This window comes from Balaenoptera acutorostrata, chromosome 1 (assembly GCF_949987535.1).
Source record: "Balaenoptera acutorostrata chromosome 1, mBalAcu1.1, whole genome shotgun sequence".
Taxonomy (NCBI): Eukaryota; Metazoa; Chordata; class Mammalia; order Artiodactyla; family Balaenopteridae; genus Balaenoptera; species Balaenoptera acutorostrata.
The window spans coordinates 105999490-106129701 of record NC_080064.1 but is presented as its reverse complement, the minus strand read 5'-3'; the positions used below and the strand labels follow the sequence as shown (position 1 = coordinate 106129701).

General features: G+C 42.8%; 1 protein-coding gene across 2 annotated transcripts; it reads left to right on the top strand.

Moving 5' to 3' along the window:
- The first annotated feature begins 10639 nt into the window (after positions 1-10639).
- On the top strand, positions 10640-118453 carry TBX15 (T-box transcription factor 15). Of its 2 annotated transcripts, none has more exons than XM_007169309.3 (8): positions 10640-11328; positions 70457-70670; positions 76028-76129; positions 77687-77858; positions 78934-79101; positions 88011-88075; positions 101849-101946; positions 115943-118453. In XM_007169309.3, the coding sequence occupies exons 1-8, from the start codon at positions 11124-11126 to the stop codon at positions 116725-116727; spliced, it is 1809 nt and encodes a 602-aa protein (XP_007169371.2). In that variant the 5' UTR covers positions 10640-11123; the 3' UTR covers positions 116728-118453. The 2 variants fall into 2 exon arrangements, with proteins under 2 accessions (XP_007169371.2, XP_007169372.2); XM_007169310.2 differs by lacking the exon at positions 10640-11328 and adding an exon at positions 56841-57037.
- The last annotated feature ends 11759 nt before the right edge of the window (positions 118454-130212 follow it).

Here is a 130212-nt window from a genome sequence, read left to right as displayed (position 1 = left end):
TGAAATAAAACCGACACGCACACAACCTTTCCCGGCATTTTGCCTAATAACTTCAAACTGGATTAAGATTCGGGAGAATATTCAACTACTGAAAGCGCCAATCAAACGCCGTGGCGGGCTTCCCACCAACTCTCCCCATCCTCACACGCAGCTGGAGAGCCCTCCCTCCTCTGGGCAGACCTGGCCAAACTCCCGAAGCTCTAGTGTCTGCTTGAGGTCTCTGATTGCATGGGGTCCTCAGCCCTTTCTCCCCATAACTGCGCTCTCTGTACTCTACCTGAAATCTCTTCTCTTCCCTCTCTCTGGTCCCAGGAGACTCTCTATCTGGTACTTGAGGAAGAGGTGTGTGTGTGTTTTTGGGGGGGGGGTCACCCTGCCCTTCAGTCTGCAAGCTGGTCCTGCTAGGCCACCAGGTTCTCTGCAGGAGTCTGGTTTAAGAACCCTTACCTGAGGGCTTCAAAACCTAGGCCACCAGGGCTCTGCAGTGCATGGTGTGCTTGCTGGAAAGACTAATTTTCCAGGCCCCTTCCCTAATTCTCTGCCCCGACTCACCCCAAATCCTACCTTGTGAAGATGGGTCAGGGTGCAGGACCCTGATTTTATGCCCAGACCACTACTGGGGCTAGGTTTTCAGAAGCTGAAGCAGTCCTAGCCTCTTTCTTTCCGTTGTTTCTTTCCCTTTGTTTTCTTTTTCCTTTTCTTTCCTTTTGTTATTTTTCCTTTCCTTTCTCTTTTTCTTCTTTAAGTTTTATCTTTTCCTTCTATCCTTCCTTTCCCTCTCATGTTTCTCTGGCTTTTACTTTATCCAGCCTCTCTGTCTTAAAAGCCCCAGTCCATGTTTTTCAGGCTCTAAGGAGGCCAACGGCCCACTGGGACTGCTACACCCAGATAGAGCCTGCAGGGGGTTGGCATGAGAAACTGGGAGCACGACAGAAGCTAACCATCTGGAGGGCTCAGGAGAGGGGCCTGCTGGGTCCTCCTTGTACACACCTTTCCTCTCACTTGCTTGACCAACACTCCCACTCACCCACCTTTCTGCCCACAGTCTTCCCCACAAGATACATGGGAGCTCAGCTTCCAGTTATCATGTAAAAGTTCAGGGAAAATAGATGGAAAGACGGCTAGGAGTTTTCCCAGACAGGTAGGAGAGTGGCCAGGCCAGCTTGTTGGGTGGAAAAATGCTTCTGTGGCATCGAGGGAAACTCCCTGCTGGGTGGGACATGGGTAAAGATTACTGGTGAGGGCAGGAGGGAGGTTAAGGAACAGGGAGAGCTCAAGCCTTGTGTCATACGCACACCAAGGAAACCAGCACAACACTCCATTGCCTGCACAGGAGTTTTAAAGCAGTGTTTGCTCAGAGCAAGTTCGCCAGTGAGACTGGATTTGCCATCAGGGGGAGAGTAAAAAAAATAGCCCAAGAAGAGAGGCCGCCAACATTCCACCGAGAAACTGAAATCGGGAAAAGGGGAGAAGGAGGAGGGAAGGTCTTCTTGCGTTTCACCCACTTCCTTCTCTCTGGGTCCCGCAGGAAATGGTCGGCTGGGTCTTCCTAGGGACTGTCTTCCCCCACAGCTCCCTTAGCACCTGCAGCCCCAGTTCCCCAGGCCAGCCTTATGCTGGGAGTGGGAGGGAGGACCTAGGCCTGCAGCCTGGACGAGGGGAGGTGGCTGAAGCCACAGGCACTGAAAAATATGACCCAACTCAGTTTGAGCCGCCTGGGAGCTCAAAGGTCACAAGGGACTTCCGGGGCACCACTGCTGATGTGAGGACTCGTGGGGAGTTGGTGTCTCCTGCCCAGCACGGGCAGCCCTCCTTGGGCACCGAAGACCTCTGCTTTACTCCCCTCTCTCACCAAATTAAGCCAAAAGCTTTCTCTCCCAAACTGAGGTTTTTCTTGGGAACTCTGGAGTTCTGGCCCCAAGAGCCTAGGAGGTTTCCCTCTCTGTCCCCGCTTCCCTGACAAATCTGATTTCTGAGTCCTCAGTTATTCTGAGGAATAAATGACTGATACCAATCAGCGCTCAAGCCACAAGACCTGTTCCTTATCTGCATTTCATCTGGATCTGAGCCTTAGAAATAACGACTACAATATACGGAGGACCTCGATCACCTCGGAGTTGAGCCCTGTGAATGTGTGTATGGCAGACGGCAGGACGGAGGGAAGTTCAGTTTGGAGACATTTGAGGGACCACCACAGGGAGCAGAATTTCTCTAGTGACCATGGAGTTCTGGAGCTGGCTCCCACGCTGGATTAACACACCCTGTGCTCACCCAGTCTGAGGGCACAGCCGGTCTGCATGGCACTGGCTACCGTCCACGATGGATGGCGTGGACAGGTTCCACTGGAGAAAGACAGACGCTTGGAACTGAGTTGGGGGCTCCAAGGTTGCCTCCTAATCGCTCAGTTACCAGCCCAGAAGTGGGTGGAGAATCGGCAGTCGAGAGACTACTTGGGCGGGCGGGCGGGCGGGCGGGAGGAGGGGGGCAGCGCAGGCAGGAAACCATTAAGGAGTAGGTGGTTGGGGGCTTGAACCAAAAAAGGGTTGGAGCCAGGAAAACCAACACTTTAGTAAAGCAGCCCAGACTGATTTGGGAGGTGCCGGGAGAGCTGGCCCGGGGCTGGCAAGTCTGCCCCGGCAAAGGCCGGCTTGAGGCTGGTACCGTGGAGCCACCGGAGCCTAACCTGAGTTTGGCAGCTTTACCTTAGTTGACTGAGCCCTGCTAGGGGCGACAGCTTTCCTGTTCTGCTCAGCACCAGGCGCGCCTCCTGCCCTTTTATCTCCTTGCTGGAAAGGATGCTGCTCTCTAGTCAGGAAGGCCTCCTAATTGAATTTCAAATGAGAGTATATACTTTTTTTTGACCAGTAGAAGACAATTCCATCAAAGTCCCTCTCTTGAACCTACCCCCACCCCCGAGTCGTAGGAAGAGGGAACCTAGGTGCACAAGTTGTATTTATGTGTGTTTGCACCTAGAAAGGCTTGGGGGTATAGGGATTAAGAATTCTAGCTCTAGAGTTAGATTACCTGCACTAAAAGCTGTGAAACCCCTGCCAAGTTACATAACCCCTCCATACCTCAGTTTTCTGATCTGTAAAATGGGACCGATAACACTATTCTTGGTTCATAGAGCTTGAAATGGGTAGAATGAGTTAGTGCATGTAAAACACTTAGCACAGGGCCTGGCACAGAGTGAAAGGGTCAATAAATATTAGCTCTTCATAAGCGGTGCAGACCAGAAAGAGAGGACATACAGAATGAGACATGGTGGCAAGAGAGGAAGGCTGCAACACTTCTTATTTTTTCTCTCTGCTTTTCCTGGGAGCAGGGGCCTATGGATGGTATTGCCTTCTGCTGTTTTACTGAGCTGGGTCAAAAGTTCTCTTTTCCAGTGATGGCAGCCAAGGAGAGCAATACTGGGAGCAGGTGTCAGTGGTGCATTTCCAGCCCACCCTAGTGCCTCTGGCCTTTGCCCCTTAGAAACCTCAAACCTCCTGCGCCCCTGGTGCTGCAGACACCATTGAGAATTAGGAGAATGTGGATTCATGGATTGTTCTGTCCTGGGAATGCTTTCATTTACCTGAATTTGTTGACTGTCCTGTAAGGTCCTTGGAAAGCATGTGAGGTTAAGTGAATATTTTTCCTCATTAGGGATAGACAACTTTCCTCACCCCTGGCTCTCTGGAGTAGGCGGCTGTGGGCCAGAATACAATGCCTCCTGCAGTTGTTTGAATGCAGCCAGCAGTGGGACTGCCCCCGCCCCGCCCCACCTCTTCCCCAGCGGCAGGCCCTGGAACTCTGGCCATGTCTGGCTCTCTACAGACACCCAACGTGTGTCTTTGTTCCCAAAGACCTTTCGAGTTATTTAAAAAAGCATATAGTTTGTTTAGTTATAAAACAATATACATAATTGGTTTTATAGTATAAGTATGTATTATATGGTTTTGTATTATATATAATATGATGCATATAATATATACCATATGTATAATATGGCATATAATATATGCATATCAAATGGGTTTTTAAAATATATAAAAAACAATTTTGAAGGCTCATTTGTCCAAACAATAGGGTTTTCCTCATTGGTAATCTCCCTACTCCTGCAAGTTTTGGGGTCACCAGGGACTCAATGCACATAACCTAGGAGTTCCAGATTCTCTTCTACCCCCTGTGGTTTGGTTTTGTCCAAGAAGGGTCAATGAGATGGCCTATGAATTATGGACCAAAACTAAGGAAAAGCCTCTCATGATCTAGCTAATGCCTTTCACCAGCTCCTCCTTCTGCACTCTGAGGACAGAGGCAAGCACCCCTCTGGACACCCCGGCTACCCCGACCTCCATACACCCGAGAATCTAATTCCCCAGCCCCTCCTCGTAGCTTCGCAGTCAGATAACTGTTTTCCACTCTTCCTTGTATGATGGACAATTCGTTCTCCCCTTGTGGAGAGGGAGAAATTGATCTGTAAGGAGGCTGAAAAATCTACTTTTCCGCATTTTTGGGTGATGGCTCAGGGCCCCCCAGCTGGCTCACGAAGTTCTATCGAGGACATTTTGCTCCTGCGTGGCCGATTTTTATTAGTAAAACGTGAAATCCAAACAATTCTGGCAAAAAAGCCATCACATCAAGCCCCTAATGCCTCAAATCGTTTGCTTTTAGCTGCTGGTCCTCATGGGCGGCCCCATTTCGGTGTTCTAGGCGCCCCTCTCCCCTGCTTCACTATCGACAGCCTCAGCTCCCCCCCACCCAGGAATCCCAGGTAACCTCTCTAGATTCCAGGGTCCCTGCCAGCAGTGATAGACTGTAGGGCTTAGCACTTCTCCCCTCTTTGCCCCCACAAGCTTTAGATAATCCTTCCTCTCAGTGGAAAGACCAAAGAGAACTCTTAACCTTGCTTAGTCAAGCACCTGCAAACTCAGCAGGAAGGGGGAGATGGAGTAACCATCAGGGGGCAGACCTGGAAGACCTGGGAGAGGGCAGGTTGGAAAGAACCCTGAAGAATGCTCTGCCTAGGAAGCATCTGGCTCCCCGGGTTTGGGGAGGCTGGCTGGAGGCCGGCTGGCTGAAAGGTGTAAGGGACTGCGCACAATTAAAACCAAACAGGACAAAACCCTATTGCTCCTGCTTGGTCCCACTGCTTCTTGCTGCCCAGTCTCTCAGTCCCTGCTGGGGCTGCTGGGCTTTGGAGAGTGCCCTGGTCTCACCCAGGCATTCCGTGGCTCTCTCAGGGATTGACACTGGGTACTCCTCATTTTTCCAACTTCTTTCCTTGCCTGAGAGACCTTGACCACGAAGGTATCTCTGGGCAGATGAAAATGAGGGGGTCGGGGAACAGCCACCTGAATTAAACTTCAGGAGGCAAGGGAGAGCCCCAGGGAGCTGTGGAGTCAGGAACTGCTATGGGGAGAACTGCCCGAGGGCCAAAGGCTTGTAGATTTTTGCAGCCTTTGGGGTCAGTTGAGCGTGTGGGTAAGATGTTTCCCCGTATGCCTGTGTGTGACCTGCGTACCCAAGCACGTGTTGTTCCTACATGCATGTTTGATTCTAGAAAGGCATGTGGCTACACACGTGTAGCTGTACACTGTGTGTACGGGCATGTGCGTGCTGCCAGACAGCTGTAACCGTGGCTTTGTGTCGTCACGCAACATAATGCATGAACCTTGTATTTACTAGCTTCCTATAAAAGTATGAAGCAGTTACTAATGTGCCCGCATTTATTTCGGGGTGCAAGAAATTTCGCTGGCAGCCTCAAAATCCGCTTTGGTTTGGGTTACCTAGGGTGGCCAAACAACCCTGAGCTCTTGAGGGTGCAGATCGTCACCCTCGAGGCCAAACCAAGCAAGGTGAAGGATAGAGGCTGGAGGGCCTTCCAGGAAGCCCCCTTCCCTGGAGCCCCAGGCCCGCCTTCAGTAGGGCCTCGGTACCGAGGCTGGCTCCTCCCTCGCGCTCAGTGGGCTCAGCGCAGGCTCGAGGTTTCGCTTCTTGCGAAGCCTGTCAGGGCCGAAGCCGGCGCTCAGCGCGGCGGGCGCACACCGAAGGCCGAGGGCCGGCTGCGGCTCGCACGGGACGCCCCCGGGGAGAGAGGAGCCGGGCCTGGGGGAACAAGATTTCCTCGCCTCCTGGGCGCGGCTGCTCTGCCCCGCCGCACAAGGACCCCTTTGTGGAGGGGCCCGGCTCCGGCGCGGACCGAAGGCGGCGAACAATAGCGCAATGTTGCCGCCCGCCGGGCCAGGCTCTCGCGGCTACACCGCGGCCGCCGAAGGCGAGGAAACCGGGTGGCGCTTTTTTTATAGTCGCCAATATAAAATCGGGGTTTTCTCCCCTTACGCTCACCCCCTACCTCAAGGCCGATATAAAGCAGATAAATTTATGAAGGGCGAGCTAAGAGAATAATTACAGGGTGAAGGCCGTTAAATTTTATTTGCAGTCCCAAAGGCAAAACCTGCGATTTTATTGCAAACATCTGGAAGGACCGAGAGGTGGGCACGCTGCTGGTTGAAAATAAAAACAAAAGATTTTATTTCGCGCAAACAAAAAAACATCATTAAAGACCCTTTCGCCCCCACGGACTTTTATGTTTTAAAAGTGAGAGGGGTTGGTTGAGTAGTCAAAGACGCACGACGGACCCACAGCTCCCGGCAACTTGGACGGAGCCAAACGACTGGAGATGCGGCCCACAGGAGTGGGCCCGCGCTGGTTCGCGGGACTGGCACTGGGCAGGCCTTTCCAGAAACCAATTCCCAGCCCACGCTCATCGAGGGCTCCAGGCCAGTTGTGCCACCCCATAACTGGCGCCAATTAAGGAAAAGAAGTGAAAAGTGGGTCCATTGGCCTCACATTCCCGGAAGATTCTATCACAGCAATAACAAAACCTCAGGTGTGTCCAGTCTCCCACCGATTATCTTGCCTGCTTTGCTTAGTTGTAAAGTATTTAGGACCCCTTCACTCTGCGGACAGGGAAAGTGAGGCTCGGGGCCATTCATCGATTTGCCTGAGCTCCCATAGTTTAGAGCTGAATGGGACCTGGTCGCTAGGCTCCACCTGCCTTGGAGTCCTGATGATTTCCTCGCACCCCACCGCCGCCTCATAATATGTCATACCCGCCTAGAGAGGCCGAATTCATTGTAATTTTCCCACCTCTATAGGGTGTCCTCCTAGGCGTGTAAGGGCAGCCTAACATGTCCTGCTGGCCACCTGTTTTTTTAAATTTTGTTTTCAGTTACTTACTCAAAACTGCAAAGTCACAGCATGTGGTGGATCACCTTGGTGTTGAGGCATTAGCAGTGGTGGTATTTAGGGGTATTTAGTGTGGAGAAACAAAAGGAAAGGACAGGTATGTGGAGGATGCAGGACTCCAATTCTAGGATTCGTGTCCCTATCCTGCAGAACTCTGATGTTCCTTTGGAAAATCAAATTATCCGGACACAGTCAGTTTTAGGTGAGCAGTCACTATGCTGCCCTTCTCTTCTTGGCTTTCCTCTGGTCAAGTCTAGGCCTGGACATCCACTTCCCATATATGAGGGGGTTAGTGAGTTCCCCTTCCCCTCCCCCACCCCTCTGACATCTCAGGTGCTTAACAACCTTTTCATCCCTTTGGGGGCCCTGCAGGGTGTAGAGTAGGGTTTCCAGCTTGGTCCTCGTCAGTCATCTTCAAGCCTGAAATAGACCTGAACTGGACTCACCACCTGTAGATTCCACCCAGGACCCAAGGGTGGAGCCTACAGCGGGGAAACCTGGGGATTGCCTCGGGAATTGGCCTCAGACATTGGAGATCCCACTCTCTTTCCTGAAGGTTAAGGGAGAGAGAAACTGTGGTAATGAGAGGAAATTTTGAAAGCCCCTTGATGTAATGAGTAGAAGGAAAATGCATATCGTACCCCCAGATAATCACATTTAATCCCCCTAACCCTCTTTTTCTTCTTCTCTCCAGTTGCATAAAATTATGTACCTAAGTCATGGACGTTAAACCATCTTGATGAATCTTTCTCCAGACCTTCTTGCCTGTCAGCACAAGGTCACACACCGAAAAACTTAAATTGATCCCTATAGTCACAGAAAGAAAATTTCCCTGCCCCTTCATTTACCTAGAGGAAAACTCCTATTTTCATGACTATTCTAAACCAGTCTGGCTTCGTTATCATCTGATTTATTTTAATGGCCTAACCCACAATTCTAGGATATATGTGTATGTGAGATGGGGATGGGAGCAACCTATGTGCAACCTGAAGGAAGGGTGTAGGAGCTCCTCTGAGAACTCTGTGCAGAGCATATGTTTTGTGGTGGGGTGCAGATGCAGGATGTTGAAGGCACTGCTCAGGATGTTGAAGGCACTGCTCATTTTTCTACATACGACTCGTGGACACATGTACAGACACTTACATCAGGCAGGCCTTCAGGACCTGCATCTAGGTGGTGGGTAACCAAAATGTCTTCTTTCTGAGAAACTTTCATGACCTCAGGGAGGGTGTGTGGCCTATGGTGCATTTACTTCTCAAACACAACAAGGTCTGTGAGAGAAAGGAAGGCAAGAAGCTACCAGAGGGAGATGGGACATACAGGCGCTGGGGGAGAAGGGAAATGCTGGGAAAGAATAGAGGCCTGCCCCATTGTTACCCCATCGGGCCTGGTCCTGGCAGGCTCCGGCCAAGGGTGGTAACATCAGAATTGGGAGCCGAAAGAGAGGTCTGAGCCAGGGACGAAGGTAACTGCGCGTTCCTGACCTGCCTTGTCTCCAGCTCCTTTGCTGAAGCCTGGCAGTGGGGAATGCGCCGTCACTTTCAGCAAGGTCGCCTGAAAGCAACCCTGAGTGGTGACTGAGGTGGGAGACCCTGCACCTTGCCACCCAGGCTTTTGCCCGGCGGCACTGTGGGAGAGGCTGAAGGGCTCAGTGCCCGATCCCAGGGTTCTTGGAGTGCTGCTGGGGGACCCCCAAGCCTGAGACTCAGGCTCCTGGAATGCCTGGGAGGCCAAGCCTAGCTGAATCATACTCATCCGGCGGCTTTTCATTATTCTTTCTGCATTTGCTGCGTGGATAGCTTCCTCTCCTCTAGGCTGGAGGCCCATTTGAGGGGGCTCCAAAACTGGTCTTTTTTGCTCTCCTCCAAAGAGGCCCAAGGTACATTCAGGACACTCTGCGGTTGTCTCCAGCACCAGAGCACATCCAACCGTAGTAGCAAGAACTATAGTAGATTTCCCGGCCCCTCGGTGGTCAGGAGAGGAATGTGGCCTTTCAGGGGTCCAACAGGCCCTCCCTTCTCACCCCAAGGTGGAAAGACCAATGAGTGTTCGTTCTTGGGGGGTCTGTGACACACCGTATGCTCCTCTGCCCTAGGCTTTCGGGTTTAGACCCTGCTCAGAGCCTGGGTGTCGGCAAGACTTGTCTGCAGGGGCCTGTCGGTCTGTCGTTGGCATCTGGGAGTTGGCTCTTTCCTGACTCTTTGCGCTGGGATAGCAGCGTCTGGACCAGGGCGTTGGGGCGATAGGGCTGTGGCTCGGCCGTCGTCCGCGAAATCCGAGACTTTTTTTTCCAGCTTGGCAGGATCAACTTCTTGGCCCCTCTGAACTTGCTCTGTGCTGGGCTGCGCTCAGGGTCTCCAGCGGCCCGAAACCAGTAGCGGGTGTGCGGAATCAGAATGTCCAGAAGTGTTGGGTTTAAGTTCCTTAGAAATCCCTGACGACCACACTGTCCTGAAAGATTTTTTTTTTAAAGGGTGGAGGGAGGATCAGTGGGGCGGGGAGAGCCGGGCTCCCGAGGTGATCGGATTTAAAGGGAATTTTGAAAAAGCTCCTTTTCCACTCTCAAAGTTCCTGGCTGCCCTCTCCCAGCCCCTCTCTGCGGGTTCTCCAGAGCAAGCGCCCCAAGCAGGCGAAGCCGGGCTTAGCATCCACGCCGAACAGCAGGAGAGCATTTGCTGCGTGCGGGCCCAGTCGGGATCCGCCTGAGGAGCGCGCGGTAAGCCGGGTGTCCCACCGCAGCCCTCTGGCTTTGAGGGCGCCTAGTCTCCTTCTCTACCAGGTAGAGCTGGAAGGAGGAAGCGATTTTTATATTTTCAATTACAAGACCTCGGATAGTAACGAGGCTTTCTTGTTGTTTCTTTCGTTTTGCCTTAACCAGAGTCGCTTAGAAATCGTTCAACAGGAAAATAAGAACCTGTGTAGCGAAATCCCGGCGGAACTAGCAGATCTAAAAGCATCTGGGGGGCAAGCGCGAGATCGTCAGAATCTTTTTCTGGCGTATTTGGACAGGTTGACCTTTTGTCAGAGCCTCCCAATTCCAGATCCGTAATTTAAATGACTCTGCGCTTGCAGCGTCTATGAGACCTAGCAGATTTGGGAGGAAAAGGTATGGATGTGGGACTTGCAGGAGTTTGTAACGGCACAGATCAGACCTCGACTTTCAGCTCCCCTCCCTCCCCCTCCCCCCGCCCCACGAGGAACCGTGGGGGACTGGGAAGCCAGGAGTTAAAGTCGGCCCAGGAGCATCTCCGGGACAATCCGCGCGGAGCCTTGGCCCGAGCCTCAGTCTCTCCCCTCCTCTCATTGGCCAGTGCTCTCAGGGTTTCTCCTGTTCCCTCTTCGCCATTGGTCGGGGGCTTTTTTTTCCCCTCAGTCTTTCTCTTCCTCCCCCCTCCCTCTCCCTCGCCCCTCGGACAGGAGCGCACCGCCTGCCCCCAGCTCCTCGAGAAGGGAGGAATTTAGAAAAAAAAAAGTTTCCCAGAAGTTTGGATCAGAGGAAGGACGGGAAGACCACGGGAGGAAGAGGGAGAGGGAGGAGAGAAAGGGAGAGGGAGGAGGGAGAGAGAATAAAAAAAAGATGAAGTCCAGTCTGCACAGCCTGTGAGCGCCTGCCCGGGTGGGTGGGAAGCAGGACTCGGGCGCTCATGCAGCGAGCGGGTAGCGCTCGGGGCGCTCGTTCCTAGGGGCTGGGGCAGCCAGGGACGTCGGTCCGAGCCGGCGGCGGAGGGCGCAGGGGGAGGGTGCCGAGGACCCGCAAAGCCGCCGCCTCAGTCTCGGCCGCCTCGCCGCCGCCTCTCCCGGGCCCGGCCCGGCGGGCGCTCGGAGCGTGAGGGCTCGGGCTGCTCCCTCTGTAGCGGGGGCGAGCGGGGGCCGGGGTGCGGGCGGCTAAGATGAGTGAAAGGAGAAGATCTGCAGTCGCCCTGAGCTCGCGAGCACATGCCTTCTCCGTTGAAGCCTTGATCGGCTCAAATAAAAAGCGGAAGCTGCGAGACTGGGAGGAGAAGGGGCTGGACCTGTCCATGGAGGCGCTGAGCCCCGCGGGCCCACTCGGAGACACGGAGGACGCGGCCGCGCACGGCCTGGAGCCTCACCCGGGTGAGTGCGTAGGGCCAGAACACGGGAGGCGGGCGGAGAAGGGGCGCCGGGCGGCCAGCGGGCGGGGAGAGTGGCGAGGAGGAAGGCCCTGGCGGTGACGAAGTCTTGCTCCAACCCGGGTTTCTTTTTCTTTGCGCAAATGCCTTGAGCCTTCCCCAAATTCGCCGGAACCAATTTGGGGGAACTGGCCTGAGCCTTGCAGTTTCGTCGCCAGCCTCAAGCCAGGAGGCCTTCTTGCTCGCATCCCCTTCTCTTTCTGGGAGCAGAGTGCAGTGTTCACGGTGCCCGCAGCTGCGGGGGCTGCAGGCCCCTGGGGTTAAGAGGGGCGCCGATGCAAGGCAACGGCGGGAGCGGAGAGGAGCTGGGACTCGCTTCTGAGAGGTCCGAGGACTGGCACGGAGTTCTCGGTCCGACACCCGTGTGGGAATTGCCCAGTTTGTCCCATTTAGCCTTCAACCTCGGTCCTTTCCCTTTCCCCACCAACTTTTCTGGGACTCAAGTTGTGTTGTTTCTCCTAATGCCCGTGACGAGGGAGCATAATTATATTTCTACTAAGTTGGCATTTGTGGAAAGAGGAATGGATTTTAGCCCGCTTATCCTGCGCCCTGGGCCACTCTTCAGGGCCCACATCTCTGCGTATTTGTGGGGATCAGTGCAGCAACGTGTCTTGGATCTGTGCGCATTCTATGCACGTTATATACACACAACACGTAAAACAGCGGGCGGATGTCTACATCAGTACTTTAACAGAACCCTAGGAAGGGGGGAAAACAACGTTTTGTATTAAGTGCCAAGATTTCAACTGTGCAAAACACAGGGGGAACAGCTGTTGTCGGAAGAATTTTGCCCGCGCGCGCGCGCGCGAGCGCGCGACCGCGCACACACTCAACGCTCGCAGCGGCTTGGTTTAGCGCTTCAGAAACTTTCCAGCCAGGATTTCTAAAACTTTTCTGGAGGTGCTCCTGCTGACCAGCTAGGGCTGGGGAGCAGATTTGGGTCAGAGCGCCGGCAAGTCGGAAGGGGAGAGCTGCCCGCAAAGGGATGGGGCTGGCCACAGGCCCAGGAGCTTGGGGACCCAGCTTGGGGCCCAGGAGCTTGGGGGCTGGAAAGCTGGCCGACCCAAGGAGAGACAGCTGTCGCTTACATTTTCTCTTTCGGCAGTGACAGTTCAATTTCCATGCTCCTGAGGCTAATAATAACGCGATTAGCGGGTGACCTGCAGAGACAGAGTTTTATGAATTCTCCGTGTTCTTGCGGCCGGTTACGGTATTTGGGTTTCGTGCTGGGGAATTATTTTTATTAGTCGATGAAAAGAAAATTAAAAGGAGATTTATTTCGTCTGCTCAAGCCTTTCCCTGTATTTGGATGCGGGTGCCTGTCCACGCGGACCCCTGTGTGGGCAATCCAGAAAGGAACGCATGGCTAATGTGTGTTTCTCATCTCTGGCCAGACCCTATTTCCTCACCGTACTTATTTGTTGTCAGAATCTCGTTTGGGCCTTCACACAGTTTAGTGGAAGTTTTCTCAGGCCTTATGACAACTCACGATTGGGGATGTAGTTTATTTTATTTTCCTGATGGTGGAAAAGGCAGAAGTTATTTAACTGAGTATGGCAGACGCCCTGTCCTGTCCACGGGTACTTTTCTCTGGGAGGGGTGTACAGGTCGTAGGGAGCCCTTGTAGGGTCTTGTGTTCAAAAGGACCAACATGTGGGATCATAATGAGACTCAACTGGCAGTTTTCTTTCCGCCGTCCTTCTCAGAAAATAATGGGGAGAAAAAAATGAGGATTTGAGACAAGGAGAGACCAGTCCAGGGATGTGAACACGAGAGCCTGGTGTCCAGAATGCTGTTTCCTGGCTCCCGCGGGATGGGGGTAGGTGGTGAGGACCTAACATAGAACTTTACATAATAGAGAGGTCAGTTGACCAGTTCTCATTACCTTTGTCACTTTTTTTTTTTTTAAAGGAAAAGATGGGCGTTTGGGTTAGAGAAAACGAAATATGTTTGTGGGGCAAAGGTCTGGTAGGAGGAAGAAGCCGGAAGTCAAAAGCACTCGCGGGCCCTCTGCGGAGCCGGGCTGCATGCAGCTGGGCCGGTCCCGTCGTGTGCCGAGGGGATCTCCAAGTTGGAGTTCCCGTAGTGGCCAAAACTTTCTTTTGAACAGGACGAACAGGATGTAGGATGAAAAAATATCTTTCAGAAAAAGCGTGCTCTGATGTGGAGACTTGGCAGTCAGGAGAGTGGAGCAGGCAGAGCTTTGGGCTTTGAGCGGGGTAGTAGAAGGCACGCCAGGGCTTGGAGTTCCCTACAGGCCTTTCTTTTTGTCTTTAATTCAGCGCCCTAACAAATACAAAGGCAGAGCCACATTTAATGGTGTGTGTATGGTGGTGGAGGCGGGAAAGGGGGCGCGGGCGACTCTATTATGCCCAGGGCCGAGTCTCTAGCCGGCTGGGCCTCGCAATTATCGTTAAACTTTCTTCTCCCGATTGAGGAGAAGAGGGGGCTGGACCCACTGCGTGACTCGTCGGCCCTAGGCCGAAAAGAAGTCAGGAACAGAAAAAAACCCACAGCGACAAAAAGAATATTGCCAAGGGTCTGGGGAAGGATTAAACAAACATGCACACATACACAGGCCACCCGCCTTAGAGCAGACTATTTATCGTTCTCACCATACCCTCCCTGACTGGTACCATCGTTTTCAGCCCTCTCTCAAAATTCCGGGATCCTCAGACAACCGAAGCGTCCGATTTTAATGCTTAAGTTTTTTTCAAAGACGTGGCTTTTTGCTTTTTCACAGCCCGTTTTTCTTTCGACGTCCGGACAGAGCTGGCTTTAGTTGGCGCCGAGCGCCCGCAGCCTGGGGCACCAACCTGCATAAGCGGGGAGACCAGCCCGGCCTGCTCGCTGTAGGCCCTCACACATCAGAGGACACACAGTATGTATTTCAAAGATTTCCACCGAGCCTGGTGGTCCCAAAAAACCCTGAGGCCCTCAGGGCCTTGGAGAAGGGCCTGTGAGGTACCCTCATTTTTACACCCAGGCCAGCGCTCCAATCTTTTGGAGAAGCCGTCAGCACTCAGCCTCTGCGGGCTGGGGACGGTCTCAAAACCGGTCTCTGAAAAGCCTGGCTCTCGGGTCGGCTTGCCCCCGCCTCTCACACAGCAGCAACGGAGGAAACTTTCGAGCCAGGATCTCCGGGAACAGCTGCTCCGGCTGCGGCCTTGGAAGTATATTTCAGGCACGCGGCGGCGCCATCTGCGCTCGGACCGCAGTCCCGGCTCCACCCGGCTTCCCCAGCTCGGGTTTGGGTCTTTCCCGCCCAAACCCACAGCCGAGTGCGGCCGAGGCCCGATCCCCCGCGGAGAAAAATAATTTAAACCTTCTGCTATGGGATTTCCCCCTCCGGAGCCCGCGGGCCTGAGCTTCGCAGCCAAGGCGCTCGGCGGCCTAAGGAGGTGGCGACGCACGCGGGTGGGCACACAAAGCAGGCACACACAACGCGAGGGAGATCCGCACTCCGCGCACACGTGCACACAAGTGAGGCGCTCGCCTTCTCCCAGGCACCCGGCTGCGCAACCCCTAGTGAAATGAGACAAGAAAATTCCTCGCAGTGCCCCAGGCACTTGCTTCCTTCGAGTTAGCGAGACAAACTGGTCACGGGAATTAATCTGCCGGTTTGCGGCTTGTTTGCTCAGAGTAGAACTCCAAGATTTTGATCCTGACATCACCCCTCTACCCACTCCCAACCTCCTAATACGGGAACATTAGGGTCACAACGGAAGAAGTGACTCTTTACTGATGTTTAAGTAATGGAGAAAAGGCGATGAGTTTGAAGCCAGTGGGGAGAACGTACTTGTGCGAGGCAAGCACCAGCCAGGGCGCAGGCCGGGGCTTGGACCGCAGTGTATGGGTATGCGGCGCTCTGGGCAAGACGCCAAGGGTCTTTCTCGGGTAGAACTCCGGTTCCTCGGCGGTGCGTGCGTCCCGGCACCGGCGCAGGCCTCGAAGTGCCGGGTCTGCGCCCTGCGAACAAGCCAAGTGTAGGACCTGATGAACGTGCCCAAAGCTCCCGGCTGCCAGGTCAAAACGGCCTTCCGCAGTGGCTGCCTCTTTGGTCAGTGACCTTGTGTCACGATTCTGAAAGGGAGTGAAGGGGTAGGCAAGATCTGAATTCGTTGCAGGCCGGTTAAGGATGGTGGTTTACTGGGGCATGACTGCCAAATGCCTTTTTCGCGCTCTGCTCGGACAGTGGCTAAATGAGTGCCTTCTGGATGTACGGGGCTGGGAGAGCGCGCCACAATGACCTCCGCGCGGTGGGGAGGGTTATGGAGATGTTCTGCGTAAAGCTCCGGTCCTGGAGTGGTGGCACGATAGAAGGCACTCGGAAAAAGGAGATAATTCCAACCCATTCTGTCCCATAGATGGAGCAAACTGATCGAGGGCAGTGGGGAGGACAGAGAATGCGGAAAACCCTGGTGCCCAGAGTTTGGACTGTGTTGGAAGAAATGGAGTGGGCTGTGGTTTGCACCTCCGCAGGTCGCCCCCATACCCCGCCTCCACCTCCTCCGGGGGGTTCAGAAACCCACGTGAAGCGTGTGGAAGGCGCGCGCGCGGGTGGGACGGGTTGCCCTCGTTTCTTCGCTACTCGGTGCAGGGCAGCCCCTTTGCCCGGCTGGCTTCACAGCCACCTCTACCCCTCGGAGACCGTTCCGAAGAGCACAAGCCTAACGGGCGGCGAAGGCTTTCCTGGACTGATCAGCTTCCAGCCTTCGTGCGCAGCGATTCTGAATTCGCGTCTTCTACGCCCCACCCAACGCTCTTTCTTATTGAACACTTTATTTGGATTCAGAGCTAGCCACTTCAGGTTTCCTGATTTTATAGGTAAAACTTCCAGAAAGAAAAGTTCACGAGGTGACGTTCATGCAGGGGGAAGGGGGAATTAAATTTCTTACGGTGGGGTTCGGATTGAAATTATATTCACGCATACCCGCTGCCGTTTTCCTGTGCACCTCCACCCCATTCCTTCAAATGGCATCATGAACATCTTTTAATTATTAAAGAAAATTTGTTTAACATATTTAGTTAATATACCCGGCACGTGAGGAGTAAGTGAAGAATGGTATGAAATGCCTAACCTGGGAGCCAAAACTAAAATGATTGGGTATTGGTGGTTTGTGTTCCCCCGTTTATTTGTATAATTTCCTTGTGTGGACGGGAGTTTAATGGAAGCAAGTCCCTCATCATTAATCCTTCATATTGGGCCACAAAGAAGGAGGGACAAATACATTTTGGCTCAGAGGACTGAACTATTTTGTTCGTCTAAGCCTCTCCAAGGGCATTGCTAGTATTAAGGAGTGAAATATTCCAGGTCTGTGACAGTCCTTTTCTCTATTGCCAAAATTATAATATTAATAAGATGAGAGCACTTTTATTTTTGAGATTCTTATTATGGACTCTAGAAGAAGTTTATTTCTCACACCTGGGAGAAAAATGATTACTTCTTAAATCTGGGAGTTTCTTCTCTAGGTGACTGTAGATTAAAAAAAAAAAAAAAAAAAAAGCCAGGCTAAACTGTGCAAACTCCACAGGGATAAAGAGCAGATTGGCATTTCACTTTCCTTTTTGGAAATGCAGAGATCTGTCCAATGATTATTCTGGGGGTGTAGCTGGTTATTGCTTTCTTACTCCCAAAAGATAAAATAGTTAAGCATGGGGAGAATATTTAAGTGGTTTTCTAGTTTTAACCTTTTGGGATATTTTTCCACAGTGAAACGTAGGGAGCTGGTGGAACGTGGAATCTTTCCCCCTTCTTTCTCTCGTCCATATGGTTTATTTTTGCTTTGCCTTTTCTGGTTTCTAGTGAGCTTTGAATTTTATATGTGCATGACTGAGATACTCAGGGGTCTGTACTGGGAACAGCAATTAGCAAATTTTGAAATTAGGGTCTGTTTACACTTCTTTGGGCAAGGATAATTATTAGTTAATTTAAGTGAGGCCCTCACTCTAAGTGTCAGGGTGGAAAATGAGACTCAGTAGGGAGGACCGGGGGTGAAATGGGAAGAGGTGGGGAATTAAAGCAACTGGTGACGACAAATCAACATTTATTCCCTGCCATTAATGGCTTCACTTTGAGGCAGGGCAGGACGTTTTTTGCTGACTACAAACTGATGATGAGCTTTTGATACCGGAGGTGAAAATAGGCCTTGAAATCACTACTTTTTATTCTGTACTTTTTTTATCAGCCAATGTCTAGTTCTGCCCTTTATACATAAGTATATACAGGATATTTTAAAAGTATTTACACAAGTGTATGTGTTTTATGCACAAATTTATGTGTGAACTTTAAGTTCTGAATGGGACATAGATAAAATTGCAGAGAAAAGAAACTGCTTTTGTGTGTGTGTGTGTGTGTGTGGAGCCAGTTTAACAAATTGGGAACACCTAAAATCTAGGGGTGAGAAATTTTGTCATCTCTAAGTATCCTTTGACAATTCAAGAGTATCCCCAGACCTGGAACTTCTAGATATTGGTGTTTTTATTTAATTCTCAAATTAATTGATGATTTTGACTAAAGCCTAAGAGAAAACAGCAGAAAATGAGACTGTGCCGATGCAATTTAAAAGAACGAGGAGAGTGGAAATTTTTCTAAATTTGGCTTTTAATTTTGTGAATAATGCCATCTTCATTTTGGATGGACAGAAGCTGCCTTGTATTCTGAAGAGTAACTTCATGTTCTTCCATGCAGAGGAGCTAACGGAACCACTAAGAGGAATCTGGATAATAATAATGGTTAATAGAAATAGTGAGAGAAACAGTGTGATTTGGGGGAAATAATTTAAGAATATAGGAAATATATTCAACATCTTTTCCCTATTTGTCCTCTTATATTTTCTACAATATAGTTGCTGAGGTTCAAATTCGCTGTTTCCAAATTGCCACACACTTTAGAGGATTACAGCAACAACAAAACACCAGCCCTTGATTGTGGATTGCAGAACTAATCTCCTAATACAGCCTTCGTTTAGAAACCAAAATGCTACAGATAACAGTAGAGTTCCCTTTACAAGGATCACTGGAGGTCATTACACACCTAGACGGATCCTTAGAGTTTCAACGCCTAGTTCTCAACCGGGTGAACCGAAATTCTGACCCCGAACACCCCCTGCCTTTCCTTTACTGTCCCACAGCCCAGAACGTGATGTCAAAGCCCCAGACAAGGGCTCGGAGTGCAGTTCGCCCCCCTGTATTTCCCCTCCCTCCTCACTTCCCCTCACCCCGACCTGGTCCCCTCCTCCAACCTCCTACACACACGTTGGTAGCACATTTTTTCACCCCCTCAAAAAAATTTCAGATGACGTTTCACCGAGGAAGGCATTGGGATTGCATCTCTTTTCGTGAAACCATCCCTGGGAAACCAGGGCCGCTCGGGTGACCTTCACGAGTCGGCCAATTGGGCCGCGGCTGCGGCTGCCCGCTCTCCGCCCCTCGCTCGGGTCTCGGCGTCCTCGCGGGGCGGGAGCGGCGGCCGGGCCTCGGGGAGCGCGGCCCGCGTTCCTGCTCCGGCGCTCGGGGCTCCGCCTGGCCGATCCGCAGGGCCGCGTGGGCCCGGGGTTGCCGCGGGGCCTTTGAAACCAGTGCCGGCATCCTGAGGGATGGTGGGTGCTTTTCTCAGCTCTGCTTACGTCCTGGAGAAATGCGGGGACTATGGGGGAAATCAGAAAGGCTTTGGTGAAAGATTGCCGTCCCCACTCCCCCCAAAAAAATCAGGGGAAAAAAACCCCCAAACCAACCTCAAATCAGACAGCACCCAAGGATCTTACACCTCGCGCCCTGAGGGGAGTTTGAGCTTTTGCTTTCATCAGACTGAAGAAATTTTTGAGGAATCAAACTCACTTCAAAGATCAGCAATTAGAAACCAAGAATCCCTCGGCTTGTAGGATTTTTAATCTCTAACCATTTCCAAATGGGTAATTCTAGGGTCAGTCAATATCACAGCCAGTCCATTAAAAAGGAAGGTCATTTTGTCGGTTCGAGACACACATGATCCCCGAGTGCGTAGGACTCATAACCGCAGAGATGTCCCCCTCCCAGAAACCCGGCATTGCCCACCGAGACGGGACAAAGGGACAGCAGGCAATTGTTCTTTGCATTGTTCTTGGAGATTTAAAACAATGAAATAATTCTTTTCTTAAAAAAAAAAAACAAAGAAACCACCCATCTTTACCAAACCGATTGAGAAATGACTATATTCTGTAAGAAGCCAGACAGACGGCTTCCCTTCAAGAGCTCAGCGTTAGCTGAGAGGGAAGTCCCGCCTCGAGGTATCCTGGCTCCAAAGCATCAATCACACCAGGCCCCAAGGGCCCAGAATTTTAACCTAAGGGTTAGGTGACTTGGGTGGTTCAGGCCTTATGCTTTTGCTTCTGAAAAATAAATACTTGCTTTTCACAGTGGGGAGAGGCAAGCATTTGGGCCAATAAATGATTGTGAACGCAGCAATGCTTTCCCTGGATATGACAAATCTTCCTTAATTCAGAAGTGTAATACTTTGATTTCTTTATTTGTTTGCAGCAAAGCTGGGGAGGGGCTATGTGTATATATATCTATATACCTATGTGCTATATAGGAAAAAAAGGGCTTAGAAAATTAATCGTATATGCAAGCTTGCAGAGGAATACTGAATTGTAAAACGTTTCAGAAGCCTTAATTGCTTATGTGGATATCTATGAGTCTTCACTATACTACAAATCTTTTGACACAGGCCCTTGTGTTCTAGATTATATCCATGTATTAAAGTAGGAAGAGGGCTATACTAGCTTAAATTAGACCTAGATTCTAGTGCTAGTTTTGTCATTAATGTTGGAACCAGGGATATTTGTTTTAAAGGAGGACATATAAATGTTGAAAAAAATGTTTTAAAGTTGTTTTATAGTAACTGATGAGGCCTTAGTTCCTGGTTTGTGAGATGCAAGAGAGGCTTAAATAACACCTGAAGCCCCATTAGCTATAAGATTCTGTGATCTTGTTATTATAAAAAAAATTTTTTTTTTCTCCTGATGCACTTTGGCTATCACTTCACTCATCCCTTACTTTGTTTGAATGAGGGAAGTTTTACCGCAGTTGTAGAAAGTAACAGTAATAGCAACACAAGGCCAAAAAAAAAAAAAAAGATTTTTACAGCTAGAATTAAGAGCTTCCATAAAGCTCTTGAAAAGTTTTTAGATTAATATCACATGTTCAGAAGTCCTGGATCGTGATTTCTAGTCTTTTGTGTTTGATGTAATCTATTGTTTGTGTGAATGCCCAGGACCCTCCTTCTAAAAGAGTTCTATGGCATTAGTGAATTTCGAGGAAATATAAGTTATTTATGCTTTGAACATTTTTTTGTGCCATTCTCAGAAATAGCTGGAAAAACTCTATGGATTTGACAAATGAAGAATGAGAAAAACAACTTCATCACTGGTAAACTAAATTGGTGGACCACCCTTCCCACCTGCCTCCATCCCCCCAAAATCAGTTGCCCCTCATTTCTATTTGAGCCTAATGGAAAGCACTAGTAACTATTTTCCATGTCCAGTCTGCTAAGCCGAGATCTTGATCTGGCAGAGTTGTGAGAATGCTAAAAGGATGACTTAGTAACAGGCAAAACGCTTGTCAACAAGATAGATCAGAAGACAGCTTAGTGTTCAAGATCTCTCTATTCATAGCTGCTGAACTTGAGGGCAGGGTTAGACAAAAAACTGGGCCCAGGACACACCTAAGAGGGTTTCTCATGTTTCTGTCTTGTGGGACTTTATTTCCTTACAGACTGGTACAGCTGGACTTCAAACCCCAGTGACAGTTCCCCACCCTCAGTTGATGCCCCATTCTCTGCAGCCCCAGCCCCTGTGCAGACCTCTGTCATCATGGAGCTTGTAGATTTACTGGTCATCCTCTCTCACTACTGCCCTATAAACTGCTGTGGGGCAGGGATGTTGTCTTCATTGCTTTTGTATCTCCAGAGCCTGACACAAGTGGCTGGCACAGAGCAAATACTTAGTAAATGATAAAAATATAATGATAATGATAACACAACAAGAACAATGATAACAAATTTATTGAACACTATGTGCCAGCCACTGTGCTAAGTTTTATATATACACATATATTCCAAATGCAATATGTAACGATTATATATATATTCCAAATAATAATATATAACAATTATATATCTATGTATGATTTTCCAAAACACTCTAATGAGATAATTACTCCTATTATCATTACTATTTGTTACAATGAATGGATTGTAGGATGGTTAAAAACTCAGGTTTCTGGAGTTAAACAGCTTGTGTCTGAGCCCTACTTCCAACACTTGCTAGTTGTATGACCTTGGGCAAGTTACTTAATCTCTCTCAACCCCAGTTTCTGCATTGGTAATAATAAATGTATTCATCAAAAGGTGTTTGTGAGGATTAAATGAGATAGTGCACATTGAAGGAACAAAGGATTTAGCACGGTGCCTGTTATTCCTATCAACTGAGTTGACAGTGATTACTTACCTTAGTGACCAGTTTAAATAAGAAATTGTTGCAAATCGTAATCTATTGTAGCCACCACCCCCTCCCCCAGACTTTTGCTTTAAATGGGATGTTTGGGACTTGGAGTGGGATCCGTACTTGGTGTGTAGCGTGTGGCTGGAAACAAGAGTACAGGATTTTAAGCAGGCATGGCTTAATCAAATCAAATTAAACTTTGAGAGCCATTGCTATTTAGGGTTCCACTGAGGCAAAAAGCCAGCACCTGAGTGAGCACTGAAGGGAGGGAGAGAGGGCTTCCAAGGGTGGGGATCAGCCCCCTGGCATACGGTAGGAAGAGGGGGTGGGCAGAGGGTGGGGCTGGGGAGCCTCAGCTTTACCAGCTCTTCAGGAACTCAGCTCTGGCAGCAGACAGAGGGGCCTTTCTGGATGCAGGAAAGTGGAATAACATGAGCATGTTTCTCTTTGGTTAGTTTTTGGAACCTAGAAATCCCCCCAAATTCAGGTTTTATCGTATAGGAAACAAAGAACATTCATTTTCATAAGGCTTTGTTTGTAAAGCCTGTATTCTGATGGACCCCCAGGATTCTGGGCAAAATGAGCCAGTTGCACCGATTAGCTGAGGCTGCAGTGAAGGAGTTTTAGGTGCCCTTGGTTGAGTTAAAAGAAGGGGGGGTGGAGGGGAAGGGACTAAATGAAAGGAAAACCTATAACTAAGCTGACTGTTCGGGAAGAAGACACTGGGAAGTCTTTTTCCAGGGAAACAGCAGAAGCTGCAGCCATTCTGTTAGAACTCACATCTGGCTGCACAGTTTTGCACTGTTTTCTTCTTTCCAGAAAACAGAAGGCTGGATTTGATCATTTACTATTTTTTTTTTTTTAAATAGTTACACCCCAGACTTTGTTTATATTGATTCTCCGCCGCAGAGGAAGAAGGTGCATTCCCGGGGAAGAGGAACAGAGAAAGGATCTCTCCCAAGGCCTCCCTCCTTCAAGGGGCCCGGGGCCCTTCACCAGCAGCACTCAGGTCCTGCCTGGCCATTCAGAGGAGGGAGCTGCTCTGCTCTGGCTGGAAGGCAGGTCTCAGTCTTCAAAATAGACGCTCTGCTCCACATTTTATCAGATGTTTCCATACTTCCAATCTTACAAGCATCATATTATCTCAGTGTCCCCACAGCGCTAACCATAAGAGCTTTCATGGCTAGAGGGTACCAGGCACTGTGCTGATGGTCTTACTCACATTCTCTCACTGTATGCACCCAATAGTCCTTCAAGGGAGGTAATTGTTTCCCCATTTACACATGAGGATATTGAGACTCAAATAACTTGCCCACAGACACACAACTCCAGTTCGCTTTAGCTGGTGTGGCCAGAATTTAAACCCAGCTCCATATGGCTCCAGAGTCAATGTCTTAACCACTAGACTGTACTGCTCCCCCCTGCAGATGACTCTTCAGTGCTGTGGAGAGAACTTTGAACTTGTGTAGATGGAAATTTATGCTTGCTGTCCGTACTGTCCCCCCAAACCAATTCTTAAATCATAAATGAGAGAGAGCTCATTTATAGTTTCTGGGTCTCTATCTTCCTTTCCTATGGTTGTTAGTCCCTCTAGCCCTAAGGTGCCTTCTTCATACCTGCTGGTAGAAGCCGCTGTGACAGCGATCACAGCGTTGAGTTTCTGCACCATGGTTTTTGGAACGGGGCGAGTGCAGCCTTCCCAGTGTGACTTGCTTTTCTTTGAGTTTCATGCACAGAAATCTTAGTGTCTGAAATGCAGTGGCTGCATATTGATTTTGATCTAAAGCCTCGTCATCCTAAAGCCCCTCATGCAGTGAAATTAAGGGGAAACTTTAACTGCTCTGATTTACCCATTCCCTTCTCCATGCACAACGGGATGGATGGCATCTTACTGGTAATTGATTCAAAATGGAACAGCTTAGGAACGTATCAGTTGCAGTGACGAGCAATTCGTGCATTTCTAAGTACTGTTGATTTTTTCGAACTCAGCAATCACAGCTGAAATCCCTTTGCCGTGGATTGAATTTACAAAGGAGGAGATTCTGATTTCCACAGTGGCTTCTTTCTAATGCCCAAGGATTAGGAAACTGCCTTGAGGACCCACAGCAAGTACACTCACTCTCAGAGTCATGGCTTTAACTTTAACCTCTGAGTGACTGCTCTGATTCATTTATTTTGTAACAGCTCTATTAGAGCAGCCTAGTTCCGTGTGGGATCAGTGATTTGCAGAAATCTCTCATTCCGATAAACACTTACAGTCTGAGCTCCTTTACTCTTCTGACCCACTGTAAGTGGTTGTGATTTCAGCAGTGAGTTTCAGGGAAATTCATAATGGGTTTCAAGTTTTTGGTCGACCTGTTCACTGTCTTTGCATCATTTCCCACCCTCTCCTCCACTCTGAGTAACCTTCCTCACTTAGGAAGTCTCATGCCTCCAACAGGGATTTGTAGAAAAACTATCCCCACCCCGACCTCCGATTTCAGTGTGTGGACTTTAGCATTAATGTATTTCCTTGCTGTTTAACTGTAAGGCCTATTATATTCCTGTCTGTTGTGCACAGTGATAGAAAAATGGCTTTTAGAAGCTAAAAAGAGGAAGACGTAAAGTCAATCTCTGTTTTAAAGCTTTACTTTCTCCTATTGCCCACCTCACTCTGGGCAGGCAGCGACTGATGGGATTTGATATGTTCTTGCAGCAACAGAAGCATATGAATCTCTGGGTCCATTTCCTTTCTCGAGGAACCCACGTGGAGCCAAACTCTTGAAGTATAGAGTGTGGCAGAGGATGAGATGAATGCTGCAATCTTGGGTGATTTACTGGATCTCATCCATGAGATCTGTCCATTTAGAACTGCTGCAAGATATGAAACCAGCCAGGCCTTGGCCAGTTCAATGTTCCTTCCGTGTTCAGAGCACTGGTTGTATGACCAGCATTAGTCCTGGGAACATTAGATCCCATCTGCTGCAACTGTGCATTACCCAGATTAGACTGTGACATCACAGAGATTTAAGGCATCTCTGTGATATCCTGACTGGGTGGTAGGTACGGCAGAAGGCACTTCCTGCAGACACAGGACAATCTGACTGCTGTGCGGGTGAGCAAATAGTAAACCAAGCCCTGGCGAGTGTGTGTGTGCATGTGTGAGTGCGCGCGTGTGTGTAGGGAGGGCTGGGCGGGGCGGTGCCTGGGGCATGTTATGGAGAGCTCAGTGTAACGGTTCCCCAGCCTGTGTGGGTGAATTTGTTCCGGATGTTAACATTTTTTCCTTGGAGCTTGACTACATTCTTCTCTTTCTTTGCCTGTCTGTTTTCCTGCCTGTCTGTTAGGCCTCCACAGCTGTGTGGCTCGTCGCTGGTGAGTGTTGAGAATGACAGATCTGGCTTTAACGCAAGGGCAATTTGGGGGCATGTGTATAGGTAGATTTTGAGGCGTTCTCATCCAGTGTCTTTCCTAAATTTTGAGGATACTTTTTGGTCCATCATCTTGCCAGCTGGGTACCAACCCTGTGTTGCATTGGATGGCCTCTGTTGGGGAATGAGTATGAAATTCTAAAGAAAGCAGACGGTCCTTCATATCCTAGAAGCAGAAGAAACTGGCTGGTGTGGGAAACTAAGACAACAGGTGGAGGCCAAAGAGGCAGGCTTGCGCAACAGTGAAGAGCATGGGGGGCGGGTCAGGGAGACCAGACCCCTGCACATGGTTCTGGCTGTGTGACCTCGGGCAAGTGACTGACTTCCGTGCCTCCGGTGCGTCCATGTAAACTGAGGGTAAGAATACCTGCTGCAGAGCTGTTGTGAGAATTAAGTGAGATAACAAATGCAAAGTGCTTGACCCAGTGCCAGGCCCATGGAAAGTGCTCAGTATTACCATGCTCATAATGATATTTTTGGTAAATTGGGAACTCAGAAACTCTTCAGTGTTCTTATGAGAAACCTTTTGGTGAGTGTCAGATAGGGTTGTCCCAAACTACCCTTCTTAGCTTATCTCCACTGCTTGTCCAATTCCCTTTACACAGGCTGACTTAAAAAAAAATTGACATACACATCGTGTAAGTTTAAGGTATACAGTGTGTTGATTTGATACATTCATATACTGAAATATGATTACCACCTTTTGTAGTCTCAGCAACTTTAAGGTATATAGTACAGTTTGTTGACTATAATCACAATGCTGTGCTTTAGATCTCCAGAACTCATTTATCTTCTAACTGCAAGTTTGTACCCTTTGACTAACATCTCTTTAATTCCCCCACCTCACACCCTAGTAACTACCATTCTACTCTGTTCCTATGAGTTCAGCTTTTACGAATACAACATATAGGTAAGATCATACAGTATTTGTCTTTCTCTGACTTATTTCTCTCGGCATAATGCCCACAAGGTCCATTCACATTGTGGCAAATGGTAGGATTTCTTTCTTTCTCCTGGCTGAATAATATTCACACACATACATACACACACTTATATATATACATATATATGTATGTATATATATTTATATTTATATATCCATTTCTTTATCCACCCATTGATGGTCACTTTATTTTTTATTTTTATTTTATAATTTATTTTATTGAAGTATAGTTGATTTACAATGTTGTATTAATTTCTACTGTATAGCAAAGTGATTTAGTTATACATATATGTACATTCTTTTTCATGTTCTTTTCCATTATGGTTTATCACAGGATATTGAATATAGTTCCCTGTGCACTTAGTGTGTTTTATATCTTAGCTGTTGTGAATAATACTGCAACAAACGTGGAGTGCAGATCTCTTTTTGGGATACTGCATTTCCTTTGGACAGAGGCTAACTTTTATTGTCCTCCATGCAGTTGCTCCTGTCTCGAGTACTTTTCTCCTTCTCCTTTCCTAAAATTTCTTTTGAAGAAAGTTTATCCTACTTTCAAGACTCATCTTAAGCACCTAATATAACAGAATTATTCCAAGATGAAAAAGAATAATTTGATATAAACGTTAATTGTCATGATGTACAGATTCAAACATAGGATGACCTCAGAAGTAAACCACATATATCCATGCAGAGCTCAAATCCAATTTGGATATTGCCATAGGGAAGAAAGTTCTAAAACGTCACCAACATTTTCTTCACTTGGAGTCCGCTATAGGGAACTCCTCTTTTTTTTGGATTCTGTGTTCATTTTATTTTATTTTTTTAACATCTTTATTGGAGTATAATTGCTTTACAATGGTGTGTTAGTTTCTGCTTTATAATAAAGTGAATCAGCTATACATATACATATATCCCCATATCTCCTCCCTCTTGCATCTCCCTCCTACCCTCCGTATCCCACCCCTCTAGATGGTCACAAAGCACCGAGCTGATTTCTCTGTGCTATGTGGCTGCTTCCCACTTGGGAACTCCCTTTTAGGGGCCTCTCTGTAATTTCCTCTCAAAATGGTGCCAGTGTGCATCTGTGACTTTATAGTAGTAAGGGAGTCTCAGCTAGGTAAACTGCAACTATCAAATGTGTAGCCAAGATTGTAAAAATACAGAGGTTCCCCACTGGCCATCATCATCATAAAGCTCCTCTTGAAGGGAGGTCTTCATTGAGGAATCTGATTAGACCATTTATGAGCAAGGCTCCTGTCCTGCCTCTGGCTTCACAGAATCCCTGCAGACTTTGCATTGCCAGCAGGAGAGTAATTTGAATTTAGTTCTTTCTTTTCTTGGCAGCATATACACCTGTTATCCTCTTGCTGTCCTATTAGACTGGCATTAACCTGTAGACTCTCGGGTAATTGATGCCTATAGCCAAGGAGGCAGTGACTTTGGCTGTCTCTCTTGGTTCTGTGGCTGTCTCTGTGCACATGCACACACATACGCTCTCACAGTGCTTTTGATTGATCTTCTCTATGTTTTAAAATTGGTCACAGAAGAAGGGATAAAGTAGAAGCCTGTAAAAGTCAATCTTTTGTACCTTTCTTATGACACTTAACACATTTTGCCTTGAGTGTTAACTTTTTGGAGGGCATATTTGTTTTGTAAGACTGGAAAACCCTGCAGAGCACTGTGACTTTTTCATCTTCGAATCCCTGTTAACTCTCCATGAACATTTGCTAAACTGAATTGGTAGTTGTCAAACTTTAGTGAGGGGTATGGTAACCACTACAGCCACTTTACAAATGATTTGGCTTCCAGATGGTCCTGGAGGCCCAGCATGAGGTGTTTGCCAGTTGCCTCTAGATGTGATCTTGCACGTGTGAGTTGATATCTCTATACTCTGAAGTCTCTATCTCTAATGGAGATAAGACCACTGGATTTTAAGAAGGAAAGAATCTCTAATTGTCCCAATAACAAGACATTTTTGTAGCTGGGATTTGCCGAATGCTGTCTGCGTGGAGTCTATTTCAGAGCTCTCTCCTGACCAGGCATTAGCATTTGGAAGCACAATTAGTTTGTGGGAGTAACGCTGCCTCATCTTACCCTATTTGTTTCAGGCCTTATGTCCATGGCAGCCTCTGTTTTCTTCCCAGCAAGGGAGAAAATGAAATAGAACAAAAGGCCATCCGAAAATCCCCAGTGTTAAACAGAAGTACAAAAATATCTCTAAATGAAAGACAGATTGCGCAAGTTTGCCTGAGAAAGTAGAGTTGGGTTAAGCTGAAGCAGAATGATAGAAGTTCTTCTGGCTGTTTCTTCCTATGGGCAGTAGGAATATGTGAGTGAACTGGCAGGAGGTCCCAGCTCAGGGCTCAGCCCCATGATGGGAAAGAAGGTGAGCTGTCAGGAGGAAAAAAAGAGAAAACCCTCTGACACACAAGGTAATCTTTGAGGAAGACGGAGGGCTGAGGAATGTGTGGCAGCTCTGAGAATGCTTTTCAGAACCAGCACAGTCATAAAGAAGAGTCAGGGACTGAGATACACTAAGTGCCAGGTACTTTTTGGTACCTGTGAAATTACACATAAAATCCTTAGTACTGTCCGCGGTCTGATTCAGATTGTCAAGAAGAAAAACAGCCTTACTTTGCTATTTCCTTTTGTTCTCTATGCTCTGCCTTACTGCTGTGTGTAGCTGGAACTTACTTTAGAGGAAAAGGCTCTTCAAGCTTGTCTTTGTTTGGGCTCTTGGTTACCATGTCCACGATGATGGCTGACTGCTGGGACCAACACGGTATCACTGTGGGTTCTGCAGGACTGGTGGCTTTCAAGCCATCGCTCAATTCTAAACACAGCAGAAGGGAGACAAAATTACATGAAGGCTGACAGACCTGGGATGAGTTGATGCCTTGAGCTCCAAGTTGTGGGAAAAGAGAGCTTCTCCACAGTTTATATGTAAACAGCAGGTTGACTCTGAGTCTGTCTTTCTCTCATTGAATATCTTTGATCCTGAATTATGAGGATACTTCAAGATGAGCTTGTGGGTCCCTAAATGTTAATAGCCAACAGATTATAGGAAGTGTTGAATGTCCTGGTGTCTTTTGGGAGTCCACCATTCCAACTTAAGGCTTATTCTGAATCCTCTTTAGAAAGGGAATGTGATCCAGGAGCTCAAACTTAGGAGGGGTGCACATGACAGCTCACCAAGATCTAGTTGTCAGTCATGAAGTATCCTGTCTCTGAAGGACAGCTGGGGTCTTCAGATGCTGAAGTGCAAAATATTATCAGCACCAACTTTTCTAATATCTGAGTAGTCTCTGTAAATAAATTTATGTTTAATTTTAACCAGTGGGACTTATTGCTAGGTCCTGCTATACCTCACTTTTCACCAAATGTGTACATAGAATCTTTGGATGATAAACTTACTTTTCAATATGCAAAGAATGTTTGTTATTTTTGGTGATAGAGAGTGAAATGCTATGAGGGCAAAAAAAAAAATCCATTGATAAAATGAAGACAAATTCCTAACACTTTGGTAATGCCAGATTTTCATATTCCAAATTTGCTAAAAGTAAGTCATATCTTCCTGTAACAGATTCTGTACTTTTTGTTGGGCCTTGAAAATAGACCCATTTTGTATACTTGATGACTTGGATTTTACCTTCTGCATTGCCAAGCTCACAGATTCAGTGTATTTCTTTTTGGTTTTTTTCATGATTTTTTTTTAAACATGCAGTACTGCTTTCTCATTTTTATTTTATTTTATTTATTTATTTTTGGTTGTGCTGAGTCTTAGTTGCGGCAGGCGGGCTCCTTAGTTGTGGCTCACTGGCTCCTTAGTTGCAGCATGTGTGCTCCTTGGTTGCGGCCAGCAGGCTCCTTAGTTGTGGTATGCAAACTCTTAGTTGCGGCATGCAAACTCTTAGTTGCGGCATGCATGTGGCATCTAGTTCCCTGACCAGGGATTGAACCCACGTCCCCTGCACTGGGAGGTGGATTCTTAACCACTGTGCCACCAGGGAAGTCCCAATGTATTTCTAACTGAAAATAAAAGTGTCTATTTTCAGGGAATTTCTTAAAGAAAAATTCAAAATACTTTACAAAGGTCAACTTCTAAACATTGCTTAAGTTATGACTAGGGAGAGGCCCTAATTCCATTTGCAGAGTAACATATTGAATGGAAAGTCTCCTATAAGGGAAAAATGTCAGACACCTACTACTAGTAACCGGCAGCTGGCAATATAGGTAAATCATTTACCCCTTCTGCATCCTTATTCCTCCACGGAGAATGGGGGAGAATGCAGCATGCCAACCAGCTATCGTTCAGAGGTTGGAAAATAGCCTTGTATGGTGGAGATGGGCTCTGGTTATTATTATTCTCTTTCAGATAATTAAAAAGCATGTTATTATGAAAATTTCTCAACCTGAAAGTACCATGAACCTTCATGAACCCACCATTCATCTTCAATGCCACCAATATTTTTGCTTGTCTCCGTCTCTCTTTTTACTTTTTTGCTGGAGCATTCTAAAGCAAAGCTCAGACTTGATGTGATTTCACCACAAAGTGCTTCAGTGCTTGAGTAGACCTCAAAGAAGGGTTATTTTTCTGACCTAAATACAATGCCATCATCACATATAACATGATTAATACTAATTTCTTGATATCATCTTAGTTAGTCCATACTCAACTTTCTTTGATTTATCCAGAAACTGTTAAGCCCTCATTGCCATCAGCTTTTCTCCTCTGATTGCCTACTTGGTTCTTTTAATGACACCACACACTAAACAAGGTTCTGCACTAGGGCTGACTGCCCAATGTACCTGAAGGGTACTTGACTGGGATAGATTCTAGAGCCCCAATCCAAATACTCCTTTCAGAAGATCTGGACGGGGAGGAGGGTGTGAAGTCTGTGTTTTAGAAAAGGATGATTTTGGTGGGCAACAGGTATGGAAACTAGTGTTCTCTGCCACTATCTTTTCATTGGTAATGCCTAGGAGACAAGGGACTGGTTAGTGCATGTTTGGCTTCTTAAATGAGTGCTCTGGACCCTGTATTTTAAAAGCAATTGTAATAGTTCTGCCGGCACCCAAATAAATGTCATAACCGAGAACATTCGTTATTGTAGCAAGGACAGAAAATTACTTTTTGTTTTAATAGGAATGACTTGTGGCTATTGAAATAACGTGGGGCAGTAAGCAAGATCTGATTACAGGCTCCCTAGGCAAATGAGGCTCAGGATGTTTTTCTGGTTGTGGCAACTACGACTTGTTATTTTATAGAGGTCATGGAAAAGGAAACTCCTTCAGGGTTTTAACATTGGCAACAGAATACCATTCTGGAAGTGAATTAAATTAGAATTAAATTTAATTTTATGCAGGTTAACTCAGGGAGCTCTGCCCAACAGTTGCAACTCTTAGAATGATATTTAGACCTGAATGAAACACCAAGTTGAGTATAACACATGTTTGAAAGTGAAACATTTGGTTAACCATTTCTTTTGTCTACATAGCTTTAAACAACTGCTTTGTCTATTTTATCTTCTATTTGTCCCTCTCCTTCACTTAACTGATGGATAGGATCCACTGAATTGGTGGGTGAACTGCTGTTTTGATGGAATACAGCTATGTCTGTCAGGCATCTGGAGAACATAGCCCTGAGCGCGATGGTGGTAAAGATATTATTTGAAGTTATCTTGATTGAAATATTGCCTAATAATGCTGCTACTTACAGGTCATTTCTTTAATTTTTAGCCAATGTTCCTACCACTGTGAAATCTGAAATGGCTACCAATTATGGGGTCATTTTTTTTGGTCCTTTAGTTTTGAAATTATTCAATGAGAGGCTTGACTAAATCCAAACAATATTAAACAAATATGTTGATTAACATTCTGATACCAAAAATTAATCCTAATCACTTGCAGATTCCTTAACAAATAAATGTGTGGTTTGGTGAGCAATTGTTACTGGCCTGTATACCTTGGTATTTGGTGAGTCAGTATTTGGAGGTTGATTCTGTAAGTATCACAGGGTCAATCCTTTTGTTTTTCTCCAGTGGCACCTCTCCTGTACCTCTAACAGAATAGGGTAGTGACGATATTGGAGTACAGTTGTTTGTTCACATATCCCCTTGACTAGACCTGGCATTTCCTATAGGTCAGGAATCTGTCTTTATCTCTGTGTCTCCAGTCCTCACACCACCCCTGCCTTGCAATAATACATAATGATATAATAATAATAAAATAATATATTTGCATGGCAATTAATGAACTAATCTTAACTTTGGGTTTTGTTTGTCTGACTGACTGTTTTGACTAAACCAAATGGCTGGACAATTCAGTCAAGTTGCTGGCTTTTCACGAAACAGATCACCAGGGTAATATTGCTAATATTTTACATTAGTATGGCAGTTTGTTTTCTCAGAGCAGGAAAATCATGATAATCTCATTTGATTCTCTCAAAACCACACAAAATGGATCCACTAGTCATCTTATTTTGGAGGTGAGGAAACAAAGGAAGACAAATTGCCCAAGATCACAGCCAGGTATGAGCAGAGCCCTGGGATGGAGCTGTTGATTTCCCATTAACATCCTCCCCTCAGACTCAGTACCCCCCACTTCCCTTACCCTGGGAAATGGGGTGGGGGGTTGGAAGATGAGCTGGAGGAAGGTAGAATACTGTTTTACTGTCTGAGGGCCTTTGAATGTGCAGTGGGTTTTCCTCTGGTTCTACAGGGGTCTGTCTGTGGGCTGGGCCTGTAGGCACATGGTAGTGATGTAGAGGGTTTCCTTCACTCTTCTTGAGGAGTCAGGGTTTCTGGGCCCAGAATGTCTACCTGTACATTTCCTCAGCTGCTTCCCAGTAGGCCCAGGAGCACCTGCTCTGTACTATTTGTTAAATTCCTGCTGAGTGACAGTGATCATTAGGTACCTCCTTCTGGGGATGGGCCTCTGGTTACCTGTATACCTGTTAAATCAATGTCTGCTTGGCAAGTGTGTTTGTAGGTTTTCCTTGACAGACTGAATCAAGGCCTCAAAATCACAAGGTAGGTTTTGTACTTTTCCTCTTAAAGTACCAGGCCCACCTCTGTCTTAGATGATAAGTGTCCTGCAAGATTCCGTTCCTTAATAGTCTGTGACAGTTGTTACTTATTCTTCTCTTTTGCTTACAAATTTTAAAAACCCAAATAATTTGTACACATATTAAAAAAATTCAGATAGGATAGAAAGTAATCACTGAAAAACATAAAGTGAAAATTAATCCCCCATCCCTAGTCTCCTAGGTTATCATTCCAGGATCAGTCACTGTTACCACTTTGTTTTGCATCATATAGTTATGATGTATATGAGTAATTATATGAATGATGTATATGAATCATTATATGTACACATATAATTGTGTATATATACAAACCTTTAAAATTAAAACATAGAATGTGGCATAATACACACAGTACTTTGGACTTTATGAAGTTAGTTTCAAACTGTTATACTGGAGATTGTTAAATAGACATACTTACAGGTTCCCCCCTTCCCACTGTTTTAAAAGTCCCATAGTATTCCATTGTGTGGATCTATCATAACTTTTTATTTTTTAAAGACACCAATTGTACTTGAACATTTGTTATTATTATTATTTTTTAAATTAATTTATTTATTTTTGGCTGTGTTGGGTCTTCGTTTCTGTGAGAGGGCTTTCTCTAGTTGTGGCAAGTGGGGGCCACTCTTCATCGCGGTGCACGGGCCTCTCACTATCGCGGCCTCTCTTGTTGCGGAGCACAGGCTCCAGACGCGCAGGCTCAGTAGTTGTGGCTCACGGGCCTAGTTGCTCCGCGGCATGTGGGATCTTCCCAGACCAGGGCTCGAACCCGTGTCCCCTGCATTGGCAGGCAGGTTCTCAACCACTGCGCCACCAGGGAAGCCCTATCATAACTTTTATCCAAACTATTTTAATGGACCTTTAGGTTGTTTTCAGTTTTCTGCTTCTATAAATAAAGCTCCTTGATTACTTTGGGGGCACTCTTGTGATAGCATTTATAGAATAAATTCCAGAAGTAGAGTTGTATAGTTGAAGTTATGTCATTTAAAACTTTGATGGATGTTTCAAAAAAGTTTGTGCAATTTACACTTCCACCCACAGGACATGACAGCCTATTTTCCCACTCACTTGCCAACAATGTATTAGAAAATGTTTCCATATTTGCTAACTAATATCCTTGTCTTTAAAAAATGTTTGCAAATGGATCTTGTCATAAATTCTTTTCAGCTCTCCTCGCAACTTCCCTATTTTTTCAAGGTACAGAACTTAAGTTTATGGGGCTGTAGGGCAATTCCTTCTTCCCTTTAAACAGGCATAGGGTTTTGTTTAATCGCTCAGGCTTCCCTGCTCCTCCATTTATTACCAATCGTTACTTTAACTTATTCTTTTAGGATCCTGGGGTGCAAGCCATCAGTGCCGGAGGCTTTCAAGGTGTTGAGTCAATAAGAAATGGCAGCAAACATTTCTTGTTAGTGAGGGAGAGAATAAAAGGCATGTCACTCAGGGTTTCTGGGTGCAACTTTGGTTCAATTATCTTCAGATGTTTAAAATCAAGGCTGTTTCCAGACCATTTCAAAGAACAGCAGGGCAACCTGCTGAGAACTGTGTGAAATGAACACCCTGTTACAACTAATTAGTGTTACTGTTTTCCTTGCAGTTGGGGGTGAGAGGAAATACATGAAGGGTGTTTATCCCTTCCTGTAGTAGAAAGACTTGGAACCACTGCAAAAGCCTGGAGGGGGACCCAGAGTATGCTTCCTACATGACTATTCCCACCTTCCTCCCAAGAATGGCTCTGAGCCGTCATGATCCATGCTGCTTGTTCAGTCCCAGGGCTTCTGCCTTCTCTGACCCATGCACAAGCTCTTCAGGTTGTTTTTACAAGAGGCCTAAGACAAATGGTGCATTCAATTAAATTCAACAACTATTTATTGAACACTTACAGCATGTAGGTGAGTGAGGAATAGTCTCTGCCCTAAGGACTTTAAAATCTAGACAAAAAGGATAAATGAGTAGGTTATTTAGAGCCCCTGCAAGATTTTGAGGATAGCGGTTATCAGTTTCAGGTGGGTTTGAATTGCGAGTGTTGTCCCTTACTGGCTCTGAAAACTTGACTGCTCAAGTTTTACTTGCTTGCTCAAGTCAAGCTTACTTCACTCCTCTTGACTTCAATTTCCTTATCTGTTTAGGGCTGTTATAAGATGTCCATAAAGGCATTCCATAGTTAGTGATCAATTAATGTTAGCAGATGTTTTGCCATCAGGGCTATGCCTTAGAAAGAGCTGTGTGACAGTAGGAAATAAGATGATAAAGTGTGGAATGGGGAGAGGTAAGAATGGGGAGGTCAGAGTTTAGTCAGGATAGGTGAGGTCACGTGACAGTGACGAGTAAGCCCCAAGTGATGCTCCTTTGCCCTAGCCGAGATGGCTGCCTTATCCCAGCTAGTGCCTTGGACACGTAGAGACGGCTCTACAACACAGCAGCACCCCCGCAGTTTCAGTAGAGGGAACGAGTCACACTTCAATCCTAGCAGTAGTTCATTCACTCGTTCACCAAGCATTAACCTAGGCAGATGGGCTACTAGGTGCTGGAAGGCAGAAAGATGGATACATACCGTCCCTGCTCCCAAGAGACAGACATGTAAACAGACAAATGTAATGCAGGGTGATGAGCGCTCCGACAGGCTATGTGCTGTGTACAGAGCACAGAGCAGGGATGCCTGACCTAGCCTGGGTTGGGAAGGAACCAGGAAGCAATTTTTAGTTTCCTGGTTCCCACCAGGTTTCCCAGAAGCAGGGCCTGGATGAAGGAAGACCTTGCATGAATTCCCAGTCCCTGTGTGGTCACCCCTCTCCCGCTGAACCCAAAGTCCAGTACCACGGCCACCCCTCTTCGTCTGTTCTCAGCCTCTCCTCCTCCTGCTTCCTGTGGGTCTCTGACTATGGCTGCCCAGTGTCCATGACAGCAGCAGTAACAAATCTTTCCTCCCTCACACCAAGAGGATGGGTTGGGCCAAGCCCAGGATGATTAAATTACACTTCAGCCACTTCTGTGTCGACCAGATCTTGGTTTCTGCCTTCCCTCCTCCCTTCCAAGCAATGAGTAGCAAAAATTTGGTATGACTGAGTCAGAGTGGCCACTTGTCCCTACTTCCTCACACCCGCTCAGCTTTGGAACACGAAGGCCTGATCTTGAGGGAAACTCAACCGGTTCACACACTAGCCTGCTTGGGAGGCTGTGTCATGTCCTATAAATTACAACCCTGTGCCTCCTGCCCTGGCATGTATGCCTGCAGCCCTTCCTTTCAACCTCCAATCTGGCCTTCTGGTCACCCTACCTTGTGTAAACTTTGGTGCTTTGGGGGACCGGCTCCTTCTTCTGGGGTCCGGGGAAGCTGGCATCTGTGGACACCAATGCCTTGAGAAGGTTGGGCATTGAATCGGGCCACCGAGTCAGTTACCCCGAAGATGGGGGAGCTGGTGGCAAGGACGAAGGTGCCAGTGCAGTGAAGAGCTGCAGGTGTTCTCTGGGTCTGATTTGCATCACTGTTTCCATCCAGTTGCAAAAACACGCATCGGGCTTTTGAAACTAGAGCTTGCTGGTATGAATCAGATGAAAGCTGAGCTGTGTGGAAGGTGGCAAGTTTTCCAGTGCAAGCCTAGCAAGTGTGCTTGGGTGGAAAGTCACGTCAAGCCCATAAACACGGCAAGCAAGAGAGGCCGCCAAAAGCAGAGGCAAAAATAGCTCAGGGGTCCCCATCTTGCCTCACTCAAACCCACCAGCTCCTGCCAGACATTCCTCTCCCTTGCTTTGCCTTCCTCTTTCTCTTCTTGGTTTTTCTTTCTCTTTTCCAGTTTTGATTTGCCTCAGGGTCTCTTCAGCTAGCCTACAGGACTATGGTTGTCTTGCCAGTCTCTGAGTTGCTGGGTCTTTTCTTGGTGTGCAGGAGGGATGCAGAGAAGCTGGTCTTCCCCAAGGGCTTCCTCTCTGGGAAGCCATAGAAAACATGCCTCTCTGCTCAGCCAAAGGCAATATATTCCAGGTGTCTGAACAAGGAGGAGAAGTTGACTCCTAACTCAAGTTTTAATCGGAGTGTTTTTGGATGTGTTGAATTTATGGCAGATATTTATGCTTACTCTGGTTTGGAAGTCAGATTTCATCTCTTTCTCATTTGGTCTGTGGGTAGCTCTCTATTTGGTAGTAATGAATTAGGAGACTGAAGTAGGACTGGCACTGAAGAACAAATCTCTATATTTTGCTAGTGCTCAGAGCGTTAAGGTGATCTGGGGAGATGGGTAAAAGATAATAGTAATGAAACAGGTGCTGTAGCAGCGGTAACGCCAGGGAGGGCTCAGCACAGCTTGGCAGACTGTGCTCCACAGACCGGAGCCCCTGCAGTGCTGACAGGAGTCAGGTACTGGCAATAACCAGGACCATCATCTCTCAGGCACCAGCCCGAGACACCTCGTACATTTCACATTCAGATACAGAAACCTTGCACACCTGGCAGACCACAGCTTTCTGCCTTCCAACAGGGAGAGATGATGGTCTCTTTCGCAGATGTCTATAAATACATACTCTTACTTGCCTGAAAGCTTTCTGGCATAGGGGCAGAGTGTATCCCTCACAGCCCAGCATTCAGAATTGGGAGGATTCATTGAGGTAATTGGGAAGCACCTAGAACAGACCCTAGTGCAGATCAGGCACTTAATGGTTTTTTAATTTTATTTTATTGAAGTATAGTTGATTTACAATGTTGTGTTAATTTCTGCTGTACAGCAAAGTGACTCATTTATACATATATATATTCTTTTTCATGTTCTTTTCCATTATGGTTTATCACAGGATATTGAATATAGTTCCCTGTGCCTACAGTAGAACCTTATTGTTTATCCATCCAATATGTAATAGTTTGCACCTGCTAATCTCAAACTTCCAATACTTCACTCCCCCACCCCACACCCCCTTGTCAACCACAAGTCTGTTCTCTATGTCCCTGAGTCTGTTTCTGTTTCGTAGATATGTTCATTTGTGTCGTATTTTAGATTCCACATGTAAGTGATATTATATGGTATTTGGCTTTCTCTAGGCACTTAATTGTTGACGTTCCTTCCTCAATTCCACATCCCTTTTCTGCTTTCTTCCTACCTTCTCCCTCAAGGAAATTTACCAGAACTTGCATTTAATTTCCCATTATATGTATACACATAATGAAAGATGTTATACTCTTTGACGATTGGTAATGCTTCTTTTCTCTGAGTTTGACTCTCTGTTAAATAGTATTTATAATACTGGAACACTAAACATGGTCTTCTACCGATCCTTTGCCATCTCACTTACTGTCCTAATCTCTGTCTTTGCCTTTCCTAGGGTGAGACATCTGTTTAATATTTTCCTTGTTTGGAACTATTTGGAAAACAGAAGAGGCAGGGCTGGCCAAGTGGAGTTGTTAGGGAATTGATGAGCACCTCAACATTGCCTAAGAAGGCAAGATATTGGTAAAATATGGGCTGGAACCATGGGTATTTGGCTACTTTGCTGTGGAAGGGTGGGCTGGTGGCGATATGTGAGGATATTGTGGGAGCAGAGTTAAGTCCTAGACTGTGTTTCCTATGGTGGGGCTACGACTAGGGAGAGAAAAAGCTTACTACACTAATCAAGATGATACTTTAGTGCAATATTTAAAAAATCAAAGTTAAGGTGAAAAAAATCCATAGTGAACTAAATGTCAAAATATTAGAGTGATATTGGAGCCTGAGGCAAAAGGAAAAGTTGGTAGTACTGATCTTATTTGCATTAGTTTGCTTGGGCTGCTATAACAAAATATCATAGACTGGGTGGTTAAAGCAGGGGTCCCCAAACCCCAGGCTGCAGACCAGTACTGGTCCACTGCCTGTTAGGAACCAGGCCCCACAGCAGGAGGTGAGTGGCGGGCGAGTGAGCAAAGCTTCATCTGCCGCTCCCCATCGCTCGCATTACTGCCTGAACCACCACCACCACCCCACCACCCCCGCCCCATCCATGGAAAAATTGTCTTCCACAAAACTGGCGCCAAAAGGTTGGGGACCGCTGGCTTAAACGACAGAAATTTATTTCTCACAGTTCTGGAGGCTGAGAAGTGCCAGATCAAGGTCCAGCAGAGTTGATTTCTGGTGAGAGCTCTTTTCCTGGCTTACAGATGACTGTGTTTTCACGTGGAAGAGAAAGAGAGAGAGAGAGAGAGAGAGAGAGAGAGAGCGGTCTAGTGTCTCTTCTTATAAGGGCACTAATCCCATTATGAGGGCCCCATTCTCATGACCTCATGTAACACTAATTACCTCCCAAAGACCTCATTTCCAAATACCATCACATTGGGGTTAGAGCTTTAACATATGAATTTTGGCAGGGACACAAACATTCAGTTCATACCACTGTCTCTATTTAATATTTTGATATTTTGTTCATTCCCTGGTTGTCCAGTGGTTAAGACTTCACCTTCCAATGCAGGGGGTGCAGGTTCAATCCCTGGTTGGAGAGCTAAGATCCCATGTGCCTTGTGGCCAAAAAACCAAAACATAAAAGATATATGTTACAATATTGTAACAAATTCAATAAAGACTTTAAAAATGGTCCACATCAAAAAAAATATTGCATTAAAATATCATTTATCTTGATTGCTGAATTTTTTGGTGTTTCCTTAAAATGTTCAATCCTGGCCCTGCCTTAGGGAAACCCCTACTCTTGGTTCTGGGTTGGGGGCATTGGGCCAAGGCATCACCCTGAGCCAAAGGGTTAGGGTCTGACCACTCATTGGATTGTCCAACACTGACCAAATTCTTCATTTCCTATTTCTTCCTTGATTATTGTCAAGTGTATTGTTGCATTTTCAACATTTAATTATTTTCATTGTTTCACAGTACTTTGCTTTTCGTCCAACACTGCAATTAGTTAAATATAGTATTCCATAATCAAGTCTAATTTTTACATTTCTCCTATAAATGGAGGTAGGCGGGAACCAGAGAACCCATTCTGAATGTTCAGCTTTGTTAGGCAAACTTTTGTGGTGACTTCTGCAGTTTTGGTGTGTCAGCAGATTTAATCTAATTTTAAAGACTACAAATGTCTCTTCAGATCTGATATTATGGTGACTTTTTTCAAAAAATTTTTGAAATTTTCCTAAAATTAAGCATTTTTTAAACTTTTCATTTTGATATAATATTAAATTTACAGAAAAGTTATAGGAACTGTGCAAGGAACTTCTGTCTGTATACTTTTTATTCAGTTTCACTAATTGTATATTTTGTTTCATTTGCTTCTGTGTGTGTATACATACACACACATTTATATAATTGTTTTCTGAACCATTTGTTAATAAATTGGAGACCTCGTTCACTGATACAGTCTGTTATATAATCAAGTCTTTTAATTTTTATTTGTCCTAATGTTCATTACAGATATTCTTTTTTGCCAACTCAAGATCTAATCCAAGATCATGCATTGCATTTGACTGTCCAATTCCTTTAATCTCATTTAATCTGCAACACAGTTCCTCAGCCTTTCTCTATCTGTCTTGACCTTGTTATTTTTTGAAATGCACAGGCCAGTTATTTTATAGGCCAGCTATTTTGGACTTGTCTGATGTTTCCTCATGTTTAGATTCAGGTTATACATTTTTTGGCAGGAATACCACAGAAGTGTGTCCTCAGTACACCATATCAAGAGCACATGATATTGGTTTCTCCCAATTTTAGTGATGTTAACTTTTTTTTTTTAAGAAGACATCACCTAGCTGCATTTCCCCCCAGTCTTTTTGTGACCAGTATTATTAAGATATAATCAATGTATAACATTGTGTAAGTTTAAGGTGTACAATCTGATGATTTGATATATGTGTTTAATGTGAAATGATTACCACAATAAGTCCATCTTGGTGATGTTAACTCTGATCACTTGGTTAAGATGGTGTCAACCATTTCTCTCCACTGTAAAGTTAGTTTGTTCTACTTTGAAATCAATAAATAATTTATGGAGAGATATTTTGAGACTATGTATCTTGTTCCTAATCAAACTTTCACCCACTTGTTTTAGCATACATTGATGATTTTGTTCCATTTTATTTCGTTCAAAATATTTTAAAATTTCTCTTGATATTTCTTCTTTGACCTATGCATTATTTATAAGTGTGTTGCTTAATCTCCAAGTATTTTGGGATTTTCCAGCTATCATTCTGTTATTGATTTCTAGTTTAATTCCACTGTGGTCTGAAAGCAGACATTGTATTATTTCTGTTCTTTTAAACTCATCAAGGTGTGTTTTATGGCCCAGAATGTGGTCTATCTTGGTGACTGTTCCATGTGAACTTGAGAAAAATGTGTATTCTGCTGTTGTTAGATGAAGTAGTCTATAGATGTCAATTATATCAAGTTGATTGATGGTGTTGTTGAGTTCAACTATGTCCTTACTGATTTTTCTACCTGCTGGATCTGTCTGTTTCTGACAGAGTGGTATTTGAAGTCTCCAACCATAATAGTAGATTCATCTATTTCTCCCTGTAGTTCTGTCAGTTTTTGCCTCATGTAGTTTGATGCTCTGTTGTTAGGCACATGCACATGAAATAGTGTTATGATTTCTTGGAGTATTGACCCCTTTATTATTATGTAATTACCCTCTTTATTGCTGATAATTTTCCTGCTCTGAAATCTGCTGTGTTTGAACTTAATAGCTACTTCTGCTTTCTTTTGGCTTTTCTGCCTTTTGTGGTTTTAATTGAGCATTTTATATGATTCCACTTTCTCTCTTTTCTTAGAATATCAATTATACTTTTTTTTTTTTACTTTTTTTAGTGGTTGCTCTAGAGTTTGTAATATACATTTACAACTAATCCAAGTGTATTTTCATGGGTAGTGTGAGTAATAATTTCTTTCTTTTTTTTTTTGTAAACTTGACCACACTGTGTGGCATGCGGGATCTTAGTTCCCCAGCCAGGGATTGAACCTGGGCCCCTGCAGTGAAAGCGCCGAGTCCTAACCACTGGACCACCAGGGAATTCCCTGATAATTTCCTATAATAACCAAATATTCCTAATTCTTCCCTTCCATTCTTCATTTTTTAATTGAAGTACAGTTGATTTACAATGTCATGTTAGTTTCAGGTGTACAGCACAGTGATTCATATATATATATATATCTATGAATATATATATATGAACATATATATATGAATATATATATGAACATATATTCATATATATGAACATATATGAATATATATACATGAATATATATATTCTTTTTCAGATTCTTTTCCCATATAAGTTATTCCCTTCCATTCTTGAATCATTGCTGTCATTCATTTCACTTATACATAAGTATATTATTTGTATGTCTGCATATATATATATATGCTTTTGCACATATGTATATACACATAAGCATACATAAATAAGCATATACATGTAAATATATATATACACACATAAGCATTATTCTGTTATATCAATTAATAAGAAAAATAAAAGTTTTTATTTTACCTTCACTTATTCTTTGATGCTCTTCCTTTCTTTATGTAGATTCGAGTTTCTGACCTATATCATTTTTCTTCTCTATGAAGAACTTTTTTCAACATTTCTTACAAGGCAGGTCTACTGGCAGTAAGTTCCTTCAACTTTTATCTGAGAAAGTCTTTATCTTTCCTTCACTTTTGAAGGAGCATTTTGGACGGTTCAAACTTCTAGGTTGGTTGTTTTTTTCTCTCAACTCTTTAAATATTTCACTCCACTCTCCACTTGCTTGCATGGTTTCTGAGGAAAGGTCAGAAGTAATTCTTATTTTTGTTCTTCTATAGGTAATGTGTTTTTTCCCCCTCTGGCTTCTTTCAAGATTTTTTTCTTTATCTTTGATTTTCTGAAGTTGGAATATAATGTGCCCAGGTATAGTTTTTTGTTTGTTTGTTTGTTCTTTTATTTATCTTCTTTGGTGTTCTCTCAGCTTCCTGGATCTGTAGCTTGGTGTCTGACATTAATTTGGGGAAATTCTCAGTTATTATCACTTCATATATTGCTTCCATTCCTAGCACCCTTTTTTTTTTTTTTTTTTGGTATTTTCATTATGTGTATGTTACACCTTTCACAGTTGTCCCACAGTTCTTGGATATTCTTTTTTTTTTTTTTTTAAAGCTGTTTTTTTTTTAAAAATTAATTAATTAATTTATTTATTTTTGGCTGTGTTGGGTCTTCATTTCTGTGCGAGGGCTTTCTCTAGTTGCGGCAAGTGGGGGGCCACTCTTTCATCGTGGTGCACGGGCCTCTTACTATTGTGGCCTCTCCCGTTGCAGAGCACAGGCTCCAGACGTGCAGGCTCAGTAATTGTGGCTCACGGGCCCAGTCGCTCCACGGCACGTGGGATCTTCCCAGACCAGGGCTCGAACCCGTGTTCCCTGCATTAGCAGGCAGACCCTCAACCACTGTGCCACCAGGGAAGCCCAGTTCTTGGATATTCTGTTCTGGTTTTTTTCAGTCTTTTTCTCTTTAATTTTTAGTTTTGGAAGTTACTATTTTTATATCTCCAATCTCAGAGATTCTTTCCCCAGCCTTCTCCAGTATACCAATGAGCTCATTACAACCATTTTCCATTTTTGTTATAGTATTTTTAATCTGTAGCATTTCTTTTTGACTCTTTCTTAGAATTTCCATCTCTCTGCTTACGTTATCCATCTATTATTGCATGTTGTCTACTTTTTCCATTAGAGCCATTGCTAATCATAGTTGTTTTAAATTCCATTAGTAACCATAGTTGTTTTAAATTCCTGGTCTGATAATTCCAACATCCCTGCCATCTGACTCTGATTCTGTTGCTGTTCAGTCTCTTCAAACTGTATTTTTTGCCTTTTAGTATGCCTTGTAATTTTTGGTTGAAATCTGGACATGTTGTACTGTGTGAAAGGAACTGTAGTAAATAGGCTTTTAGTGGTGTGGTGGTAAGGTGTGGAAGGGAGAGAAAGTGTTCTATAGTTCTATAATTAGTGCACAGGTGAGCCTGTGTCCTGGACTGTAAACTTCACCAGTGATTCTCAGTTTCCTCCTTCCTTCCCCTTGAGTGGTACAGGATGGATAGAGGGGTGCTGAAGTTGGATAATTTCCTTCCCCCAGGTATGTTATGCTCTGGCAAATAGTTTCTTAGGGGAGGCCTTGTTGAGAAGAGAATGCTCTGGTGTATTTCAAAATGGTTCCCTTTTCCCTCTCCACGATGGAAGTATGAAGGGATTTTTCTCTGATATTCACTAAAAAGAGCTCCGAGAGGTAAAACACACAAAAGTGTGGGATTCCCCCTATAACTGGGTCTCGCTGGAGTTGCCGCCAGCAATTGGTCAATTACAGTTTAGGTTTTCCTACCCTGGAACCAGTTCCTGCAGAGGTTTGTGCTTATGGGTTTCTGCTACAGTAAGTTGTGATTCTAAGTATCCCCCTCTCTGTCTCTTTGATTTGGGGGAGAGACTTGCCTCGTGGCCTCATTTCTCTGACATATCTAAGAAGAGTAGTTGATTTTTCAATTTGTTCAGGTTTTTACCTGTTGTTAAAGTGGAGTGATGACTTCTAAGCTCCTTACATGCTGGCATGGGAACTGAAAGTCTATTGATAATGACATTTTTGTCTCCATCATTCCTTCTATATTTATTAGTTGACCTTTCACTCTAAGGAAGAGCTTTTCTTTTATATTAGTTAGTTGGTTAATTAATTAATTAATTAACTTTATTTAAATGAACTTCTGGGCTCTTTAGTTCCTATTTTATTTAATGGATTATAATCTGTTATTATTATTCATTTTGATACTCCAATCACTCCTGACCTGGCCAGAGGAAGTCCCTTCCAATTAGCTCCTGTGTGCTTTGACATGTTCCCAGTATTCTTTGAGCACTTTCTTACTTTCTGATGAAACAAGATGTTCTGGGCTTGACTTGTACATTTTCTGCCCAAGCCCTAGAATAATATGATTGAATTTTAGTTCATTAACTATTTTCCTTTTTGAGGAGGTTATTCTAACTGAGGAGGGAGTTTTGATTCCATGTGGAAAGTCAACTTGATGTTATTTGTTGTGTTCACTGTGCTATGCAGCATATTCTTTATGTGACATCATCAGTATTTCCTGTGAAAAGGTGTTATCAGTTCGTCTTCTTTGAATCTGCTTTGGTTCAACATTTCAAGCCTGGGTGTGATTCACACAGGTGCATAGATGTATAATTTTTGTTTAGGTAATTGATTTATTTGAATATTTGTTGAGAACTGCAATAAACCCCTCAGTTAACTAATATGCTTTTGTCTAAGGGTGGTTGGTTCTTTGCTAGTCCTTATAGATTCTGTAAAGCATAAAACATGGTTCCTCCTCCCAAGAAGTTTATATTCTTAAAGGGAGGACAAGAAGAGCATATACTAAGCCATGGCCAGTACTGCATTAAGGTATATAAATCATCACTGTGTTATACGGGTACCAACAGTAAGTCTGTACCAATTCTAAGGAGGAGGTTATGGATGAGGATGGAGAAGGCAGACAAGATTCTACAGCTCATAGCCATCAGGACAGGAGGTCTTTACAGACCTAGGATGGACTCTGCACATTTACCTTGCTTGGAAAGATGAGCTCTTTTATAGGTGACCTTTTACACAGGGGTTATAAATCTCAATAGGACATACATAGGGAAGAGTGGGCTGCTGTCACTAAGCCTTGGGTCTCACTAAATTTCCATACACACACATTCCTTGGAGCCTAGAACAGGATCATGGAGTTGAAGCAGGAGAGCATGACCTATGTGATTCTCTGCCTTTTTTTCACTCCATAATTGTCCTAGAGCAGGAAGCTCTTCCTTTCCGTGAACTTGTTCTGTGAGCTGTGTTTCCAGACCCTCGCAGAAAGAATATTACCTAGCAGAAAAGCATGACAGGGTTTTTTTTCTGACCCAACAATTTTATATTTCTATACTGTCTACACTCTGGTTGTAAATGCTTTGGGGGCAGGGCCCTGCATTATACTTTTTGGCATCCCCCATTGCCTGTGCCCCCATTGCATGAATTATTCATTGATTGATTGGTTTTCTGAAAAACCCTGACTGCTTTGGGATATGTGTGATAGGAGACAGAATGATGAAATTTGTTGACTCTTGTAAATATAAAGCCTTTGCTGTGTTAGCTTAACATTGTGGCCCTGGAGTGGCTCTAAATTTTCCCTTGCAGAAGCAAAATCACTATAGCAGTTCCAGACCTCACTTTTCCTAAGGAAAAAATATATGTATATATATACGTGTATATATATATATATATATATATATATATATATATATATATATACACACATACATATATATCTATATATAGATATATGTGTATATATATATATTTTATATACATACATATATATATTTTAACATATTCTTCCTTATTTAAAATGCAGATGGCCTTTTAAAAGAAGGAGGCTCCTATATACTGAAAAGTTTCTTTTAAATAAAAATAAAACCATGGCCTGGATGATCTCCAGTGTTGAGCTATAGGCAAACTTAGAGCAAGAGAGGCCTTCCTGGCAACCCTAAAATGAACACTGTGTAGGTGACTTCTACATTGCCTGTGAAGATGGCTTCTGGAAAGATGGCTTACATTCTTCATACTCCCTTCTTGGGCCTTACTCTTGAGCCTGATGAAGCCTGAAGCTTGGTATCCTGTAATTCCTCCAACCTAGGAGGTGCTTAGGGTTCTTCCCTCTTACTGGTATGGGTAGGTCTGGCGGAACCTGAAGGCTGTGCTGAGTAAGAACCTATTAAATCATGCAGTGCTCCCAGCTAGGATGCCTGCGTATATCAATTGTGGAAACCAACAGTTGGATTAAGGAAATCCCCCAACTTGAAATGAATATCGGCTTGAGTTATTAAGCCCAGAAATATTTCCTGTCTTTGAGATTTGGTGATAGGCTATGCTTGCCTTAAGTTAAAGGGTCAGATTTTCCTGTAAGCACTTGAGCTCTCTTGCTATTTCGGGTAGTCACCTCTCCACACACATATGCTTCATCAGGAGTCGGAGCAGAGCGAATTTTGTTGGTTGTGTCCTGTGCAGCATTAGGATCTCTTCCTTGGTCAAGTGAACGCTCTTGATGAGTTTGCCCCCTTCTGTGATCATGTTGTAGGGCTTTTGATTACACGTTATTGTATGTAATCCATCCCCATGTTAACAGACATTCTTCCAAGTGAGGACAAGACCTGGCCTGTGGTAGATGACGGCTCTCCCTTGGGATCTCCTGGGGACAGGCTGGTGCTTTTAGAACTGCTGTGTGCCTTGATCTTAATTTATCTGTTGTATTCAATATCATTGGAAGCCGGGGAAAGGCCAAATACCTGACCTCCGTTCCAGGGCTGTGTTATTGCACCCACTCCAAGCTTCCTTTGATCCTTGCTTTGGCAAGCCAAGTAGGGGAACTCCTTAGCTTTCCTTGGTCCCCCAAAATTCATCTGACTTTGAGAATTTGTGACATTTAGTCTTCAAATTACAGATTGATTTGATTGCTGGTTGGAGAAAAAAAAGCTTTGACAGTCTACTGGAAAGTAGCTGATCAGACTGATGCTTTTCCAAGCGTCCATGTGAAGATTAGTATTCCTCCCAGCCATCACCTGGCTGTCATAGGACAATTCTTGAGGAATAGGACATTGGGCTTTATTTGGTCTTCCCGGTTATGAGAACCTAGAAAGGTAGGCAAGGGCCACTATAGACAGCTTACAATATTCAGGTTAAGTCCACTCCCACTCCGAATAAAGACAACTGCTTGGCCCAGTTAATTTTAGAGTGTTTATTTAGAATAAATTCAGATCTGCTGAAATAATGTCTACCTTTGTATGGGGCAAGAAAATATTCACCAAAATTCATTAAATTTTTTCATTTAGGAAAGAGGAGAATTGTTGAATTTCTTGAGTGTGAAGGTCAGTAAACTTAAAAAGGAAGGGAGGAAGGGAGGGAGGGAGAGAGGAAGGGAGGGAGGAAAAGAAAACTGAAACAACCCTGTGTGTAAAACATTAGTGCTGGGTTAGGAAGACATTGGTTTCAGATAATTCCCATATGTGTAACATCATACATATTATAAGCACACGGCATTTCTCGTGTGTCATCCATTCCCATCTGAAATCTTCTGGTGTGAACTGTGAAATAATGAAACTGAATTTTAAAATGTGTTTTATAATTAGAATCAGTGGCTTTAATTCATTTTTTTAAATAAAATCCACTTTTAAAGAGTATAATCTCAGCTGTCCACAGGCCAGAACCCAGTCCTTTGTAATATGGAAAAAATGTCAGTATTGGGTCTATATTTTTTTTTAAATGAAATGCCCCCCTTTTCTCCAGCCTTCTTTTGTGGCTGCTTTCTCTATTTCATACTGCTCAGAGGCCTGAGCTGAGGACAGATCTAAGTATGAGATGTACCGTTGCTTCAAGTGCTAACAGCCTTTTCCTGGTGGTTTCCTGCTCTTGGTTTTCTGAGACAGCAGAATTTCAAGTAGAAGAAGTACTCAATTTCTGTCTTTTGTGGGCTCTAGTGCAGGTTCTTAGCCAAGGAAAAAGTCCTTGTCAGCTTTCCGGGAGCCAAAGTGTAGCTGTGATTCTATTTGCTGAGCTTCTTAGGGCTAGTCCACTTGCGAAATTCAGCCATACTTCATGTGGGTGCCCAGTCTGGGCATTTGTGGGTGTTTAAGGCTATGTTAGGGCAGGCTTACCAGGAGACAGAGGGATTAAACACCTGGAACTGATGGTTGGCTCCAGGGTTGTAAAAGGTCTTATAAAAAGAGTGGGCCTAAGACTGTTGCCTCTCAGAGCCCTGGATGAGAGGGGAACTCGCACATAAAATAATTAAGAATTGAGTCTTGGTTTCAATCTGTGAAGGCATAGTTAGTTTTTGTTTTTGTTGGTCTGTTTTTTGTTTTTGTTTTTGTTTTGTTTTGAAGGCATGGTTGGTTTTAAGCATGGAATATCACTTAAAAAAATTGCACTCCTTGTTTAGACTTGTATCATCTTCCACCCCAGGCCTACGTTCCTGCCAGCTGAATGCATTGCTGGAGAGTCACATTCAGATTTCTAACACTGGCGGGGACAGGGCCTTCTCACACTTGCAGCAGCAGGGGCGGCACAGGGAAGAGAGAAGACCTTGTAGAGGCTGTAAGTCTGGAGAAGCAGCAAGGCCCATGTTGGGACAGGGGGCACTGACATCGGGCTGGTGAACTTTGGAGTGTGTGGTACAGATTGGCAGGGGTGGGAGCAGGAAGCAATTTTGGCTGAGGTCAGTGGTGACCTTCAGTTTTCAGCACACGGGGTCAGGGACAATGGGGTGTTGCAACAAAGGCCATGAGGCCGAGCAGAAAATGGCACCTGCGGTTGCAGCAGGTGAACTGTGATGACTGCCAAGGAGAAGCCCAAGAGCCATTTGGAGACCCTGCCAGCCAGAAGGGGAGGACCAGGGCCTGGGATTCCACAGATCTGCTGCCCCAGACTCAGGGCCAATGACTGTTGTTACAGTTACCCCAAAACTCCTCCAGTGGCCCTTCTTCAGCTGGGAGAAGTAGGAGGACACAGGCTACTCCTATTCCTTAGCAGAGACGTCCTGCTTCTTATTCTGGGGAATTTCACGTTAGCAGTTGCCTGTGTGTGGAACTCCACAGAACTCAATGTGGGATTCTGCTAAGAACTTAGGATACCAAGCCAACTGGGGCCAGTATCTCCTACTGTTGGGAGAAGAACTTTCTCCTCATTATTTTGTTATCCTCTGACGGCTGCAATTTGGACATTGTTACTCTCTGGTTAAGGAGAACCTTTGCTGTCAAGGAAATTTATTCCAATGTTTTGTGACATTACTGAAGAAATTTACTTCTAGTCATTTGTTTTCTGGAGTAATCTGCCCTTACTGCATATAGCTGGATGGCATCTGAATTAATGATTCTATCTGTTCTTAAACTTAAATTTAAATTTTAAATTTAAATTTTAAATTGTTGCATATCAAAATTTGTTGCATATCAAAATTGCTCGTGTGCACTGCTTCCTGGGGTCATAAACAGCAGCACCTATTCAGAGTGCCACATGACATGCTCAGACTTCCTGTCTTCACTGCCTCATTTGGCAAAGAACCAAGGTCACATGCTGAGGTTGAGATTAACCCACCTGCTCCTCCAATGAGAAATATGAAGCACGTTGTGCTTTCATACCAACAAGCTTTGAGAAACTGAAGCTGTCTTTTCTTATTTTTCTTGATAATGCTGTTTGAGCTCTGTTTGGTGTTCTGATGAAAGCTTACCTTTGGTAGAATGGTGAGGGGTAGTCTCACAGTTATTAAGGTATAGATATTGGATATTCATTTACAAAAACAAAACAGTAACAACAAAGCCACGTCAGAGCAGCTCAGGCTTCCCTGGAAGGCCTCAGCTCTGCCTTCTATTTGGAGTGTGCTCTGAGGGAAGGTGCTTATATATTTACTTCTGCTGCTATTGACAGATACTTCAGTGGTCCTCATTTAAACTATCTTTATGGCCAAAAATGAGACCACATCATGAGGGCTTCTGCCCCAAGGATGCGTGAAGAGAGAGGTCCTCTTTATGCCACTGGGTCTTGGCTCTGCATTAGCCAGCTTTATCCTGGGTCTTTCATCCTCAGCCCCTCATGTTCCCTCCCTGTGGAGAAAAGTCAGACATGACCCTGCCCCAATGAAGCTTCAGACCTCAGCAGAGCAATCTCTTCTCCACAAGCCACGTATGCACAGCCCCCAGGGCTGTGTGACTGTTACCGTAGAGGGATACTTTCTGTTTCTGTTCCATAGGAGCCATCCTTTACAAATTTTTTGAAATCATGACACTTCTTTCTTCACCCTCCCTATTCACTCCTCCCAGCTGTGCCTTGTGGCCAGAATGTACTAAATCAAAGGTAAAGTATTTATTGTGTACTCATGCTAAGGGATGGTTTTTCAAGCAAGATATTAGGATATTATCTCCTGTCTTTAAATTTTAAATGTAAATGTATTTCAAGGACCACAGAATGAACTATTTGAAATTAGGACTATTTTAGAGAAATCTGGGTTGGATGATTGCGGGAACTATAGGACGTAGAAAAGAAGTTTAAGACCATTCTTACCTTGAGAGTGTTTGGAGATTTTGTGAAACTCATTGAGAGCTCTGGAAACAGCTTGAATTGTGGATCACAATTTCAAAGCATCCGTGTTCTTTCTATCTGCTCCCAGTTCTTTGGTTCTGATGACCTGGACCACCTTGAGTCACTGTGCTGACTGAGAGGCAGAACAGCTAGCAGCTGCTTCTGTTACCCTCAGACTCGAAGGCCTCAGCTAAGGGCCTCACTGTCAGATCCCTGCCAAGGCCTTTGGCTTTCTTGAATGACTTGATCACACGCTGATGTTTCAAGGCTGGGTGCTCCCCAGCTGGAGCCCTGAAAATGCTTGCGTGGCATCCCTAGAGAAGGAAACTAACTTGAAAGAAACTCCCACAAAGTAAATCACCAGGACCGGATGGTTTGCATCCAAGAGTTAGGGACGGAAATGAAGTGTGAAATAGCACAGATACTGATGAAGACATTAGTTCTCCATTAAAACCAAAACTGTGTCAGAGCAGAGGACGTTTGCTATCATGATGACCTTGCTGGTAAAGGAGAAAGATTAGTGGCCTATCTGCTGCCTCTGGAAAACCTGGTCCACTTGGAAAGAATGACACAAAATACGAACAATGATACAATAGCATTTATTCCCTTAAAGCAGATAAGAGGGACATCATTGCAATTCATGCATGGCAGCATTTCAGTAGAAACCTTGGAAAGAATATGATAGTGAATATGTAACATGTGGGCTGCTATGCCCTACTCCTGTGCCCATGGCAGACACCACTAATCGATCTCTTCTTCTAAGCTTGGATTGGGCCTCATACTCCTCAATTATGTGATCTCCCATCAAATGACCAGAGTTGACATAGGTTAGTTAAAACTCATTTGTCCTCTTTGTCTAAGGGGATGTATTTTATCATGGACCATCTTGGCTCATCATTAAATTGTAAATAATGACAAGAAGGAAGTCTTTCACAGGTAGTTTAGTTTAGGAGCTGACACGAAACATGTCATCTTCTTTCTTCTAAAGACTAAGTTAGCAGAACATCCAACGCCAGAGATAAACAGTTTTGTGAGAACTGAATCCAGATGTGTAATCCTAACCCAAACCACAGTAGGATCTTTCTGGAGGGGAGGGAAGTCAGTTCCTCTGAACAAGGTCCTTTTAAGAAATGAGAATCAAGGCAGCATCCCTCATTAAGCATTTCCTTGCAGAGTTTAAAGAAGGTTGTAGACATTGTTGAGTCCTGCCACAACAGTGACTCTGTGGGGCAAAGAAGTGAGGCAGGCTTTGAGGGAAGAGCTACTCTGAGGCTTGGAGAGAAAAGAGACAGGAATGATGGACCCTGGAGAAGCTGAGTAACTTTATGGAAAACCTGAGGTTTCATTGGGACTGGCCTTCATTTCACACGAAGGGAGAAGAAGGCCAGCTTTGATGCAGGTCTGGGAATTCCGTGGGCCTATGGACAAGACATTTTGCCATTGGATTGAACAAAACCTCCTGTCACTGGTAATGATTAAAGCAGTATGGCTATAATAACTATCTACAGCCTCGTGACCTCCATATAAAGGGGTATGTGATAGAGCTGATCTCCTGGAATGGAGTATAAATGATCATTTAAAGCAGGAATCTGCTTGCCTCACTAGAGGCTGGGCTATTTTGCTTGATCAGTGAAAAGATGCAACATACTTTGATTAACAGAGTATCAGACTATAGTAAGATGTACTTAGCATCTAACTGTACTGTGATTTCTCGTTGATAATTCGGGATCTTGTCATATTGCAGGGTCATCACTTGGGAGATGAGCAGGTGCTATGGTTCAGAGGGCATGGCAGCAAGGATATGATGGGGTCCATGGGTCAGCAGACCTGGGTGCTCGTTCCCACTCTACCACTAGGCACCCTTTGACTTTGGTCACATCCAGCGGAATCATAGGTCATGGAATGAGATGCTGGGAGGTCATTTTGTCTACATCTTTGCCTCACAGGAGCTAGGGATTATCATCTACATTTTAAAGACAAGGCAGTAGTTGCTCAGTAAGAGTACATTAAGGGTGCAACACGGGGGGAGGTGTAGATGAATGAGAGGAGGGAATCCAGGTCTTCTCATGTCACTGCTCTGCTTCTGAGTCTCAGTTTCCTATCTTTAATGGGCTCTATAAGATAAGTGAGGAGTTAGCATGTGTTTAACGCACAGGGAGAAATCTCTGTGAATGAGATGATTGATTAAATGAGTGCTGATCACTTCCATTTCTAAGTCACTTTGTAGTTTACAAAGTGCTTTCATCTGCATTATTTTATCCTGCTGAGGACTCACGGAGTTGGGTAAGCCGTAGGATTCCTTAACCACTTTCCACAGATGCTTCAACTGAGACTCAGCAGGGTTAAATGGCGTCCTCAAGGCCACATCAAGGTCAGAACCAGGACTCAAGCTCCTGCCTTCTGATTCTGAATCCAGAGTTTCTTTCACCATAGAACAATAGATAAGGGACAGTTTACTCTATTTATCATTCACTTTAATGACAGCAGAGTCTTCAGCGTCACAACATGGTAAAAATAGACTGTGAGGGCAAGGAGTTTCTCAGTAGCAAACAAACTGAGCTCATCAAAATGTTCTCGCGGGCAGGCTTGGTTGCCGTGGCCTTTAGGAAAGCCTTGGCAGTCCTGCTGAGGACAGCGTCACCTACTCACCTCGTCCAGCTTTTCCTGAGGAGCTGCCTCTTGGCTCCAGGGCCAGACGCAGGTGCTGCCCTAAAGGACACAGGGCAGGGGTGGGGGATGTGGAGTGGGAGGAGGGTTTCTTCTGAGGTTTGGAGACCATGGATTGAGAGCACATCCCTGGTGTGGGGACTGGACCGTGTGTCCCGCAGCAGCAAGCTTGCTTGGTTTTGGCACACAGAAGGAGAAACAACCTGGGGACCCCAGGATTCCTGCGCCACTGAGGTTTTTCTGAGGGGCAGGGGGAAGGACACTGAGAGAGTATGAAAGAATAAAAGTAGCCAGGTTAAAGGAAAAGCCCCATTTTCGTTCACTTAAAGATAACTTCTAATCCCCCTACTTCCCAAAATGATGTGATATGAATTACAGTAAAAAAATTATACATGCATGTATATGTGGCTAAAATAAAGACAGATAGGAAATAAGGGCCCATACAGAGAAAGTTGGGGTGGTCCCATATGACCATTTAACAGTCCCAGAAAATGCAACCACTTTGTCTTCGTAAGGCAGACAAAGAATATATTTCTATTAGGATGCACCACTAGTATTCTGTGTCGTATTCTTTTGAATATTTCTCCCATTGGAAATATCCAGCTAAGGGGAAATGCTTTACATTACAGCAGAAGAGAGCTTGGAAAATAAACAATTTTCCCACTTGAAGGAATCCTATTAAACCAGTGGTCCTTGTCCTTTTAAAGTCATAGATTCCTTTAAGAATTCCATGAATACCATACATCCTCTTCCCAGAAAAATGAAAGCTCCTACAAATTTAGCTTATAATTTTAGGTCACCTATAAACCCCCAAAACCCATCCATTGACTTCAGGTTAATAATCTCTTCATTTAAAAAATTAGAAATGTATCCCTAATTTCAGAAATGCTGTCATAATGGTTTTTAACACCTTTTATTCTTCTTACTGGTGCTACTTTGTAGAATAAGAAACAATGCTGATAGGTTTTGTGGGAGTTTTACACACTTAAAAAAAATCTCAGACTTCTATTTTTGTTTTAACATTTTCATATATATATATATTTTGTAACTGGAGCCATGTAGCAAGTATGGGGAAAAATTGTGCCTTGTTTCAACAATTTTGCTAATTTTTAGGTTGAAAGATGACAGGTGACTAGAACTTACCTTATGTTGAATTAAAATAAATATTTCTCTTAAAAAGTAAAAAAATTAAAAATTAGAAATTAACATTTTATGAAATAATTTTTCCTTTACAAACAGATTCACTGCATGCAATTGAGATGATTGTAATTAAAATGTAGGTCTATGGCCAGTGTCACACAAAGTATTCTGATTTCTATGAAATTCCCTAGCCTATGACATTTGTATTTTACATGTGTAATCATTGCACATTCACTTATAGTTTTATCTGTCTTTTATTGGTTTCTTTTAAAGATGCTATATAGCGTGCATTCCATTGTAATTTATATCTGATAATGTGTAATATTTGGTATAATAAGGAAAATCTGCCTTCACTGTAAATCAATTTTGATTACATGTAGAATATGGTATATAAAGTAATACTTTAATATCTACAACAGCCCACACACCATCAATAAGATCTCATCCTCCAAACTTGTGAATTCTTGGAAAAAATTACTTCCACATGTTCCTAAAACTACTTAAGATTTTTGACTGGTTGGTGGTCTATTGATTCTAAATATCTGACCTGTCAAAACGCCATCTTTAAACTTTAGTGATGCATAGATGCTTGGAATTAGCCAGGGCTGAATTTATTACAGAACAAAGGGAGGTGATGATTAACACACCCATTTGAGCAGTAGGGGGGAAAAATAATCCTTGAATGGATTAGATGCCCTGATCCTAAAACCACATTCTCTGAATGTTGGGTCCTTGCCCAGAAATGAAGAGAGGCCACAAACACTGATGCCTTTTAAATGACAGGGTATCTCCATGGGACTCTGGTCAGGGACACTGGGGCAGAGAGTTGAGGGTCAATTGGGAAAAAGCCTTTCTCTCTCCTGTGGTCTAGCAGAGTTGAGGACCCACACCCACTCTGTGTGTAGCAACCCTCAAAGCCCACCCGATTAGTGTTATTTAATTATCAGTCTTCCTGCCTGGCAGAGATTGTTAAACTGTAAATAAATTAAATTTTATTTTGTTAACCACTAACCAGGGATCACTTATACAGTTTTTTGGACTCCAGTAGGCTACTTTCAAGACCGGCATAAAGCCTGTCAAGAAGATAATGTGAATTATTATGCACTGTCCCTAGAAGCCAAGTCATAGGCTAGCTCTTTCTATTCACTGGCAGTATCTGCGAGATACTGAGCACTCCCGGGACGTAATTCCAGGGAAATTTATCTTTGTAAGAGTAGTCTGTGAACAGAGCCCTAAACCCATTTTCTGACTGGTTTTCTCTTTTTCCTCTGCCATGTCTTACAAGCTTTATAAAAAGTATGTCTTTTTTAAAAAAATAACATTGTATAATAATATTGATGGAGATCGACTCTCTAAGAGATTCCTCCAACAGATGGGTCCCCTCCCGAGGCGGAAACAGACGGTTAGGAAAGTCCTTCCGACCCCCATTCCCTGGGAGGAGGAGCCCTTGAATCACAGGCCCAGGTGCTCAGGAAATCTCCTGTCACTCTGAGATGGGCCAGGACATGATGCCACGTCCAAAACTTCTAAATACAGTTCAGGCTGGGTCATCATGACAGATGCCGAACTGGCACGGCTCTGAGGGCTGAAGTGGGAACTCTGACAGTGCTTAAATGCTGCGGCCCCTGGGCTTGAAGCCTTCATGGGCTGGGATTGGGAGAGGCAGTGCAGAGCCTCATGGGGAGCAGGGTGGGAGCAACTTTGGCAAGGAAATCCTGCTGCCTCTGCGACACCACCACTCCTTCAGAAGGCAACCAACACCCAATAACATACCAGCTATTTTAGAAGCTGTCAGTTTCTGAACTGCTGGCACACTTGGAGGACACTGTTTCTTCAAAGGTCATTGGGACCGTTCAAGGTAGGTAGGCCTGGGGAGAAACAGAGGCATGCTATGGCCAAGGAATGAATGGAATTAAGTGACCTGGTCAAGATGGTTCGAGGAGTCAGGAATGGAGGTAGGAATATTGACTCCGGGATTCCCAAATCAGCTTTTACATAGAAGACAGTGTTAGGCTATGTTTTACCCTGCTCCACCCTCTTGGCTATCACCAAAAATCCCACCAGGTTAGACTCCTTTGACAACTCACTCTCCTCTGGGGAGGGTGAAATATTCCTGAATATTTTGGGGAAAAAAAGAAGGCAGGAGAGACACCTGGCAGGTGGACTTTTCCTGGAGGAGTCTGGGAACTTGGGATGTGAGGGTAAGATTCTGAGGTTGGCAAGCATCTTAAGCAGGGGATGGTGAATTGTAAGTACACAGACACTGCTATGAATACAATTAATCCTGAGTGTTTGTTTCACTCTTAATGCTTGCCCCGTGCCCCAAAAGTAGATTCATTTCTGTTGTTAAAGCATTTTATTTTAGGGTTTCTGAAGGTGGAGTGGATGGTGGATGATTCAAGCTTTGGGGTAAGAAAGACCTGGGTCCTTTTCTTCTCTCTGATGCTTCTGGGTGAGTGGCACTGGGCATGTTACCTTGACTAAGTCTCAGTAATCTCACCTGTCAAATAGGTTATAATGCACAACTCTCAGGTCTCACCTTGAGGCTCTTGGAAGACTCCCTTAGGCACTAGATCTTTTCTGTCTCCTCAATGTATATTTTCCTTAGCCTGAGCCAGAGGGTGAGATCTCTTGACAAGGTTGTCAATTTGGAGTCAGGGGACCCTGCAGCCCCCCAGCTCTTTTCTGTCTTTCCCATCTCTTGTGGAGCAGTGCCCTTGGGCTGCTTCTTCAGCTGAGGTTGATCTCTCTGCTTCTCTGTTGAAGGCTAGAATTTGCTCTCGGGGCCCCATTTCTTAACTGAAGATCCAGCCTACATCTTTTCTCAGTGGTCTGCCCTGTTTTCTCTTCTTTCAGATTCTAGTCATTTTCCTTCTCAACTAGTATGGCAACCATCATGAACCCGGAGTAGACCTACACAAAAACAGGCTTTCTTAGCTGGTATTTTTACTATTCCTTTGCTTTCCCTCCTTCTGCCTCTCCACAATTTCTCCTTCTAACATATTCAATTCTGATAACTTTTGCTCCAGGCCCTGAATTATTTTCTTCATTATGTGATATTTTCCCATTCTACATTTAAAATTTTCTTTGTTAGGATTTGCTTTTCTCCTTTTGAAAGAACACAAACCTTCTTTTTCCCTCTCAAATGTGGATTGGCAAGTGATTGGGAAAAGATCTAACCCTGTGGCCACCTCCCTTTCCAAATTATGGACAGAAATAACATTTAATATACTCCTACTGTGTGCCAGGGGCTTTACTGAGAGCCATGGGCATATCTGTTTTATTGAGGAAATTGGCTCAGGCAGGTTAAGTCACTTGCCCGAAGTCATAAAGCTGGGTCTGTATGATTCTAAAGAAGGACCGTGCTCTTTCCCCTTCTTGGCAGCTTCTCTGGAAACCCCACTTCACTGCAGACAGCAGGGACACTTGCTATGTGGGGGTCTAGAGGGTGCAGCAGCTCTGTGTGCAGGAGTCATCCTGTTCCTGAAGGAGAAGACATCTCTGCACCCCATCCCCCACCAGGTAACACACACACACACACACACACACACACACACACACACACACACACACACACACATACTCAAAAGCATCACCAGCTCCAGCACTTGTAGAAGGGCTTGCTCCTTTCCTCATTTTACCCTCGTGATCACAGGCACCTTTTCTTCTTAGGTTCATGTGGAGGAGAGTTAGTATTGAGAATTTTCTAGATGATAGGCTGTGACCGCTACTCATAGAAGTGACCGAATTCACTGAATTCATTTGATGCCCCTGAAAGATTTCAGGTTAGACCTTGCCAACTCACGGTCATGGAAGGAAAAGCTAGTGGGATTCCAATAGCTTAGATTATGTGTAGAGGTGACCCCGTTGGGATTTTGTTGGGAACACGGCATTCAATTAAAACACCTCATTACTAGGGATATAGTGGTCTCCTGAAGAGGATCAGAAGAATAGCATTCAAGATTCTTTTTTTTTTTTACATTTTTTTATAGTAATCTTTTTTATTTATTTATTTTATTTTTATATTTATTTTTGGCTGTGTTGGGTCTTCGTTTCTGTGCGAGGGCTTTCTCTAGTTGCGGCGAGCGGGGGCCACTCTTCATTGCGGTGCGCGGGCCTCTCACTGTCGCGGCCTCTCTTGTTGCGGAGCACAGGCTCCAGACACGCAGGCTCAGCAATTGTGGCTCACGGGCCCAGTTGCTCCGCGGCATGTGGGATCTTCCCAGACCAGGGCTCGAACCCGTGTCCCCTGCATTGGCAGGTGGACTCTCAACCACTGCGCCACCAGGGAAGCCCCCATTCAAGATTCTTGATGTGTTTCCAGCCTTCTTCTCTGGCCACATTTCTTCTCTTGCTTTGCTAAACATACAGCGTGGGCTTCCCTGGTGGCGCAGTGGTTGAGAATCTGCCTGCCAATGCAGGGGACATGGGTTCAAGCCCTGGTCTGGGAAGATCCCACATGCCTTGGAGCAACTAGGCCCGTGAGCCACAATTACTGAGCCTGCGCATCTGGATCCTGTGCTCCGCAACAAGAGAGGCCGCGATAGTGAGAGGCCCGTGCACCGCGATGAAGAGTGGCCCCCACTTGCCGCAACTAGAGAAAGCCCTCGCACAGAGATGAAGACCCAACACAGCCATAAATAAATAAGTAAATAAATAAATAAACCCAAAGTTTAAAAAAAACACAAAAAAACCCAAACATACAGCGCTTTATTCATTCATTCATTCATTCATTCATTCAACAAAACCAACATTTTATTGAGTGCATAATAGGTGCCAGACACTGTCCCAGGTGCTGAGGATACAAGAGGAATCACACAGATGTGGTCTCAATTACTTGCTGTTCTCTAGACCTGCTTGGTAGACTTTACTCCTGTGCCTCTGCCATAAAATTCCCTTTTCCTGGAAGATCCTTCTCCTCCTTCCCCATCTCTTCCTTTTCATCTTGCACACATCTCTCCCTTAGGCCCAGAAAAGACCGCCAGGTGGGAAGAAGTTCTTCTCGCCTCTAAACTCCCATAGCATTTTGTTGATACTCCTTTTAGATAATACATGAAAATTAGCATTCATATATCCCTTTTACTACTGATAAAGTATTTACGTAAACACACAGACACACACTTTGTTAGTGATTCATAAAAATTTCACAAAGTAGGTACTAATGATATCCTCATTTTGCAAATGATAAAACTAAGGCTCAAAGAGGTTAAGTGACTTGTTCAAGATTAGACAGTTGGAAAAAGAAGAGATGAACTTTAGAACTTGGTCTTTTGAATTACAGTCCCTCAGCATGCTCTATGCCATACTGGATTTTGACTCTTCTACTTTTATTAGATTATTTATTAACCTGTCCTGTCTCCTAAGTGATTTTGTAAGTTCCTGAGGACATAGGAACGTATCTTATTTAATTTTGTGCTCCTCACATTACCTAACACATTGCCAGGCTCAGGCTAGATAATCAACTATTATTTGTTGAAAAAATAAATAATTGATTGAATGGATGAATTCAGAAAATTACTGGAGAGGTTGTTATATTTGCCAGCCATTTAGCTCTTTTATTCATCAAACAGGATGGTTCTTTATGTTTGGCTTGATAGGTTGGGAAGATTTTATTTTATTTGTTTATTTTTAACTTTTTTATTGGAGTATAATTGCTTTACAATGGTGTGTTAGTTTCTGGTTTATAACAAAGTGGTTGGGGAGATTTTTCTTTTTTTTTTTTTTTAATTATTTTTGGCTGTGTTGGGTCTTCGTTTCTGTGCGAGGGCTTTCTCTAGTTGCGGTGAGCGGGGGCCATTCTTCATCGCAGTGTGCGGGCCTCTCACTATTGCGGCCTCTCTTGTTGCGGAGCACAGGCTCCAGACACGCAGGCTCAGTAGTTGTGGCTCACGGGCCCAGTTGCCCTGCAGCATGTGGGATCTTCCCAGACCAGGGCTCGAACCCATGTCCCCTGCATTGGCAGGCAGATTCTCAACTACTGCGCCACCAAGGAAGCCCGGTTGGGGAGATTTTAAACTTAGTGTAGCTGGTGGTGTCCTGAGCATAATTTGAAGGGTATTGCATGTTCCTGGCTCTATACTCAAATGTCTATCCTACTTACATGTTTGACATTGCCACCTCCAAGGGCACTGTCTCCTGAAGTCATAGTTAAATTACACTTGTTGCTTGGAAACTGGCTGCTTAGTTCTTCCCCTTTAGCATATTAGCATGGGTTTATTTATTTATTGGTGCTCAGTGAGAATATCCTAACAAGGTATAAGGCAAGTTCTTCCAGGCCTTTGGGGGAAGGCCTCCTTTTCACATCATGGAAATTAAAAAACCACTGTGGCAGACATCTGATGGTGTTAATGGTAGTAGCTGCTGTGGTGATGGGGGTGCGGGTGGGAGGTTGGGATTAGCTGTGGTTGCAAAGAGCAAATAAGTACTGGCTTAGGAATGAACTAATGTGTCAATTCACTCAGAAAAAATGCCAAGAGCCTTGTGAAGGGGCTTGTGTTGACAGCTACTGGCCTAAAATTGACTGGTAAATCTTGAAGACCACCCAGTCCATCAGGATGAACTTTTGGAGGACCTCTGGGGCAAGAGGTATTTAGATTAGAATATTGCCACGTGGCTTCTGACCAATTTTTGATTATTCCATTTATGCATTTTCTGTGCTTTCATCAAGAATGTTTTCTGAACCGAAAGTTGGTCTCAAAACTTTTAATTTTATGGGGAGGATGAAATAAAATATTTGAAATTAGGATTGTTCTAGAAAATCCAGGACCCATAGTTGTCCTTATTTTTTTCTTGGTCTTCCCGACTGCCTTGATCATTGGCATATAATCTTATCTGTTAATTTGATACTTTACTGTTTATAAAGTGCTTTCATATATATAATTATCAGTTGATTTCTCCTCAAGTACAGATACATATTTAATACTGTCAAACACTTCTGTGCCCTGAACTCTGACTTAAGCCTATGTAAACCAAATTACGCACAAGTAGGAACTACTTCAGCTGCCTTTTCTTGTCTCTCAATGCTGTCATTACACACTTCTCAAAGTCCAGACATCTTCCAAGTACCTTCTAATGTTATTTTGCTTATGTTCTAGGCTAAACCAAAAGAGTGATTTGACACTGACAGTGATCTTCAGTGATCTCTCTGTCACATTTGTATCTTTTACATGGGGGTGCTGGGAACAGGAAGTGAAATACAACAAAAGAGGGCCTTTTACATTTGTTCTTACTTGTTAAATAATGTTAAGTTAGTGAAGAGACCTAAAATATTCCTGAACATAACTGCCCTGCTACTGCGAAAGGTAAATTCCCATCTGACCTGGCTTTGAATTTTCTGTTTTCCCCAAAGAACTGATAATGTTTTAGTTTCCATAGAGCTATCTTCTGACCGAGCAGCCTGAACGTTAGCTCTGCATTTCCAAGTTCAGAGTGGGAAGCACAGAACTGTGCAGGTCTAGTTCTAAAAACTGGGAAACAGTTGATGGTGGAAAGAGCATCACCTCTAGTGTCAGACTAAGTCAAATCCCACTGTGACACCTCCTAGTAATATAATGTGAGAAAAGCTTTTTCATCTGCTGGACCTCAGCTTTCTCACTTATAAAGTGGCAGCAATAATGCCTACTTCATAGGGTTTTCTGTGAAAATTGCATGAGGCTTAAATATAAATGTATATAAACTATTTAGTGTAGTGCCTGTTATTTCTCTTCTTTTGTTTGCTTCCACCTGCAAAGCATGCTGGAGCACTAGAGGCTGAACCTTTAATGACAATGAGCCTTTGTTTGATCAACAAGAAATAGATGTAAAAATGACTGCCGCCACTTCTTTGCAAAGCCTCTTTAAAAGGCTTAGATCTCAGGGATGACGTTGGGTCCTTGCCTGTGGTCTGCACGTCAGTGAGAGAGGTGCTGGTTGTCAGGTGGAGAGTGCTTTAGGCAGCTGAAGGATATGTGCTCTCGGTCTCCCTAATTGGATTATTGGCATGGGAATTGCAGGCTTCAGGTTACCGTCCCCCTTTTTCCCAAATAGAACTTGGAGGGCATGGAGGGCTCAGAGACTTCATTCCATTACTAAAGTCATCTAACAGGCTCATTTGAGTGTTTGCTATCATCATAATTTTAGTTTAATCCAGCCTGGGTTATAGTTCATTCCCTTGAAGCTCTGGACTGGGTATCAAATTTGGGCTCAGTCCGTACTCAGGTCAGTGCCAAATGCTCTCCTTCTGCCGTATTTAGAATTACTCTATGAAAAGTTTCATCACCATATTTTGCTAAGCTACCTGATAAAATCTGATGTCCCAGAACCAATTTCCACTGCAGAGGTCCTCTGGGAATAGGAATTTACTTGAGCCTGGTACAGAGAGTGCTACCTGGGTTATAGCTTCTGATGTCTCCTATGGTGTGAATGGGAGCCCTGAGATGACTGTGGGTGGGTCTTGGTTTTAGAGGCTTTGGGAGTTAAGAAGTAGGCCAAGGAGTGGTTGCCCTGCCAGTATCAGATAGGGGGTACCACTCAATGTAGTCATGTCCCAGTTATTGGCAGAAACAAAAACAAGAACGATTGTTTGATTATCATCTGGTTTGGGTCTTTCTTTTTTAATTGTTTCAAGCTATTTTCTCCCTTGGGTAAAATATGACAGCTGAGGTCCAGTCTCATGGAAGTGGCTTGTGCATCTAATCTCAGAAAATTCAACGTCTCTTATCTGACTCTGCAGTAGTCTTCTACCACCCATCTTCCACATTGAAACCAGGCTATCGTGTATCATTCATTCAGGAGATGTGGCAAAGCATGAAACTCAGTTTATGGAATTCATAGTCTAGAAGGGAAGACCAAACCATCATCACCTACATTTAAAAGAAAACTTTGGTATAAAGAAAATAAAGTCGAAACTCCATATTATGACACACACATTTCTCCTAAAATATAAACTCCATGTGGCCAGGGATTTTTGTTTTTTCCCTGATGATGTCTCCAGAATCTAGAAAAGTGATTGGCACATACTCAATGTTAAATAAGTTGTTGATTAATTGCGTTGAACCTGATTTTCCAACTTATCTCTTATCTCCCCTCCCCTCTTCCCTTATGTATTTTAAAGCTCTGGCCATATCTGTGTGCTTGTAATTTTCTAAAAATGACAAGTTCTTACTTATGCTATTCCCACTACCTGAGATTCTGTCCCCATACTTTCTTTGCTTGCTCATATTGAACTCATATAAAGCGCATATCGATTTCAAGCCCACTCTCAAATGTCACCTCGTGACGTCTTCTTGATCCTCTCGCCCACTGGCTTGTTTGCTCTTCAAAGCTCCTGGTAGCACTTTGCTCTTCTACATCTGCCAGAGCACCTATCGCAGTCCATCTTCTTTAACAGTTTCTGTATCCTTCCTACCCGATTGTGAGCTCCTTCAGAGCAAGAACCTGTTTTGCCTGTCTTCGTACATGAATACACACCCTGGTCTATACAAAGCAGAAATGTTTGGTGGAATAAAAATGGAATTAAATATAATTTCATATGCCTGCAATCCTTAGGAGGTAGAACCGATGCAATTTGGATTTGGCTGTCCATAATATTTGAAATGGAGATAATAATAATAACTCTTAGAGTTGTTCTATTAAATGATGGTATGTATGTAAGGTCTTAACAGAGTGCCAGTAAGTGCTCAATAGGTGTTGACTATTAACTCTTTGGTTGGGATAGGTGCTGTGAGCTTATATTCGTCTCACTGTCCAAAGTCACTAACATTGTTATCAGCAGAACCGTTAGATTCTGTCTTTATCATACAGATATAAATGTAATTTTTGAGAAGGAAGGTATCTTTTCCTTGACCTTGATAGGAAAATAAGGAAATAGTAAAGATAAGGAAACTGAGGCTTGGTGAAATGAGGTGACTTTCCAAGACCCCACTCTTGGTGAGTAGCAGAGCCCTAAAAGTAAATGTGCCTTGCTACCTGTAGTAAGAAATGATTCCTTAAAATTATTAGTTAAGTGGAGATGAAAATCACCTGGCAGACTATGAAATATGTTCTAATAATGTCTAATTTTTTAAAAAAATATTTATTTATTTTGGCTGCGCCGGGTCTTAGTTGCGGCAGGCAGGATCCTTTAGTGGCGGCATGTGGGATCTTTTAGTTGTGGCATGCGGACTCTTAGTTGAGGCATGCATGAGGGATCTAGTTCCCCGACCAGGGATCCAACCCAGGCCCCCTGCATTGTGAGCGTGGAGTCCTACCCACTGGGCCACCGGGGAAATCCCCTAATTTTGAAATGAAGTCAAAGAACACATAACTCAGGCTTTTTCTATACATGTCAACCAAATCAGCTTATCGTGGTTGGGTTGCTGCTGTTAGACTTGGTGGTCTTTAAGCTGTACTACGAATCCATCCGTTAAACATTAAACTTAAAAGGGACTTTATAGCAGCCCTAATTAAATGTGCATGTGCTGTGCTATAAAGATCAAGGAAAGTAGGGACCAGAATAGTTATGTGACTTGGCCAAGATCAAACATGTTAAGCTATTTCAGTTGTAAGGATGGCCAAAACAGTTGAAGGGTCTTACAGAATTGCTGATTGCTTTGCCCAGGGATGAATGTAGTATGATCTTGGGGAGACCTGATCGTTGATTCAGGAGGCAGAAGACCTACTTTGTAGGCCATGTTGTTTTCAATTTTTCTTAGTCTCAATTTCCTCATCCACGAAATGGACATAAAAATATAGGCCATAGCTAGCTCATCACATGAAAGGATATATTAGATAATATGTAAAATATAAATTAAGAAACTATTTTATTATTGCTACTATTTTGTATGAGTTGAGAACTGGAATTCTCTCTAAGCTAAACTCAACTTTCTCTGGGAACTTAACGTTAACAGTATCCATTTTCTCAATATGAAATAGATCAGAGATAGAAAATGAGTGACACAATGAACGGATGGTTAGATTCTCTTTTTTAGAGATTTTTTTTTTTGGATGGTAATAGATATGTTAGTTTGACCCTATGAGTCAGTCACATGATATTCTCCAGTGACTTGTAACTGGCTTAGCGCAGGTTCCCAAAGTTTTCTTCTTTAACTTCCTTAGTTATGTATAACTTTATCATTTATGTTCTGACTTACTAAAACTTTCCTTGTTAAAATACTACTCACAAGAGACGTCTGATGGCCAAGAAATCTTTCCAGGTCATTCAAATGAGTTCCTAGTGGTTATTTTTTGAAGGCAGGAAGTCACAAGTTGCCAAGAATGAAAAAACCTTGAAAACACAGAGTTGTTTTCTGATCTTCAAAAGACTGATTATATTTCTGAATGGATGACCTGATTTGATTGAAATAACCCACCCGCTATGTATACATTTCTTACATTCATGACTTAGGTAACTTGATTATACATTCTGATTAATAGCTGAAATAATTGATCTGGTTAGCCTAAATATTTTATATAACTATGATTTAGAAATATATTTTACAAAGGATTAAACTTTATTTTTACCTAGGCTGTTGATGTGGACTCTGAGATTACGATTTTAAGGGTATTGTAGAGTAGTTTATGTCACAGGTAGCCCTCATTACTCTAGGGGTTAAAAACAAACTATATAAAATATAATACTAATTTTGTTTCCAACCTATGGCAGTTAAGAAACAACCAAGAATGGAAAATTCCATGGTACATTCATGTGACTGAAAATGTGGGCTGGTGCCTGCATTCTGTATATAAAAGTCACTTGGACTCTATTTTGTGAGGGAGTGAGAGTTCAGGAGCACAGAGTATTTCCAGGGAAACAAATAACTGTCTCTGAAAATCCTCTTCATGGGAAAATACTGCCTATGCCTCCACATCTTGTCTATTTCTTTATTAGTAACCATGGGTTCCCCAGGAATGTTCCAGCCCTCTCAGATCCCTCTGTTTTCTGAATTCCTATGAGACATACAGGAAAATATGTAATAGTGTGGAAAACTGCATGGTAGTATTTGTCTTGGTCTCTGATTATTTGCGAATGCTCCCAGTTTCCACTTGTACTGTAAATACCTTTAAGAGGAGCCCCATTGTGTACTTTGATATTTCCCAGAATCTAGCACAGTACTGGGCACATAGTAAGCACTCAGTAGACGCATAATTAATCAACACTAATTGGGAAATTTCCCAAGGTCTGGATTCTGTTTCAAATTATCTGCATGGTATCTCATATAGGGCCACATGCTGATAGGTGCTTATTGATGGGTTTGATTGAAATTATAAACAGAATACTAACTCAATTCTTTAACTCCTATGATAATGTGAATTTGAGCTCCCAGTCTTTTTTCTCATTTAACTTGTCTTTTCCAGACAGTTTTAAATTTGATGCTTCTGCAGTATTTTAAACTCCAACTTATCAATTTCTTCTTTCACAAATCATGGTTTTGGTGTTTTACCTTAAAAAAAAACATGAACAACTAACAATCTATATTACAAATGATTGGCCATTGAGTTACTTAGAACTAAAGTCCCAATTAAGCAATTTGTATAATGATCTTTGAAAAGGATTATCTCTTTTGCCTTATTTACATGTATTTTGGCCTTTATCCTAAATAAAAGTTTTTAAGTAGAAGAAAAAAATTTTTGATGCTTCTAATTGAGGTCACCTGGGTTATCACTGAAAGTTGCATTAGGATGGAGTCTTACATTCTTTAAGCCATTAGAGGTGGAAGAGATTATAAGAGATTTCAGTTCAGTCCTTTTAATTGTACTATGAAGAAATAGGTCCATTGTGGCTAAGTGACTTGTCCAAGGTTATTCATCAATCCATTTAATGTTACATTTTGAGTACCTGTTTTATTCCAGATGAAATATAGAGTTAAGAGCAGTCTCTTACTTCCTAAATCTCCAGCCACATTTCCCATTCCAATCCTAACCTCAAGTTGGCTGCCTTAAAAATATTATCACTTAGTGCAGTGATAGCTTTCCTTTCCTTTCCTCCTTCCTAAACACACATTGGAGAAATTATATGTCCAAAATTTTTGCTGGGCCCTGCCTCTTTCCAACTGTTTCATAACCGTAGCGCATTATGGTAAGGAGATTTCATAACACTTTGCTTCCAAAGGTAGGACAAGACTATTTTTTAAAAATCTTGCTTCAAGAAGTTCTTGAAAAATTCACAATTTTAGTGATAAGTGAGGAGCTCTTGGCATATTGCAGAAACAAAATGGGATTTGGGAATCCATGTCTCAAGGGATCAGATTACTGTGTTTGGAGAGTGTGTGAGGATATCATGGCTCTGCTACTGAAAAGCAGATAGCATCAGGCTGGGATAGAGCCTGATTGTCACTCAACAGCTCTCACCTTAGAAAAGTAGCTCCACTTTTCTGTACTTGAAGGAGACAAATATTAGCTCCTGTTTAGTCCAAGATATAAAATGATATGCTTAGACATGTAGTATCTAGTCGTATAGCTTTTTAATGTTTTTGATGAAGATGGTGACTGGACCAGTGATTGCGGATAAACTAAAGATTTTGGGCAGAGACTTCCCTGTTATTTAGGAGCTTGGTTCAGTTCAGCAGTGTGCTGAATATCTTCAGCAGTGATGCTGCCCAGGTTTGAGAGAGGAACACATTAGGGCTAGAAGAAAAGAAAATTAAAGGTGTCATGAGAGGGGTTGTTCACAGGCCCAGAAACCTGCTCCAGTTAGTGAGGATGGCAGCAAGATGATACGGCTTTCTGTCCCAGCCTCCTTCCATCCTGCTAGTGTCAAGGACTGGTACCCAAGGGGTCCTGACCTTTGACAGAATTGAAAAGCCAGTTGTCAGAGTAAGACATCATTGTTTTCAACCTTTCTTTATGTATGTATTTAATTATGGGGGAAGCAATCGGAATCCTAGATGTTAAGGGTGAGTTAGAGAAATAGGTTCTTAGGCTTGGCTTGCAGTATCGTTTGACATAAGGAAACTGTACTAGCTAATCCAAGTTTGGAAAATATTAGGAGATAAAGTTCTTGGCATAGGGCCTTAAAAGTAAAAAATCTGAAAAATTACAGAAAATTCTCTAGTAGATCTCACTCTAGGCTTCTCCATCGGTCTACATCCCCCCTGTCTCCCCCCACCCCCACCCCACTGCCAGCCCCCTCTTCATGAGAACAGAAGACGAAAGAGGAAAGGACCATCTGGCCCAGCATGCCAGCTTTTTATTTGGTTGCTCTCAATCCTACCTTCCTGTTTGGATCAGCCCTCCCCTCTGCCCATACTTCAGAAACCAATCAAGGTGTCTCCTAAACTCATTTATTCCCTTTGTTTCAACCGCCTTCTTGGGTAACTTTTTCCATATGCTTACATCCTTGCCTCACAACAGACTTTTTTTTTTTTTTTAATTTTTATTTATTTATTTATTTATGGCTGTGTTGGGTCTTCGTTTCTGTGCGAGGGCTTTCTTCTAGTTGTGGCAAGCGGGGGCCACTCTTCATCGCGGTGCGCGGGCCTCTCACTATCGCGGCCTCTCTTGTTGCGGAGCACAGGCTCCAGACGCGCAGGCTCAGTAATTGTGGCTCACGGGCCCAGTTGCTCCGCGGCATGTGGGATCTTCCCAGACCAGGGCTCGAACCTGTTTCCCCTGCATTGGCAGGCAGATTCTCAACCACTGCGCCACCTGGGAAGCCCCAGACTTTTTTTTTTTTCATCCAAAATGGCCTGATTAGACTTAGGAAAAGCCATTTACTCAAGTATACAGCAAAGCATTTCTAAATATCCCAAATAACTTTTCATTACTTTTGATGACCAGGATATATAAATGGAGGAAAACTCACTGTGTTTAAAAATAACTGACTGAAGGAGAGTGATGCTGGGTGGTATGGAATTAAAGAACACATTGTTGTTAGCATTGAATCTTTTCCCCCAAGTTAAATGGTCTAATCTAGACTTGCAGCTGTAGTCTGTGATTATTATTATTTTTAAAATTTGGCATTTGTCTATTTTGTTGCTCCAGTTTGGCTTCATTCCCTTCAACATGGTGACATTAGTACTCTTTATGTTGCCTATTGTGGACCAATTTTCTTCAGCTGTTGCTAAAACTTACTAAAATGCCAGATGTCATGTTGGAAACACGAAACCTGAAAGAAGGTCATAAATCACAAAAACAAACCATAAAAAAAAAATAATAAAATACGCTGAGTGCTGTGCTCTGGAGCTTCCCAGCTTTAAGTCTCCTTTTGTTCACCCCTCTCCCCACCCCATCGTGCTCCCTACCCTGCCTCCATCTTTTAGGGCCAGGGGTGTGGAGGGAGCTCAGCAGTTTCTCACCTAAGTCTTGACTGTTTATTTTGCAGATTCCGAGCAGAGCACTGGTTCAGACTCTGAGGTGATCACTGAGCGGTCTTCCTGCTCCTTTGACACTCACACTGACCTGGGCCCTGGTGCTGCAGGCCCTGTGCCTGCTGCCATGTCTTCCATGGAGGAGATTCAGGTGGAGCTGCAGTGTGCTGACCTCTGGAAGAGGTTCCATGACATTGGAACCGAGATGATCATCACCAAAGCAGGCAGGTAAGGACAAGTTCCTTTGAATAGCCACATTCGAAGAAGAGGAAATCAAATGTAGGAGCTGTTACATTTTTCTTTTCACTTATTTGTGGTAGTAGCATTGGTGCAGCCAAAGCAACTCACACTCACTTTTCAGCATCTGGATGTCTTGATAAAGCGCTTTTCTTGTGTTTACTGTGATTTTGGTACTTTCCTCCAAGGACCACTCAAACCTAAATCACCTCTACCCTCTCAAACATTTTCTGCCTGCAAATGTATTCCAGCTAATACTGGAGATCCATGGTGCATAACAGTCAAACAATAGATTTCCAAAGCAAGTGTTACTTCACCAACCAATGTTTTCAAGAGAAAAAGCTTGCATCTTCTAAGGCATTTAAATCAGCCAGGTATTTTTGTAAGAATTTTGTTTTTGGTAAAATTTGGGCTTGGTGCATTTTTGGAGCCCTGCTGATCGATCCATTGTGTTTTACAGTTGGCTTGAAATGTGATTACTTTAATGGGACCTGGTGGAAACTCTTGCAAAATGATTTATGTAGGATGATAAAAGTTTTAAAAACACAGCGTATCTTGAAATAAACACTGTTAATTAAGCTACTCTTTATTGGTATCTTTAAATTTTTCATGGTTAGGTATCTGTTTTGTGCTGGATATTCAACATGTATTTCATTATTTAAACTTCACGGGAATCCTATGAGGTAGGATGTGATAATCCCATATATGGATGAGGATGCAAAAGCTGGAAGAGGTTAATTAACTTGACTAAGGCCACACAGGTAGTAAAGGGCAGCTCCAGAATTCTGCACAAATCTGTTTGGCTCCAAAACAATTGTCTCAACTATTTGTAAGTCCGCACTGTTAAGAAATGGTTATAGCTTTTGCCCCTTGGATTTAAAATGAAAATGATTTAAATCAAAATAAATTTGGACTGAGTTTATTAGTATATAGGAATAGTTCACTGAAATTAAAATAATTATAGTGCTTTCATATTTACAAAGTCAAACCACTGTCTCACATCACAGAGACCAAAAAGACTTACCTCATTGATCATAAGCTGTCTTCATGCACATAGACATTTAAAGTAAAAGCATAGTTTGATTGGGTCTAGTTCACTTGAATGCATATAGAGAAACCTCTCAATACAATAATACATCACAAAAAGGTGAGCTTAAAATGAACCTGAAGTCTTATTCATTTTCATACTCCTCTGTAAACCCTCTTCCTTCTTTAAGTTTTAGTAGAGAATAAAACCATTAAAAAGCTTCTTAGGAGGAGCAATTTTGAAGGAGAATTACTTTCAAAATTACTTTCCAGAATTAGTTGTTTTTAAAATTGAAGTATAGTTGATTTACAATGTTGTGTTAATTTCTCCTGTACAGCAAAGTAATTCAGTTATATACACACACACACACACACACACACACATTATTTTTTATATTCTTTTTCATTATGGTTTATCAGAGGATAGTGAGTATAGTTCCCTGTGCTATACAGTAGGACCTTGTTGTTTATCCAGAATTACTTTCAAAAACCATCTCTTTTTTTGTTGCTTGGGTTTCAGTCTACATCTTGAGTCTACATTTTGAGATATGACTTGGAAGGAAACAGCAATTCAAGGAAAAAGTTTTTACTCTTTTTCTTAGTTTTTGGCAAGGGCATTGGTTTGATGAAAGGGGGAATATTACTTTTTTTGTCTGTAAGATCTTCCAGTTTTTATTTTTGGTCTTTACTTACTACTATTATGTCTGTGTATTTTAGTCACTTGTGTTCCTGATATCATTCCCTCGTTCCCTGCACTTCAGTGAATTCAGTTTACCTGAGCACCTCCTTGACAATTCTCCTGTGACCTCACTTCATGATTTTCTGCAATGTTTACTTTTCCATATCTCTGCCTTCACAAATTCACGTTGACACCTGAATATATCCAGAGATTCCCAGCACAGACATACAGTTTGTTCTTTAATCATATCCCTTTATTTAGGTTTAGAAACTACATTCATTGCTTCCATATTGGAGTGCCTCAGCTGTTGCTGTTGCTACCAGTAACTCTGCTCAAGTAATTCCAGAACCACTCAGAAACATGCAAAGAAGCCTTTATCTTCTGTGAATTTTTGTCATTCCCTCCCCATCCCCCAAGTTGATTCTTTCCTTTTCACTTCATTTTTCTTCCTATGTAGTGTCTTTTTCATTTTTAACTCCAATTTCCATTTTCGTAGTTACTGTTAGTTATGTATGACTCTCTGTTCTTTTCCCCTCTTAGAAGATCTTAGTCACCACCTACTTCTTCTCACATCCCAAACTATAATCCCGTTGATTCAGAACTACTGTAGTCTACAGAGCCCTCAATCTTTGAATGCACCAACAAAACCTGCATGATCAGCACCATGGACAGAGGTGTTTGTAGGGATAAACGGGTTTGGAAGTCAAAAGAATTGGCCTAAATTTAGGCATAAAATTAAAACCAAACATATCTCATTTTATGAATATGAAAGATTAATTTTTCTCTAAGGTGTTATGACATTACTTGATATTCTGTGCTAAAATACTGACAAAAAGCAAAAGCAACTTTGGTCAGATTTTAAGAATTGTCATAGAATTTTAAAGCAAAAGGTCACCTTAAGGATTATTTAGTTCCTTTCCTCTGTTTTATAGATGGTGAGGTTAAATGGCTTATCCAGAGCCACACAGCTCATTCATTTTAGAACCTGAGTTCTGAAAAGAGACAGGTAGCTTCTCCACTCAAGGTCATATAAGTGTTCCAGACAAAACAGGTTTTGAATTTAAAGACATCTTAACCCCTTTTTTAAAAGTCATCAGGAAAATAAATTTATCTCTTTCAATGTAATGAGCCTCTTTAGATGGCTGAGAGGAACCACATTTTCTTATCTCAGATAGCAAGGGAGAGGACTTTCCATCCCTGGCAAGATGCTCTCCAAATATTTATATATACAGGGCAATCATAAATCATTGCTATTAAGTCGGGAATTAATGATCTATATATACATGTATAGACCAAGGTTCCCAAAGTTTTGGAAAGAGTTAATGTGAGTCAAAGTGCCTCACCTATAGTGAATGTTAGATTTAGTCATTATGAGAAACCCACCATCAAATTTCATTAGCCAACCATAAGACTAAAATATAAGGCTTTTGGGACTTCCCTGGTGGCACAGTGGTTAAAAATCCGCCTGCCAATGCCGGGGACACAGGTTCAATCCCTGGTCAGGGAAGATCCCACATGCAGCAGAGCAACTAAGCCCGTGTGCCACAACTACTGAGCCTGCACTCTGGAGCCGGCGAGCCACAATTACTGAGCCCACGTGCCACAACTACTGAAGCCTGTGTGCCCTAGAGCCCGTGCTCTGCAACTGCAGCAAGAGAAGACACCGCAATGAGAAGCTCGCGCACCGCAAATGAGGCGTAGCCCCCTCTCACGCCAACTAGAGAAAGCCTGCGCCCAGCAACAAAGACCCAACACAGCCAAAAATAAATAAATACATTTAAAATAAAATAAAATATAAGGCTTTCTAATTAAGCTTGTGAGGGTAGAGAAGGAAAATCTAAAATGATATACCAATAGAAGCTTCTGAAAAGTTATAAAGTGGGAAAGAATTGGTAATAGATTATTCTTTGCAAATGTTTAAGAATTAGCCATCATCCCTGTTGAAGGTCTGTGGTCCCTCTGTGCTTTCCCCCCAAATATGATTATGATGTCACCAACCTATTACCAGAGGATATTTGCTTCTTTTTTTTTTTTTTTTTAAAGTTTTACTTGATTTTATTTATTTATTTATTTATTTATTTATTTATTTATTTATTTTTGGCTGTGTTGGGTCTTCGGTTCGTGCGAGGGCTTTCTCCAGTTGCGGCAAGCGGGGGCCACTCTTCATCGCGGTGCGGGGACCGCTCTTCATCGCGGTGCGCGGGCCTTTCTCTATCGCGGCCCCTCCCGTCGCGGGGCACAGGCTCCAGACGCGCAGGCTCAGCAATTGTGGCTCACGGGCCCAGCTGCTCCGTGGCATGTGGGATCTTCCCAGACCAGGGCTCGAACCCGTGTCCCCTGCATTAGCAGGCAGATTCTCAACCACTGCGCCACCAGGGAAGCCCGATATTTGCTTTTTGAGTTGTTTTTGTTGAGTAGTAGAGTGTGTGACTAGCACAGAAAGCCTGTCATGTAAACAACCAATGCACACTTGCAAGATGGCTGTCTGGGGTCAGGGTATGGTCTATGGCCGTGAAATGGAGCAAAGCCAATTAGGCCATATGTGAATCAAGCCTGTGACCTTGACCTCATTAGCACCGTGCTCTGCCCAGCTCTACTAACTGGCCCCAGATGGTTAAGCTTAATGCAGCATTTTGTGTACAAGTACTCTAGAGCACATTCAGGGCAATCCAAATTTTTGAACCAAGCACTTCTTATGTCTGATTCCTAAATGCATGACATGCACAAGAGCTTGATGTTTTTCTTCTTTCTTATGATTAAAGAAGAATGGTGAATTTTATTTTAGTCTCCTTGAAACTCAATACCTCTTTTGGGCTGTTCCCTCTCCTCCTCTTCAATTATGAGAGTAGTTGTAAAGTGTCATATCCTGACCTCGCTTGCTTTGGCAAGTTTAACAAGCCATTGTGGTAGAAACAAGGTATTGCCCAGAGGCCACTAGAATTCATTTGGTATTTGCTCCCTATTCTGCAGTGTCCTTCCTCTGACACACACGTTGACAGCCTGAGAACTTGCAGGAATTTTTCTACAGTTTATGCATAAAAAAAAAAGACTTTGGTGGTCCTTCATTTGGGAACTGGTAGCACATTCCTTTTTTTCTTCTTTTCTTGAGATATTATTTTTAGAGTGGTCATTTTCAAATAGACTCAATCAGAAAATATTTCATGATTACTACAATTAACTGTGACAAGCTACTTGGGGAATAAGAAGAATATAAGTTATTCAAGTATATTAAGTATAAGAGTATAAGTATATTTAAGAATGTTATAATCTAATAGGAAATGTATATACACACATTCTATCTATCTATCTATCTATCTATCTATCTATCTCTTGTCTATCCATCTATCTCACATTAAAGATTAACTAATACTATAAAACAAGTTATGGTATGAGGTCTTTGAGTGTATGAATAATCAAACAGTTCAATTTAAGTTAAGAAAAGGTGCTATTTCAACAATGTAAATCCTCAGCATATTTGATAGTGATAATTTCCAAAGTGAAAAAAAACAGCCAACTTTGAGAATTAGAGGATATCAGACTTTGTGTGCTTAGCATTCCTATTAAGAAGAGACTCATCAAGTTTTTACTCTTGCTACTTCTCCCCCTCTGACTGCTGAGCTTCCTACATTATTCCCATCCACAGGAGGATGTTTCCTGCCATGAGAGTGAAAATCACTGGCCTGGATCCACACCAGCAGTACTACATAGCAATGGACATTGTACCTGTGGACAATAAAAGATACAGGTAAGGATGACTCTGAGATGTGGAACTGTGGGCATCACCAGTATCCCAGGATGGTTCTATAAACTCATTAGATGAAGCATTTTAACAGTGCACTGTACAGTGTACTGGATAGGGAACAAGGATGAAGGACATGCCAATGGCCTGTGGCAGAACACCAGACAGGAAGTAGTCACTAGAGGTAGGAAGTCAGAACCAGTAATGGTTTGGTCTGGAATCCTCCTTACATCTCTCTAAAGAGTGGGATTGTATAATGTCTGCCAGAGTAGCAAAAATCAAATGGATCTTAAGTCTAAAACTAATTCACTTAACATTGAAAGTGATTAACACATTGAATGATTTGGTTTATGAAATACTAAGTGAGTCGAGATGATTTATTTTGGAAAATGGGAGAAGTGGATTAGTACAGTACCTTCAATCATATACCTGATGGATTATCCTGTGGATGATGGAGGGGAAGAATGAGAGAATTGGGTAAGACCTCAAGAAGAACATCTAGTTAAGGGGAATTATTGTTCATTAAAACAGGTTGTGAACAAGTTTGCTAAATAACTTTCCTTCAAAGCCATTAAAAGCCAACATAGTCTCCACGTGTCTTACACATAGTTCTTGTTTGAAACAAGTTGTGGCTTAATTGATCTCCTGAGCTCTCAGTCACATCAGTGAGTCATGGCTCATTTTTGAGATATTTCAGAACTTGGCCTTGAGCCCATGAATTTGGAGGTGAGAGGTGAATAGAGAAGACCATTACTTGTATTTTAGAGGGAGAGCTGGCTAAGAAAGAAGTGGTCTTGATGTAGGACTTAGGAGGGGAGATGCTCTTTTCTTTAAAAACATCCTCCATTTCAATGAAAATGGAAGTCTCTGCCTTAGTGCAGCCATTCCCAGAAACACCGCTAAGTCTTCCCAGTTAGTGGGAAGACTTTGATTAACCTAGTCTCATTTGCAGTGACTTTGTGGGAAAATAAAGTGGAAGATGAAGATGTTCAAAACTAGGTTTTCATTGAAATGCTTCTAAATTCAGACTCTTAGCTAGGAAATGGTTAACAAGTGAGGGGCTTGGAGGGTCTCTGCACATGGCTGTGTTTTATAGGACAATATGGAAGATGTTTTTAATAAGGAACCAAATCCTGAACAAGTGGCCAATGGATTATATGGTTTGCATTTGAAAGGTGAAAGGTTGCAGTAAAATACCTTTTCCATAGCTAAACACGTGGGTTCAGGATGCCTGTGTGCACACAGGGGTGCAAGGCAAGGAGAGGAAGAAGAAAGAAAAAGGACTGTGAGAATGTTTTCCTTGTGAGAGCTGCAGCTTTGATCATTAACTACAACACTTTTCTGCCCTCCCCCACCCGTCTTGTTTTCCATTTCCATCTCTATTTCATTTTCCCTGGTTATCCACCCTTCTCTCTTTCTCCTCTGTATTCTCTGTTTAATCCGTCCTACTCCATTCTTCTCATCTCTTTGTGTCTCCTCCCCTCCTGTCCCTAATTGTTTCCTGGGCCTCTATTCCCTCTCTGCATCTGTCTCTGAGTTCTCCTCTCTCCCTCTCTGTCTCAGATATGTGTATCACAGCTCCAAGTGGATGGTGGCTGGCAACGCTGATTCCCCTGTGCCCCCAAGAGTTTATATACACCCTGATTCTCTAGCTTCTGGAGATACTTGGATGAGACAGGTGGTCAGTTTCGACAAACTCAAGCTGACCAACAATGAATTGGATGATCAAGGACATGTGAGTCAAATAATCCCATCTTCCTCTTCCTCCCTCTTCCCCCTTTTTTGCTCTAGAACTGACTAGCCCCAGGCTTTTTTCAAACAGGTAAAATAAGAATCTTTTTGAGATTCTCAAATTCATTTGCGATTTTGAGAATCTCAAATGAATCTTTGAGTCATTTTAAGTAAGTAAGCATAAAAATTTTTTTTCCTTTTGTGAAATTACGTTTATTACAAATCTAACATTTAGCAAACGTCTGCTGTAAGTCACGATCAAGTCAGGAGAATGCAGCGACAGAAACAGAGGACACATTTTAAAATGGTGAAGAAATCACAGTATTTAATAGAACAACTCACAGGGCAGTAAACTCAGGGAAACTGTTGTGGGGACAGTTCTGGCTGATTGGTCAAGAAATTTATGAATTTATAAGAGAAGAATAGGTTGTTAGGCTTGCCAGGTATAATTGGTGCAACTGATGTTATTAATTTATTTTTGGCAGTAAAACACATACTGAATTTTCACTGGATGCCGGGATCCATACTGGGTGCTATGGGGAGATGAAAGAAGCTAAAACCAAGGCTCCTATCTTTAGGGAAATGATAATTTTCTAAGGAAGAGAGAAGACACATATATCCTTAACTCTGACATGACATAAGAGAATGTCCGTAAAATCAATAACAAAGTGCAAATAATAGCTTGTAGAATTTAAAGACAGATGGACCCATGCTGAAAATTTGAAGCAGGAGGGAACAACTGTCACATAGCAGAGGTTCTGAGACCTTTTAGTGGAGTGATGTCTGCTGGTACTGGAACCAATTCATTCAGTATTTATCCAATTAAAGCAAATATATTGCACTCACCACCTATGATTGGGATATTTGCTACATGGTTCCATGGGATGTGATGCTATCCAATTACTTAGTCCTTCCAGCCATGGGAAAGTACACTGATTTCCAGTTTCCCATACATCCCACCTCTAAACTGTGCTCTTCCTGTAACGCTTTTATCCTGTAATTTTGTTTGCATGAGAGCTGGAAAAGATGTAGGGACCTTAGAGACAACGCTGGACTAATGTTTCCCCTTCTCATTTCAGATCATTCTTCACTCTATGCACAAATACCAGCCTCGGGTTCATGTGATTCGCAAGGATTTCAGCAGCGACCTTTCACCCACCAAACCCGTCCCTGTTGGGGATGGAGTGAAAACATTCAGCTTTCCTGAGACCGTGTTTACCACAGTCACGGCCTATCAGAACCAGCAGGTAAGAGGCTGCCTTGGAGAGTCTCCTGCTGCAGCCGCTTTTAAAGGAGTTTATTCATCCTTTTGTAAGAAGTGCTTCGTCCTTCTGCATGGCACTGAAATGCTGGAATGAGAGACACCAGGCTGGCGGTGCACACGCGGCACTGGTGATGACAAGGCGGTAATGCCTAGTAGCAGCTGTCAGAGTCTACATTTAGATCAGAGGCAAGATCTTTGACCAGGAGGACCAAACCTCCTAAGTCATTTTCATGTCTCTCTATACTTGTACCCATGTTTCATGATCTCTACTACATCCTGGCAAATGTTCCTTATCACTTGAAATTCTTGAGGTTTGATTCATTCCTTCCCTCTTATCCTCTCCGTGGAGCCGTCCATCAGGCTACATCAAAGTCATCAAGCCTCTCAAACTCTATGTCAGACCCACTGCTTCCATTTACACTTTCAGACTAAATTGGCCTCCGTGTGCTCACCACCACACCCTAAGATGTGTATGTTTTTATGTTAGTAATATATTCATTCATTCCATTAATATTTATTGAGAATTTATGATATTCTAAGCTTAGCAGATTAAGACGTTCCTCCCTAAGAAAGGAAGAGTTTTAGTTGAGTGAAAGACACATAAGTACATAATGATAATACAGTGGAATAACTTAACGACAGAGATGTGGAAATGGTTTTTTGTTTGTTTGTTTTGGTTTGGGGAATGAGGGAAGTTTTTGTGGAAGAACTGATGCTTTTTCTGACATTGAGACACATCAGCATTAGCCAGTGGGCTAATTAGCCAGTGAGTGGGTGAGGGGAAGAGAGAGACCAAGTCTGGAATTACTGTGGGCATTTCTAAACAATGTTCTTTTTTTTGAGGAGGGTGAATGGATGGATTTACAAGTGATCTCACTTTATGCAGTTCTCTGAAAGTTGTATGTGAATCTCATTTTTGTAAGTTAGAATGTATTTCATATTTTGGTAAATTGTCTAATTAGTAGGATCCTGCAGTGAATCTTTTTCTAAAACAGAGTTTTTGCTTGTTTATTTTGCTTGAAAGTCTGCTTACTTTTCTTTTGGGCCTGCTTGGAGCAAAATGGACGTATACTATAGTACTTAATACCTTTTATACTGGATACTGTGCTCTGACAAAGAAAGCAATGAGGAAAAACATTCATTTACTAAATATTTATCAAGGGCTTAGTATGTAACAGGCAGGTGAAGGTGAGTTATACAATCTTCAGTTCATATAGAGTAGAAAGAATTTTTCTATCTTTCATGGCATGTCCTGATAAAATTCCTTAGATGCTTTTTACCTTCAGGGGAATTTGATATACAACAACCCTTTAGTCCAATAAATGTTAAGTGCTGTATGAAGGTTGTTATTCATAATAGGTTGTTGGGCTTTCTCAGCAGCTGTAAAGTGTTCCCAACTTTGGACTTTCCTTTTAGATGCCGCATTTGATCTAAAGTAGAAGAAGAGCTTTAGTTTGCCACGGACGCTATTTTAAAATTATTAAGCTCTCTCGAACTCTTCAGATAGTAAAATTGCAGAGACCATGGAGAGTCCTTACAGAAAACTTTAATAATCAAGATTTTTTAAGCTCTGGTGCTAGATAGAGCAGCAATATAGACATGGCTTTTGAGCAACTGGAACTTTGGGATTAACTGTGTTACAGAAAAGGGGGAATATAAGTCTAAGTTCTTTGAAAAATTGTTTGGATTTTTTCCAAGACTACCCCAGCCGCCATTTTAATCATGACTTTCTCATGAAGACAGAGAGATGTGGCAATAAATATGACTCTAGAACGTAGTTTGTAGAGCAAACTAGAACACCGATAAATGACCATTCTACTGCCTCACTGAGATCGGTTCTAGAGGCCAAGAAGGGTCAATATAACCCAAGCTAAAACTAAAAACCTGCAGTTCACTGTGAAGACCAAACATGGGTACCTGAAATCCCTTTCACTTCCTCTGCATTATTTCACAGTGTTCCTGCACCTGAGTACATCCTATTCATATAAATATTTTGTCTATATTTGGACTTGAGTGGGGCAGTCGTGGTTTGGTGGGGGTAGGATGCCATGACTAAGATCATGGGACTTGGTAGTAGACATATCTAGTTTGGTTTCTGACCTTTTCACTGGTGAATTGTGTGACCTTGAGCAAGTTTCTTAACCCCTTTCAACTTGTGTTTCCTGGTCTGAAAATGTCCTGGCCTCATAGAATTACAAGGACTAGACGAGGGAACCTGCATTTAGTCACGGACACAAACCTGGCATCAAATTGTCAGTAGTCAGCCTACATTGCTAAATACCTGCATCTGCACAGGCATGAAGGATAGTGGGGAATAGAGGCAATTTTAAAGAATAAATTGCTCATTAAAGAGAAAGTGGATTCTTGGGAATTGGAGGAGCTACATGGGCTCTCGAAGGTATTGTATTCAATAGGTAACTACTTTGATCTCTCTGTTCTCATGTCACGTTAGTGAATTCATGATGTGCTGACATTCAAAATAGATGAGTCATTCTCAATTCTGCCCATTTTAAAATCTAGATAACAGCTTTTGCCTGTTTAACAAGCCTCCAGTCCCTGGGTAAATCAAGTGTGATTGTTTAACATTCCCTTTGGCTGTGTAGATATGATTTAATATGATACAGTGCCTTCTAATAAAGCAAACTAACCTCAGGTCTCTCCCCCAGGAATCTTGAGGTCTGCATCCTGTAAGTCAGATCTGTTACCTAACCATAATTTTCAGACTTGTCATGAAGATGCTGGGTAGCATAAACTGTTCTCTTTTGTGAGCTATATTCAGTGATTACTGTGTTTTTATTTCCTTCAACCTTCTAGATTGAGAACAAATAATATTTTAAAGCAAAGTTGTTTACTTCATTTTTTTTTTTTAAAGGGAAGGGTTAGGAAAGCTATGAGAAAGGAAAGAGAGAAGAGTCAGTGATAGGTCCTCATTGTTCTTAGGGACTTGTTTGGCGGAACACAAGGCAGGAAGGACAATAGAGGGAACGGAACTGAAATGAACAGTTGCCCAGCCTTCCTAAGGAAAGGCAGTGTCCTGTTCCATAGATAGCAAGGGGTTAGGCATTTGGAGACCTGGGTTTTAGTCCTAAATTCTCCACTAGCTACCTGTGTCACTCTGAGCAAGGTATTTTGTCTTTCTGGGCTTCAGTTTGTTACTAAAATGTCATTTATTTTATGGAATAATGATGGCAGGCGATAATAGAGAGCTGTTAATTCTCTTTATTTGGTAGAATAAAAAATTGTAATGCCAATGTTGATCCTTCACATGTTGGAAGGGGAGGGGATTAGAATTGGCCTATGACATTTTGAAGCCCAGAAACCACTAATTAGGAGGAAGGACCCTTCCATTTCCATAATTCTAAGATATTTATAGTCTATGCATAGTACTGACTACATGCTTGGAAAATGACTGAATAATTAGCCAACATACCTCTACTACCAGTTTCCTTATGTATCCATGGTTCTGCTTCCTTGGCTATAAGTAGGAGTGAAGTGTGAAGAAAGAGTTTCTATTTTCATGAAATAGTTTATGCTTTTCTTTCCCCCTTTCCCATTCCTTCTCACCCTTGCTGACTGATGCATAGACTCCCAGGGCCGCTAGCATACTGAAGTTATTATTACTATTATTTGCTCTTGGAGTGCCAACTTGGCAGGCTTATCGCAGAGAGGAAAGTACACCATGCCCAGACTCTCATCATGGAGAAAAAGGTGGTAGAAGTTGGAATAAAGGTGATTCTACACTTAATGCTTTTTCTTGGAAGAAGCTGACGCCAATATGTCCTCATGGAATTAGCAGGAAATTTCCATTGCAGAGTCTTTGTCCTCTCTAAGGGAAAAAGACTGCTGAACCTTGATTTTTTTTTTTTTTTCCAAACAGGAAACTAGATTTCAAAATGACACAGCCCTGTTCTCAGGTAATACAGTCTTATTTCTTGATGAGAATTGGCTACATGAACTAGATAGGAAGTCTGAAACCACAGCCCGGGTTGTATAAGCAAATTCAATAGGATTTCTGAGCCACTCATTATATCCTGAACTACTGAGCCAGTTTTGCTCTAACTTTCCAATCAAATTAGTGCAGAATTTTTTTTTTTTATGTTGGCTTAAAATTTTTTTTTATCCTGATGGAACGCTTTTCAAGCAATATGGTAAAAAAAAAATAATAAGAATAAGAGAGTGTTAATAAGGGAAGTCCCTTTGAGCCTTGGTCCTGTAAAATTATACTGAGGATATTCAGGTTTCATTTTCTTTGTAGGTTGTGCTGTTTATGTCTGCACTGTGCATGGTGAGGTATACCTCATTTATTAACTGCCTCTATGTTACTAGGCAAAATAGTGAGGGAAAATGATTAAAATGAATGGTGGCAAGCCAGTAATCACCCCCTTATGTGCCATAGTCTTCAATAACTCAGACTACACACACCAGTATAAGGTTATGGAAAGAAAATCAGGGAAGAAAAGTGCTTCCACAACCTCTGTATTTTCCATGTTGCCTCATTATCATCAGACCAAGTTTGAGCATGACTGCTGTAGCATAGCTTTAGCTACAATGGAAGTTACTAATAGACCTTGTTCTGACTAGAAAGACATTCAAGACTTTTGTCTGTAATGCCTACAGTGAAAGCAAATGGGATTGGGGGAGTTGTTTGGTCTGTATTCTCTAAGACTTGTGATGGCTTTGGGACTGGTGATTTCTGTTTCCCACATCCTCATTCATTCATTTACTCCCTCACTCCATTCATTCACTGAACAAATATTCATTGAGCATGAATAGCATGTCATATTCGGTTCTGCTTCATAAAATGGTATATCAAATAGACAGGGTTCCTAGTTGTAGTCTAGGGGGAGAGACACATAGTAAATATGTAAACAACAAAATAAATGTATAATTACCAACTGGGTTAAGAGTAAAGATGGAATTAAAGAGGGTGTAGTTAAAAGAGAGTGGCAGAAATATCCTATTTTGGAGGGATAGATCAAGGAAGACCCCTCTCAGGAGATAACATTTAGATTCAGACTTAAGATGAGGAGTCAGCTATATGAAGAGTACAGAAGAGAGCATTTCAGTCTGGAGGTAGAGTGCACGTGAGGCGTCTGAGCAGGAAAAGAGCTTGGCACGTTCCAACACTGAGAGCAGCTCAGGTTGCCGGGCGCCTGTGGACCAGAGTCAGGGGAGGGTGGGTGGGGGTGGAGAGATAGGCAGGGGTCAGGGCATGCTGGCCCCGCAAGGCCAGGCAAGGAGTTTGGATTGAATTCTGAGCATAGTGGTAGGCACTGAAGGAATGACATGGTCCAACTATGGTGTGTTAACCAAGATCGCTTTTGTTGCTGAATGAAGAGAAGAGATTGGACAGGGACAAGAGTGGAAGAAGGGAGATCAGTTTGAAGAGTATTTAGAGTACTTTAGTCAGAATACGACACTGACCTGGTCTAAGGTGACGAGGTGGAGATCGACCACCATATTTGAGTCTAGTTAATAAATATAATTGAGGGCAGGGTTGAAAATTAACTATTCAAATGAGCCTCGCCTCCTGCTCCAGATGGCCTCTAGATGTACGGTGCATGGGCAGGGGTGGAGGCAGTGGGGTTTATGAGCCCTCATTGTGGTTGCTTGTGGACCCCTGTGCTGTTCTCTGGGCCTCACTGGCCTCTGCTGGGGTGGGGTCTGGTCTGGGCTGGTCCTGGGGTTCCTTGTGTTGATTTGTTTTACTGGCAGGAGACTGCTGACCTTGTGCTTTTGTGTTCTTGCCTCAGTTGGACCTCCTGGGCCTCCCTGAATGACTCAGCCTCACCTCAGTTCTCATCCAGGGCCTCTGACTCCTGTCTGGACTGTAGCACCTCTATGTCGGGGTCACCCTGCCTTCCCTGTCATGGCATGTGAGGACCTCTGAGTCCCTGACCCACTGCCGAAGGGCCATGGAAGGCTTGGGGATCCTAACTCAGGCCTCTTCCTACAGCACTTATACTGGCGCAGCCACCCCCATGTGTGTATGGAGGTGACCCTGCCAGTGTTCCTCTGAGTCTCCCCCCCACCACCCTTGGATTTTGGTTTGAGTAGAAAGCTAAGGCACTTGTAAGTCTAACTGATTGCTTCTCTTCTGCCTCTCTCCTCTCTTCTCATGTTCCACTGGAGTGGAAGGGGAGGATTTTTACTTCTTTTTCTACCTGATGAGAATTCACCTTATGCAACATCCTTGTCTCCTGTAGGACAGCAAGCTGTCATTTGCATCCCTTTCTATACTGAGTCTACCAGGAGTTTCTTGATATGGGAACCATGGGACTATTAGAAACTAAGGATTATTGAGGTTGTGAATACATTGATTTATTCCTCCAAAATACTGTCACTGTTACCCTTGGTACTTGTAGATATAGCCTAAGTTGTCAGCACAAGCATTTACTGGGATCATAATTTGGTTTGGATAGCTAGAATTGCTCTCTTCTACCTATAGCGTATCTAAATGTCTGCAGGGTAGTAAAGGCTTTTCATGATGTGGCCTCAGGCCAGCATCTCAGCTTTCTTTCTCACTGCTTCTCTTCCTGTACCCTGTGCTCTGGTCAAATTGGACTCTTCAGGGTTTCTCAAAAATGCTTCATTCCTTCCCACTTCAATTCTATGGCTTACATAGGACCTTTCTTCTGAAATGCTTCCCTTGTTCCTTTCTCCCCTTTTTGCGGTTTTCATTAAAATCCTATGCATCCTTCCCAGCTTGGCTCACGTGCTTCCTCTAAGGTGAAACCCCAGAGCCCTTCAGGTCGGAGCAATTACTGCTTCCTCTAAGCTCTTGGGACACTTTGCCTTTATTTCAAACCGTATCACTTTCTGTTTTACACTGTAACTATTAATATGTATGTCTTCTTTTTTCTCCTCAATTATAAACTTCTTGGGGGGGATGGTACACAGCTGTATACTGACTGTCTGCCACGCTGTCACCTGTGCTACCTGTCACATTGCTTTGCACACAAAAGGCACTTGATAATAAATGAATAATGAGTAGCACAATCACACTCTTCATAAAGCGGTCCAAATCCCACAATAAAAGCTTTGGAACAAGTATAGAGGTGTTGTGTTTCCTAACATTTGGTGTCATTTGTCTATTAAATCTCCGTGCAGACTCCTTGGCCTGAGATACAGGGAGCTGTGGGGAACTGGTTTTCAACCATTTCTCCCAGGACCATGAAATAGAAGGTCGTTATATTTACAGGGGTCTGTGCCCCCAAAACATAGCAGCACAATCTTATATCAGAAACCCCTATCATAAATGAGTCAGACAGGATAAGCCAATTTGAAGGAGAAAATAAAATATTATAACCCCAACTTGAAAAGAAAATATGGTGTGTGTTTTATTGCTGTGGATTATGGAGGAAGAAAGAACTGATTTTAAGTCAACAACAGAAAAGCAGTGACAATCTTTAAACTCAATACAATATTCACAGGGCAGATGCTAAACTTTAGAAAGCCAAAGCTTCAGGCTCCTGCTCTGGTCTATAAAATAGATGTAAAATTGCTTTTGCTTCATTATGAGTGCTACATTATTAGTGTGCCACTCTAGAGGCAAAGGACGTTTAAGGGGAAAAAAATAACTTTGGTACTTTCAAGTCAGAGCCTGTTTGTCAGAATCTCACATTGCGTTTTAAAGACCTTTAGAATGTGGCTTTGGGAAATTCCACTCTGATGAAGTGAGACAGAAGAGGGACTTGGAAAGATTTGCAACACAAGAAACAACTTCAGCCGTCCTAGTGATAAGTTCTACAGTGATCAGAAATGGGAAGATGGTCTTAAAAATGAGATCCCCTTCTTTCCAGAATTACCTTCTATTGAGAATGACTTTCCTGCTTTCCTGAGCTCCTTAACCCCCACCTCTAAGTCTCTATCCCTTGAATGTAGCGAGTCATTAACATCTGGTTCAGACAGAAGGTATCCAAATGCCTCCCATGACAAAGGCTAAAGGCGGAAACACAAGAGCGCAGATGGAATTCGTTGGTCAGGCCATTCTAGTCTGGAGGCTGAGAGGGTAATATATACAGTTGCAGAGTGGGAGGGGACTAAGATAGGATGCAATAGAGAGGGACTCTTGCACTGAGTGGAGGTCAAACCAGATGACTACTAAGGACCCATCCAACCCGGGTCACACAACTGTTTGCACTGGATTTGCTCAGCCTTATGAAGCTGCTTTTTTGTTTCTTCTGATTGGCTTGTGGGACTTGGAGACTGGGTGAGTTGCATTGCGTCCTGCCCCATCCCGTCCCACATTTGTAGATTTTTCTTTGGATGCAACCTTGACAAAAGTCCAGCTACTTTTTTGTGTCTTTTACAAGACCATTTCAGGTCATCAAATGAACAACCCCTAGTGGCAAGAAAGGCACAACTTAAGTGAAATGGGAAACGCAGTCAACTATTTGGTTCTTTCAGGCTGAGGCAGGTTGTCTGGTGACCTGATTGCACCTGACTGGATTGACTGAACCCATTCATTCGTTCTTCACTCACTTGCTCACTCATTCATTTACTCATTCATTCAACAAGCATGTTTCAACTGTCTCCTGTGTGTCATGCACTATGGATCTGACCATTGTCCAGTTTTCCATTTTGATACCTTTGTTTGTCTGGGCAAGTGATTTATCACCATTTGGGGGCAAGGATGGTGAACAGAAGAGAGCTTACAGAATCACATACTGGGAAAACTTTGGTTTTTAGGGAGATGTGGGTCAGATGGGTTAGACATCTGTATGCCAGGACCAAGTCCTGTATCAACTTCAATCTAAATCTCAAACTAAGAGGAAACTAAATAAAAGCAACAGCTGTTGTTAACAGTGATTTTTGTTAACTTTCTAGGAGCAACCAAAAAAGAAGTCAGTTAATATAAATACAATTCATGCTTTTTTTGTTTGTTTCCAGATCACCAGATTAAAAATTGACCGAAACCCTTTTGCTAAAGGATTCAGAGATTCTGGAAGAAACAGGTGAGCAAACTGGGCAAGAGACTCACTGACCTTTCTTTGCTATATGACATTCTTTTTCCCAAGCCCCATTGGTGGCTTCTGGCTCTGGCTTTTTGGAGAACATTTGCATGCTAGGTAACTGTGCTGCCGCAGGCAAAGAGAAATGGGTAGTTGATCCAAGAATCAAAAAGCTGCCCCCCAAAGGTTGAATTATCCAAATTCTTTGTTAACACACCGTAAATCATCAAATTGAATCCCTCGTGGTGTTTTTCTCCCTGCATTGTACTTGGTAATTTAGTCACTTAAAACAAATTTGACAGTGATTTATTGTCATTAAAAGATTGCAACTTTTTCTGATAAGTGTCTATAGGTGGCTACAGCACCTATAGTAATATCTCCTTTATTTTTCATTATCAGGAAAAAAAGGAATTGTGGACAAATAAAATTTTTCAGAAAAGTATTCCCTATAAGAGCTAAAACTTTGTTTAAAAATTGACCATTTTTCTCCTAGGAAATATTTCCAAACTCTACTAGATGTTTTCTGCTTTAGTAAAGAGAGTTTATAGAACACAACCTTTCTTGATGACCCAGCATCATCATTGTGATTAGGTTGTTAGACTGTGGAACGCTTAGGAATTGGTGACCTTTGTAGGACTATTTGCTCCTGTTGTAAATAGCCTAAGGGACTGTGGTATTTTCCTGGTTAACTCTGCTTCTGTCTAAATCCTTCCTGTGTCATTCTTCATATATAATATTAAAATCTGTTATTCACAGAGAGTTAGGAGAGAGCTGAAATTGGCAGGGAAAGCAGATACATCGAAGATTATTCAATCAGAAAATTTCATTTTATATAAACTATACTGAAACAGCAAATATGACACGTGTGTCCTGTAAGTGTGTAGACCTTGCAATAACTGTTTACTTTAATGTTCAGACATTTTCCTAATTTGGGGGCCTTATTTTTACATCTGAATGACACAGTTTGTCAGGACTTGTCTTCGCTATTTTCTCTTCAAGAGTTTTCAGGTAAACTATCTAATATTATATTTAGAATCACTTTGTGAACTGTGTAGCACATTATATTAGAACCTAGTTTATGCTAAAAATCAGATGTGTGTAGTGATCATTTTCTTTACAAAATGATTTATGAAAGCACTTCTTAAGAAACTTTTTATCATATTTAAAATACACTTAGATTTCTTTAAAATTTTATTTTCCTCAGAATTTTTTAAGGTCACATCTATTGAGTAAGTAAAATTCACTTGAACTTCTGGTTTGAAGATGACAAAATTGAGTAATATTTTCTAGGTCAAGCAACTGGTTAGTTGTATAGCCTCAGGCATATGGACTCCAGGCCGAATGCTTTCCAGTTAATGACTCTTTGTTTAAAATAAGAGGCCTTTGTTTTCAAAATTTAACCAGTGAAGAAGCCAATACATATTCCTTCCATTTCAGATAGACAGTCCTCTTCCTCCCAATTAGTTTCTATTCCATGTCCAGGTCACAAAACATGCCTGTGAGCCATTTCCTGTTGCCTCCTTTTCAGGGCTCTGCCTTCTGGGCTTATTGAGGAACTTGTTAGTGATAAGGAGCTCAAATAGAAGCTGGCCTTTCATAAAGAAGCCTCTAGGGTGTTTAAGATCTTTAGCTTGGGGTCCATGCATGCATTTCAGGAGTTCTGTGAGTTCCCAGATATTGAAAGGAAACGTGTGTGTGGATGAGCCGTGTGCATTTTTCTGGGGAGAGGTCTACAGCTTTCTTCAAATTTTCAAAAATGTCTATGACCAAAAGTTAAGAATTTCCGCTCTAGACAACACCATCTGTCTCCAGAGACCAACCCTACTGACTTTAGTTATCCAACTACTTTCTTTTTCTTTCCTTCTGCATCTCCAGTGGCATTTTGTATTTGTTTATTTTATTCTTGGCACTCCAAAGACTGCTTTCTTTTTGTCTCTTTTTTCTTTGCTTTGTCATCCCATTGGATTCCTTGTTTTTCAGAGGCATGACTTAGAACAGAAAATTGGAATAGAGTGGCTGTATTGACCAGCATTAGAGCTTGCGCTGGGAATTGGAACCACGCTTTAATCTTGAGATTAAGACCTTGTGTCTTGAAGCATTTGTCTCTGGTTAGGAAATTGTGATGACAGCTCAGTTAAAGTCCCAAGGTTCTTCTGTCCTCTCACTGGGCTAGAAAGGACCTTGACACATCATTTGGCCCTGGCCTGTGTCTGCCTTAAGGCTGGTGAATATCTTACTGCTCAGGACAGACAGTTACTTGTCTGTCCTGCCTGGTGGGCTGCTCTTCTTTGTAAGAACTCCAGGAAAGCAAAACTATGGATCTTCATTAGCCCATGTCAGTGCCTTATTTATTTATTTCTGATCGCATGGAAATTCTTCATTATGTCCTATTAAATCTGCAGGCTGTTTTAAGTAATATCAGTAATTATAGAAGTTATTTGTGATTGAACACTTACTGTGTTCCAGACCTTTTACTTACATTCTTTCTAATCTTTAAAGCAACCTGTATTTTACAAATGAGGAAACAGGCTCTGAGAGTTTAAGCAGCTTTCCTAGTGTCACACAGTAAACTGAAGAAGGGATGAAAACCCAAGTCCATCTGACATCAAAGTCTGTGCACTTTGTGCTTTATCATGCTAACAGTTTAAACTTGACTTATTTTATCTTCAACAGATATCGAGAATAGAGCTCTTTCTCTAAACTCCCTTCATCCACTTAAAGATCCTACTCAAGTAGCCAGAACCTTCTCTTTTCCACATAAATCAACCTATATTCTCTGTCTGTGTAGACTCTTCCCCATGACTTTGTCATTTACTTCCTATATCCCGATAAAGCGTTCCATAGTCAAGGACAGGAAGTCAGGCTGAACGTCCCTAGCAGGTGAAACTGTGATATAATAAGACTGAAGTCACCTGTGTCATGAAGGGACAAGGATGAATTAGGGAAGGTAGAAGCCATTTTCATCCTCCAGCGCTCTGGGAAGCTAGACTAAAATCAACTTGTTGGGACAAGTATTGAAGCCCTTATATTTTCTCTTTAAAAAGCTCAAAATTACCTGATAATCAGACTTTAACTCTCACTAGCTGCCTGCAGGATGAGGGCAAGAATTACTAATGCCATTTTGCAGATGGGAAAATTGATAGATGAGGATATAGAGGATTATTTATAAATCTTTGGGAAGAGGTGGCCTGTGCCAAAACCAGAATCCAGTTGGTTCATCATCTTCCCACCAGTGCCCACCAGTGCCCCATCACTGGCCCTGCTTGTGCTAACACAGTTCTTCGTATAAATCTGTGATTTTTCCCCATGCATTTTAGACATCAAATGACTCGTACAGACGAGCATGGTTTGATGAGTTGCATAGAAATGTACCCCAAACATACGGATTACATTTCCTTGAAAAACACATGAGCTTAAAAATTAGGGGGGAAAGTGCTTGGCCAATGTTTTTTGGTTTTGTAGAACACAAAACAGTTGTGGAATACTTTGGAGTTACAGAAATTGCCAAACCTCAAACCAAAACACGTTCAGGTTTGTCGATCTCAATCCATGCCAGTGCGATCCCGAGGCTCCAGAAGGGAGTGTGAGAGGAAAGCTGGGGAGGACACAGCCGCCCACTGCACTCTTTGAAATGCCTCTCATGAGTCTCTCTCATCCTGCAAGCCTCTCACTGCAGTGCAGTCAGAGGCTGGCTGGGGTCACAACAGTGCCCTCTGAGTGTCGAGAAGAACTTGAGGCAGCTGTGGCGAGGACACTTAGTCCCCATTCTTATTTGAATGAAAAGAGATATCCATGAGAAGTATTCCTGGCTTCTAGCCCCATCACTTTCTCCTTCCCCTCAGTGGGAACCAAGGTGACTGATGTGATTGCTGAGTCTGGAACTCTTTAGGACCTGCTTGTCTGCAGAAAGTGTACCATCTGGGCTCTTCCCACTGTGTGGTAAGCCCAGCAGAGGAGGCCTGCAGTTCTGGGAAGTCAGCTTATTTCAGGGAGTTCTAGCTCACTCCTTCAGCCTTCACATCTATGTTATAGTCTCCAGACACTTTTTATCAACAATAAAACTGGTATTTTGGTCTCTACTACATCAGTCTCCTAGGTCTTTCTTGGAAATTTATTCTGAGTTCAAATGAGGACAAGAGATGATATCCATTGGGCCATCCAGAACCCCAACAGGAGTCCTAGTGAGTTCACTGTGTCAGCTCTGTGATATCACCATCATCAGAGCCCATCATAGTTCCTTCTGCTTCTTTAAGAAGTGTCATTCACATGCTGCAGTGTGAGAAGGTCACCACCCATTAGCCTTTACTTATGGAGCTGCTACTTTTCATTCCCACGTAATTATGTCCCTGATTAGAAGTCTCCACCAAAGTGTGTGTGTGTGTGTGTGTGTCTGTGTGTGTGTGTGTGTGTGTTCATGTTATGGAGAAGAGTAGTAGACATATGGTTCTTTTGGAGTGGAAACACTGACAGATTTTGCTTCCAGGCATTGTCTCCGCAATGGGAAGGAAATTGTTTATGTCTAAATTGTTCTTCCTTCTAGACTTCTCAGAAATTATGTGGCCCAAATATAGTTTTGGGTGAAAGGGTCAATATATATTTACCTTTAACAGGCCTAGCCCCATGGTGCAATATCCAGCATTATTTGTGGGAGATTCCTCCTATAAGGAGGAGACAGTAACACCTTCTTGTTCCTGGGGGAAAATAGATTCCCTCAGCCTAACAGTAAGTTTTGTCTTGTGGTCTGTGTTCCTGGGTTCTGTCTGGCCCCTGCTAGAATGAAGCCCTTTGAAGACAGAACTCTACCTTTTTCAGCTTCCTGTTCTTAGATTTCTTTTCCTATAGTGCCAGGTATATAAAGTAAAATAATAATCATTCATTTAGTTACAAAACATTGAACAGAGTTGACGAGTGGCAGAGAAGTTAAAAACCAGGACCTCGGGAGTGAGAAAGCCTTTACCCCAACCAAGGGTGAGTCAGGTAGAGCAAGAGTGGGGAGCTAGTTTTAGATACTAACTAAGAAAGGAAGAAAGAGTGAATCTATAGATCGTCTTTGTTTGAAAGATTAAGGGCAATTTTTTTTTTATATGAATGGCTGGATTTTATTTATTTATTTATTTATTTTATTTTTATTTTTGGCTGTGTTGGGTCTTCGCTTCTATGCGAGGGCTTTCTCTAGTTGCGGCAAGCGGGGGCCACTCTTCATCGCGGTGCGTGGGCCTCTCATTATCGCAGCCTCTCCTGTTGTGGGGCACAAGCTCCAGACACGCAGGCTCAGCAGTTGTGGCTCATGGGCCCAGCCGCTCCGCAGCACGTGGGATCCTCCCAGACCAGGGCTCGAACCCGTGTCCCCTGCGTTGGCAGGCAGATTCTCAACCACTGCGCCACCAGGGAAGCCCCTAAGGGCAATTTTGATTCAAATCTGAGACGGACTGCTGCTGGAAGACACTGATTTAGCTTAACTGTAGATTAGACATGCACACCCTTCAGGCCATCCGAGCTGGCTCTGCACAGCGGGTGCATGTCTGTGCTGCCTGGCTCCCTGGAGAAGGAAGACACCCAGCGAGTTCCAGAGGCATGAGCCTCAGGAAGGAAGGGCTCCCAGAGGATGAGCCCAAGCAGAGTGAGGTTTGGTTGAGGAAGGTCACTCAGTAGCAAAATGAGAGGTCAAAGTACATCTTTGGTGGTGGCCACCCCAATGGTTCAGTTCTTTCCAAAGAGAAGACAAAGGGCATGAGGCTGAAGAGAAGCAGTAGTCTTTGCACTGAGTCTCATGGTTGAGAAGCAGCCTCGGGATGTCTATCTGTCCACGTGCCTGGGGAGCCCACTGTGCTCAGCTAGAGGGAGAATTGCCACTGCAGAGACCTTGCACTTGAAAGGGGGGTAGACAGATGAGCATAAGGAAAGAAGACTCTGTGGGTCTCAGCCCACATCTAAAGTGAAAACCTTGTCCCTGTGAGGAGTGGCTGCCAAGATTTTACAGAAAGCCCGAGTAAGCTTGGGAACTTTTATATAATTCCCAGCGACTTCCTCTGAAGCAAACACATACATGAAGAGGGGAGGATTAAAATTATGACCTGTCAACTGGAGTGAAGGTTCTATGAACTTGTTTTAGAGGTGCCGTGGACTCTGTGACCCTGGGTTCTCCTCTGTCAGCAACCTTCATCCTGTCTTGACCTTGGGATTTACCTGTACTTCCAGCTTCCTTAGTATCTAAAACAACTGCAAGGGGGATTGTCCCAGGTGACATGGTTTCCTCCAGATGCTACTTACTGGCCTGGTGCTCCAGGAGCCACTGCTATGGGTGCATGACAGGTCCCCCTTGGAGTGGCCCTTCTGTAGTCCAGGGAGTTGCTGCAGCTTTTTGGAAGGGCGTCTTTGTCTCTGTGGAGTTCGCCCCTGGAGGCTTGAACAAGGACACTCAAGTTCCACAAGGCAGGGACTGTCAGAAAGGGCCAGTGGCAGGCCCTGTATTATGGGGAGGTTGGTTTACATGGGAAAGTAGTTTTAGTAGGTTGTCCCTCACTAAAAAAACAATAGGGCCTGCAGCTTGAAGTGTAGGAGGCACTGAGTCTGAGCTAATTCTCAGAGTGTTTCCAGCAAGCACTGCTGTTTGCTGCGAATGTGGCTGGTGACAGTCTTTCCGGTGCCTAATGTCCCTTACATGTGTCGGGGGATGGTGATCTAAAAATGGAGCCATTCGGTGCATCACGGGAATGGATGTATTTACTTGCTGGAAGAGGATGCTTAACGAGGCTAAGACTTAACCCAAAGGAAGGAATCTCTACTGGTTGTGGGGAAAGTATTTGGTAGTAAAGATCTGTTTGTGACGCCCCCTCTGAAGCAGCTGCTGTCCCAAGTCCATGTTCACAGAGCGTAGAGCCACCTCCTTGGCACAGATGGGAACTCTTGTCAAGGTCCAGCCCCTCCTCGCAACACCCAACAAAGACAAGTATGCAGCCAGAAAGAGGACTGTGAGATGGGGAATTAGAGTGCTGAAAGTTAACAGGAAGGAAGAGAAAAAAGATTAGCCCCAGGGCCAGATCATCCTTGCTTAGATCCAAAAGAAACAACTTTTCTTTGGGAGTCAAGGTACAGGGTGGGTCTGTAGTATAAATCTGTTGGTAGATTTCTTTAGTATAACTAAGTATCTCAAATCTTGTCTACACCCTTATCTAGCTATTAAGCTGAACATACAAAATTTCCTTAGTTGTAGGTCAAAAATAGTAAGATATTAGTAATTTCATATAGGTCAACCTTGTAAATGTATTTCTAGGCATCAAATCATCAGTATACAAATAATAGTAAGACTCATTTCATTTAGTATCTGTGGTCCAAGTTTTCTATTTTTACCTCTGAGTTGATTGGTATCGGTACAGCGTTTCCCATTTACTGATGGTAAAACTGAGTACAGCGAGGTATTAGCTTTTAGAATTCGCAAAGCCAGCCAGCGACAACATCCAGAGAACGAGGTCTCACTCCTCTGATAGGCATAGCTTGCCAGTCAGCAGACAACCTTGCCCTTGTCCACCTCTGTTTCCCTGTCACTCCTGAAGGCAAGCTTAGAGCCAAGGAGCTGACCACTCGCTTTCCTTCAACCAGCACAGCTTTCCAAGTGTCTCCCTCACTTTCGATTTCTATATTTTCATTTGTTCTCCCTAGAGCCGTTGGCTGTATTTTTCCAGCCGATCTCATCCTGCTCATTCCCAGCAGTCTCACTAGCCCCTGTAGATTGTGTATACTCTTGTTATCCCTGGCATGGGTGCCATTCAGCAGATCTATGGAAGTAATCAGTGCTGGACTCCCCTGCAGGCATTGCCGCATCTGCAGTTCAAGGTAGCTGGCCCCATACTGGACTCTGGCAGCAGGATCCTGCCAGACTCCTCCTAGTCATCCAGGCATTAGTTGTTTTTCATGTCCCCTGGCTTACGGGCTTTCAACCAGTATTTAACATTTTTCTCTGCCTTGTTATTTGTTCTCCCTCCTCTGTCATGAATCTTTTCCACCATTGTCCTCTTGGCCATGTGGGTTTGCCAGAGAAAGTTGGCAGTTGTTTTATTATCTATGGCTCTTGCCCAGGGATGGTGTCATCTAACAGATAGACGTCTGTTTAATGGCTAACATATTGGAATCTGAAATATCTGCAAGATAATGAGGCCTAAAGAGGCTTGAGGGACACGTTTTTTTGTTCTTAGAGGAGAGAATGAGAAATGAAATTAGGTAACATAGAGGTCCTTCCACATTCAATCCAGAGCCAGAGGGCTGACAAAGCTTTGAATCCCAGTGAAGGAAAAGTGTTTTCTCGTGTTACAGATCACAATCTGAGCAGATGGTGGGATTTCTTTTACTTGAGTTAGACCAATGGTCCTCACGTTTTCATTGTATTTTCTCTCTTGTTTTGAAATATTTTGTCTTTAATCAATATGCATTTATTAAGTTACAACTAGGAGGGAATAATATCATTATCTCCATTTTACAGGTAGGGAGACTTTAGGTGTGAAAAGGTTATATAACTAGGCAACGTTGCACTAGTAAGCGGCAGGGTTGCAATTGGAACCCAGGCAGTCTGGCTCCTGACCTTGTGCTCTTAACCACTATGCTAATCTGCCCCTTGTGTGATTTAGTATTACTAAGTTAAAGTGAGACCATGCCAGTCAAATGCAAAGAAACAATGTTTTAGGCAGCCTGCTTTGCGTAATCAAGGATTTTTATTGTACTTCTTGAGGCAGTGAAAACTCCTTATGGACCACCATCTCTACCTATTCAGACTCCAAGTGGGGACAGGGTTCCCAAGTTGGGAATCACTGGGTAAGGAACAATTTTAACTCAACTCCAATCATCTGTCCATTGGACACGTGTTCATCCAAACCATTGTAAAGCACATCAATGACATCCAGTTCATCAGGTAGATATATTTATTGTACATCTATAGCCAAGTTTTGAATGATGGCTCTTTTGCTAATTTGCAGACCTCCACTGGGAGGTCTTTAAGAATATCTCTGGACAAAAAATACCCTGAGGAATCTAAAGGTAGGAGCCAATTTCAGATCCAGTGAAGGAGAGGGATGTGTAGAAGGTTTGACCTAACCTCAGTGGACCAAGGACAGTCTAAGGAAAAGGATTAGAAAGTTGACACATGGTGATTAGATTTGAAAGAACAGTATATTCTGGTTTTGTTTCTTTTCAAATGTTGGAACAGGAGGAGAAAGAAAAGGAGTTCAGGGGCATAGTATCGCCCATGGGATAAAATCCAAGCGCCTCACATGGAATAAATACCCATGGTGTCTGCCTGCCTCCCCCCCGGCCCCCATCTTGCACCCGGAGCTCCAGTCACCCTGAACTATTTTCAGTTCCTAGAACATGGCTTCTCTTCCATACTTCCAAGTCTTTGCATATACTATTAACTCTACTGAGAAAGCTCTTTCTGCCTCTTGTCTGTGTGGAAAACTACTGAGTGCCCTGTAACATTAACCTTAAATAACTGGCCTTTTATGGAATCCCCCTTGAGTTTTCCAGGTGTATTCAGTACATCTTGCTCAGTGCCTCATGGCATTGTCTACACATCTCCAGTGTAACATCTATCACACAGTTCAGAAATTAGTTGTTTACATGTTGTTATCTTTTTGTTGAGCAGGATTCTCTTTAAGGGTAAAGACCCTGTGTCTTTTTTGCCTTTATATCTCTTGAACCTAGCACATAATTGTTTTCCTGATTGGATAACCCCGTTTTGACTTCAAGACCCCATCTCAGTAGACTTCCCTTAGTCCTTGACTGTCTTCTATTGAGAGATAACCAGTGATCTTATCAATCCCTAGCATAGGTTCCTGTTGTTAACGGTATCACCAGCAAAGAGAGTCAGATGTCAGAATTACAGAGAAAATAAATGAAAGGAACATAAAAATAATTTTCTATCTCAAGAGAAATAAAAAGCAGAAACTATGCATTGGTGTGTTACCTAACAGGTTCATGAATGTACTTGTAATTGTTATAATTATCATATATTTGCTGAACTTCAAAGGGATGGTCCCAGCTTTTTTTTTTTTTTTGAATGAGGCGGTTGGAAGAATATTTCTTTGCACTTTGGCTATTATTCCAAATCAGTTGATCTCGAGGCATCATCAATTTGCAAAAGAACTCTTTGGCTTGTTTCCTCTCCTTCCTTTTCTCCCTCCTCTTCAGTACATTCTGTTGGTTTGGCCAGTGAGCAGACTGAAAAGTCTAAAGAGAAGAGGCCTGGAAATCAGAGAGGTGGTTACAGCCAAATGACTTAACAAAGGGGGTTTGGATATGGTCTCTGTTGTCACTGGAGCAAACAGGGAAAAGTAAGCAAGAGGGGGACACTTGCCAATTTGATCATCTTTGATTGGAAACTTAAGAGATGACATCAGGTCTCTGGTGTTCAGCAGACCCGGAGAGGCCCACCATGTGGAACATGTTAATGACATGTGGTTACCTAACACCACTTTTTTTATCTGTTAGACAATGAATTCACTTTTAAGAACCTTGAGATAAAGTTTTATAAAACTGGGATACAATGATGATGAATAAGTAAACAACGTGTTGCTCAGTATAAACTTTGAATAGACATCCAAGTGGCTGAAGACGTTAACGGGTGGTTGGCAAGGATTCTTATAAGAGAAGATGAGAGTATAAATGACTGGCCTCTGCTAGGGAACTCAGACTCTGCTGAAGGTCAGAAATTCCATGACCAGAAAAGAAGAAACCAAAGGAAAACTGAAACCTCTCTGGGACCTGAGTCAAGAAAGGCACAAACAGCTATATGTAGAAACAATTCCCAAGTCACCAGTAATAGAGGATTCTCTCTGTCTTCAGATTCTTGATTTGATATCAAGTTGTTTTCTTAAGTTTTAGGCTTAGAAAAAATGATTGCTGGTTAAAGTTCAGGAAATTGTGACTCAGTAATAAAAATAGTAATAAATATTAAATAAATAAAAATAGTAATAAAAATAATTCCTTTACTTATTAATTTAATGCATATCAATTGAAGTCTTGTCAGGTAATAGGCATTGTGCTAAGTACTGGGAGGTGGAAAACCTGGTGGAGAGTGAATTAGCTAATACTTGTCTTGCTGTGGCACTTTACCAAATCCTGATAAATAGAATTAGTACTACTGAACAATTAGATCTATCCAAGGAAGCTTAATGGAGTTTGAGGACAAATAAGATGTGGCATATAGTAAACAAATAGGATTAATTTTTTTAAAAAAGAGATCCACCCTGAATATATAAATAGATTCAGTAAGGTCCAGGATGAATCTGAGAGAGAGATCCACAACGGATTAGTAAAGTGTGGTTAGGAATGTGTAGACTTAGCCATTAGATTTTGGTAGTCATACCCCTCACCCAACTTCATCACCAAAAAGAGCCTTCTTGTGAAGACACCTAGACTGGATGGACCATGGGTGTGTCCATATGTGGTGTGTCATACATTATGTTCTTAACAGTTAAGGAAGGTCTTCCTGATGAGGATGTGGAAAGTGTCTGGCACTCTTACCATTTACCCATTGGTAATGGAACCAGTGGGTAAAAGTTACCTCAGATACTTCAGTACAAGCTCAAAAAAACTTTCTAACAGATCTGTCCCCAAACTAAATATTTTCCTTGGGAAATACTCAAACACAGGCTGGATAACTCTCCATCGAAGATGGTATCATTAGATTTGGATAAATGGATAAATGGTCGCTATCCTCTACAGAGTTGACTACTTAAATAAAATTATTAATACCTTTGCCGTAGTCTTTTTGCCTGTTATGAAAATAAAATCAACATTGATTTTTTATTCCTTTAATAAATATGACATTGGCAGTATATCAGTGTATTATAGCCACCTCATAGTCTTCTATCACTTTATTATGAAATGAGAAGGGACTGTTCTTTGTCCTTGAGCTAATATTTTGTCCTCATCATTGGTACATGTTGCTGGGAAGAATGGAATAGGAGGTGGAACAATAGAGACCTTGCCATTTGCAGTGAGCCTCCCGTGACATTAGAGGGAATCCTAAGATGTTCTGGTGAGCCCCCAACATTCCAAAACAGGACAGTAAGATCTAAGCCTGGCGTATCTATTTTTTATATCCATCAAGGCTCAGCATGGCTTTATCTGCCTATCCCCTTATTATTCTGAGCTCCCTAATTGCCTGGACTCTTTCTTTCCACAAGTAGTTTCATGTACTGCATTCAGCATTAATGTAGGGTGACTATGTGGAGATGTCTTCTATTCCTACTTTTAACAGATTAACAGCTAATAAACACCATGCAACACCCTCTCCTCTCAACCTCTTCTAAAAATACAGAGTTTAATTTGCCAACATTGGTGTATTTAAAGCCTCCAAGATTCCAGGGAAGACTTTAGAAAGTTAACTGTGCAAGGAAGGCCAGTTCAGAGAGGAAATTTTCCAACACAAAGAGCCAATCAGTGTATCAGCAGCTCATCACAGAAGAACCTCAGGGGACCTTATAGTCATTTATAAGGAAGGGCTATTTGTTCTCACTTAAGTAAAGCTTCTCACTTTATTCTTGCTGTGCCAGACTGAAGAGAATGCTGGAAATGTATTACCTAGGGAGAAGAACAGGCAGCATAAGTTTCATCTCAAGAGGGAAAGCTTGTCTTTTCCAGGAAGGGACACCGTGTTACTTTCCAGCAACTTTGCAATGAAAGGACTTATGCCACCTACTCTTCTCCACCCTCCTTCTCCTACCTTCCTCTACCCTAACTTCCCGTCTTTCCACTTAGCTAGAAGTGAAGCAGTTAGTTTTAAAGAGGAGTCAATAATCAGAAGCTGTGTTCAAAGCTTCAAACAAGGCACCAACCAATATTCTGTTTTGAGGATTCAGCAAGAATATGTCTAAGATAATCCAGATAGCCTGGATAATTATGTTCAAACAATGTTCATCAACATCTCATATACATATACATATATATGATAGAATTTATTGAAGGATAAATTAGGCAGTGTGCACATAGTTCAATTAATGGAATTTCTAGTGTCAATGAAACAGAAACCTTAAAGTAACACATTGGTAAAATATTGGATGTTTCCTGAAGTCCCAAGTACATGACTCTCAATGACCAGTTTGGTTATCATATTACAAAATACAGATAAACATTTGCAGAAATGTATTGGTCTTTTTGTTTGAGGTATAATTTCTGGGACCAAACCCTCTTTGCGCCTTCAGGTAGGTATTTATTGTTGCAGCAGAAACTCAAGTATATTTGAGTGCTTACCTCTCCTATTTCTATTATGGTGCTTGTCTCTGTTTAAGATTTAAGAAGCCTTTCAAGGTGCAACAATATGACAGTTTCATTGACTCCACATACCCGGTGGTGGAGTTGACTCTGGGACAGGCTGTGTCAGTGTGTTGTGGTAATGATGATCACATCATCCTGTGCTAGAGAAATGGTCAGTGCTACTCTCTGCTCAACTCTATTCATGATATCAGTGACCTTGACCTTTAACACACTTAACATTTTTTTTTCATGCAGACCAAACCTTCTCTGAAGAAAGGTCGGAGTGAAATTCCATCATAGCTCTGACTTGCTTGCAGATAATCTGAATTGGGTTAATTTCTTCTTTTTCCTGCAATCCAGCGACATCTGTACCTGTGCTCTTCCAGACTAATTTACCCTGGTGGTGGTATCTCTCAGTGCCTATGCATATACTGCTTCTCAGACAAACCACTTCAGGATTTTTTTTTTAAAAAAGTCCATGCATTTCTTGGGATTATTTACAACTTCCTTTGCTGGCTTTTCTCTGTGTAGAACCGGACTGGAAGCCATCATGGAGACTTATGCATTCTGGAGACCCCCTGTGCGCACACTGACCTTTGAAGATTTCACCACCATGCAAAAGCAGCAAGGTAAAGCCCTGGGCAAGGCCTCTGCTTTAGAGACAGCGCTGGGGAGGGAGTGGGAGCTGAACTGAATATAGCACATCTGGCCCCAAGCCAAGCCACGAGTTACACCGACTCGCCTGGAATGAAGAGAACTAGGTAGCTCCGTAAATAACCAAAGCATCACCACTTGCGCAAATAAGCAGGTTTCTGAGGCAGTGTTTCACCTGGCACCCCAAATTCTCTCACCCTTCCCAAAAGCAAGGTTACGTAACGGTGGTGAAATGATTATTTCTATCACTAAGCGTTCATGTAGCCCTTGGGATTTGGAGATCTTCATAATAATTTCATTTATTACTCATGGCAGCCTCATCGGTTTTCTTGTTCTAGTTTGTAGATGAGAAACAACTTAGCTCCAGACAATGGGAATAAATCGCTCAGGTCTGACAGTGCGGAGGGAGCTGCCGCAAGCCCCTCTGAAGCTTGTAACTTGTGCTCTCTCCTTTTTTGCTAATGTGGAGCTACAGCCATCTCAAGTGCATGGGCGAAGTGGACTTTTCCCTTCCATTGCTGTGTGCTTTTCATCCAGTTTCTAATCTCCCTTCTCTTGCAGCTCAGGTTGGGAAGCCTGTGGCCATGTGTACAGATGGCTCATGGGCGGATTTCAACTCCTTTTCTCAGTTTAACCACTGGCTCTCCCAAGGCGCAGCACCCAAGCCCCTGGGTACCCAAGTGAAAGCTTCCCAAAATGTCAGACACTTTGTGAGTTTTCCTCTCCACCCTCCTCTTGCCCCAGAGTGACAGTGATCAAAATTACAGATGGAGCTCCTTCTGTTCTGTCAAATGATTGCCATTAATAGAGTCCTAGTTTTTGAATTTGGGGCTTTGTGATGTAGGAACCCCTTCTGGGACTTGATAACACATTATATTATACTCCCTTCTCAGGGAGGTTCTAGCAGTTTGCACACTAAATTCGGTTTTGTAACCTGAATGACTGAACTCCCTCAGGTTTTAAGATGGAGATGGTGATTAAAAGCAGTGGCTCTGGAGTGAGGCAACTTGGGTTAGGCTCTTATCACTGTTCTTGCCTAGCTTGGTGACCTTGGCCAAGTCCCTCATCCTTTCTGACATTTAGTTTTCTCATCTGCATAGTGGGAGAATATAATAGAATTGTTGTGAGGATTAAATGAGATAATGCATTTAAAAACACAGGAAGCCCTCAGTACACGCTAACTGTCATTATCATCACCATCATCATCACTGTCTTCATTCCCCTTATGTAAGTGAGAAGAAAATGCACCAGGGACAGGAAATATTGCCGTTCTGATTAATAATTATTCACAACATGATTAGACCGTACGTCTTCACAGGGATCCGGGGAGGCAAGTGATCCAGAATTTCCATCTCTTTTTTTAATAAGTGGAGGAGAAATGGAAGCCCTTCGTATGAAGCGACTTGCTCCTCATAATGCTGTGATAGAAGCAGGGTCGATACGTATTCAGGGTGTCACTGCGGCTTTGACGCCCACATGGCCCTTAAGAGGCAGAGGTTTATGGAAGTCAGGAAATCTGGGCCTTCGTCTTTGATGGCCACTAACTCTCTCTATACCCTTGGCAAGTTACTTCTACTCTGAGTCCGTTTCCTCACCCCAAAGAGGGATAATTCTTTTTTGTGAAGAATTTAATATATAACATGCTTTATTTAATATATGCATTTATAAATGCATTCAATATATTTAATATATAAACATGCTTTATAAATGAAAACGTGTCATGCAAAGACACTTACTTGACCCTATTTATTTCTGAGGTGGCTTCTTGCTCATCTGCCTTTGCTTTATGTGTTGACTTTCCAAGCTCTAGCTAAGCAGGAGTTTGTATCACAGAGGCTGGTATGAGACGATGGGCAGGGATATTGCCAGTTCCTGAGAGCAAGCATTGGTGGCGACATTGTGTTCACTGCTGTGTCCCCAAAATCTACTCCAGGGCCTGGAACCCAGGAAGTACTTAATGAACAATGAATGAGGTCACTTGGTGGCACTGTGGCTCGGGTAGGCAGGGTCACTCTCTGATTAAATCTTGGAGCACAGCCACCTGAAATGTGCGTGGATACAGATGTGGAGTGATAGTTGTGGATGGCTACCTGCATTTCACCAGCGTGTGGACCCACTGGGCAGGTGCATGCATGGGGGAGCTGCAGGGGAGCCTGCATTGCTAAGGTGTGCAGCATAGCAGGTTTCATGGTGCTTCTATAGAAAATTTATTGATCTGAAGACTTATTATTGACATGTGGGAAACAATGGTTGAAGAGAAACTGAACTTTCAGACCAAAATGTCACACTTATTCACTGAGTCCCTTTTTATGCTGATGGGGGGAAATGAGTGTGGAATTATTGGATACATATGGTGGTGAAATGGGCCTAGAGGAAAAGCCAAGACTCTATTAAATAGTTTAATTGGAATACATTTTTGAACTATACACTGAACTTGATCCAGATTCTCATTATTAAAAAATATGAGGCTTGGTTTCTTGACGTTAGCAAAGGATGTAAAAGTAACAACGCCCATTCCCTCTTCCTTTAAAAACTGAGAGTTCCATTAACTCTGGACGGTATCAGTCATAAAATGAAGAAAAGAGACATAGCTATCTGTGTCGAACTGTTTTGTGTCTTAGAAGACGTAAAGAGTGGTGAGCGTCTAGTGGAAGCTTCAGTGGCAGACTGATTTTGTAGTAACTCCCTTTTGGTGAAGAGAGTATTGGCAGTGTTGGCACCAAACCAAAGATCCAAAGTGACCAACCCACCCAGGTGTCCACATTACCTCATTGCTTCAAGCACATGAATATCTGGATGTCAAATACGTGGCCCTGGGACAGTTTTGTGCTGTTGTTGCTACTGGACACTGGATCAACCATTCTGCTTGAGTGAAGTTCAGGGTGCTTTTTCCCTCTTGCCCTTGCTGTCATTGTAATTTCTCTTTCATTGAGACCCATCTGTTGATAAAATTTCAAGGAATGTGCTTAGGTGAATTAGCCATGGTTTTAAAACAATCCAAATCCTTCTATTTTCAAAAACATATTGAATGGATGATCTATATAGTTGTTTTCTCTGATGGAGAAGAATGCGTGGGATTCATTAGCCTCTGCCTTTAACACAAAAATAAACTGAGGCACAGAGCAGCCTCGTAACATATCTGCAGTTAAGTGGTGGCAGAACTAAGTTGAGAACTCCAAAGAGGATCTCCTGCCTTACTGGGCACTTTCCTTTCCACCACACCTTCTTCCTTTTTACTTAACACACACACACACACACACAAAATTAGCTTACTCATCCAATTGATGGCTTAGTGTCAGCAACTTGACTGTTAACTCTAAATAGTAGGTCCATATTTCATTTTTATGAAGTCAAGTGTATGGTTTTATTTTCAAACATCTTCATTTAGAATCAGCAAGGAGTTTATACTGTTGGAGAGTCTGGAGATAGGAATTATATTTCAGGAATGGCTTTTTCCTGAACACTGCTTGTGGCAGGACAAAATGAACTAAACAAGTAAGTTATGCTGGCAGAAGTGGAGTGAGGTGACACAGACGAAGACGTAAAAAGAAATAAGAGCCAAGTTCAATCCTATTGTTCTGATGATGTCCTGATGTTGCTATGAGGTTGTTCTGATGATATATATATATACAATGGAGCTATTTGTATGACCAAAACTGAGAGAGTTTTTGTGAGTGGCGTCTCCAAGTGATCTGACAACTGTTGTGAGAAAAGGAACCATCCTGGACCAGAACACCAAAGCTGATCATATGTTTCCATCTGTGGATAGGAGACCTGCCATTTACAGAAGGCCTCCCTTCTCCTCAACTGGTGGTAGACATCACTAGATTTCAACACCTTTGCATCTTTTAATGTTTGTCAGGCAGTTAAAAATTAGGATCATGAAGGTCTCTGTTGGTGTTGGGATTTTCATCAGTTTGATTTGTGTTAATTAGAGGTTGGTCAGTGAAAGACAGCAAATACTGAGCAAATTCATAGTAGTAAAAAGATTGGGAACGGAGTCTTTGAACTACTGTGTGATCATTATAATGTTTCAAAGGTAGCCAACTTATGCTGATCTCATTTATCCCTGAGACAAGGAATAATGCCTGCGAGGAGTTCTTGACAAGGAGGGGAGAGTATCTCAGTTCAGTCTATTAAAGCAAATGGTTCATATTCTATTTTGGCCCGAAGTCCCTTATGCTCAATGCGTCCAAAATGGAGTCCATGATTTACCTCACAGACTTGGCGCCCTCTCCTGGGGGAAGGACGCCACTATCCATTAATCACCTTAGACGGTTCCCTCCCTCCTTACCCACCGTATCCAACCTTTACCAGGTTCTTGATTCTGCCCACGTCTCTAGTCTCCCTTGCTGCCACCCCACTCCAAGCCATTATCATCTCTCACCTGACTTCATTCTCGGGCTCCGCAGGGTGGTGACATAGCTACCAGCATCCCTGGTACCTGCATGTTTTTAGGCTTAAATCGGATGGGAAGGGTCATGTGCCTCTCTCTCAAGATTTCCAGCAAAATCTCACTGAGTCTCATTGAGTCTAATTGGGATACCACTGAATTAATTACTGTGGCAGGGGGTGGGGATGCTGAGATTGTCCAGGCATGAGTCGCATGCCTTCCCTGGAGGCACAGGTGAAGGGGTAAGAGTGGGAAAGGGGGTGTCTCTCAGTGGGAAAATGGTACTGTTGCCAGGAGAGAGGCAGATTAGTTCTAAATGACAATAACAACAGATGTAAACCGCAGCAGGGAAGGCAGTAAAACAAGTAGCAGGGAAAACAAGCAAGTTAATGGAAAGTGAAAAAGTGGGGGGTATTCCACCTAGGGAATGCGATAGGTGTGAAATAGGGCCATTGAAGAAGCAGAGAGACTCAGAACCCAGGGGACCAATGTGAAAAATGAGAATGGGTGAATATATTAAAAGCTATTCTAAAGGGAAGAGGTTTGGATCTATGCATATCTTTAAATCTTATGGAGAAGGATGCACTAGGAATCTTTCTAGGATTGAAAGCAGGCAATTCCCATTAGCACTATAATGTTTCACATTTGCCTTTTGAGAAGGGTACTTATTTCAACTAAGGGGAATTCCTTAGTTGGGATGAACTGGGCTCTGATCGTTAAACTTTATGGCCTCTGGGTTTATTCCCTGGGATCAGTCCATAGGGTGCTGACATTTTACCTCTTACCTGTTTGAAAGCCTTGAAGAAGGCTACTCAAGGACACACAGTGAATCAGCACTCCTCAGGGACAGATGCCATCAAGTTATATGACAGAAGAGTCTGGTTCGTGGCACCAAGTAATTACATGGAAATTTATTCTTCACAAGCCCAGATGGGGTTTTGTTTCACTGTTTTTCGATTTTTTTTTTTTTTTTGGTGAGGGGGCGGAAAGCACAACAAAATAAACCCAAAAGGGAACTGTACGTGAAAGCCTCCATGTTACAGTCTGGAAGTGATCAATCTAAAGATGCAAAAGTCAGCAGGTTTGGTATTCAGGATTTTCATGGTCACATTTAATTTGTCTTCATGGTACACAAGTATATTCTAGGTTATTGTCTTCGTATGGAATCGCTGCTAAACATGTATTCTTTTTGGTCATTTTGACTGTTAGCTTTGAATATTGGAGCAAGTTAATGTTGCATATGAATTTCGGGTACCTTGTCACTTTGGGCCATGGGTAAAATAGGATGCAGGGAAGTGGGGTGGTGGAGGATTGGTCCTGAAACGCTGGAGAGTTTTCAGCTACTTAGAGCATTACATTTTAGTCACCTCTCAGATGTGGAGTAAGACCTCTGAGGATAGTGGGAAAGACACCAACCTACCTGTTTGTGTTCAATTCCACTTTGCTTGATCTGATCTGAGAAGAGATGGAGACATGGGGCATCTCATTTCCATCCCAGGTGGGGAGTGAGGGGGAAGGGGCCGATCGTTTGGAGAGGAAACAGAGTTGGTTTAGCCTTGGGGATATGGGCCCAGTGGGTGTCCAGTGCTCCATCATTCACAGTTCTGAAGGCTCCTGTGGCCTGTTACATCCAGGCAGTTGGCTGTGACATGATGCTCCCCAGAGTGTGGAGAGGCTGAGATGCTCTTCTCCATGGACAGAGGCCAACACCCCACAGCCATCCCCATTAGGACCCAAATGCCCTAAGATGCCTTTCCCTTTCCTTCACTCCTTTTTCACTGATAGAAAAGAAAAGGAAACACATTTTTATGCCTGTGTGCACTTTGTAATCTGTATTATTTCATCTAATTCTCAATACATACTTACAAGGTCGATATTCAAAATTCCATTTATATGGAGAAGCTCACTTGCTAAGGTTCCATAATCAGTAAGACAGCTGGGATTAGAACTGGGCTTGTCTGACTCTGTAGTCCACATTCATCCATTTAATGAAGTTTAAATCAAGACTCCCAGACCCAGTGAGCACAGAGGGGAATAAGGGAAAGAAGAGAAGGCCACGCAGGAAAGGGAGGCCTGCTTTCCTTTGAGAGGCAGCTCTGACCCCTCTGTATCAGAGTGGCCTGGCCTCCCACTCGGCCCTGGCTCTTCTGGGATGAGAGGCCTCTACGCAGCTGTGTTGAAATGCACAGGGAGGGCAGCCTGCCTCCTTCTGCTTATTTAGCACTTGGCCGGCGCTCCCAATCTTGTTTAACAGCTGACAAGCTGTTAGATCATGAGAGTAAAGACTTCTCAGTATCTCGGTTTGCTTCTCTGCAAAACGAGTGCCATAGTCTTCTCTCTCTGTGTGGACTTTGAAAAATGGCTGTTATCTGTACTGGGTATTTTTACGTGCATAAGAGCATTTCTTCAAAGGGAATGGAAGCCATGTGACCTTCTCTTGGGCAGGCTTGCTCTGCCTCTTCAAACACTAGCTTGTATGGGCACTCTCTCCCCCTGAAGCTCAGCAGGCCACCAAGTCTCATTTCCAGTGAGTGTCATTTGAAAGCCAAAGCAAGCTGACTACAAACTTTTTAACATGTGCCTCTCATCTGCTCAGCAGAAATCCCTGTAACTTGTTAATAGTTCCCGTCTTATTTTTTTCTAGTGAAACCAATTGAGGCCTTAAATCAGTACCATTCGTTCCATCTTGGGCCATCCGAGAAAACCATTTAGGGTTGTAAAAAGTCATCTGCTGCATCTTGCACTTCCTGCTGCAGGGCTAGGGCTCGGGCCTGATGGAGCATACCTATAACGGGACAGTACAGCCTGCTGAACGGGGGGTCTCCTCCAGGACCACATAAACACCAGATCTGGGAGGGCAAGGACAGACTTTCAAAGAGAGGAGACCAGATACACATCCCATAAAACACAAATCTCTTTACAGCTGGAGTTGAGTTTCTCTATTTGTACCATAGCACTTATTTCACTGAAGTGCCTGGCATTTAGGGTGGAAGAGGGAGAAAATGCGTAGGACGCCTCAAAGAGGAACCCCACGCCGGCAGAAAATGAATCCCTGAGCTTCACATAAGTCACTGTAGGCTAGGCTGTTCAGTGTTACAAAAATAAGAAGTGTGTTTTTCCTCATCCTTCCTAGCTTTCCCCTTCAAGAACTTCCTCATGCTTAAATGATTCCTTGGAAAGTACTTGTTACTGGCCATTCACACTTTAGCAGAAATTTAATCCTCAGACATAAATTCTGAAAAGGACAGAAACTGAAGCCTATCAGTTCGAGCCCTTGTTTCACAGATGAGATTTAAGACGTAGCCTGCCTTGCCTGTGGTCAGGAGCTGTATGGAGGCCAGTGAACCTAGAATCAGGCTTGATGCCCTTCCTTCCATGGTCAGGCTTACTTCTCCAATGGTATTTACAATGTTGGCCTTATCTCAATTTGTGGAATAAAAATCTTTTTACTTCTCTTAAGGGAATTTAAGATATAAACAAGAAACAGAGAAGGAGAATTTCCTGAAATGATTCTAAAATCAGGAGCTGTTTATATCTAAATCCAGTTCTACCTTGGAAGTTCATTGGGGAAATTCTTTTGACCAAGCAAGAGATGATATTGGTTGGGCTTTGTAAAAAAATTTAACTCTGAAAAAAACCATTAACAAGAGCTAAATTTGTATTTCTACAGCCAAAATTGCTACAATATCTGTGGAGGTAGGCTGTTTTTTTTTTTTTTAATCAGTCATCAATTTTATACACATCACTGTATACATGTCAATCCCAATCGCCCAATTCAGCACACCACCATCCCCACCCCACCGCGGTTTTCCCCCCTTGGTGTCCATACATTTGTTCTCTACATCTGTGTCTCAACTTCTGCCCTGCAACCCGGTTCATCTGTACCATTTTTCCAGGTTCCACATACATGTGTTAATATACGATATTTGTTTTTCTCTTTCTGACTTACTTCACTCTGTATGACAGTCTCTAGATCCATCCACGTCTCAACAAAAGACTCAATTTCGTTCCTTTTTATGGCTGAGTAATATTCCGTTGTATATATGTACCACATCTTCTGTATCCATTCGTCTGTCGATGGGCATTTAGGTTGCTTCCATGACCTGGCTATTGTAAATAGTGCTGCAATGGACATTGGGGTGCATATGTCTTTTTGAATTATGGTTTTCTCTGGGTATATGCCCAGTAGTGGGATTGCTGGGTCATATGGTAATTCTATTTTTAGTTCTTTAAGGAACCTCCATATTGTTCTGCATAGTGGCTGTATCAATTTACATTCCCAACAACAGTGCAAGAGAGTTCCCTTTTCTCCACACCCTCTCCAGCATTTGTTGTTTGTAGATTTTCTGATGATGCCCATTCTAACTGGTGTGAGGTGATATCTCACTATACTTTTTACTTGCATTTCTCTAATAATTAGGGATGTTGAGCATCTTTTCATGTGCTTCGTGGCTGTCTGTATGTCTTCTTTGGAGAAGTGTCTATTTAGGTTTTCTGCCCATTTTTTGGTTGGGTTTTTGGTTTTCTTGTTATTGAGTTGTATGAGCTTTTAATATATTTTGGAAATTAAGTGCTTGTTGGTTGCATCATTTGCAAATATTTTCTCCCATTCTGTCGGTTGTCTTTTCATCTTGTTTATGGTTTCCTTTGCTGTGCAAAAGCTTTGAAGTTTCATTAGGTCCCATTTGTTTATTTTTGGTTTTATTTCCATTACTCTAGGAGGTGGATCAAAAAAGATCTTGCTGTGATTTATGTCAAAGAGTGTTCTTCCTATGTTTTCCTCTAAGAGTTTCATAGTGTCCGGTCTTACATTTAGGTCTCTAATCCATTTTAAGTTTATTTTTGTGTATGGTGTTAGGGAGTGTTCTAATTTCATTCTTTTACATGTAGCTGTCCAGTTTTCCCAGCACCACTTATTGAAGAGACTGTCTTTTCTCCATTGTATATCTTTGCCTCCTTTGTCATAGATTAGTTGACCATAGGTGCATGGGTTTATCTCTGGGCTTTCTATCTTGTTTCATTGATCTATGTTTCTGTTTTTGTGCCAGTACCATATTGTCTTGATTACTGTAGCTTTGTAGTATAGTCTGAAGTCAGGGAGTCTGATTCCTCCAGCTCCGTTTTTTTCCCTCAAGACTGCTTTGGCTATTCAGGGTCTTTTGTGTCTCCATACAAATTTTAAGATGATTTGTTCTAGCTCCGTAAAAAATGCCATTGGTAATTTGATAGGGATTGCATTGAATCTGTAGATTGCTTTGGGTAGTACAGTCATTTTCACAATATTGATTCTTCCAATCCAAGAACATTGTATATCTCTCCATCTGTTGGTATCATCTTTAATTTCTTTCATCAGTGTCTTATAGTTTTCTGCATACAGGTCTTTTGTCTCCCTAGGAAGGTTTATTCCTAGGTATTTTATTCTTTTTGTTGCAATGGTAAATGGGAGTGTTTCCATAATTTCTCTTTCAGATTTTTCATCATTAGTGTATAGGAATGCAAGAGATTTCTGTGCATTAATTTTGTATCCTGCAACTTTACCAAATTCATTGATTAGCTCTAGTAGTTTTCTGGTGGCATTTTTAGGATTCTCTATGTATAGTATCATGTCATCTGCAAACAGTGACAGTTTTACTTCTTCTTTTCCAATTTGTATTCCCTTTATTTCTTTTTCTTCTCTGATTGCCATGGCTAGGACTTCCAAAACTATGTTGAATAATAGTGGTGAGAGTGGACATCCTTGTCTCGTTCCTGATCTTAGAGGAAATGCTTTCTGTCTTTCACCATTGAGAATGAGGTTTGCTGTGGGTTTGTCGTATATGGCCTTTATTATGTTGAGGTAGGTTCCCTCTATGCCCACTTTCTGGAGAGTTTTTATCATAAATGGGTGTTGAATTTTGTCAAAAGCTTTTTCTGCATCTATTGAGATGATCATATGGTTTTTATTCTTCAATTTGTTAATATGGTGTATCACATTGATCGATTTGCATATACTGAAGAATCCTTGCATCCCTGGGATAAATCCCACTTGATCATGGTGTATGATCCTTTTAATGTGTTGCTGGATTCTGTTTGCTAGTATTTTGTTGAGGAGTTTTGCATCTATGTTCATTAGTGATATTGGTCTGTAATTTTCTTTTTTTGTAGTATCTTTGTCTGGTTTTGGTATCAGGGTCATGGTGGTCTCATAGAATGAGTTTGGGAGTGTTCCTTCCTCTGCAATTTTCTGGAAGACTTTGAGAAGGATGGGTGTTAGCTCTTCTCTAAATGTGTCATAGAATTCACCTGTGAAGCCATCTGGTCCTGGACTTTTGTTTGCTGGAAGATTTTTAATCACAGTTTCAATTTCATTACTTGTGATTGGTCTGTTCGTATTTTCTGTTTCTTCCTGGTTCAGTCTTGGAAGGTTATACCTTGCTAAGAATTTGTCCATTTCTTCCAGGTTGTGCATTTTATTGGCATAGAGTTGCTTGTAGTAGTCTCTTAGGATGCTTTGTATTTCTGTGGTGTCTGTTGTAACTTCTCCTTTTTCATTTCTGATTTTATTGATTTGAGTCCTCTCCCTCTTTTTCTTGATGAGTCTGGCTAATGGCTTATCAATTTTATTTATCTTCTCAAAGAACCAGCTTTTAGTTTTATTGACCTTTGCTGTTGTTTTCTTTGTTTCTATTTCATTTATTTCTGCTCTGATCTTTATGATTTCCTTCCTTCTGCTAACTTTGGGTTTTGTTTGTTCTTTTTTCTCTAGTTTCTTTAGGTGTAAGATTAGATTGTTTACTTGAGATTTTTCTTGTTTCTTGAGGTAGGCTTGTATAGCTATAAACTTCCCTCTTAGATCTGCTTTTGCTGCATCCCATAGGTTTTGGGTCGTCGTGTTTTCATTGTCATTTGTCTCTAGGTATTTTTTGATTTCCTCTTTGATTTCTTCAGTGATCTCTTGGTTATTTAGTAACGTATTGTTTAGTCTCCATGTGTTTGTGTTTTTTACATTCTTTTCCCTGTAATTCATTTCTAATCTCATAGGGTTGTGGTCAGAAAAGATGCTTGATATGATTTCAATTTTCTTAAATTTACTGAGGCTTGATTTGTGACCCAAGATGTGATCTATCCTGGAGAATGTTCTGTGCACACTTGAGAAGAAAGTGTAATCTGCTGTTTTTGGATGGAATGTCCTATAAATATCAATTAAATCTATCTGGTCTATTGTGTCACTTAAAGCTTGCATTTCCTTATTTATTTTCATTTTGGATGATCTGTCCATTGGTGTAAGTGAGGTGTTAAAGTCCCCCACTATTATTGTGTTACTGTCAATTTCCTCTTTTACAGCTGTTAGCAGTTGCCTTACGTATTGAGGTGCTCCTATGTTGGGTGCATATATATTTCTAATTGTTATATCTTCTTCTTGGATTGATCCCTTGATCATTATGTAGTGTCCTTCCTTGTCTCTTGTAACATTCTTTATTTTAAAGTCTATTTTATCTGATATGAGTATAGCTACTCCAGCTTTCTTTTGATTTCCATTTGCATGGATTATCTTTTTCCATTCCCTCACTTTCAGTCTGTATGTGTCCCTAGGTCTGAAGTGGGTCTCTTGTAGACAGCATATATATGGGTCTTATTTTTGTATCCATTCAGCAAGCCTGTGTCTTTTGGTTGGAGCATTTAATCCATTCACGTTTAAGGTAATTATCGATATGTATGTTCCTATGACCATTTTCTTAATTGGTTTGGGTTTGTTTTTGTAGGTCCTTTTCTTCTCTTGTGTTTCCGACTTAGAGAAGTTCCTTTAGCATTTGTTGTAGAGCTGGTTTGGTGGTGCTGAATTCTCTTAGCTTTTGCTTGTCTGTAAAGCTTTTGATTTCTCCATTGACTCTAAATGAGATCCTTGCCGGGTAGAGTAATCTTGGTTGTAGGTTCTTCCCTTTCATCATTTTAAATATATCATGCCACTCCCTTCTGGCTTGTAGAGTTTCTGCTGAGAAATCAGCTGTTAACCTTATGGGAGTTCCTTTGTATGTTACTTGTCATTTTTCCCTTGCTGCTTTCAATAATTTTTCTTTGTCTTTAATTTTTGACAATTTGATTACTATGTGTCTCGGTGTGTTTCTCCTTGGGTTTATCCTGTATGGGACTCTCTGCGCTTCTTGGACTTGGGTGGCTATTTCCTTTCCCATGTTAGGGAAGTTTTTGGCTATAATCTCATCAAATATTTTCTCTGGTCCTTTCTCTCTCTCTTCTCCTTCTGGGACCCCTATAATGCGAATGCTGTTGTGTTTAATGTTATCCCAGAGGTCTCTTAGGCTGTCTTCATTTCTTTTCATTCTTTTTTCTTTAGTCTGTTCCGCAGCAGTGAATTCCACCATTCTGTCTTCCAGGTCACTTATCTGTTCTTCTGCCTCAGTTATTCTGCTATTGATTCCTTCTAGTGTAGTTTTCATTTCAGTTATTGTATTGGTCATCTCTGTTTGTTTGTTCTTTAATTCTTCTAGGTCTTTGTTAATCATTTCTTGCATCTTCTCGATCTTTGCCTCCATTCTTATTCCGAGGTCCTGGATCATCTTCACTATCATTATTCTGAATTCTTTTTCTGGAAGGTTGCCTCTCTCCACTTCATTTAGTTGTTTTTCTGGGTTTTTTTCTTGTTCCTTCATCTGGTATATAGCCCTCTGCCTTTTCATCTTGTCTATCTTTCTGTGAATCTGTTTTTTTTTTTTTTTTCCTGTGCTAAAAATTAGCTTTGGGTTTCTCTTTGAGGTAGCTGCCTCTCAGCTTGCACATCTGGACCTTCCTCCCTGGTACACTGTGGATGGCTTCTTTGTATCCCTATATTTTTGGAATCCTGCTGATTTTCTTCACATTTTTTCTCACTGTTAAAAACCTTATTCCTTCTCCCTTCTACTTAAAAGGAGCAGCCTTTTACCCTTGTAGAGCAGCTCATGTTCTAGGACCCCCTGCATGAGTTGTGGATGACCTAAAGGATAACATGCTCCTTGAGAATCACAGCTCTCAACAATTCTGGGAAAGTCCCAACCTTGCCCTGATAGAGAAATTCCATCATGGGAGATTGACTATGGAAGACAAAGTAGCTGCCCATTCTGGAATTCACATGAAAGGTCCAGTAACCCTGATACTCAGCACTGCCTTCAACTTCCAGTAGATGAGACAGGAAGTGGGTGCAGCACTGCTGCTCCCCAGCCCAGTAAAGGGGAGGCTTGGAAAGGTCATTTTTGACCTTCTTAAATTACCTTAGAACACATTTGAAGTAGACTGGGTTAAACTGGCCCTCTGTCTGTCGGTGCATCAGCCACCAACCCAGTTCTAATTTCCCCAGGTTATTAGAACAACTCTCTCAAATACAAGTTCAGGTATTTTAGGAGATAAAAGGGACCCGGACATCCTCTAACCAAAGAGTGGTCCCTGGACCAGCTACCTCAGTATCATCTGAGAACTTGTTGCAAATTCTCGGACCCTGTCCTAGACCTACAGAATTAGAAACTCTGGGGTAGAATCAGCGATCTGTGTTTTAACAAGCCCTTCAGGTGATTCTCATGTCTCAACGGTATTTATGTTTTATTTTTCAGGAGGCAGCACAGGCACTTCCCCAACCACCTCCAGCACTGGGACACCATCCCCTTCAGCTTCTTCTCATCTTTTATCTCCATCCTGTTCTCCTCCAACATTTCATCTGGCCCCCAACACTTTCAACGTGGGCTGCCGAGAGAGCCAGCTGTGTAACCTAAACCTCTCTGATTATCCACCGTGTGCCCGAAGCAACATGGCTGCCTTGCAGAGCTACCCAGGGCTGAGTGACAGTGGCTACAACAGGCTCCAGAGTGGCACTGCTTCAGCCCCTCAGCCCTCCGAAACCTTCATGCCCCAGAGGACTCCATCCCTGATCTCAGGAATACCTACTCCTTCCTCGTTGCCTAGCAACAGCAAGATGGAAGCCTACGGTGGCCAGCTGGGGTCCTTCCCCACTTCCCAGTTTCAGTATGTCATGCAGGCAGGCAATGCAGCCTCCAGCTCCTCATCACCACACATGTTTGGGGGCAGCCACATGCAGCAGAGCTCCTACAATGCCTTCTCTCTCCACAACCCTTATAATCTATATGGATACAATTTCCCCACTTCCCCAAGGCTAGCTGCAAGCCCAGAAAAACTGAGCACCTCTCAAAGCACTTTACTCTGTTCTTCTCCTTCCAATGGGGCCTTTGGAGAGAGGCAGTACCTGCCTACAGGGATGGAGCATGGCATGCACATGATTAGCCCCTCAGCCAATAATCAGCAGGCGACTAACACCTGTGATGGCCGGCAGTATGGGGCGGTCCCAGGCTCCTCCTCCCAGATGTCCGTTCACATGGTTTAGTGGCCAGTCCTAGCACCACGGAGCCTACAGCAGCCAAGGCCCCAGAGTCTCCATGGGCAGATCCTCCTCTTTGGGAGCCCAACGCCTTTGAAAAACAGGAACTGTGTATTATTATTATTTTTTTTATTTACTGGAGGAGGAAAGCACATACCCAAGAACAAGAGACATTTAAGCCACTGAAGGATACTTGTGGTGGAATCATCTCTGACTCAGTGGCCATTCTCCTGCCTTCCCAAATCTTAGTTTTATAAAGCATCGTCTCTCCAGAGTGGCCTTTGAAGAAACTGAATAATCATTTTATAATAATGTTAAGGGAGATGCTAGCATGTAGCAGTCATGAAAATTACCCACACACAAATACAGGTCTATACATACATACACACATACATATGTGCATGCATGCATACACACATACATATATATTCATACACAAACTCATCCATACACAAACATACATGCACACTGACTCGAAACTGGGTGAACTCTGTGGAGGGAAGCCCAGCATGGGTGCTTCCACCAAAAATTTGTCTATGTACAACAGTAGATGGACTGGGCCAGCAGTAGCTGCCAACGTTTCTCCTCTGCAGCTTACCCTGTTTCTGGAATGAACCGTGTATCCTGGAACCCCTTCCAGTCAATGACGGTGGAAAGACATCAGTACTACAACTGGACTGGGCTTCCTGAAAAAGATTGCTTTTGAACATTGGCTCTCTTCCATTGGTGTGCTGTCATTGATGTTCCCAGTGGTGCCCGTGAAAAGAGGGAATAAGAGCAGATGAAAGAGAGAGAGAGAGAAAGGAGAACGAACAGAGACCAAGAGAGAGGTGGAGAGCAAGACTGAATGATGAAGTGAGAGCAACGATAAGAGTTTTAATTCACCAAGGAAATGTGGTTTGGGTTTGTTTCTCCCCCTCCCCGCCACCCCCCACAGGTTACGGAAAGAACCATGAAGTCATTGAGGAGTAAACCTCTCTGGGACACTGTGCATGGTCAGGGCACTGGTGAGAAGCACCGGGGCAAGGAATGCGTCTTCATCCCACAGTTCTGACCATTGTGATCCAGAAGAGAGGGGTGCCACACAGGAAGTGCCGATTCCAGAGCATGCAGCCTGGCAGGGGAAAGGAAATAGAAAGAGTGTGAGGAAGGAAGAGTTTTATCATCCCGACAGATGATACCAAGAACAGAGGTGACAAATGGAGGTCTGGCCTTCCGAACGCCAGGTCCAGACGCCTGACCTGGATCACCTGCCCATCGCCCCTGTGGCAGGAGGAGTCCTGTCATGTTCCAGAGAATTGCAGATGGGTCTTCTGCATCCTTCCACCTGCCCTTAGATCGCCATTTTTTTTTTTAATCAAATAGTTCATTGCAATTTTGAAGTTTTGGATTTTTTCCTTCATCTTTCCCTTCCCCTTCAAATCCTTTAATGATAAGAAAACAACTGAAGTTTGGTACAAGCTAAACTTTTTAAGTGGTGTGGAAATGCAAGTAATACTAAGTAAAAGAATACAGATATTATTAAGATTTTTGGTTTTGAGGTGTTTGTAGATAAGTGTATTTATGTGCCTAGTGGGGAATCCAGCATTATGAATATTAAAAAAGGGGGCAATAAAAAGGGTTTGTAAAATATGTATGAAGAAAAGGTGTATAAAAATTTGCCCTTATGCACGGAACTCTGTTTCTAAGTGCCAAGCACAGAAAGCCGCTAAATAAAATCTTTGCAATTGTTTTCTGTGTGTTCGTTCCTATGGAAAAAGCAAGCAGCAGCCGATGCCTTTACATTGTGCACTCTCATCTCTACTATGTAACATGATCTTTATTCAGAACACATGAAGTATATATTATCGTCCTCATGTTATGATTAGTTACTAAGCTCCAGAGGGACTGAGTGAATTATCCAGGTCCACACAGCCAGTCAGAGAGGGAACTAGGACTTGAAACCAGGTGTGACTCTAGTGGGATACCCACTTTCATGTTAGCTGCAAAAACCTATGAGTCTAATAGCAATCCTCATTGTCTCTAAGTGCCAGATATCATACCATGTGTCTTTCGTGAATCCTCCCACAATTCTGCGGTAGGTATTATTTTTATTATCATTTTATAGATTTGGAAACCAACTTTAAAAAGGTAAAGTAATTGACCAAGGCCCTCAGGTAGCAAGTGATTGAGCTGGCAATTTGACTTTAGGGTCTGTGTTATTAGCATCATGCCTTTCTGCTGGAGCCCCAGCAGTCTCAGGATGCCCGTGGACCATCAAGAAAGAATTCTAAGGGGTTGGGGCAAAAGTGTCTCTGAGGCTGGGTTGGGACCTCAGATTAGGATGTTTAATCATAAATATATACTCTCCCCCTTGAATGTGCCACCCAGCGCAGGAGGAGTGATTTTGAGTTGTCATGCATCAAATGATGACTTATAAGAGACTAATAAAGTGCCCAGGGCTATTCCACTTGTAAGCATTTTCACAGTGGTTGGGCAGGACGTATTGTTTTGCAAATGGGAGACTAGGATTATAAAATGTGGGACCTGTCTATACATAAACGTGGCTGGGAAGCAGCAGAGCCAGGACTTAAAATCTCCTGCTCTTACACCTGCCTCAGACTGTTTCCCAGTGGACAGTTACACTGGAAGCCCACTGACCCATTTCACCAGGGCTTGATTTGGGGAAGGTGAGGCTGCTGGACCTTCATACTCTTTCACTGGAAATGGAGCTTGGGTTGGGAAAGCAAAAACTTTTAACTAGTCATTGCTTTGGTTTTATGAATAACTTCAAAGAGTGGCATGCCAGTTAATTCCATTAGCCATCAGATCGTTGCTAAAATAGCTGGGACAGTAGCTGATTGAGTATCTTCATGGATTGTAAACTCTCTGGGCGACATCTCAAAACTTAAAACGACCCTGCTATTTGAAAACCTTGCAGTCAACACTTTGCTTCATAATGGTAGACTGAGACCAACTACATATGAAGCTTATTGTTATTTCTTACTGATTTAGCAGCATACCAAATATTGTTCACTACCAGTGTTTGAGGTTTTAGGTAATAGATAAGCATGATATGTTGAGCAGCAAACTCGACACAGAACCTCCATATTTTCATTTAATAGTAAGAATAATAATTTCTTATTTTATTTATTATTTCCTATTAAAGAGCAATAATCCTTGAAGAGTTTTAAGTATGGATAATTTCTATAATTTGGATGAATTAGAACAATCTAAGTTGGTTACATTTGAATTGTAGCATACATTTTTATCTGCAACTGAGAAAGTAATAAAAATATTTATTTTAACACAAACTGGATAAAGAATTGTCAAGAATATACTCTACCCAATTATCTTTAATGAAATGGTGAAATTTTATTTCATTTGGCACAATGATTGTATACAAAGAACTATTGAAAGATTATTCTTCTTTGAGTTAAGATGCTCATGTTTTTGAGGAAAGGCTGTCTTGTTCCCCTTTGATCCTCAAGGCCCCAATATGAATCCTAATACACAGTCATTCTTACTGTTGAATTTGTTGGCCAAACCCACTTTTCAAGGATAGTGCAAAATGGTTACATGGCCGAATTCACTCCAAATTAATGGGACCCACATTATCAAAGATTTATTGTTCTTCACATAGCGTTCTGTGACAGATTAATGAAAATTTACTTTAGAAACTAGTTTGGCAGCATCCATTACACATAACAGGGGTTTTTTAAAAATACATGTCATAGTTCTGTCCTTGAAAGAGTTCACTTTTTAGGCAGTCATGCGCATGTGAGGCAAATGATATAAAACGCTCTGAAAATTCAAAGAAGATATTCAGTGTAAGAAGGTGAAGTTGGGATTGTTTTCACTGGGGAGGTAGAACTTGACTGAGATTTGAAGGATGCTCAGAATTTTTATGGAAGTTAGGAATGACGGGTTAAGAATGAAATAACATTTTAAAAGTCAATACAATAAATAAGTTTTGGAGGGAAAATGATAGCATCTCAATTAAAACCTGGCAATTTCATAAAATTGGAGGTATTTGGAAGCTTCTTGCATCCTACAGACTAATACCCTCTTCTATGAAATATTTTATCATTAGTGGAAGTTTTGAGGGCTGAGATGGAAGGTCAGAGCTGTTTGGCTGATGACACATATTTGATTCATTGCTTAGTACTTAGGATTTCAGAGAAGCTCTGCTGTACCAATTTGCATTCAATAAGCTAAAGGAGAGTTGTCCTCTCAAGGAAACCCAGTCACAAAGACATACTTTCACAAAGCTTTTCTGCTTATGATTGTCAACTGGAGATTGGATTTCCTGAGAGGGCCATGACTGTGACCAGCTTCATTCATTCAATTCAATAAATACTTATTTAATGCCTATCAATCACTGCCCTCACTTGACCTGAAGACATAGAAATGAAAAATTAAACTTGATCCTGCTTTCAAAGAGCTCATGGTCTGGTGTGAGTGACATAGCAAACAAATGAAGAATATAATTTCAGACTGCAAAAATCATTTTGAGGAAATTAAAAATAATAGGATGATAGAGAGTGATTGGGGAATGAGGATCAAGGCTCATCTAGACAGGGTTTTCTAAGAGGGCTACTCTGAGTGAGTGACATATGAGTTAGTACAAAGGAAGACCTTATCTTAGAATTTGCTTACTCCAGCTTATGACAAGGGCAGCCATATCCTCACTAGAAGACGTGCTCTGCTAGTTTTGCATTAGCTGAAGCCATGCATTTTTGTCTTTCCAAAGGCTTTGTAGCACTGATACTTATTTACTAAAGCCCTGCTGCTGACTTTCTGGGACCAGGGCCATTTAGGGACTCTTCAGATCTGAATCTGTCTTCTACATGGTCCCAGTGAAGTTCTGTTTTCATGACTTGGTAGAGAATGAGAGTCATCCCTTCTCTCTGACTTTATTAAAAGGTTACAGCAAGTGATCAAACAACCAATTAATTAATAATAATCATATTCATAATAATAAGAAGAAAATACTAAATATGGCTTAGTATTCTACAGTTTTCTCAGAACTATTCTATGTAATAGATATCAAAAATTTCTACCTTCAAAAAGATTTCAGCCTGGTCGAGGAGTCAAGATGTATGTATATGAAATAGTGAACAATAAAAGCATTAAATTGGTGGTAAAGACCATATATGTGGCAGAACTTTAGAACGAAACAAAATTTTATTGAGTCTTTATTACATGTTCCACATTATGCAAGGTTATCCTATAATCCTCGTAACTACCCTCTAGGATTTGCATTTCATTCCCTATTTTATAGATAGGGAAACTGAAACTTATAGAGGTTTAGTAAGGTGCACAAAATTAACACAGCTTTTATGCAGCAAAGAGCTGCAACCAAGGCCTTTCCATTGCTGTGTTTTTCCCAAAATGAGATTTATAAGGTCAATAATAACGAGAGGTGTTCATGGAGAAGGTTGAATTTGAATTGTCCTTTTCAGAATTCATGGAAACCGCATAAATTGAGGAGAAAAGAGGGCGTCCTGATGCGAGGGTGGGAAGCAGCGTGGCAAAGACAGGTGTTCTCTGTATGGGACAATGAGTTATGGTAGTGGGATTGGGGGAGAGGATGTTCGCTCTCTTAAGTCAAATCTCAAAAATCTTAAGTCGTATGTTCTCCCTGCTGCTCCTAGTACCCATGACTCTGGATTCCCCTTTCTGATAGGAGATGTCCTAGCTCTGTGTGTGGTCAGGCCACTCAAGATGGCTGTTCTCTTGCTCTCTGGACACCCTCCTCCCCCACCCCCTCACCAGTACCTGCTTCACCTCCTACATACTAGCTCCAGGCCCCAACTAAGGACTGTTCTAGCTTTAGATCAGAACCCTCCACTATGCTTATCAAAGGGGTGGTAAGGGGCGAGCTCCTCTGCTGGTTTCCCTGGTAACCGATGAGCCCACCTGACATCAATTCCTCCTATAACTGGTACCCTCCCCCTCCCCCGGGGAGCGAAGCCTGCCGCCATGACTTGCCAGCCTCTCTACCGCACACAGTGGGGTGTCAACCCAGGACCTTGCTTCAGACATGTAAGCTCCCCCATCCGTTAAACCATTGATGTCTCTGTCGCTGACTCCGGGCTCTTTCTTCGGTCTTAAGGATGGGCAAGCACAGGCCTTGTAAGCCTGTGGGGTGCAGCCCAACACTCTAACTTGGGCAGTTCAGGATTCCATCCAGTGTCTCAGTGGGAACCTTCACTCTGGAAAGGACCAGTGGGGACTAGGGGGTGATTGAGGAGTCAAGTTACATCCCCCCAACACTCCCACCCCACCTGTCTCCCCCCAACCCCGCCAGGTCCCCAGGGATAGGTTCAGGTGCCATGCTCCTTGTGTCCAGCTCTGCACAGAGCCCTTTGCTTTCTTCAGCCAGGCAAGCAGTGCCACATGAGATGGTGAAAGGTGAAACTTTCTGCTTAAGGCTGAGAAAACATATATCATGTTTTCCTTCTTAGCTCATTCTACTGTGAAGGGGAGCAGAATATGCCACCCCAAAATATGCCACTTTGGCGTGTGGATTATTTTCAGCTGAAGGCAAGCAAGACCCAGCAGATTGGGGAAAAACTTCTACCTCTCCCTTAATTACCTAAATGAGTTAAATAGGGGGTCTGTAGCAGAAAGAAAAAAAACAAAAACATTATCAGAGACATCTTCTTATATCTGATTACCTGCATGGCAGGGCAAACTTCTAACTACCACACATCAGCTGTTCTTACCTTTCAGTGAGTCACCCTCCTCCCCTTTGAAGCTCCAGGCTCCTAGTACATTCTTTAGCTCAGGAAGTCATGTAAGCCTCAACTGCCCTACTTGCTCTTTAGTCTCATCTCTGGGGGCTTCTGTACAGACAGAATTAAATTTGTTTTCCTTCTGTTAATCTGTCTTATGTCAATTTAATTATTAAATCAGCTAAAGAACCCAGAAGGTAAGAGAAAATTTTCCATCCCTACAACTGCTCATAGCACTCATGTTTTATGGGTCAACCTAACAGCATTTCCTACTTCAGATGCTTCCTACTCATACTTTTTACTTTTATTAAACTTTAATGCAGGCCCAGTATAGGCACAGAAAATCGAAGAGATTTTGAATCTTTTTAGTACTTTTATTCAATAAAGCCAAAACAGATAAAGTGAGCTGCCAAAGGATGGCTAAGTCAACCCTCCTGCAATTCTCATTCTAGGAGAAGTTCCTGGCCATGAAGAGGAATCTTGGAGCTCTCCCTGTCTTGCCACACTGTATATTCCTCTTCCACCCATGGGCAGGTAAAATCCCCCTTAAGCTGTCTCTAGATGAGGTAACAGATAAACCCCCAAATATTAACAAATTAATGTTTATTTCTCACTCATCCCACAATCTGCATGGGCTTCCTGGTTAGGTGGCCCTTCTCCAAGCAGTGATTCTGAGAACCAGGCTCCTTCCAAATTCCACTATCTTCAACACATAGCTTGGTACCTTTCCATTCAGGTAGCAGATGCAGGAAGAATGGAAACTTGAACATGGGAAATATTTATATGCCAGGCTTGGAAGTGGTTACATGACTTCCTCCCCATTTTTTGGTTAGAACTCTAACCACAGCTAACTGCAGGAGAACCTGGGAAATATAGTCTAGTTGAGTACCTAGGAAGGAAAGGAAACAGATTTGTTAGGTATGAATTAGGAGTCTCTGCAAGCCCCTGAGCAAGTCTAGGCTTATTTTCTAAGATCTGCTTTTCCTATAAACCCAGCAGGTAAGGGTAAGGCTAGCTTCTGGTCCCAGCTGCTTGAATGTTTTGCAAAACAACCCGGAACAGTTGACTTTACCCCATTAGGGTTCAGTTCATCATTAAGATATATCTTTCAGTAGGAGTTCCTTCCCATTCTCCTAAAACATCTTCAGGATTTACAAAATGCAGAATGAGATTTTCTCAAGTGGTAATAACTATAAAGCAAGAAACATTTATCAAGTGCTTATTACATGCCAGCTAAGTGCTTCACATACATCCTTATTTAATTCTGAACAATAATCTTACGTGATAGATACTATTATTATTATTCCCATATTGTAGGTAAGAGAAAATATACAGAGAGGCTAAGAACCTTGTCCGAGGGCACACTCAAGCAGTCCCATTCAGAGCCTGCACTATTAATTAATATGTTACTTAATTACAGCAGGCTTTTTCATTTCTTTGTTTTTATATTTATTTACTTGGGCAAAATGCTGAGAATGCTATAGATAAGTCATGTTCTCTGCCCTAGAGAGCTTATAGAAGGAATAGCCTATTTTTTTCTTTTTTAATTGAAGTATGGTTGATTTACAATGTTGTATTTTCTGGTGTACAGCAAAGTGATTCAGTTATATATATATGTGTGTGTGTGTGTGTGTATATATATATATATATATATATATATATATATATATATATATTCTTTTTCAGATTCTTTTCCATTATAGTTTATTATAAGATATTGAATATAGTTCCCTGTGCTATACAGTAGGACCTTGTTGTTTATCTATTTCATATATAGTAGTTTGTATCTATTAATACCAAACTCCTCATTTATTCCCCCCAACACTGCCTTTCCCCTTTGGTAACCATAAGTTTGTTTTCTATGTCTGCAAGTCTGTTTCTATTTTGTAAATAAGTTCATTTGTGTCATATTTTAGATTCCACATGTAAGTGATATCATATGATATTTGTCACTCTTTCTGACTTACTTCACTTAGTATGGTAATCTCTAGGTCCATCCGTGTTGCTTCAAATGGCAGAATTTCATTCATTTTATGGCTGAATAATATTCCATCATATATATACATATACATATATCTCTGTGTGTGTATATACACACACACACACACACACACACACACACACACACACACATACCACATCTTCTTTATCCATTCATCTGTCGATGGACATTCATTTAGGTTGCTTCCATGTCTTGGCTACTGTAAATAGTCTACTATGAACATTGGGGTGCATGTGTCTTTTTGAATTAGAGTTTTTATCTTTTCCAGATACAAGTCCAGAAGTGGGATTGCTGGATCATATGGTAGATGGTAGATCTATTTTTACTTTAAGGAACCTCCCTACTGTCCTCCATAGTGGCTGCACCAATTAACATTCCCACCAACAGTGCAGGAGTGTTCCCTTTTCTCCACACCCTTTCCAGTATTTATTATTTGTAGACTTTTTGATGATGGCCATTCTGACTGGTGTAAAGTGATATCTCACTATAGTTTTTACTTGCATTTCTCTAATTATTAGCAATGTTGAGAATCTTTTCATGTGCCTATTGGCCATCTGTATGTCTTCTTTGGAGAAGTGTCTATTTAGGTTTTCTGCCCATTTTTTGGTTGGGTTTTTGGTTTTCTTGTTATTGAGTTGTATGAGCTTTTAATATATTTTGGAAATTAAGTGCTTGTTGGTTGCATCATTTGCAAATATTTTCTCCCATTCTGTCAGTTGTCTTTTCATCTTGTTTATGGTTTCCTTTGCTGTGCAAAAGCTTTTAAGTTTGATTTGTTTATTTTTTATTTTCTTTTGCCTTGGGAGACTGACCTAAGAAAACATTTCTATGATTTATGTCAGAGAATGTTTTGCCTATGTTCTCTTCTAGGAATTTTATGGTGTCATGTTTTATATTTAAGTCTTTAAGCCATTTTGAGCTTATTTTTGTGTATGGTGTGAGGGAGTGTTCTAACTTCATTGGTTTACAAGCAGCTGTTCAGCTTTCCCAAAACCACTTGCTGAAGAGACTGTCTTTTTCCCATTGTATATTCTTACCTCCTTTGTCAAAGATTAATTGACTATAGGTGTGTGGGTTTATTTCTGGACTCTCTGTCCTGTTCTGTTAATCCATATGTCTGTTTTTGTGCCAATACCATGCTGTTTTGATTACCATGGTTTTGTAGTATTGTCTGAAGTCTTGTGGGGGTGTTATGCCTCCAGCTTTGCTTTATCTTCTCAGGAGTTCTTTCGCAATTCTGGGTCTTTTATGGTTTCATATAAATTTCATATAAATTTTAGGATTACTTGTTCTAGTTCTGTGAAAAATGTCATGGGTAATTTGATAGGGATAACAGTAAATCTGTAGATTGCTTTGGGTAGTATGGCCATTTTAACAATATTAATTCTTCCAATTCAAGAGCATGGGATACCTAGGAATAGACTCTTATTTGGTTTCACCCAGAAAGATGCCACATATGACATTGTAGTGTAAGTACATAAGGATTAGTTTTTTTTGACTGTAATGTAAGTGCCTGATATTAAGCTTTTGATTCCCAAGGGATCCACTTCAAAGACATCCATCTTCAATAAACGTATTGTCACCTACACAACCAGATAAAGGCCACCCCATCCATAAATTTCTCCTTTTAGAAAGTCCTCAGTCACCTAGATAACTGAGGGCTTGACTGACTGTGCTTCTCGCTTCCAGTACCTTAATTCCTGCTCTTATGTTTTAAATTCACCAGTAGCTAGTGAACCCACAAAACACTAGGCACCCCACGCTCAATTCCAACAAAGGCAGAACCCCAGGTCCACGCTGTCTCTTTCTCTCTTTCTATCCATGACCTGGCTGTGTGGCCCTGGGCATGCCATGTACCTTTCAGGACCTGTGAAGAAAACTTGTTTTTTTTCAAAGTTTCCTGATGGTTGTTGCTGAGGTGCATCTTGCAGTCATAATAAGAACCACAAGGGCTGGTCCAGTTGCAACATTGGTTCTGGCTGGGGAAAAGTCTGTGGGGGCTAGTCACAGTAGTAGGGCCCAGGTGAGCGCCTCCAGGCATTCCTAGCTGATAACATCACTATTCATAGGCTGAGACCATCTCAAAACGGACACAGACGTGGAAGCCAGCTCTAGAGTATCAGGATCACTTTCTCTGCAGCCTGTAATTCTGCAGGCCTGGGAAATGACCCTTCTTACCCCTAAGTAGGAGCACAGAGAGCCTTGTCATGTAACATTCTGTGCAATAGCCAAAGACCCAGTAAAATCTTTCTCCATGACTTCCAAGCTGGGTTTCTGGAGCTAGGCTTTGCCTAACCCTGAGACAACACCCAGGCTTTTGGTCTCAGGGTGTTGCGGGTGATGATCCTCAGAGAGCAAGCTCAGAGAGTGAGGCACCCAGTAGAACAAGCCAACCACCATCTTGGTCCATTTAGTCTTCTTTTCCAAGGAGAACTGGTTCAACAATCCCTTCATCCAGAAATGGTTCCCAGAAACATGTAGGCAAACTGCCACAAGAACCATTTCCCCCTTGCAGAGTCTGTTGGCCTGAGCAGGGTTTCCTGCTTCATCAGTAGAGCCTTTTTCCTAAATGCTGGTTTTGTTTCTTTGTAATATGGGCTTACATACATCTTTTCCTTAAAGCTCTCCAAGCCTCACTCTAACACGGGTTAATTCTTCTGAAACATGGCCTGGAAAGGTCTCCCTTAACCATTCTGAATTAGAGAAGATTGAGGCCCTAGTAAAATATCAGGGCAAAAACCAGAGGATCCAGAGTTGGAAAGACTTTTTGTTTCCTCAAACCACCAGGATGCAAGACTCCTCCAGACTTAATCACTCAAGGACATTCTCTATTATGTAGCTGAACAGAACTATCCTCAAGCAAGCTGAAGTTGTTGAGATTGGGAAAGCAGATTATCTCTTGGGTTCCCAGTCTGTATCTAATACAGGAACACGAACACACTTGTGGGGTGTGTGGATGGAAATCTGATATAGAGGGTGAGGCATCCATATGTCATATCAGACAGTTGGATTTCGTAATGTGTATGAATCCCAGGAGAGTCTTTTATTTTTTTTTAATTATTAGCACCTTTAATTATTATTTATTTATTTTTTTGGCTGTGTTGGGTCTTCGTTTCTGTGCGAGGGCTTCCTCTAGTTGTGGCAAGCGGGGGTCACTCTTCATTGCGGTGCACGGGCCTCTCACTATCGTGGCCTCTCTTGTTGCGGAGCACAGGCTCCAGACGCGCAGGCTCAGTAGTCGTGGCTCACGGGCCCAGTTGCTCCGCGGCATGTAGGATCTTCCCAGACCAGGGTTCAAACCCGTGTCCCCTGCATTAGCAGGCAGATTCTCAACCACTGCGCCACCAGGGAAGCCAATCCCAGGAAAGTCTTTTGGGAGGATTTAAGGAAGATGCGGTCAGAAGATACTGAGTTATAGACCAAACTAAAGGCCAATCCAAAGTGGCTGCTAATTCCTTGTCTCTTACAAGGTGAAAGCATGGGGGGAAGTCAGTCATCTCCCTCCACATGACCTCCACAAGACCTGCTAAATACAGTTACCCTTTGAGTGTTAAACTACTTAGTCTTTCTGTGGTAACAACTTTAGCTGGATGTGTGTCCTTCTATTTGAGTGTCAACACAAGCCATATGTAACATTTCCTGACAAAGTAATACTGGCAAAAAAGAGTTTCTGGAATAGAATTAATCCACAGGCCTGGAAATAATATTCACCCAAACTCATTCAACTAAACCTTCAACAATGGCTCATCAACATGTACTGAAAATCTATTTTGTGCAGGACATGGTGCTAGATGTCGGTAATACATAGGCCTTACAATTTAGGAGTTCACAGTCTAGTATGGAGACAGACCATAAACAGAAACAATTAATGTAGTGTATTATAGAAATGCTATGGTAGAGACAAACGTGGATGCTACAGGAGCACAGAAGAGAAGTAGTTGGCTCAATCCAGAGTTTAGAGAAGACTTTCTGGAGGTGATGATAGATGATTAAAGCAAGACTGCTTCACACAGACATGGGATAAGCTGAGGACCAGTGATTGTAATCAGGGTGGCTGTATCGATGCTCCAAAGAAGTGCAGAAGCCCACTGCTACACGATGCAGTATACCTGTGGAATTCAGGGAAATCTCATATCAGTAGATGTGAATCTGGAATATTAGGAAATAACAACACTTGGTCGAAGATTTAGTTCCAAGGAACCAGGTGCCATTGGAACCACGTGGAAACTCAGTTTGATTTTTTAAAAAAAGTGCTGGCCATCAGAAGGCGCTACAGGAAGCAACATCATGGAGACACATAAGGCATACATCATCACGCCATATCCTTTTCATCCATATTTATCCCAGGAAAGATTGCAGGAAACCTAGCAGCACTTCAACCCCTCTTGCAGTGTCTGGAGAGCAACAGCATGTATGGCCACGTCATCCTCACACCGGGAAATTGATGACGTAAATGTGTGCAGACACTTAACCCACCACAGAAAAGCCAAGCGCTGAGTGAAAATGTCACTTGTGAGAAGGTGTGAGATGTGTGGGGAAAGCCAAATCACAGGAGAGTTACCCATGCAAGGGCCAAGGCAAGCAAGACTCAATAGGGGCCGTCTTGCCTGTTCAGTTCAGGCATTTCCTAAGCCCACACTTGAGTGCTAGCAGGACCCAGAGATCCAAAATTATGAGTCATTTAACTTGGCCTTTAGCATGACTAGCTCTTTTGTGACTTGGGGATGTCACACCTTAGTTCCACTGGGCTTCACTGAAGAATATTTTTTT

Coding starts and splice junctions, on each gene's coding strand:
- TBX15 (XM_007169309.3), top strand. CDS start 11,124: ATGAGTGAAAGGAGAAGATCTGCAGTCGCCCTGAGCTCGCGAGCACAT. Junction 11,329..70,456: donor CGGCCTGGAGCCTCACCCGG/GTGAGTGCGTAG, acceptor TTTATTTTGCAG/ATTCCGAGCAGAGCACTGGT. Junction 70,671..76,027: donor ATCATCACCAAAGCAGGCAG/GTAAGGACAAGT, acceptor TCCCATCCACAG/GAGGATGTTTCCTGCCATGA.